Here is a 136,283-nt window from a genome sequence, read left to right on the forward strand (position 1 = left end):
TCAGGTCACAGGTGGAAGCAGAGAATCACTGTGCCAAAATAATGTGATTGAATGTCAGTGGGCTTGCTGCTTCCCTCAAAGGAAATAAATGGATGCCAAATGACAAGGTTCAGGGCCCAGGCATCCACATTTGTTATAATCAAAACGTGCATGGAAAGGAAAAACAAAGCTGAAGGTGAAAACTGCAATAAATCTTTAAAAAATGAGCTTCTATTCATTGTTTCCATTTGTTGTAATCCATCTTCTCAGCTGGAAGATAATGTGGTAGTTTGTACTGCTGAAAGGTCAGTGACAGCTGCTCTGTGTGCCTCGCTGACAGCACCTTTATTAACAGTGTTAAAACCCAAATTCAGAAACGGTCAAAATTTCATTTCCTCAACATCAGTGCACCCGAAATGTTAATAGCCAGGTGTGTGTTTGTTTTTGCTTCAGAGGAGAGATCAGGATGACATCCACTGAGTGAATGTACATGTTGCTGCACATAAAGAAACATCTTACTTAGTGTGATGACAGTCAAAAATAGATGATAAGCCGCGGGAGAAACAAAAAGGAATGGGGAATGAAAAGGGGGGTGTTGATCAAATGTTTACAGTATGTGCATAATTTAACAGTGCTCAGCATGAAACGGATGAAAGCTATGATCTTAGGATCGTATGGCACCCCCCACTGATAGACACAGCAGTATTATCTACACTGTGAATAGGTTATCGTCATTGACAGTTTCCTCTTCGAGTGGTTTCCAATCAGACACACTGCACGGCTGTGTTTTCTCCTTCAAACTCCAAATAACCAATCCAAACGCATGTCTGAATTATGTCATCAGACAGAGCATCAACACATGTATGCCCCTGTTACATTTAGTGATAAAGATCGGAAGGATTTGGAGGATGAGACCAAGACCAGAATTAAAGGCAGACAATGGTTGAAGTCCCCAAGGAGAAGAAAAATAAATATGCTAAAATAACAGATAAAATATGATAATCCTTTATTAATCCCAGCGTGGGGAAATTTGCAGTGTTACAGCAGCAAGGGGGGCAGCACAACAGCAAGAAGCTTCAGTAAAAATGCAAAATGTATAAATAAGTAAACAGATTAACGATTTAAGGAAACAAGGACTTGCAGTATCTCTCCCTCACACACCACGGGTGAAGCAGTGGTGTGTCCTGTTTCAGAGGGGGACATGGTCTCCCTCAGGGACGATATCGCAGTAGTGTTGTCACAATACTAGACTTTATAACTTTTATGCAACACCCAGAAAATATTGATATTCAACACTACGGGGGAAAACTGACACAATATTGAGGGCATAAAATTTTAGATTTAAGGCTATAACGTCAACATTGGGGGTCAGTGTTGGTCGAAGAAGTGGCCTGTTACTCAAATGAGAATAGCGGTCGAATTTGTCACTGACTCCACAGCGAACCCAAGGCCCCAGCGACAGCGCCTGGCTCTGAAGCCAGTTTGAAAGAGAGGCCAAACAATGTAATTACAGAATCACGTGATGCACACCTTAGATTGTCAAAATGCTGGAATATTTTTTTGGGGCCACACACCCCCTGTAAAATGACGTCTTATATTATCAGAATTTGAGCCATACACTCTGTTAACCTCTGAAAAGTCTAGAAGAGCTGTGCCATTAAATTGTTTTGTTCCTATTCAAGTTAGCAGAGGACTAAACTAAGAGTGAGAGGCTCAACTGAACAGCTTTCACAGGAATGAACAAGGCTTCACCTCTGACACTGTATCCAGATTTTCCTTTTTTGCAAATCCATGAGCTAACTCAAATCACTTAAATCAGCAGGTCAGATGCAAAACACAACTTGGGTCTTGAGGAGCTGTAGCATTTACTCACCGAAAAACAGCCTAAACTGTACACACACTGCACTGCTATGTTCACTTCTATAACGTTTCTATAGCCGTCATAGTCTGCGTCACCTCTCTCTCTCTCTCTCTCTCTCTCTCTCTCTCTCTCTCTCTCTCTCTCTCTCTCAACCACACACTAAATAATATAACACACAACCTTTGGAGTTATTCCTGAAAGCAGTTTGCTACTTGTAGAACACATTTTAGTTTAAAAATCATATTTAAAAAAACACCCAAACAACTTTCTCCTTGATGTTAAGGCCCGGTGGGCTGTAAGTCTCGCAGTGTACTAATGATTTATAACCCTTATGTGACAGAGTGAAAAAGCACAGCTGGTCCCTGTGTGTTGACACTGCAGAAAATGAGTTATGAAACTAGTACAAACATTCAGAATCAGTATGTATTGAAAAACTGATATTTTTGACAACACTATAGCTAGCCATCATTCTCTTTTCTCCCAGCACCTCCACTGGTGTGAGCGGGCATCCCAGGACAGAGGTGGCCTTCTTAACCAGTCTGTCAAGTCTCTTCCTGTCAGCAGTGGAGATGCTGCTGCCACATCACACCCGTCCATAGAAGATGTTCTATGTCACAATGGAGTCAAAAAAGGTCCTCGGGCATGCCCTCTGCACTCTGCAAGACCTGAGTCTCCTCAGCAGGTAGAGTCTGCCCAGGCCTTTTTTTATATAGTGCATTTGTATTGTCAGTCCAGTCCCGGTTATTCAGGTAAACAGCCAGTACTTCATGATTGTACCTGGTACAGAAGGAGAGAGCATTGATCTGCTCCACTTGCACAAATCCACAAAGCCCTGGGTCAGCTCTCTGTACTCACCATTGTCCCCATATGTGATGAGGCGTATGATTGTGGATGTGGTGTTGATGTCCACTGAAGAGAAGGTATAGATCATTCACCCTCTTTTGGGCGCCCACAGGCTGTGAGTAAGTTTGCAGGTAACCAGAGATGGTTTTGAGACCCCACTAGACTGCTCTGCTGCAACTGATCCTCCATCGTTCACCTGTAGCAGTTTTTACCTGCATGATCGTCCTCCTCAGCTCCCTCTACACATTCTTCAGCTCTGTATGTCCTCCACACAGAAGATGATATACATCTGTAGTAGATATAGTATAGTATACCTACAAGAAAGCCCAAGGATGTCTGTATACCCAGCTTAAAATATGCATGGACATGTAACTGTATACATTTGTGACAAAACTTTCACAAAATAGTTGAGGGTTGATTTTGAGGTTTTTACCTCAGCATAGTTTAAAAAAAAAGGTTGCATCTATTTTAATCATTCACTGATTTAATGTACCACCTGGCGAGCACGCTTAGTGACCAAAATCAAACACGCCCAATATGTTTTGGGACCAACAGGTGCATGTGGGGTTTGGCAAAATGCTAAATAGCTCCTCCAGCGTCAATTTAGACCTTTGCTGCATTGCTGAGGAACTTTTACCGTCAGTGTTGTGTTTGTGTTTCTGACGAACTTCTTTTAGCTCACAATGTCTGAAAACTTTGAGGGTGAATGGACTGGTTATAGTGGGACAGACGGACTGAGAGGACTGGTTATAGTGGGACAGGCGGGCTGAGAGGACTGGTTATAGTGGGACAGACGGGCTGAGAGGACTGGTTGAATCGAGTTCAGACTGTGGAGGGTAATCGGTGCACAGTGCTCACAGAATGACGTTCAAACAGGTGAGTACAACAATTACAGAAGGGAGCATCAACACGTCAACAACCACTGCGTTGCCTAGCAACATAGCATTGAGTGTGTGCTTTGTGTAAGGAATGAGCATCTCTCTGAGCTTGAATGTGTGTTTGTGGCTGCAGCCACTGTGGAGTTTATATGCTTTGTTGATGGTTTATTCCTCTGTTTCATTTCTGAAGTTTGTTATTGCTTGTTGCATCCGAGACAGTGTCCACAGCTGTTGTCACTTATAGTTGGTCACTGTGTTTAGTATGTTTTAATGTGTTAATATGGGACTTCACTACAGGACAGGGGGGTGCAGGGTCGTGGGGGGGGGTGTTCTCCCCATGAGCATCACAAAGCACTTTTGTATCAAAACAGTCCTTCAAAGCCTCATCAGCCTCAATGGACCATCTTTTGACCGTGCGGGTGAGAGAGACAGCTGGCTGTGGACGAGAGGTTTGTACACAGGCGTGAAGTGCACCAGGTTGTGATCCGATCTTTCCAGGGGAGGGAGGGAGGTCATGAGTTATGTGCCTCCTTGGTGTCGGCATGAAATAAATCCAGTATTTTATTGGCTCCGGTGTAGCAAGGAACATATTGAGTCAATGTGGGCAGAGGTGAGGTAGGAGAGGAGTGATTGTAACTATGAGGGCTTTTTTATTGTAAATAATATGACATTTGGGACAGAAGTTTAAAACCAGGAAGAGCAGAGAAAGGAAAAAAGGAAAAACATTGTCCATTTCCCATATCATGCGATGAATAATTCCAAACTAAAAGGATGTTCGGTGCATTAGTCCTACTGGCACACAGCATGAAAATAAACACACTTAAATTAGATTCTGGTTTTCCCTGAGAATGTCTGTGTAAAACAGGAGGAGTGACAGAATAAGTGAACGGAATGTTAATGTTTACCTGCGAGACAGAAATATTCAAATGCACATCAGTCATTCTAAGGACACTTGCTGAGGCCGAGGCGTGGAGAGCATGATTGAACATCAAGGGGGAGGGCGCTATCAGCATTTATCTTTGAGAGTCACAGCTGGGAGATAAGGTGTGCTTTAATTGTGGCTCTCTCTATTGTAGGTCACAAGCATCCCATCAATCACTGTACCCGGTGCAACCTGGCATCTCCAGACTTTAAGGAAGAGACAGAAGCTCATCATGAATTATAATAAATTACTCCGCTTGGCATTTTCTCATTTTCTTCATTAGGGGGAAAATATGATAAGCCAGCAAGAAAAGGCAAAAAGGGCAGCGTTTAAAATTCAAGGTTTCAACCAGGATGATGGATAATAAATAAAAAGTAACAGGCCCATAAAAACAGCATTAGGGGAAACTGGAGGTCACAAACTGTAAGTGTGCTCCAGAACACAAACTACAAGTGTGGTCTTTAACAAGAAGACGGCCGGTATATTTGTCCCAAGTTTTACCGATGCACAGCCGGTATCTGAAGTACAACTAAAGGGTTCAGTTTGCTCCTCATAGGTCAACACTGTAGACTCCTTCAAACCCTGGGGTACAGGAGCTATATGAGATGAGATGAGATTCAAGACTATAACGCTGATATCAAATCAAATCAAATCAAATTTTATTTGTATAGCCCAAATTCACAAATCACAGTTTGCCTCAGAGGGCTTTACAATCTGTACAGAGACGACACCCTCTGTCCTTCGACCCTCGATTCGAGTGAGGAAAAACTTGCCCCAAAAAAGGCCCTTTTAACAGGGAAAAAATGCGGAAGAAACCTCAGGGAGAGCCACAGAGGAGGGATCCCTCTCCCAGGACGGACAGACGTGCAATAGATGTCGCATGTACAGAGCAGATCAACGAGATCACAATGTATTCAATTATAAGCGATGGTTGACAGGAGTGAAAGTACACAAAGATGTATTACAGCAATAATGATGAAATGCACATGGAAATGTGATTACTAGTGATAACAGTAGTAATGATCAATGGCAAGGATGGTATGTAGCAATGCAGTACGATAATAGTAGTGGAACGTATGTAACAGAGATGTGACTAATATTGATATGATATGTGTCAGAGCAAATATTTGGATTGAAAATAGTTGAAATATTTCATATATGGGGTTCTGCCTGCTCTTATAAATAACTGATTCCCTCAATCCCCCCGGGGGCAGCAGAAACGAGGCACAGTCACGTCATCAACATATTATCACCTTTGAAGTTAATATGGATAACTCATTAGCGAATACCTCCCTATTAACACCTCCTGCTGATACTGAGCATCATTAGCTTTCATTTTGTGTCCTGTTTCTGGCCACAGTCCAATATTCACTCTCCTTTTAGATCTGTTTTTGTCTCCACCAACTCCTGAGGGAAATCCCTATCTGCTAAATGCTCCACCGTGTTCACCAGCTAGTCGCTAACTTTCTCTGTCTGCCATTTGGTGCTGAGCAGACAGTTTACATTGAGTCTTCAGACATTTCTTTTTGCTATAAACAGCTTCCTGCTGTGAGTGGAAACAACACTGCTGAGAGTGAACCAGAACAGTAAAGTTACGGGCCAGAAAAGCAAAACAATGAGCTAAAAATGGTAAATTGCTGCTTTGAGAACTCCAGATTTAGATGAATGGTTTCTGTGTATTCATCAGTGACTCCTTTTACATTACAATTAGTCGTTTGAGACATCATGCAAACATTAATAAAAGCTGCTTTAAAGATAGACATTTTTTGCATTAAAATGTAAAAAAAAAAAACAACTAGACCTTGGTAATATATTTGTACATACATTATCTTGAATGCATCTAACTGTAACCCCATTCACACTGAATCATGGGCCGATACTCCGCCTCATTGTCTATGTGAAAGTTTCAGATGCGGAGAGGGGGGATGGTTTCGCTGCGGCTCTGATCTGCCTCCGGAGGTAGTATCAGAGCCGCAGCAGAGGCGAGGCAGCGTCTGTGTGAATGGAAAAGCCGGAGGCCTTGGATCAGGGGTTTGTCGGTCTGATGGTGTTCACAGTCTGACAGCTAAACAGATCCTTCACTCATCAAATAAAAGATAAATGACCCACACTTCTACCCACAAAGCAACGTTACAGGACCAAACAACGGTAATGTAGTAACTGTAGTGTCTTTGGCTACTTATATGAGGAAAAAAATACCACATCCAAACTAGAAAAGCCTCTGTCATCCTGTCTGTCCTACCGACTCTTCATCACATTTCTGCCCAAAAACAGCATCTGTTCCCGGCAGCAGAGCCAGGCGTCTCCCGCAGTTATATGGCGTTGATTATGTGACGTGATTTAGAGAAAAAACCTTTAACCCACCATGTCTTTGTCTCCTTTCACTATTGTGTTGTCTCCAGAAACTTGTATTGAAAAAATTCACTGCAACAGTCCCGACCCGACCGAGACTTCAGTGAACTTTCCCCCAGAAAACAGCATCCCTCCCCGAAAGAGAGCCAGACAGAGTCTGCTGTTTACTGATGGTGATTATGTAATTATGTAATTTAGAGCTAGAAACGTAACTTTGTCACTTACAGATGCAGGTCAGGATCTCAATTACAACACATTATAACAGCATCCATATGATTATAAACAATCAGCTGATACATGTTTAGATTAACAGGTGGACACTGGGGAAAACATGTTGACAAAAAACACACAGACGTTGATGTCATGATGTACGAAATGACACACTGGAGTAGCTTTACGCTGGTTGAACAAACAAAGGCGGCGTAAAGGTGAGCCTTCGATGCTGCGATAATGCGGAGTCTCTGCCAGAGTCACACCACATAGATTTTCATCTGCAATAGAGCATGTTCACACGGTGGCCATTTTCCACTATCACTATCCATGATATTTTCAGTTGCTAATCAATCAGGAAGCAGGGAAATGATAACAACTTGTCGGTCTCCCTACATTTATACGACATTTGAGCCCACCCTGAGCAAGATGTCCGGGGAAAATCACGACCGTGTTGTCAATAAGCTTAGCCTTGCATAAAGACTCTTCATCTCTAATGTCAACCAATACCTCATATATCTCATATATTAACGTCTTGTATCTTGTTGATTTAATTAATGAACAAAAGCTGGAACGCGGCACCAGTGGCCGGATGCAGTGACTTCCTGAATTCTTTTCATCATGACATTGCTGGATTGAACAACTTTAATAAAACATGGTCGTGAGTTCTTGAAGTGCTGGAAGATTAAATTTTTTTTTAACTCTGAGGAGAGCAGGGATGGCTAATACCACCTGCCTCTGGTCTTTATGCATATCTGAGCCAGTTGACTCCTGGCTGTACATCCACACACTTAAAACCCACATGACAACTTGGGCAAAGGTTACGGAGAGTTTACAAGAAGCAAATAATATGTATGAAAAGATCAGGTTCTCAAACTAATGCTGTAGGTAAACTGATTATAGTTTGTTTAAAAGTCCACCTCCAAAATTAAAACATTAATAAAAGCATAATGTATTATGTCTAACAGCCAGGGCCACATCTGAGTATCAGTGGCAGAGAGACTAAGCCCAGCAGAAGATTACACGCAACATGTGATTGATCTTCAGCAGGAGGACATCCAGTACATTTGTCTTAGTGGCTCGGGGATAAGACAAGACAAAAGTGATGAAGTGGGACGACAACAATGCACTGTAGCCGTGCCTGAAGCCCACGGAAGCATGTGACAGACAGGGTATCATGCTCTGAAACCCTCCTTGAAAGGCTTCTGTTGCTGCTGTTGTGGGGATTAAACCAGCCTCATAATGGCCTGTGGGATTTGTGCCACTGCCGGGTGACAGCCATCGAATTGGGTGGCAGGCAGAGACGAATTGCAACTAGAACACAGCGCTCGATCTATACAGTTGCCAATCACAGTGCAGATCTATCGGCTAGAGATAAAGCAATACAGAGCTGCGACAATGACAGGTGCAGCGTTGTTATATGAAGAAACGTGTTCTGACGTCAGCAGCGTCAGACTCGTGTGAATAATCCCATAAATGCTTAATTCCCTAACCATACCCACACCGCTTCCTACAACTGCATCTGCCTTCCTTGCTGCTCTTGTTTTGGGGATTTGCAAGATTATTTTTCCACGGGAACTACTTTACATCCTCAACAGCTACTCCGTACAGGATCTACAGTTGCCATGGCAATATCTGTGGCAGAAAAAAAAAGAGAGCAAGAGAGCGAGAGAGAGAGAGGGAGCAAAAAAAAAAAAAAAAAGGAAAAGTATTCAGAGCTGACAGGGAAATAACTGGTTTCATTATATTCAGCCAGCTGATTCTCTCTATCACCAATGACAGGGCGACGGCAGGCCCGCTGAAAGAGCTTGTGTTTGTGTTTGAGCGGTAATAAATTACTGCTGGGGTCAGGGCTGTGCAGGCCGCACTCCCTGATTAAATGAGACCAAACTTATATCCCTCTGACATCTACCAGCCTGCTTCTCAGGAATCTGAAGGTGCAGAGACAAATCCCATAATCCTAATTAAGTATTTCCTCCTATTGCAGCGTACAAAACGGCCGGCTGTTTACACAGCTAAAGCCCTCATTCGGTTCCCAGGCTCGGTTCAAACACACGGTCTAGTTTAGGGCAATCTTTGCAAATGCTGAAGAGAAAAGTGACATCACAGAAAGCGATAGAAAAATAATTGGGATGGCAAATGAAATCACTTTGGGAGAGGAGGTGGAAAGTTTAATCATAAGTATTGTGACAGCAGGCCACAGGCTCAGCATCTGTTCACGGGTGAAAACATTTTGTCTAATATTTGAGGATGTCATTCTCATTTTCGCCGACTCACAGCAGTCTCACGGTCAATTGAGCAGGATTGTGTGGGAGAGACAATTGCAAATGCAGCTGCTGCCGTGTTTTTCTTTTCTTCCGAACAGTTTAACATTTCAGAACGAGTAGGACAATGAAGCAAAGACACTGCACTTCTAAAATCCACATCAGTGCCTCGAGTGGGTACAAAAGGTGAAGTGTCTGGACATATGGAGGGACAAGTGCTGCGTTTCAGCAGAATCTCTCTGTTGCATTGACACAGAGAGCACTCAATATGATGAACATAAGTACTAACTTAAGTAATAATGACTTGCTGAATGAGTAGGAAACACTTTAGCTATTTAGCATTCAAGCAGAATATAAACATGTATTGAATGTATAACTCACTACAACGTGGTTGAAGGCAAAAATGAAGCTATTTCCACTCAAAATGTGTTTTGCTGACTGTGATTTCACATGAATATTTGAGTTCCACTGAGCAGAATGATAAAACGTTCAGATCACATGTATATGAGCTGACTTTCATGTGAGGAGGATGGGGGGATGGTGGTGGTGCGACGGCTAGGCAAGACAGCTGAGAGACCACTGTTCCAGATGGCTTTTCAACATTTGGAAGTGCACAACTACCGGTTATTATTATAACGACACAACAGGACCTTTTTTTTTTCAGCTGTGTTTGTGGCGACAAAAAAAAATATTTTTGACGAGGCATCTGGACAATATGCAGACGAAAATCTGAAATTTTTAATGAGTCGTGGGACAATTTCTGATCATGATTATGGTAAGTGGGAGGAGGAGCGCTCAGAGATTCAAATGTTCAGGATTAAAACAGTGGATTGTTCGTCACCCCCATTTATCAACCGGACTGCAGCAGCGATCGGAGGGGAAATGTACTTCATTTTATCACCGTACCAGTCTCTAGTGAGTACTGAGTTCATTGAAAGGCTCAGCTGAATTTAAACACACAGATACATACACCCTCAATGTATAAACACTTGGCAGGGTGTTGCAGATAAACACAAATGATCCCGTGATCAAACTTTTGTGAGTTCTGCGAGGGGAAAATTCTTGTTCTGCGTGAACACACCTTTAAGCACAGCATTGTCACAAGATGTGTTCAACATGTGTACGTATGAGCAGGATTGACAGTTGGAGACCAATCGTGGTCCAACACGCAATTTAACACAAGCATGGTGGTGCAACTTATTCAGCACACGTACACAAAGAACTTCAGTGAAAGAAGAGACATGTTGTTTCCAGCTGTCAAACTCGAAACAAAGACCATTTCCATATCCATGGTTTGTGGAGTTTTTTTCTTGTGGGTGAAAAAATAGATGTAATCTGAAGTATTTTGAACTCGCCTCTGAATGATTTGCGTGTGTTGAAACCGTTGATAGTTTACAACTCACTGTATTGTTCATGTTTCTGATATTTTGTTAAAAAGGACTAATTAAATAACCTGACCTACAATCCCAAAGTATCAGTATTTCCAAGTTTGGAATGAGACTCAAAAATCAACTTTTGTTACAAATAGGAGCTTTAAGTTAACCACGAAAATGATTTTTAATTTGAAATTTCGTTCCAGAAACCAAATAATGTGGCTCCTCTTATCTGATTTCCTTGTTAAAATCATTGAAGGTAAATAATTAATCATCTTTATGTCTCCTGAACAGGACAGCCAGTACTTAATGTCATGATTTATATGACTGTGGGGTAACGTGGAAGCAAAACACCAGCTTGACTCCCATGCACCTCCACTCTATTGCCCTTGAGCCCTGCTCTGACTACATGATTCAGTCCAAACTGCTCTCCACTCCAAACAAAAACACTGTCACCTTAAATACCATCCGAGCCTCTGTCACCGTGTTTGCACTCTGCAGCGGCGGGCTGTGCCTCGCCGGCTTCGCACAACGCTTGTGGTTCTGTTGAGGCCACTTTAAGTTTTGTAATTCCTCACACATCCCGGGATTAGGGACAGGAGAGGCTGTGGCCCAGCCAGGCCTCAAGGGCAATGTCACCCCACAGTGCTGCTTCAGAATTACAAACAAAACACATTCAGCTGAGGCAGAAGCCACCGATCACTGTCTCTCATCATACAACACATCAATCACAGGCACGGGTGTACCTATCAAAGCAGCAGATACCGTAATTAATAAAGATCAACTGAGCCCTCTGTGGTGAATTAATATTTCCCATCCTGCCGCCTGTCAGGGAAACATGTTATGATTTGGGGGAAGAAATCATTTCCGGCTCGAGTGTCTCTGTTTCAATAAGCGTTCATCATGTTGGTTGACTTGTAATTATTGTTAATGACATTGGGCTGATGACAAGCAGAGGCATTACAAGTTATTACTCGACTAGGCGATGCTGATGACAAGTTAAATAACATCATCCGCTGAATTAGATGATGCTGTTTAACCACAGGTCGAGGGAAAAAACAACGGAGCACACGACGAGATGGAGCTGCAGCGTAATTATTGTACAATGAACCGCACACTGGCAGCTTCTTTATTAAACGGAGCAGGAAGAGCCATCATTCAGCTTGCTGCTGTTGGGTGGAGTGGACGCTGATGACAAGCTCCTTAAATGAGCTGTGTTTTTACGACTTGAGGAGGAATCCTGAGACGTGCGATACTCTGCGGAGGATCACCACAACAGCTTACAGTCACATGCGAGCTATTTAGCTGATGCCCTCATGCAGAAGGATTTAGAGGTTACTGACAGATGTGGCATCACACTGCAAGTTATGTCTTGGTTGTCAGCATAAGTTTGTTTTAAGATGCCACTTTCTTCTTTTCTGAAGGGGACAGGACTACCAGCATTTCCCCTCTGGGCGTAATATGTTGTTGTATCATGAAATGTGAAAAGGGGCATCGCTGTGGAAGCATTGTTGTGGGCTACAGTCCAACTTTATTTAACACTGCAAGGGCAAATGTTTGCCACAGGCAACCTCCCATGTCAGCAAATATGCTTAATCATAAAGCTGAAGCGATCAAATGCGAGCTTAAAAACTATTTGAGTTCTAGTAATAAGTACACAATGTAAATATAAAATAAGTGTTGGCAGGTGTTGACAGTAGACAGAATGTGTACTCTATACTTTTCAGAAGGGTTTAGGGGGGCTGTCATCACTGGCCCCTCGCCTGAATAATCCAAGATATGATATTAGTATGTTATTGAAAGTGTTACCCAAAGAGTCAGAGATTTCATGTTTGGAGTATATCCAACTCCCCATATGGGACTTTTATACGCTAGAAATCTTGAGTTCATGTCATCCCAGATACTGTAGAAATGAGGTCATGTTTGGCCCATATGCATGACAGAAATAAGACGTGTCTGGTGTCTTAGTATACTATATGTTCCCATGAAGTATATTTAGTCCATATTTGACCTGATATTGCACATAAAGAATTTCTCATGCATATTCTGAGTTTTGCCTGTGTTCTCCAGAGAATATCCCATCGACCGATCCGATTCAGGCCCTTCGTCGTGCAGCTGATCCACCACTGTGGTCCAGATTTTAAATCTCAAGATGGATAGCCATGAACTTTTGTAGAGACATTCCTGTTCCTCGGCTCAACATTTTCATCTATCCAGTACGTTTATGATCAATTACTTAATCTTCTGACGTGTCCATGAGCCTCAGGTGTGTTTGGTGTTGGTTAGTAAATGTTAGCACACCAACACTCAAGTTAACATGATCAACAATATACCTGCTAAACATGTTAGCGTTGTCACTTGTCACTGTGAATACGTCAGCATGCTGATGTTAACATTAAGGTCAGTGCCGCCTCACAGAGATAACAGTTGTAGCCTGAAGTCGTGTTGATGTACTGCTTGTTCTCTAAAGTCCCTAGAAAGCACTACTGATACTGAGTGGATTATGCTGAAGATATATGTAAAATTCAATTGAATGAAAGTGATGAAGCCATAAATAAAAATGAACTAGAGTGTGAAGGCTTGATTAGTGGGATAGCAGATGGGATTAAGAATTATGATTACTCTTACAGGCAGGTAGGGCAAATAAACATCCTGAAGGCAGCAAAGACGATTCTGATTCCCACGCCAGGAAGGTGTCAATATGCTGACTCATCTTACTGTTTGCCAGGAACAAACAGAACTCAAATATCTCCATTTGACAAATAATTTCAATAATTATTGAATAGAATTCAACAATACTGCTTAGAGCGTTTCTTTACTTTTCTGATAGCAATTCCAGCAATTACAATAAACAGGTCAAAACACTGTGTTTATCAAAAGTCTGATCAACACAAGAATATCCGTTTTTGAAAAAGGTAAACAGATGACAATCATCTCTAATTGTGTGTTCCACTTCAACTGTCAAACAATAAACCCACGTATGGCTGACAATGCCAACCCTCATCTTTGTATAATTCTCTCTAATCTGTTTGTCTTTAACTATAGCTCACATTCATCAGCAGACTCATCATCAACGACTCCAAAAACACTTTGATTCCCGTGTTGTTCATTTCTCGAAAATTGTGTTACCAATAATTTATGAGTTTCAGGCAATTAAAGACACAACAGCACTAAATAAGGAATGCCACCAAATGGAGATGACAGTTCCTCAGAGTCCGTCACTTGGCGCACCTGCAGTTCCCCCTTCAAAATGTCTTGAAAACTCGACAACAAAAATAAATCTTTGCTTTAAAGCCAAATTTCCCCATTGGGACTTTGTTTTCGCTTCCTAAAAATAAACAGGTGCTAATTGCTAGCTGCGTGGAGGAAAGGCAGATTCTGGTGTATCGAGTAATTTCACTTCAGGGAGAGAAAAAAAGACAATCAAAAGTCTATTTAGTGCGGTGAGACAGTGGGGGCCGACTCATGTAACTGGCATTTTACTTAACACTCATGTAACTCTTCTCACCACTCAAACCAACACTTCAACAAATCCACTAATAATGGTTACACCTGTTTCATGATTGATATGTAAGACGAAAGGCATGTAGCGATAAAAATAAGGTTTAAATACCATTATACTGCATAATTATTTTGTATTGTTCTCAACCTCCATTTTAGCATATTAATATTGAGCCAAACTTTTGTGGACCAAAAAAAAACAATACAGGAAAATGTGCTGCAATTACCATCAAAAGCAGAATACAGTTCAACTGTGAAAACATACACAGAGTCAGAGAAGATGTGGAGATGCAAGACTTTTATTTAGATCAAAATCAAGTGATCTTCAAAGATAATTTGTATCCAAGATAGGGCTAGGCATAAAAACAATGAATAAATTCTTAGAAAACAAAAAAGGGTGCACTTCTTCTCCAGTCGAAGCCAAGATGGTTCTGCATCTCTGTCACCTTTAATTTTTCCTCCCTGTCTGCACTCTTCCCCGCTTCTCTCCTCTAGTTGTGGCCTTGGAGAGCCTCCGCCATGAACAGCTTCCCGAGGTTCTGAGAGGTGAATTCCTTCACGTTCTGGCAGTAGTTGTTTACTTGCCCTGTTGGAGGGTAGCCACATGCATCCACGAGCCCCCACACAGAAACATAAACACGCACCCACACAAACATACATACATACATACATACGTACATTTGTACACAGACATGCACACAAACAGGCGTAGGCGGGAGAGAGAGAGGGGGAGGGGAAACAGCAGCACAGCAAAACATCAAATTAGTGAGGAACAGAGTAAACGGAAGGATCAGAATGTTGTCAGGAGGCGGGGGAGAGCTGAACAGCGTGAAACGGCAGGGAAAAGGGCGGTGCGAGCTGGAGATTGAGTCAATAAACTTTAAATTAATGTAATTTCAAGATAATGGCGGAGATAATTACAAAACAGAACCTGAGCTCCAGTGAGAGGAGCAGAGGCGGCTGATGGAGTTTGGAGCGAGGGGGGTCTCTGTGGTGCATGTGTGGAGGTTGTGTGCGTACCTGCAATAAGCAGAGTGTCCATGCGTGGTGGAGGCTGAGGGGGCTTGAACATTTTGGTGATGTCCTCCTCAGGCAGCGGGGGCTCTCCTCTGCTCTGCCGCTGGGTGTTCTCCTGCGTCCGCCTCTGGAGGTACTGGAAGGGGAGAGAGAAGAACAGGTGAGCGGAGAGTGGACAGAAAAGAAAAAAAGAGAATTGATATAGAACAATGTGGGAAGGGAATAAATGGTTAAAGAGAAAATGGACATGAAGAGAGAGGGGAGGCATGGGGGGATGAAGGTGAGAGACACAGGAGGTACTGTAAAGAGTGGAAGTAAAGAAAAGTGAGAACAGAAAAGGTGTGAAGTCAGATAGTCAGGGACAGGAAAAGGCAGAGTAAGAGATAAATGTAGTAAGAGAGATGCAGAGAGCACACAATGGGAGTGGATAGGAAGAGGAAAAAAGGACAAGGAAGAAGAAAGATAAGGCAATGGAAAGAGCAACGGGAATGAAGTGAGATGTAAAAGAGCGTGGTGATGAAAGAAGAGATGGGGGAGACAGATGGAGAGAGAAGAGTTATAAGTGTTGACAGGGATGGAGTGATTTGTGGAGGGCTGACAGTCAGTATATCAGCGAGGTGCCTGGTCTCTGGAGAACCTAAAAGCCTTGTTAATTTGGAAAGATGGAGGAGAGACTGACACAGAACGCTGGAATGGGAGGTTGCGGCAGAAAGGGAGGAAAAAGGAACGACTCGAGCTTTCAACCAAACATCCCACAGCGCACCTGTACGGGCGGCTGAAGCTGACAAAAACTGCTAAGATAAACAATAAAAATAAAACTATTTGTTCAAATGAGTCGATACTCCTCCAGTTTATTTTTCCCTGCCAATGTGTCACAGCACGACTGTGCATAATCAAAATGCTAATGCATGCAAATTTGTAGAAACAAGCTAACAAAAACAGTTTTGCACTTGTGCTCCAACTTCCATATATACAAACAACGCCTAAAAAGTATTTACCATCTCTCATTGGAAGTAAATGGAGTTAAAAAGAAATCAAACTGATCTAAATTAAGTACAACCTCCTTTAAGAATTTAGTCGAGGCCCTTTTTCGAAACCGTTTTTCCCAATTTCTTCTCTACAAACTGCTCAGGCTCTGTCAAGTTGCATGGAGACGGCAAGGGAACAGCAGTTTTCAACTCCACAAAGTCTGAAATGGATTGAAGTCCAGACTCCTGTGGCGCTTTGGCTTTATGTACGGGGTCGTCGTCTTGGTGGAAAATAATCCTGTCCCATGTTGCAGTTCTTTTACAGACTGCAGCAGGATTTCTATGTATTTTCATTCAATTTATTTTACCCTCTACCTTCACGAGCCTGCCAGGGGCTGCTGCAGAGAAGCACCCCCGCAGCATGCTGCTGGAACAACCCTGCTTCATGCTGGGGATAGTGTGTTTTTGACATCATGCTGTGTTTGGCTTTAGTGTGATGGTTAAAAATTCCAATCCTGGTATCTGGACCAGAGGTCTTAACTTACTGTATTAAGACTCGAGCTACAACGATTAGGCGGTTTCTTGATTAGCTGATCAAGTTAAAATTAATCATCAACTATTTAGCTAATTGACTTATGGTGCCATTAATTTTTCAAGCAAAAGTGTCAAACATTTGCCAGTTCCAGCTTCTTCAATGTGAGGATTTGCTACTTTGCTTTATTTATGATAGTAAATGAAGAGTCTTTGGGTTTAGGACAGTTTGGTTGGTGAAAAGAAGCAATTTGAAGACGACGCTTCGGAGTCTCGGAAATTGTGATAAGTATTTCACACCCTTCTCTGACATTTTATAGACTGAGCGGTAATCAATCAACAAAATAATTGTTAGTTGACGCCTTAATCAAGACAAGAGGTGGGACCAGAGGGAGACAGAATATTTTAGGAGGTCATTACCCTATGTAAAAGAAAGATCCATTAAATGATTGACTTTTTGGATTTTGATTCACAAATTGTTATTATTTTATTGTTTGGATATTGCTGCTCTTTAGACCAAATTGAAATAGCGTCATGTGGAGTGTGCTGGTATTCTCTCTCCCTCTATCAGGGTCTGTTTGGGTCGACTGAGCTGGTCCAATTCTCCATCGGGTTCCCTTTGGATCATGTCTCTCTTTTAAAAAAAAGAATAATAATGAATTCATGCATGTGGGGGTTGAGCAGATTTTCCACAGATGGGATTTGAACTTTTGAACCTTTTTACAGTGAGATATGAGTTTTTCAAAAACAATAAAGCTGGAACTGATTAACTTTTTCTAAGTTGCCACAGGATTCATGATCGCTCTGTATCTATTCAGCATCTAACACTACAAAAATGCACTTACAGCCATGATTTGGCTTGCCTTTTATGTGTTTTTAATAATGATATGGCACAGAAGTAATGACTTGGAAAATATTGCTGAATCATCTAATGGAAGGCAAATTGTATCATTAAGCATAAATCACAAGTCCTTGGTTCATAAGATTAACACGTTGCTCCATATCTAATCTTCTACAAAGAGTTGCCTGCTGCGGTGGATGGGAAAAGAGAAGAAAAAGAATTGAATTGAATAAATCAGGGGGAGTGAGACATACATTTCCTGGTACAAAGACTAACTTGGCCACAGATTGTGCCTGGGAACCTGCTATTTACCAAATTCAGAGAGCTATAAATGAAAAATGGAGCCCTCTCAGTAAGGCGCCTTTTTGCAACTAGCTATGATGATTAATAAGGTTCCATTTGTCTGGGAAGCAGCAGAGTCAATAGCACAAGATTACATGAAGCAAGGACTGTAGATGTCTGAAAGGTGTAATAGAGGCTTGCTTTCTTTGTCTCTGTGTGCACCGTTAGTTCATTGTGGAGAATTGTGTGGAACATGAAAGAAGTCGACACTATTAAAGGGATGGTCTGTGTGATATTGTGTATGAAATGAGTGTATGTGTGTGTGTGTGTGTGTGAGGGGGTGTGTGTGTATGTGAGTGGGTGGGCTTGGGGGCTGTGATGATGAGAAGGTCAGTTGGGGAGGATGATGGATCGTAATGGCTGCAGTGTGGGTGACTGGCCCGGAGGTGTGTGGCTACGTAGGTGTGTGTTTCTTCACGGCCCAGGTTGTGAAAGCCTTGTAGCGCATACAGCGAACTACCTGTGGTCACAGATGCATGTTTGTTCAAAGTCTGCCTAATGTGTGTGTGAACATGGCTGCTGTCGGCCCAGGAAGATGGTGACTCAGCCTGGATTAACATTAATACTTCAGACATTTCCTCGTTTGCACTCGCACAGAATAATGACAAAATGATGCAGTGGTGTGAACGTGGGTGTGAGTTTTTACACATGCACTCGCTGCACATCAGTGAGTCATCCTGGCCTCTACACTTCCATTTTCGTGAGTAATGTGTGCATGTACGAGTGCGTGACCCATTGTGTTTGCATTTGTTGCTGGATGTTTGTGATGGATCTGGCTGAGGCTGGAGTTGCAGATGGTTCGTGGTTGACTCTTCACCTGTGTGTGTTTTGTTCTGGTCTTTTTGGGGCTTCTGGCTGAGTGCGTGCTTGTAGGAGGGGTGTGTGTGTGTGTGTGTCTTAAGTCTGTGCACACAAAGGATGTGTGTGACTGTGTGCCTGCGACTGCTGCTGCTTTTAGATTAAGTTTGTGTTTGTGATGTGTTTCACTAGTACAGAAAAAGAATGAACACAGAGGATTTCCACTTAGTTATTAAAATTAAGAAAGACTTAATTTATTTAAACTAGCTTTGAGTCCACATACATTAGTTCTCCCTGGGTGTCGACGCTTATTCTTCACATAAGGATAAAGTAATGGCTTTATCAAAGAGGCAGTGATGAAAATGACCAACTAAAAGTTTCAAAGAACTGAAACAGACCTGTAAATCCTACCTGAGCCTGAAATGGATAAACGAGTAGCAATACAGGACTTTCCCCCCTGCCCTCTACAGTTCATATCAAATGGTTAACAACGAAAAGGCTTCAGTTAATGGAGGAGTATAGCTTGAGTTTAAATTTGATCTAGGAAGTCCAGTTTTAGTAACAGATCTGAGAGTAGAAAAACAAAACAAAAAAAACACTGCACAGGATTTAAAACCTCTGGAAAGTGATCATGTCGGCACTCAATTATCTTTTGTGAAAATTTCGAGGCAAACACTAGAAATACAAGTTACAAAGAAGTCTTCCAGGAATGTGTCCCTGCATATTTCTGATTCACCAACGGATTGGCTCAGACAAAAGCTGAGCGAGGTTCAACTTCTTTTGCCAGATGGCCCTGCACTTTTTTTCTCCCGAAGCCTTGAGTGTTGGCACCACCACAGTGACAACCAAGTGAACTCATTCAAATAAGGATTCAGACAAGGATTGAGAAGCAGCAATCTGTTATTCATAGTGAATGGAACTCGTAAAACATAAAAAGTTACTCAGCGTCACTACACAGGAATGTTGCGAAAAGCTAAAAGTTTGGCAAATATCTGCCAAAACAATGCGGATGACAACCAGGTGAGATCAAACAAGGCTAATTTGTACTCGGGGGAAACAAACCATGTAACAGGGAATGAACAATGCTACGTGGCAGAGTATAGTACGTGCATTACATTTGACGAAACATACCCACGGTGGCCAGAGATTTGACGACTACTTTGCATGTGTGAACGCAGCATTACAGTACTGAGTAGTACAGCTATGGTATATCCATGTGCATCAATGTGAGTATAGTTGGTATAGATATACTGTATATGCTACAGATACAGAGGTTAGTAAATGTTTATATGTTTTTAACCTTTGGCGTTTACTGTAGTTTACTGGTGGTCCTCACTGGGTGCATGTACTTTAATGTGTGAGCCACGAGTACCATATTTCTCTGTACATTTGTGCGAGTGTTTCTGAGTTTGTGCTACCTGGTGCATCTGCTGCTTGCCTGCTGTGATTATAGCTACAATTGGTTGTGTCCACAGCTCAGAGAAATATACCTGCTCTTTTCCTGCTGAGTTTGTGGCTGTAGGTGCATCTGTGTGTGAATGCCTGTGTGTGTGTGTGTGTGAATGCCTGTGTGTGTGTGTGTGTGTGTGTGTGTGTGTGTGTGTGTGTGTGTGTGTGTGTGTGTACATGTGTGCGTCTTTCCCTTATATGCACGCTGGCAAGCTGGTGTTTCTACTGCTTGCTCATCCTGTCTGTAGGTGGTGTGTGCGCTTCAGTTCGTGAGAGCTATTGTGTATGTGACTGTGTGTGAGTATTACCTGGTGCTTCTGCTGCTGTTGCTTACTCAGGTTGCGGCTGTAGGTGTTATATTTGACAATGTCTTGGCACATGTCATCCACTCTGTCCATCAGAAGCTGAAGGCTCTTCTCCAAGTGGTTGCTGGAAGAAAAATGTCAGCATGTCATTCACACAGTTTTTGAAGTGCCTTAAGCACTGCAGCAGAAGCAGCTACGTACATTTTTTTCCATTCACCCCAACTTGACAGCTTACGCTAATGTTCCCTTCACTCTACTGTGATTTTACAATTATAATTTTGGACGCACAATGTACTATTTTTGCAGCACTTTAATCCAAAGGGCTATGCAATTTTTGTTTCTCATTCACCCTTGCAACCACACATACACACAAACTGCAGCGAGCCATCATGCAATTAGAGCAACTCGATGAGAGCGTCACCTGTGTGTACACAATAATGGTTGTGGGCTACATGAATTAACTAATGTTTCCCTCAACTTTTCAACCTTTTTGAAGTGACGCCAAATAAGTTTGCACCTGGGATTAAAATGTGTATTACTGCAAAGCATAAATGCAGGCAGAATTCTTAGCAATGATATTATCAAGATCCATCAGATGGAAGTGGACTGTGATAAGTATCTTCACTGGGTGTAAATGAAATCTGAATAGCTGGATCTCCAAATAAATGTAAGTGTTCCACCTCTTCTTTTTATCACAAGCAAATCCAGCAAAAAATGAATAACAATCCCTTCCAATGTGAAGAAGAGTTTAGTAGACCAACCAAAGGCTTCTCAAACGTGATTTTTCAATACTACTGGGACTACGGACAGACTACGGTTTTCTGGAGGAAAACCCACTCTGAAACCAGATAATGTTAAAAAATGCTTCTTCTCATCCAGTAGCGATCACTACGAAGGCACAATTCCATCCTTTAGCGTGTCCCTTCAGAGACCTGTGGTTGCACTCAAAAAAATGCTATATCCACATTTTTCAACAGTCTATGTTTGTCATCCATTCTGACCTAATCTTCAGTTCACATCCTACCAGATATATTGCTCTTGTGTATCCTGAAAGAGATCTGACATGGCAACTCTCTCCGGGGGTTTGACAGTGCTCAGACCTCAGGACCCCTTCCCTCTTGTCCCTGTGCTACATCCCTCTCCTCTGGTATCACATCCCTCATCTTCCCCCCCCCCCCCCCCAACACTGCCATGCTGACAACACTCGACACACAACTCTACTTGTATTCCTCTTCTCTCTCCTCCCATGAGCCCCATTTTTAACAGGATGTCTCACTACTGCCTTAAGTTCAACCTTGACAAGGCTGCAGTGTTCCACTTCAAGTCTGCTCCCTCTTGTGCTTTCCTCTCTGGAATTATATTGTTTCATTTATGAATGTTTGGGTGCTACATAATGCAGCTCGTACTGTGGGAAAACAGATTCTGACTGTTTATTTAAATGACAATTGTACCCGCAAGGACTGCCAGCTCCGTGTATGTTTTGGCTGTGTGTGCACTTGCGCTGATGTAACTATTTTGTGTGTGTTTCATTGTTCATGTGAATATGTGGAGGAAGAGTGTTTTGGGTGATTGTAGTTACTTTCCTCTCTGCTGTGAGATTTTTCAATTAGCCATTTTATAAATCAATATTCGCTTCTTTCTCCTGGCTCCTCACACTCTCCGTCTTCTGTTGCCTGCTAAGAAATCATCTTGTCAAGAAATAATTTATCCACCCTCAATTTCCGAGACTCTACAAAGTGTGTTGTTTTTTTTTTTTAAAATGCCACTAACCATCTCCACAGCTGCTACCTCGTTCTCTAGCAACTATTGATTAAGAATACCTGTCCTATGTTGATGTGGAGGAGAACTAAGATTCGGTAGCTCTGAGAAACGAGCGCCAATGTAACCAGGATTGACAGGGCAAACACATTCGCCTTGACAATATTCCAATTTGTTTTGTATTTAAAACTCTAGTCTCCTGCTGTTTGAGTGAGGTATAGTGAAACGTGTTGACATCAAAAGCACAGGAAATGTTTGAAAGCTTTGTCACGATACTGCTACAGGCTTCAGCTACAAGGAGAATTCAGCAGAATGTAGCTCGAAACAATGTGTGTACAGTTTACAATGGCCTGAGTGCTTCCGTAATTCAATACATGTTGTATTTTGGTGCTAGGAAGTTGATTAGAAACGATATTAAAAAGGGAATTGTTATGGAATTACATAATTCACAAAAGGCAACTAATTACATCTACACGCAAACACACGTGAGGTTGAAGTCTCTGAAGCATGCTCGCACAGTGAGAGAAAAATTAATGTAACCACATGCATGCTGATATAATTGTATGAACACTGCTGATGATGATTTATAGTGCTCTTCTCACATGCTTGACTATCTGGAACGCATCATCCATATTACGGCATGGCAACTGCATGAGGTGTGTGTGTGTTAATGTAAGTGATGGAATAATGCATCAGCCTTAAATGACTTTCTGACGCCCTTGTGTCGCAGAACTTTATCACACAAGCATTGCGGACGGATACTGCAATTGGGTCAGATTTCACTGTTCATTTCACTTTTTGAAATAAAAACACGGGTGGATTGTGTATGCTTTTCAGTAGCTTTTCTTTCCCGCAGTTTTGACTGCTGAGCCATTTCCACCCCCATCATGTTTGCCTGTGAGGACTGTTGTGTGATCAGTATGTCAACCCTCCACTGTGGTGTCAGAGCTGTGAACATGAAAACTGATGGCCCAGGACCAAATCTCGCTATAACACTTCCCCACTGTGTCCCCCCCGACTGCGTCAAAATTGATTCTCGCTGACGAAAGCCCATTTAAAACCATTTCATCAAGCAATATGGTAGCTAATTTCTGTGGTGTGCATTCATAATATATGCAATGGAAATCATTTAGTCAGAGCGACATCCTGAAAACATCTGTTGTTTATGTATGCGTCAAGTGAAAATAGAATTTTTTTATTATTTGGTTATTTGTTTGCATTTCATTATTACTGTTGTAGTTGATTGTAAATTTGTTGCATTTTGGAGTACTTGTGCATTTTAAGTCTTTGACACATGCTTAGTAAGGGTTAAATAAAAATATCGCACATCTCTAAAGTGAAATGAAGTTACTGACAATAACGTATTTTACCTGAACGCTCAACTGCATTGAGTTTGCACGAGTTCTAGTGATTGTTAATGTTTTTTGATTAAAAAATTAATATGCAAGGAAAACACACTATTACTCTATTACTACACTATTATAATTTTGCGCACAATGTGCCATGGTACCATTTCCAAAGATTGCATGCAACCTGGTTCACAGCATCTAGTCAGTTATTCAGACGGGTCAGCAAGGCTTTCGATCAATCCTGAATTAGAAATCAAAGTCAACCGAGGGATTTCCTCTTATCACCGATTCTCTTTTAAGGTCAGGTTCAATGGCAGCCCATACACTATGTATGCACATGTGTGCTCAGGCCTGTGTGTTCATACCTGCACAGGACAATAGAGGACAAACTCTAAAACTGTATTGATGTGCGAGCAAAAATGGGCTGACAATCAGTAAATTGAAAGTTCGTCGGAGAGCTGTTACAAAGCTGCCAAGGATATGACTGGAATTCTTGTAATGAGTGTTTTACTCTGATGGAGCCTTTTTAACTGATGGACTGGGGCGTAATATGGATCCCTGGCTTGCTTCTGCAGCAGAACAATATGTTTTCAAGAGGACAGGAAATAGCCTAGATCTAACATTGTGCCAACAAAAGTTTGTGGTATTATCCTGATGAGAATATAAAAAAAAGTGTGCATGAAATTAATATTTTCAGGAGGCGTTATGAAGGGTTTGATGCACAGTCCTAGTTCTTATGTGCCAGAAAACTCTATTTCATTAAATGTGTGCTTAAATCTGAGGTTCAAGATCTCAAAAAAATGTAATTGCCTATAGATCAAAAGTATCTCCTCTGAAAGTCAATCTCATTGGATGAAGTTAGTCTGTCAAGGGTCATTTCATTTCTGTCACCACCTCCTTTGTTTCCAGTTAGGTCTCTTCACATTCCTTACTGCTCCTACAGCTGCAGCTCTCGTGAAGCCTCATCTGTTCTCTCTGCACTCAATCCCCTTATTGAATACATATCATCAGGGTATTCATGTAGAGCTGAAAGCTATGTTTCCATATCCTTCCTTTGTCCAGCATTTCTATGCCAAAAGGTAATTACGTTAATCAGAGTGTAGGTAATGGACCGACGAGTTGCTCAATCACACAGAACAAAAAGTAAATATAAGGTAAGGAGGATTTATAATGAACTATGTAAGCCACTCCACTGTGGGCATATATTAAAACAAGTGGAGACTGTGTAAGATGGCCCACACACAAAGGGCTTTGTGGCCTGATATAAATACTGGCTGCTTTGCAACATTGCATTGCACCGTGGCATTTCAAGGCTGTTTTGGGAACAGGAGCTCCATAAATGAATTTACATTCACACAATCCATCACCACGATCAACATCATCATCTGTGGTAAGAACAACCCTGTTTGCTGGAGTGAAACTGCATTTACTCAGCCTTAGACGTAGATGACATTGACAAATGGGGCTGCAGATTGGAAAATGAGACAAAAGGAAAAACATTAAATAAAACCCATTATCATTATCTTTTTTTGAAGGGGTGGAAATGAGGAGAAAAAGGGTGGGGCTGTCAGTCGAAGATGTAGAGAGACGGACGCTACATTCCAATACAAGGACGGTGCTGCAGCAATCTGACAACTTCAGGAAACAATTTCATCTTGCCAGAAATCCCATCGGCAGTCATGCCGGGAAACCTATGGGGAGGGCCTGGGCTACTTTTACCCCCATTTTGGGTCATACTGAAAGCTATCTCTCAACTTCAGAGTAATCATTTGGAAAATGGAACAATATGCAAGAAAAGTGCAGTATCCTTCTTCAGTCTATTTGACAGTTTTCTAGCAAATGACTGTGCCGGTGCCAAGCTTGCTGGCCCAGGAACATGCCATTCAGCGCTGTATACACGAGCCTTCATTAAATTTGTGACTTACTTGAGACACAGGACACAAATGAGACGAATCACAACAACTCTTGATGTGCTACACTCCAGTGTGTTAGTCAGCACAGTGTGTAAAACTGCACTTTGAGTCGTTATTGTGCTAATTTCTCACACCTGCCCAAGGGAAGCTTCACAGCTGTTGCTCTACTTGCAGTGGTTTATCTCCATAAATGATTGCTGATAAATTCTCCCGAGACTGATGCTGAGAGCCTCTGAGATCTGAATGCGAGACTTAACGGAGCCAGGCTGTGAGTTGATATGGTGGGGTGATATTTGTTCACATTGTGATCATTAGTGATGGAAGACTTGGAGACATTTCCGAATAAGTTTGTTTTGACATTTTAATGTGGCATTTACCGTTTTGGACTTGATACTGCAATCAAACATCCGATACTAACCCAAAGGTGCACCGACAATTTCCTAAAATCAGATAAGTGGTCAAACAATGTCTAGAGGAAGCAGAATATGTAAGTGGACTGCAATTCCGGTGTAAGTTACACATCTGATCCAAACAATAAATGCCTTTAATACAAACTAAATGTTTTGTCTGTCACAGGAAAACATTTCATGACTGGTACAGCTACACATTTTAAGATCTCCCGATACTGTATCCCTCACCCATCTGGCAGGTTAAAGTAAGTTTTAAGAGGATTAGGCTGGTATTATTATTAATCTTTTCATTACTATCAACAAATTCCTTGAGAGGACCAAGACCAACAATGAATTGATCCTACTAACAAATATCGTCTGTGGAGCCACAGCCTCATATAGCTCATGCCTATGTGCAATGGAAGCCCCTTATCCTTTAAAACCTGATAAAACCCACACAAAAGAGCCTTAGTGTTGCACTGGGTGGCATGTTCCTTCATTATAACAAACATTAGGTTATGCTATTCAGCTCATTGTTGTATTTGTCGTATACCAGCTTATATGTCATTGCAGATCCACTGAATCTGACCCTTTCTTCATTAGTGCCGTCAGCTGCACATTGAACCTTGTGAAAATGATCAGAGCCTGACCCAGACTCACATTGTGTACTGTATATTTCTAATGATAATTTCTGCTGCTAATGATAAATAGTAAAGCGGGGTAAACACAGAACAGAAACTGTGAGCATTTACTTTACAGAGATCTAAAATGCAGTTGGCGTTAATAGTCTATGCTGTTGTTTCAGCAAAAGCTGACATAAACCAATATGTCCCCACTTCTCGTTATTAAGATGAATTTATTGTTAGATTTGGTCTTTTCATTGGATTTTTGTGAGAATAATAAATACATCAAATCAAACCTGTCTTCCTAAAAAGTGTTTAAAATCAGAAATAAAATCATGTAGGATGGGTGAGTGCAAGTCAAAGTACATCAATAGACCTCTTATTCTTTTACACTGATTTGTTACACCTTAGCACAGTGTGGAAGACACAGATTAATGCAGAGGAGTTCCCTAATGTCAAATCAATTTTAATTTAGCAGGAGCTTTAACTCATGTCTGTGAAAGCAGCCTGCAGGTTTAAAGAGAGACCATGACATGGTTTTAAAGCTTGTAAGACACTTTTTAAGTAGACAGTTTTACTTAGCATGTAACTATGGTAACCGTGTGCAAATGAATCAAATTAAGATGACACTTTGCTTAGTGTTGGATGGTTTGGGGTGATACAATTTCAATCAATAACCTTGGTTTTCCTTGATTTGATTATAGTGCAATTTTACACAGAGGCTGATGTTGAGGTTTGTTAATTAACCTTATTATAGCTGCATTTATTCATGTTGGAGCTTGCTCATGCGCTTACAAAACACCATGATGTAGGCAGTAATCCCAAAGAGACAAGATGCTGTAATGTAAATAGAAACATTGGAATTTCTACCATTACGATCCTACACAGGTCTATGGAAGTTCAAGATGATTAGTGTTAAGGTTCTGTCAAAAGGAGCCTTGATACCCCAAAACCAAATAAAAGAGTTGAATTTGGGACTATAACACTGTGTCCACACACAGAATTGAGAGAGAATCTACCTACAACAGTTAACTGTAGTAGATCACCTTCATCTTCCTCCCAGTGTCAGTGTGAGATCAGAAAATTTATAGCAGGACTGAAGGTCAAGGTTTGTTTTTTATAGAAGATAGAAGGTGATAATTGCCCACAATTCCCCACAATACCATGCAGAAACATCTTGTAAATATTGGTCCCCGGAGAAAAAACCTGTTGAAAAATAGGTGATCCGGAATGCAGATGTACCTGCATTCACTCTTAACATTTCTTACAGTCAAGGTGTCTGGCCTCGGGCCTTCTTGGCACATGTGCTGCATGAGCTAACGTCTGACCTGCTTGAGAGGTTGAGCAGTTCGTGCTTGTCGGCGACCGTGGACTTGTCCTCCAGCTCCCACATCAGTGCGTTGATGAGATGGGAGTTTTTGATGATGATGGGGACCTCCTCGAACATATTCTCAAAGCCAATGCTTGCCTTTTTCAAGCTGGAGAGGGACGGACAGAGGCAGGAGAAGAGATTAAGTTACAATTTGTCTTCACAGTCACAAGGTTTGTCATCAATAACTACTAAAGGTAATGCTTTTACCAGCTTTTTTAGACTACATACAGTTAATTCAACACTCAACAGACCTCATGGGGTGAAAAAGTCAGGGATTTCTTTTATATGCATTCTGTGCCATTGGTTAGTATTAATAAATTAGTATTGCTGTGTATTTCCTCTATACCAATTTTGTAAAATGTCATTAATATCCCAATATGGACATCAACCATACTGCCCAGTAGGTTTGTTCTGATACAAATACCAGTATTGGAAAAGCCTCCAACTCTGATGCAAAATGCAGTATTACCGAGTACATGCACCCATCAGATACTACATAATTTATTAGAAACTAGACCCTACTGCTTTATAGCAGCATCCCTCACCCTGGTGTGTACCTCAAAAGATGTTTTTTAAAAGGACAAGTAGCCAATATCCATTCACAGCAAGCGACACACTGGTATCAGATCGGTACTCAGTTTTGGACAATACATACTGTCAGGTTCAGGTATCGCAATCGGTATCAGGAAGGAAAAAAAATGATATGGGAACATCTCTACTGCCCAGCCCTTTGTTACTTCACTTTTCTTTTCACTGTCCTGACACATAGCCATATACTCAAACTAAAACCAGAGGGAACATTATCTTTTATCAGTGTATAACTAAGACAGCCAGTGGTTTCAAGGGGACTGCTTGCTTGTTTTTATGCACAAAAACTGCATGCATGACACAGCACATAAAAATGAGTGTGATTGATTGTAACAAACAAAACTCGTGTCCATGTCTGAGCTGATCCACAGCCACTTTGAACAAAGTTTAAGTGAAACGAGAGTGGATGCAGTTTACAGTTGTTCTACCACTAACTCTAATGCAACTCTGTGCATTTAACATCTGCTTCGTTGCGGGGCAAAGCTACCCTGAGGTCTACTTTTGACATAATCCCCCATTTTATTTGTTGTTCGCATATTCTCACAAGAAAAGCTGCAAATGGAGCATCATGCTGTTACCACTTGGATTGTACTTGACTGTAAATTGCACCTCAGCCGAATAAAAGCAAAATTAATAAAAATTGTTATGCATGTTGCCTTTTGATATCTCAAAACGGTGTGATACAATGTGTCCATATTGCCCACCTCGAACATCGTTACACTCCGTAGCCTAAATGCCTTTTTTATGGGCTCTGCTGATAAGTGTGCAAAGCGTCAACCGATTTTTAACCACCGCTTCTTGCTCCTCTGGAGCTAAAAGCTGCAGCTCTCTCTCTCGCCTTCTCTGACATGGGCCTGTTAACACAAAATGGAACTTCAAACTTTGCCTAATGTCTCACATAAATCCAATAGCATTGACTGACTCCCTTGGTTCTGCCTGTCACTTGTGCACAGTGCATGAGCTACAAACTAATGTCTGTATACGTCTAATGTTGGCTTGTTAGACGCATCTTGCTTGTTATGGGATCAATACCCTCGCTACATTAATCCACCATGTGCACTAGACCAGAAACAGAGACGTTTATATAATGATTGTCTGTGTGATAAATTGGGGTATGGTGCATCATATCATTTTGATAAGGTTATTTTAAAAAAATGTTGTTCTGTGTTACAAGTAGCATCATCTCAGGCAAACTTTAAGAGGAGACTTTGTGGCAGTAGAAGTGGACCTTATGGATCACAGCAGTGTATAATGATATAAATAATGTTTGTTATAGATATTGGCACAATTATCCATCTGCTGTACATTGAAGTATTTCCTGCATTTTATGACCTTTTCAAACACCTGCAGCGTGATATAAAAAGGTGTCTGTAAGGAAATAATAATACACCACATTCTAGGCAGAACAAATTGTTCAACCCTACTGGACTTTGGCACACTTAATGTCATGCTCTTTCCAAGTTGGGCCCTGCTGGACAAAGCCAAAGGTTGACTCCACAGTGCGACTAATTTGATGCTTCATATTGTGTGCTGAAGTGGAGGCTATTGACCACTGCCTTCATAGACGAGCGGACTTGGAGGGCAGTTCAAAGGGATGGTTCTATTCAGCACTCATCTATCCCTGCCTTTCATTTCAAAATGGTGCACAATATATTCAAGCTTATGTAACATCAAATATAACAACATGAAAGATGCTGCTTTTTCTGAACATTGTAGTGGGAGGGGGTGAATCGCTTTTGAAGTTCTGCATCCATGTAAAAAAAAAAAGAAACATTGATATTCAGATTTCTGGTCTATTCTGAAAATAATAGGATCGCGAGAAGATTGTTGTTATGTGGCGATATTGTCCTTTCCTGCCCAGGGCTGCCCTCCTTCAATCATGTGCTTTATTGGGAACACTGATAGCTACAGATTGGAGCTGTAATAAATCACAGGAACTAATGAAAAGCTGCAGAAATGAGAAGGATCCTGACTCTGGGCCAAACACACTGGGTCAATAACATAGTGGCGGGCAATAGAGACGCACAGGTGGAGAAATACAGAGGAAACAGGGAAAGAAAACTGAAACGATGCAGTTTAATTGTTCTTTCTCCCTACAAATGAACTCACATTTAGCAGATTTAAAAATGTATTTCTGAAAAGGTTCTGAATGGACAGCAATTTGATACCTCTGGGACTTTAATTTGTCTGGATTTGTCAGTGCATGTGTGTGTTTATGCATGTGTGAGTTTCTGCACTTGAAATACCCTGAACTGCCTGGAAAATGGTCTACTCATTACATTCATTTTTAGCTGCAATTTAAAGGCAATTACGATAAGCCTTGGGGTCAGAAAAAGCGTAAACATGGTACATTTGTTTGACGGGCAAGGGCGAACTGATAAATCATCAGCATCAATCTCCAACTGCTACTAAATGCCTCCCCTGTGAATGCATGAGTCTATATTTGCATCCACTGAATAAGCAGAATCAAAAGAGAGAAAATGTGAACATTTTAATTATATATTCCCATAAGCACGGTCGGCTCGTGTTTAAATAAAAATGCAATTTCTCTTTGTGAACGTCTACACCTGTGTGCATCCGATCATAACATCTATCCATAAAGTGACTCCGCTGTGAGCTACTCACCCCTCAGGTGTGAAATCTTTCTCTTTGCAGATCTCCATGAGTTTTGGGGTAAGCCTGTAGGCCTTGAGAGACAGGGAGCCTTGGGCCGTCTTTATAGGGTCTGAAATGAAAAGAGAGATGGGGGTAGAAAAAAAAAGTGAAATGCCTTTAAATCATACTCCCAGAAAACAGCAAACAACAATCCTGGCATACACTTTGTTATCCACTTCAGAAATGTTATAAAATTCAAAATCAGATTTCTTCATTGGTTTCTTCAAGACTCCAGTGGCTTCCTGGGTTTTGTCTGATTGATCTAATGCAGTCTGTAACATAGTATCTGAAAGTTGTGAGTGAGAGTTGTTCCAGTAATGTACAATCGCATCTTTGGCTGTGGTGAACTACTGCTGGCCTCTTGAGCATCATCTGAAGAGGTCAGGGGTTAACTTCCTTGCGCAAGGGAGCCTTGAGGATAACTGTATGAGTTGCAAAAAGTCTTCATTCAGGTTCTGCCTCCCACAGTTTCCCAGTCAGCAAGGTTCTCACTGCAAGTATCCATTTCTATCCTGTGGGCAACTGTTCCGGCTGACTTTTTCAAGCCCAGTGATTCATGTATGTTAACTTACTGCCGAGCTCCCAAAGTAACACAGAGTGTATGTGACGAGAAAATCCAAAAAATTGTCAAAGGTCATTCTTTACATTCTACATTCTCTAAATATATTCTTTGACAATGATTTGACCAGAGTAAAATGGTGTATTTAGTAACAGAGTAGAGGGAACTTATGTGTTTTACCATAGATACGTTTTAGCACCGAATGTTCATCTCTTTAGTGATGAACATTAGGCAGATTTAGGCAGATACCCACTGATAATTAACATTCACAAGAGAACGCTCAACTTTTTTAACCACCTGAAATCCAGCCCCCAAGACACCCTCCACTCCAAAGCCCTCCAAACTCAAGAGCTGAGCCCAGAAAAGAGTCCCCTGTGTCAGTTGGTACTGAGGCTAACTGCCCCCTCTCAGACACAGTCTGACCAGCCTCACAACAACACTGCTCTCCAAACAGAATAAAGCAAATTATAAAACAATGTAAAGAAACCTATCTGGAACACTGGAAAGAAGAAACTAAAAGCCAAAGTAGATCAGAATGTTATCTAGCCCTAAAAAGAGATTATGAATTAGCAGAGTATCTCTCTACTGTCTACAGAGATAGAAAGCAGAGACAGATCCTCACCAAGTACAGGCTCAGTGACCACAAACTGACCATCCAAACAGGAACGCACAAACAATCATGGCAACCAAAAGAAACTGCTCGACAGGTGAGGTTGAGCCAGAGATGCACTTTCTCCTACAATGTAAAACATTCAACGAAACCAGGAACATTTATTTTAATACGTTTAATTCTGTAATCTCAGAGTTCAAAGAGCTGAACGACATATCAAATTTAAAAATATTCCTGGGAGAAGGAGACAGGGAATATACAGTATTGCTGCCCAATATGTGTCAACTTGCCACAACCTGAGGGACAGTGAATGACCGACACACACACACACACACACACACAGTATATACTGTATATATAATTAATCTAAATCAATCTTGGTGTTGTGTTTGTGTTGTTATTTGTTATGTTCTGTCCGAATGTTTGGACAAGTTGTGTTTTGATGCGTTGGCAACATTGTTGTAAAACTTTCATGCCAATAAAGCCCCCTTGAATTGAACTGAATTGAGAGAGGGAGAGAGACAGAGAGAGAGAGACAGACAGAGACAGAGACATAGACATAGAGAGAGAGACATAGACGGAGAGAGAGATAGAATATTGGCACAGACTGGACAGGCTGACAGCCACCAAACTATAGTCTACCAAGAATCTTAGTGTGACTTATTTCCATCCCAGCAGCCAACTGTGACAAGTCATTTGCCTTCAGCACAGCCAATCCAAAAAACAAGACACAGCCAATCTAAATTCATGCTGGCCAATCTCCACTGAGACTGGTTGGTGACAGCCACATTTGATCAAGACAGCTATGACTTATCCACAGAAAGCTTCATAACTAAAATAAAATCCTGCATGATCTAGCTTTAGATCATTATGACCCCAAATGTTTTTTGTTGCACACATTATATTTATATATATATTCAAGAGTACAAAGAGGGTTCTGTTTCCTTTTTGTCTTCAGTCTGCAAAGCAAGCACCAAACCCAGGAAATCAAGTAAGTGACAAAACTGCACAAAGTGAACTTCTGGCCAAAAGAAATGTGTTGATAAAGAGTGCTTAAAATAGCAAGGACCTATTGTGGACTGTTTTTTTAAAGGTTTAATTGAAGAAACTTGATGTTCTCCAGGAAAGGACAGCCCAGTCAAAAAAGCCTGTGTGAAAATATCGACTATAACCCATGTAATATAAAAGGGATATACTTCAGTGATAAAAGCTTAAGGGTTCCTTTATGTGTCATCTTACAACACCAAGGTTGTAAAAACAAAACTATAAAGAACTTGCGTGTTAAAGTTCCACAAATTTCTGCGGACTCATGAAAGACAACGACAAAAAATGGTAGCATTCGAAGCAGGAGAGGCCTCCCACGGCTACATACGATAGCACTCCTCGTGACAAATAAACTAAATGTCATGTGTAAATTAGGTGGAGTGTCCCTTTAAAACTTATGGTATAATAACACTTATCTCTGGACCTGCAAAGAGGTTAGCTCAATGCCTGTCCATCTTAACCTCTTCAACTGGTCATCTCATGTTAGAAAACTGTTTCCATGGCGAGCATATTTAACCAATTGGTGTAACAATCCACTCTAATTTCAAGCTGTCATTTGACGGAAGCTATTAACTCGCCAGTTGGCCAACTGATTGATTCATCTATCGGCATAAATCGACCGCTGTGCTAATGGCGAAGAGAACAAAAAAGGAATCAATTTTCTTTCCTTTTGACTTTAAACAGAGATAATGTCAATTCCTCTGAGGTGCTTTGATCCATTAAGCTCTGCATTATTGACTGACATTAACAGGAGCCCTCGTTTAGAATGAGAAGGGGCTGACTGCCTGCCTGAGTGGCCAGCTGGCTGGCAGGACTAGATCACATGGGTTCATAAGTCAGCTAGTTAAAATTAATCTTTGCCTATCATAGATTTGTTCCATCTAAGAACATGACAACCTTGGAAGTGATTCTGGAGAGAAAGAACAGTGCCAGGAGGAGTCCTTCACACTCGGCAGCAGTGAAACGCTGATGAAATTCAAAGCTGTTTTCATAATTTTTTAGAATGACAATTCTGGTTACTGCCTCTTGACTTGAGGTGAGTGGATAAACACAGAGCTGTTTTAATCAAAGATTGTGATTTCAGGTCAGTGAAGCTTGTAAGAGTTCTTGTGACACACTAGCTGTACTTATTACACACTTATTTTTCGGTTCATAAACCTGAAGGAGGAATACTCAGCACATTATGAAGCATGCAATGTGGGCTAGAAAAATACCATCTTGATGCTTTCTGGCATTTTAACAACATCTATATTTGATTATATGTTCTGAGCTTGTAAAAGTCTGTGATGTGAGCCACATTTCCGCACTATGCGTATACATATAAAACCAGATGTACTATCACAGAAACCACTTAGTACTTTTTCCATTTACTTAAATGTGCAGCTATATACAGCTCCATACAACTTACTAATATACTGCCTCTACTAGTACACTGCCTATGACCTCAGTGACCACTTGGAGTGGTTATGTAGCAATGAATTTGCATTTATTTAGACAATGAAGAGTTAAATGCACACGGTTTTGTAGTGACAGGTTTTAATTTGCTGTCATTTGAAAGAAAGCCTTCACCATCTGGAGTGGCATTTGTGGTACAGCAATTATGAGCAGCTCTTAAAGCTCTTTTCTGTGAAGCAGGTGCAAGCACATGAAGTCCCTGAGTGTCATGTTAGTGGCTACCAGCTACCTTGTTAATCCTGTCATATTTTCCCAGTTCTCTGTTCGCGGCTGCCTCCTCCGCTCCTCCGACGGCCTTTCAGGGGCTGCTTGTAAGAGTTCTTGTGACATGTGAGATGTAGTGTCGCAACTTTTCACCAGCCATTGATGGTCTTCTGGGAGGGCATGACCCCTGTTTTTTGCAGTGTTAGACAGGAACTTGCACCACCAATGCACCCTACTACCTTATTGTTTGATAGCAGTTTGCGTCGTATAAAATTACATTAATGTCATCTTAAGATGACTTTGCTTATTACAGATCTTCTGCAATATTCTTTCAGGTCTATTTTAAAATGTACTTGATGTCAATGTAGACACTTGCAAGATTTATCTTGAGACGTATCTATTGTTTGTTTTTTTTAAACCTTTGTGCTGCTAACCTCAACTACTCTTTTCCTACGTCTGTCACACTGATTTACTGCTGAGACTTTCTGAATGTCAACAACAAGAACATCACAAGAAGTCTTAGTGGCAGTACTATTCTTAGATACGTATTGATTTAGGAGACTAAATTTGACTTATGTTTGTGTAATCATGGCTCAAACTTTAAAGAATATGAACCATAAATGATTATAATCAACTCCCTGGTAACAGTGCCATTTTTAGTGCCCGAGAAGTAAAACTAATTTTGACCTGGTGTATTGAACCCGAGCAAGCATTTGTGCTTTTGTAATAGGTTTTTTTCTATTGTTTCATGTAAATTCAGCCTCATTTTGTGGAGCTATTGTGTAAAACATAACTGGTCCTGGCCTCCTCTCCTGGAACCACTTTTCCACCAGCATGAACCTGTCATTAGTGGTCGCCTGGGAATGGCTGAGTGGTTGTGTGACAGGTGAACAATGTAGCAGTAGATTTGCTCTCTGCGTTCTTGTTCTTTTAAAACTTAATCAGTAAAACAGTATTTTTGCTTGAAGGCCATAGACTGGATAATAATTAGGAGCCTGCCTGATCAGTACCTATGCTGTCCTATGGTTGAACTCATCATGGCTATTCAAACACACTGAATGAGCACTGGTTTGAAATTTAGGTGACAACTAACACAAAGGTGAGGGTAAAAAAAACGTTTTTGCCGTTAAAGGCTCTGTTGAAATCCTGTGTTGTGCTAAAAGCCAGTCGTTAGTTTGTTAGTGGACTCCATTTCTAAGCTAACATTAGTGCTCTTTGTTAGGGGAGCGGAGAGTTGCACTGAGACGAGGCACTTGATAAACGTGCGTAAAATCACATCCTTTGGACTGTCGTGGAAAATCCAATCAGAGTCATTTCACAAAGAAATCCAGTCCAGCAGCAAACAAATCGTCGTATACAGGCTTCTATAGGCAACAGAGAGAGACGGGGAAGGTCTCATTTATCATTTCACGTTAAATCCACTCATATATGGCCAATAAAAAAAGTGATTAATACATGTAAATAGCTAGAAATCATTACAGAGAGCCCATTTAAAACCTCCAGAACTACTTCGATAATTTTAGAATATAAACATGGGGTTACTTTGTTGAACCAAGTAGGGTGGCTGGGCGTAACACAAACAAAATTATTTTTGATCGTGACTTCAACCAAGTTCTGTTTTAATGCTTTGATATAGAAAAACCTAGTTCATAATAAATTATATTTTCAACCTAATGCTGCTAGATAGAACAAGTGCCATATTTTCTGTAACCTGATATGACAGACCCCACCTACGGACATGTTGGAGTAGCTGCCCTTTGTCCCCCCCTGACGGAATATGCCGTTTTTAATGGATGTGGGTATCATACTGTTGATAATGGTATGAATGATAAATGTGTGGTACTACTTACCATAGATGAGTACAACTGACTCTTCGATGGCGTGCTGGTAGCTGAACTGAGAGTCGAGCAGTGCTCGGCTGACAAAGGAGCCATAGTAGGTGGACTGGTACCAGCCTACATGCAGATGGTCAATGTTGACGTGACGCAGAGAACGCATCATCTCCATCTGGTATTGGACTAGAAGCAGAGAGAGAGGTAGGGAAGGAGAGAGAGGGAAAGTCAGAGGAATGGGACAGAGGAGGGGAGAGAGAGAGAAACATTTAAATTCAGGATGATTTGAAATCAGCTTGGGAATTTTCTGTTTTGGATCTATGAATATCTAGTCTCCATCTGGAACTGGACATGGTGTACGAACAGAAGGAGGGACAGAGAAGATGTGAGAAACATAATAAATACAGTGAAAAAAAAGATCAACACGCATGTGAAGGAGAGATGCACTGAAACAGAGAAAAAAAGGTCTTTGTCTTCTGTTATCAAGTGGCAGTGGTGGAGATTTATAAAACAAACATCAACAGGGTTCGCCAGTCACCCTTTCATTCCTCATGTCAGTAAATATACCCTGGTAGAGAGAAAAAAGGCGAGATAGATACAAAAACAGGCCTCAGCTACTGGGGAGAAAGCTAGATACATTACAAGGAGAGCCATTTCATTACACAAGACACATCCTAAGGACGCACAGCCAGAAATACAAACAGCCTGCCTTGCCGGCTGTAAGTAACAACCGACGCAAGAGAGCAAAAGCAGCATCTCCATGCAGGCTGGCTCGAGGAGGTTGATAAATCAGGGTGTTATTGGGCAGCTGTGGCCCCGTAGACCCCAGTCTGTAGAGCACATCCTTCTCCTGTTGGGGCTGTTAACGAGAACAAACTGGAGAGGTAGAAAACGGGAGAAAGCAGAAAAGCAGATGAACGGAAAAAGAGCAAAAAGGATAGAAGTATGGAGGACGGTGGAAAGAGGAGAAGGGGCTGTTAAAGTGTAAGGTAGGGCAAAAAGGAATGAGGGGGAACAGAGGAGGAAAAGAGGAAGAAGAGGAGAACAGAAACAGAAAGAAAAGAGCCAGTGAGTAAAAATGTGATGTCATGTTATGAGCAAGCGGATATTTCTCTCATGGCTTCTTTCTATTGGCTTGAACTCAGCCACTGGTGCTGATGTTATGTAATGCAAGGGGCGAGTTCAGTCAAAATATATTTCCATGTCAGTTATTCATTTGGCATTTAACCTCATGGACGCTCACAAATGTCGCGCTCACAAAGAGGCTCAAAAACTGCATTTCAGGAATCTGCGATTATACAAACAATTATACTTTCTGGTTTATTTCCAGTAAGTTATCCGGTCTTTAACCAACCTCCCACAAACACACACTTCTCACTCACAGTCATTCGCTCTGCTGCCTCTGCTGTACTCCACACAGAAAACAAATGACACTCCCGAGCCCACAATTACACATTCAAACCCTGCAGAGTGCGGCATAAGGAGAAGGGCAGCGCTGGGGTGCCTCTTTCTCCTGACAATGAGGTCTTGCGGAATTTTGACAACACCTGGATTGCAGCACTGGATGGGGGACAGACAGGCAGAGAGGCCCTATTCACGGCCCGCTCTGCAGGGATGGACAGGATGTACCAATCTAGCCTTTTAATCTGGCCTTTTTGTTTAGTGATTGACATGGTCAGTGAGACAAAAAGCAAGCACAGTAGATGGACGGGAGAATACTGGGGGGAAGAGATGGGAAGGAGGGAGAGGAATAGAGAGAGATAAGGTCTGTCCGGGGGGGCAAGGGGGTTTTAAGAGCGTTGTAGCAATTCTGTGACAAACTGCAGATGGAGGATGAGGTGTTGGGGGCGTCTGGCACTGTGTGTGTGTGTGTGTGTGTGTGTGTGTGTGTGTGTGTGTGTGTGTGTGTGTGTGTGTGTGTGTGTGTGTGTGTGTGTGTGTGTGTGTGTGTGTGATGTGATTCCTTAGCGTAGAAGAAAACCCACTGGAGATATATGTGTATAGTATATTTCATAAAGAAAAATTAGCTGGCAGGGGTAGCAGGTGGGTGAAGATTCAAGTGTCTGCTTCTTCGTTCCGAGTCTACGGTGACGAATGAGAAGTAGGTGAGAATTAAAACATGGAGTGGGTGAGACAAGGAATGGGGGTAGCAAAAGAGAGAGCTTAAGGATGGGAGAGCGTTTAGCCCCATCCTAACTGCCCTTTCAATGCGGGAATCATGGGCCAATACTCCACCGTCTGTGTCAAAGTTTCAGATGTGGAGAGGGGGGACAGTTTTGCTGCGGCTCTGATTTGCCTCCGAAGGTAGTATCAGAGCCGCAGCAGAAGCAAGATGGCGTCTGTGTGAATGGAAAAGCCGGCAGCGCGGAACAGGGGTGTGTCGGTCTGATGGTGTTCACAGTCTGACAGCTAAACAGATCCTTCACTCATCAAATAAAAGAGAAATGACCCACACTTCTACCCACAAAGCAAGGACCAAACAACAGTAATGTGGTAGCAGGTAGTGTCTTAGGATGACTATTTTTTATATTTTTTCCCCTCATAAAAAGTTGCCAGTCTGTCCTACTGACTGCACCGCAGTTGAATGGCGGTGATTATGTGAAATGATTTAAAGCAAAAAACTTTAACTCACCATGTCTCTGTCATTTTCCACTATTGTGTCGTTGTAGTTACTGTCTCTGGCAACTTGTAGTGAAAAAAATCACTGCGATAATGCAGAGTCTCTGTGTGAAAAGGGTTTCTGTGACAGACTCAATGTCTTGGAGAGTGACTCTGCCTAGGGGCAGGCTAGCAGCAGACCCCGAGTCACACAGAGCTCAATGGAGAGGGAAAGGCAGCCTGCCACCTAACTACTATATCTGTCTCTGCACTTCCATGCCAATCAGTATGTGTGCTTACCTCTCAAGCGCCGCTGATGCGTATACGTGCCCCAACACCCCTTCATTAGCAGGGAAATTGTGCACATAGTGATCTGTCTCTGAAGTGAAAGCTGAAGACTGGAGGATTGACTATAGAAGCAGGGAAACCAATCAGCTGCTTCCCGTGTCTTATCCAATTGCCAACTACTTTCACAGTTCTGTATGACCTTATCAATATATCAATATCTTTATGTGTAGGGTCCAATCTGTTTGTTTTTATAAAATGATTACTTAAGTTTTAGACAAATCACCTATTACTGGCAAGAAAGATTCGATCCGCGTTTGTTTTTTTCCTGCATAGAAACTAGGTACACTGACTTTTTGTCAATACTGCTTACTCTGCGTTTATTTCAATATTTGCTAATCAAATGTGAATAGGATTTTTGGTCATTGTTCATCAAGGATTCAAGATTACAGACTTAAAAAAAATATATATATTTACCTTGGTACCTTGGCTGAATGTGATTAAATCAACCATTAAACAAATGACAGTATCCCCTGCCAACTAACCCACCTCTTTACCATCATGTCTTGATATTAGGTGACAATATGTGCACAGTATCCTTGCTTTTAGAAAGATAAAAGAGATAGAGATGTTCTTTTTCTTCATCTGATGTCAAAGTTTAGATTTGTGTGTCCAAATTCTTCTCTGTGTCCTTGTGCTCTTTACAGCTAGGCTCAATCCGACTGGCTGTGTAGAATTTCTGAAGACTGAATTCAAAAGACATGAATCTGGGAAGGGTTATGAAACTACTTCTGAAGTAAAGAGAATTTCATAAAGCGCAGGGCAGGTTAAAAAAAATTCAAAGAAGATGTGACCACACAATGTTTTCCCTGAGCCGATAAGTCAAATGAGCAGCTTAAACTACCAGTGACCAAGAGCCCACGGAGTACACGGACAGAGATAGAGGTTCTTGGCAGAAATGAGAGATAATATTTGCAGGGATGGCAACATGTCCGTCTTCACACATCATTTGGTTAGGCTAATGCTCAAGTTTCCTCTGAATCTCAAATCAGTGTACTGTTGTAGTGTACTATTGGGTAAACTGTATTTAGGTAAAAGTATTTCCAAATTGATTTTGGGGAAGATTTATGCTCTAATTGCCCCTAACAAGTAAAAAACATTGTACAGTTCTTTAACCAACTGGCATTCAAGTCTACACAACATTTCTAAAACTAACAGAAGGGGACTGAATGTTCTCTAAAGGCAATAAGGAGACTGACTTGTATTCTACGTCTTTACTTGTATGCCGTCTGAATGACACCCAGTTTCCACTGGAGACTCAAGCAGACAGGCTGACTTACAAACAAACTACTACACGCTATACACAGGTCAGGAAGAAACGGATAGAGGACACAAGCAGACAACCAACCGACACGCAGCCTGATAGATAAACTGAGATTCAGACGGCTGAGTGAGACAACAGGCCAGGAAAAGGCCATCCAGCTCATCCACCACAGATCTAACAGAGAGCTTAGACTATTGCTAATGCCATAGGATCACTGCCTTGTTTGTTCAAAAACGAAGTACAACAAACACAAAGAGAAATAGCAAAACAATCTGTGTGACCATCTGTCATACAGTAGGTGGTTGTGTATGTATATATTCTCCACTATATGGTGAAGTGGTAAAGCCTCTTACATCTTTGTTTTTTTTCTGTTCCTGGTGTGTCATATTGGAGAACACCCACACACTGGAGATCAGGGAACAGTTGAAAGCAGCATGTAGGACGGTGTGACGGTGGTTACTTTTTTATATATTTTACTTCACTCTCTCAATGCCAACTACACGATGTTTGAGCAGACTGATGATTTCCCCACCGATGCCTTTAACTATAGCAGTTGTGATATCACTGAGCCAGAAAAGAGGCTAAGAATAGCGTGCCCGTCTGGGCTGCAACTGAAGATTATTGTTGTTATCGATTAATTTGTAAATTATTATCACGATTAATCGAATACATTAATAAAACGCCCAAAATCGTGAAAACAGCTCATTTGAATTTAGACAAGCCAAAAGTGATGTTGTCAAACCCCTTCTTTTGTCCAACCAACAGTCCAAAAGACTCACTTTGTCATAAATGACAAAGAAAAGACACATTTGAGTTTGAAGACACATTTCTGGCTGAAACCAGAAAATGTTTGAAATCTTTGTTCTGAAAAGGTTAATCAAAATACTAATTTATTTTCTTTCAATAGACTACTTGATGAATTAACTAATAGTTGCAGCTGTACTATTTTGATAAATAATAACCCTCAGGTGACAATTGGACATCAGGCTGATGTGTATTTGTCAGACTTACTCAGAACCATGGACATTATTAAACTTAAACGCACCCAACTTGGGTGAGGAATCCTTTATTCATGATATCTTTCTCCAGGTATCAAGGGGACATTATTTGTGTTTGGACACTAGTCTGTAGAAGTCACCCACGACAGTATCCAAGACAAAAGTGACCAAAACTACCTTGGCTTTTATGAAAGATCTAATCTTGACAGATGTGTGGAGACAAATGCATCCTCAATCCAGAGGCTACTCTTTCTCTTCTTGCCCCCATAATTCCTAGGATCTACCTTTTTCTCTTGTTAACATAGCCAATTCATATAACATAAGAATCTGAATACTTATCTCCAACTCTGTAAGATCATTCACCTTTGACCCCGTCTATCTTGAGCCAGAAAAAAAAACAACTATTCATACAGATGGCATTTGCAAGTTTTTACCAGCTATAGCTATTCTGTGAGCCAAACTGTGCCTCCTCACCCAATAGTTTATATTATGGGACAGGCTAAAAGCTCAACCAACAGGACAAATAATCTCTTACAAAAAGGTATTAGAAATGGCAGACCCAGAAGTGTCTGAATTAAAGTAATTATACCAATCACCGGTAAACAAAAATGAATGACACATTTAAACAAATGTATACACAATGGAATCCCCTGAAGATTTGACTAAGATTGATGAATTTCTGTCCACTACTGATTTGCCCAAACCTGGCCAAGAAGGCGAAGAAGAATCTTTATCTTCCCTTCACTCAAAAAGAAATTGAAAAGGCCCGAGGCTCATTACAGTCTAATAAATCACCCGGGGAGGATGGTGCCCAAATCTGAATTTTACAGAGAATTTAAGGGTTTACCCAACCCCCCTCATCACAGATATATTTAATTTAGCATTGAAACTAACTGTCAAACTATCGCCCATTTAATTCTCTACTTCTATAATCACTGTGATTCACGTTTTGGCCAATTTGATTATTAAATTTAGACTATAAAATGGACCTCTAAGGCCGGGGTTATCAGTCTAGCAAATGTTTGCCAAGATGAATAATTCTGGACCACAGTGGCTTTCTTTGAATCGTATGACAATGCATGTTTAATATTATCCACCTAATAAAATCTAAGACTGAGCCTTGTACAGCTGTAGTTCTAAATGCTGAAAAGGTCTTTGACAGGCTGTTGCGGCAGTATTTATCTAAAGTACTGGGCAAGTATGGGTTTGGCCAGTTGTTTATTATTGAGTGAAAACCTTTATCATGAACCCCGGGCCAAATTCTAAACTGCATTTCCCTTGAGTAGTTTGACAGAGTTGTTCTTTGTCTCCAGGATTCTTTGTCTTGACTATTGAGCCCCTAGCCAGAGCAATTGGACAGGATCCTAATAGGAAAGGGCTTCAAAGTAGATCAGACAAATCAAAAAATTAATAACATGGTAGATGATATAATTTAGTACTTAATAAAGCAAGTTAACTCCCACATCAAATGACAGATTCTACAAAACCCTTAGTGTTATTTTTTTTAAAAGTGAAATTATTCCACAAATAAGATTTAATTACACTGAGATAGCTCATTCAAGCAGCTTCCAAATGGTATTAAATATCTTAGAATAACTGTAGATGACCCTTAACATTTGTATAGACTTAATTAGGTCGAAATTCTCAGCAGAAATTAATAAGATCCACGTAGGTGGAGTTTGCCCATTACTCCAACTGCCAGAATGAGTGAAAATCAATACCACAGAGGTTCTAGTATTTTTTCCAGTCCTTAACTATTCCACTATCTCAAACTTTTTTTAAAACCCTAAGCAAGCATGTTTAGAAACTGATATGGACTTAAGGGTATCTATGGAAAAAAATACCATGGAATCATAGATTAGGGACCTTCCACTACCCAAGCAGCTCAAATGCTATTTATTTAATCTCTTTGTGGGGCTGACAGTGTCCCCTTCTAGATACAAATTGGACTGCATTCCCTAAAAGAAAAGGTACTCAGGGATTTGATTTATAAATGGAACTCCAGGACTATATCCAACAGGACAGAGCATCCTATTTTAAAGCTTTTGACTAATATATGGTTTAAGATGCAGAGAAGTCTTGGGCGGAAAATGGAAAAAAATGAAATTGTACCCTTGACTTTTAATAAAAACATTCTGGAGACTTGGCATCATGGAGGGATCCAGCATTTAGAAGATCGTTAAGTAAAAGGGCCTCTCGTGTCCTTTGAACAACTGAAGAGGAAATATGACTTGCCAAGCAAGACCTTCTTCTGCTATCATTACTTAAGATATTTTCTTGAATAAAACCTCAGCTCAGAAATGTCTTTACCTGGGTTTACTGATATCTTCAAACTGCTTCATGAGCGAAATACAAATGTATTTCAAAAATGTACAACCTATGGCTGAGTGAGGGCCCAAAAAAATCGAGATGAGAATCAGATCTGAACATAATTGATGAACAGATCTGGTCAGATTGATGTCAAGATTCTCTCTCAGCTAGTGATAATGTCCAGCCAAGGCTGGTTCACTATAATGTCCTCCATCAACTGTACCTCACCCCCAAAGAAATTACATTAATCCAAACTTGAATGGTTATAAATGTTCTTCAGATGTGGTATAGAGGTCGGCTCATTCCTGCGCTCTACCTGGCTTTGCACAAAGGTAAGGCCATTGTGGTACAACTTCTGTGACACCATGACCAAGATCTTAGAAGTTAATTTCCAATGAGCGAGAGCTTTGGATATTGGGTCATTTTTTCATCTGCGAGCAGATCTTCAACTAATTCCTAAATTAAAATGTATAGCATTGACAAGGAAATCTGATTCCCTCTTCACTGATAGATGGTCTTTGGAAATGAAAAGTTGTATTTCTTCGAGAAATATATTCTTAGAAAAGGATGCACTAACCTGAAAATTTGGCAGCTTTATAATGAGCATATGGGTATATTAGTGAGGGATGTGATAATTTCAGGCTATTTCTGATAAAATACTGTGTTAGTGTTTCACTTCATGCATTGACTTTTCTTTTTTCAAACTGGGTTTATAAAAGGTAAGTGTTTCTTTGGTGTTTTGTGTTCTGTGAAATTGTACAAGATTAATCTGATAATAAAAATAAAATATAGCAAAAAATAAAACGGAATGAAAAAAACAGTACCTCTTGCACATTAACGGCAGCATTAGCCAAAAAATAACTAATTTAACAATATCATCAAGGTGCGGAGGTGGGAGCATCCGCCACTGTTTGCTATTCCTCACCCATTGCTGCTGCCCTGCCGCCTCTCCTATCAATCAATCTGGGTCCCGGGGCCAGACAGGGAATGAGTCTGCCCATTCCCTTAGCGCTGCTTGATTGTGTGTGTGTGACAGAGAGAAGAAAGGGGGTGGTGTGCGTGTGTAAGACGGAGGCAAAATGAATGTGTATTTAAAAGAGTATGTGTGAAAGCATGAGATCAGTGTGGGGTAGAGAAAAGAGAGAAGGAAACAGGACTGAGTGATTCTGAAAGAAAGTGCAAAATAGGAGAGCAGGAATGTGTTTCAGAGCAGGTGTGTCTTTAAATGTGTGGAAACAGAAGAGAAAGACAGTGTTAGATGTGTAAGGCCTAAGGATGCCATGTACTGCATGCTGTACATCTGGAACAAGTGTGTGTGTGTGTGTGTGTGTGTGTGTGTGTGTGTGTACCACCATACGTGGAGTAGGGGTAATATCAGCTTGGAGCTAAAAACCTCACCTTGGGCAGTAATGGTAAAGAGTCAAAATCAACAAGGCACTAGCAGCGTGTGTGTGTGTGTGTGTGTGTGAGTGCATATGTGCACGTGTGTATGTCTCTGCAATGAACCAGACAGATAGTCCATACTCTAACACTCAATGACACAAGAGGTGAACTGCATCAGACCTTGCATGCTGCTGTAGGCCACAACATCTCAGCTCCGGCAGCAAGATGTGGCTGAGTGTGTATGTGTGTTTGAATGTGAGGATGTGTGTCACAACACATTCTAATCACCACCTTGACAGGCTGACGGGGCCTTGCCTGGAAAGTCTGCTGCAGTTTTACACGCACACACGCACGCACACACGCGCACACACACACACACACACACACACACACACACACACACACACACACACACACACACACACACACACACACACACACACACACACACACACACACACACACACACACACACACACACACACACACACACACACACTGAAGTTTAAATTCACTAATTTCAAGTGGAGCGGATGAATAATAGAATAAAATGATGTCAAACTTGGCGTGCTATATTTCCTTTACCCTCCATTTCCCTCCCCTTCTCTCTCAGTTTGGTCAACCGAAAATGTGAATGGTTAAAAATCAGTTTAAATGGCTCAATCAGACCTTTATTGAAATAACCTGATTACATTTTGTCAAAAAAATGTGCCTCTCTTAGTCACAATAGACAGAGAATGATGAGCTTTAGATAGGCCATTGATCAAGGACTTAAAGATAAATGGTGAGAAAGGGCTCTCAAAGCTTGGTTTCAACACAAAAATGCACGGCTGTGATTGAACGGCACTCTGAAGAGTAGCGGTGGCGTAAACTTAAAAGGATGGACTTTCTTACCTTTTACATATAAAGCACTTTTTTTATGTTGACCCATCAATATCCTTTCAAAGTTGACATTGAAAAACAAAAACAGCCATTTTGGGTGATTGATGATACTGCATTTCTTGCTGCCTGCTCTAAATGACTAATTCCTCACATTTTTACAGTGGCGCTCAGTGGTGACAGCCAAGCCCGCTCATCTTGGCATTTTATAAATATTTCAGAGCCAAGACAAAAACAAAACAAATGTTTAGGCGCATTACAATTTAAGGACATTGCTATGGATGCACTGCGTACTGTCTGGTGAATTGTCTCCGTAAAATTGGCAAACTGACCAAACATCATCAAACAGGGAAAAACACAGGTTGAACACGTCACACGAATCTGACAAACCTCTCCAGACAATTCCAAAAAAGGGCAAACAGCTATGGTAAACATCTGTGCTTGTCTGTGTTGTATCATATCAGCGTCTTGCTGAGCGGAGTAAGGCGCAGTTTCACAGGATCTCCTCTTTTTTTTTTTAATCTTACCCTCAGGAGTCAACACACCAACCCTAATTTAGTCCACACGCTTGTCCCACTCATTCAACACAGCTGACAACCCATTCTGCCCTCTCTTCTCACATTCATTTACCTAAATTACTCCAAGCTGTCTTGTAAAGTAAAAACAGATTGGTTCTAACCATGTCTGTGTTTACACTTTTATTTTGTATCCTCAGTGTTCTTTAAAAGCCTCTTTCTAAGCATTCTATAAATACACCTGGCTTGACTTGACCCCATATACAACAACAACAAAAAAAGCACTACATCTGCTAGAGAACAAAGTGAAACTCGATATCTGAAGGCCTTGAGACTTTCTGCTGAGTCGACTGTTGTTCCACTCCTGCTTTCCTGTTTACCCATCCTCCTTTAACCTTCATACTCCTCTGAGTTCCCAGGAGCAGCGAATACCTGATGATATTAATGCACTTTTTTCCTCCTCTGTGTCCGTTCATCACATTACAAATCAATGGTGAACTGTTGAGTCCACTACTCCTGAAGAACCAGTGTTTCATTCAATGCTCTGTGCATTTTTGGGTCAGTATAATTCATTTTTGAGGGGAAATGTAATTTATTTGGGGGGGAAAACACTGTCCTTGTGGACTGAAATATAATCAAGCTAGAAAGTGAAAAAAATCCACAATGATTTGAAAAAGGACGCTTAGTTAAGTTATTCTCAAGGACACATTAGATCTGACATCCACAAATGCACAGCAATGTCTGTACCCTGCACCCTTGAGGTGAGATGTTGAAAAAAAATCTACAGCTCAGACAGAATTTGACATTCTTAAAATGCATAATATTGCCCATATCCATTCCCACCCCACCCCACACCGCCCCTCTGTCCCCTGTGGAACAGATTTAACATGATAAAGGCACTGACAAAATAGTCTGAAAACCATGTTTTCTCCACTACCAGCCACTTAAGACAAAACCTTCAACAAGTTGCCAAACATTAAGTGTCATTCGTTAGGCCGTGCGACTTTTGTCCCACTGGAACAATATAATACGCCAATTAGGCCTTGAGCTAACATCCATTGCCCTTGAAGTGCCACCTGTATAAACCTCTTATTGATTTACTTTATTTGTTCTCAATCTCTCTTTCACTGTCTCTATCTCTTAATTAAAAAAAACACTTTTACTTCTAGCCAGCCATACGGGGCTTTTCTATACATATGCGCTGGCCCTGCTTGACTCGGCAGGTTGGCCGAGCAGATATTTTAATTTGTGTTACAGCAGGGGTACCCACTTAAGGGTGTGCCTTTAACTAATGACACACTTGTCTTGCATAGTGGTTAAAGGGTGGGTCGTAAATTATAGTTAAACAGTACTATCGAAGACTCACTGGTGATCAGCACCTTTCATTTGCTATGAATTCTTCACAATTCAATGATTTCTTGGCCCCAGGTACAGCTTGGGTTTTCCTAACACAGTTAAACTAGTAATGGAAATGCAAATCAGCACAGCATGGTTACCCAACCCAATATAAACCAACAGATGAATGCATGAACACATACACATGCAGGTGTTTGTACGGGCTGATGTAGGAGCTGTCCTTAAGCTGGTTAAGAGCAGAATTGTGCCTTCCAGGCACCAATCCATGCAGCTGATTAAAAAAAAGAGAGAAGCCAAGATGAAAAATAACCTTGCACACAAACTTTCATACTAACCCCTTGCCCTAAAAAAGTAGGAAAATAAAATCAACAACAGACAATTCAAAAATGTATCCATTTAAGTCCAAACCTGTAATTCAGCTGCAATATTTTAACAGTATGAGTTATGTTGAGTGTAAAGAAGGTAAAGGAAGATTGAAACAGCGAACCAAAAAAATATGAGCATTTCAAAATGGCCAGCTTGTAAGTTTAATTAGATAGCAGAGATTAGATAACTGCATTGAATAGATAAACAACTGAAAGAGTTGGCCAAAAGCACTGGGCAAATGGTTAAAATAGCAGAAAGAAATGGAAAAAGATTGTAGAAATTGTGAGCCGAAAGTAATGCATGAATGGTTAGAACCGCTAAAGGTAATGGTAAATGGCTGGAACATCCAACTTCTGCCACTCAGGGAGATGGTACTGACAGCACTGAGTATATACACAAGAAAAAAAAAGCTGGGAAGTGGTGGTGTAGATACAGTATCTGCATGACAGCACAGCCACAAGATTAATGAGGACTACCTCATAATGACATACATGAGAGACAGAAAAAGACAGGTGGAGAGAGGAGAAGTGAAGGGGGCCGTTGCAGAAGAAGAAACGAGAGGGTGTAATAGGTTGAAGGAGAGGAAGGCGACCGCCTGGTCTTTCATCTGTGAATGCAATTTCCTAAGTGAGCACACTAAGTGGAGCAGTGAGTTTGTGTGTGTGAGGCAGAGATGACATGAGGGAAAGCTAACCTATGACATGACTATTGATCTCTGAGGTTCAACACGTGATGAGGAGAAAATGAAGAATCATGGCCTTGCCTATATTGTAGGTACCTGTAGGATGAACGAATTAGGGAGGCACGATATTAGACTTTTGCCAATGTTTCCCAACTGATTTTGGCCAGTTGCTGATACTGATATTTGCTCATACTCTTTCCCACCTGCAGAGAACAGCAAGTCTCTCCTGTCGTCAAATTCATATATTATTATTCCTACTCATCATTATGGTCCACTGGCAGATGCTGATAAACAGTGCTTTTCAAAATGTACGCATAGTCAAATACAAAAACTACTTTGAGCATAATTAAAGTGCCTTTCATATCGTCAGAAATGTTATATAATCTTTAGTAAAACTCGACTGTACCTCATAGTGGTTGTGTCTGTGCAGACATGCTGCATTTTGTGATTTTGCAATGTGATTATGTCTTTGTCTTTACTGATGTCCTGTCTCCACGTGCTCCACGGGAAGTAAATGGTGGTATCGAGTTGTGGTCTGGTCCAGGGTGTCAGGAGAGCTACGAGGCTAATTTTCAGCAGCACCGCCATAATGGGATGTGTGTGCCTATTTGTGAGTTTGTCTGTGTGTTTGTGTGAGCGCGCCCACCTAGGTCCATGTTCCACCTGGCACAGTGGATTAGGTGCAATTAATCTTAGTTAAGCAAGCCCTGCGGAGAGTATGCCTACCTGACACGTGCACGCACACACACACACACACACACACACACACACACACACACACGAACAGACACACTAGGCCACAAACAGGCACACAAACACTCCGAGCGATGCACAGGAGAGAGTAAGAGCACAGTGAGGCAGCTGCTTTGTGTGCATAACACACTGACGAGTTCACCATATGCACATTTGACAGCGCCGCTTGTCACAGGGCTTTGTTTTCGTAGTGGGGATGGGGAGATGATGTGGAAGGGGAAATGGTGTGTGCCCGTTTGTTTGCTCACATGTGCACATATCCTGGTTCATCCTTTTGAATGGGAGGAAAGGGAAAGAGTTCCATTTGATCTCCTCGTCAATGTTCGTTTAAGAGCAGAAAAATGACAGCAAGAGGTAGGAGGTACAGAGGGTACAGATATAGTAGAAAGTGTAACATACTTCCCTTTAAACTGTGTGATCATATAAAAGGCCCTGACAAGACAAAAAAAATATATATATACACACATATACAAACACTACAATACAGAATAGAAATTGGTGCACATGGGACATGCATGAACGACTGCAAAAGATACTTTAACCACAACTTAAAAAACATCATGTCAGCCTCTTTTGTGTTGGGGTTGCTTTTTTAATTCTGTTTTTATTTTGATTGTGTTTAATTTAAATGATTTTTTAAAATTGTATTTGCAAAATTGTTACTCCTGCTTGTCTTTTTTGTGTTTTTAGAAATTGGCATTATATATACTTTTTGCCAGGTATAGATCCCTTAGCCTGTTTTATACAGGTGTCAGTATCTATACAGGGGCAATTCATTGTGGCGCCAACCGCATCGATCGTCTCATCCATATCCCATGGGGCCTCACCTGTGTAAAATACCCCTGATTAACGAAGCCCAATAGAGCAGTGGGAGGAGATATTTCAGGCATTCAGGCTTCCAGAAGTTAAAGTCCTGTTCATATTTTTTGAAAAGTCTTAGCTGACAGTAAGTTGGAGCAGTTTCAGAACAGTTCAGAAATGGTTAAATCATTAGAAGAGCAACTGGTAGGGATGCACCAATTTACTGGCCGATATGGGGGTGGTTGACTGACACTAGCTTATCAGCAACTAGGCATTCAGTGATGCCAGGGGCTGATGTTAATCTGCTGCGTTGAATTTACTTAGTGCTGGGTACATGCGCAAAAAGTAAACATGTCAGCTGTTTGGGAGTATTATAGGTGACTGTCCCAGTGAAAGATCAGCGACTGCAGTTTGCAAGATATTCCAGTGACCTGACGTGATCTTCGTGGTAAGAGCCACAAGATGTCTTGTAAGCCGAGACCAACACAGACTGCGGTGTTGAAACAACAAAGACTGCGTTGTTAGAGGTTTTAAACAAACGCTTTGCTCTAATGGAGTCAGAGCCCATTTTCTGTATCACAACCTCACTGTATCCAAGATATATGGAACGCTCATGTGGGATAGGCCTGCTGCCAGAGCTGAAAACAAGATGGAGATGAGCGAAATGGAGAGAGAGAGGATTACCCATGGGCAAGAGGGCACGAAGGGACAGGGCCGAGTCCACTCTGCATTCATGTTTTAGGGGATTCTAAGGAAAAAGGCCAAATTTGTTAATTTGTTATGCTACACAAATCGAATGTTTTTGTTGGGCTAAGTAATTAAAAAAACTCTCCTCATTGAGTTATATAGCAGGATAAAAAGGCTTTCGAAGGGGTTATTTTTGTATTGTAAAGAAGGTTATATTAAAGGTAATTTTATGTGTATGATAACTGTGAACTCATTCATAGATAGTCTAATAAATGACTGAATGGTTTCAAAACAGTATAGTTATTCTTTAATAAAGAGGATTTCATTGTTTACTTGACAAAAAAGGAGAATAATACACAAAAGGGTGAAAAAACAAAATAACACAAACAACTTAAATTTAAAGATATTGCTAACAATAAAGGTTATCAACCAAGTTGCTATTTTAAACACGAGTATTGGCCAAAATTATCATATTGGTGCATTCCTAGCAACTGGGTTAGGAAATATCCGGTTCTTTGATAAAAAAAGAAGTTAAAAAGGACACAATCTGTTTCCTCCATAGAGGTTAAAGGAACAATTAAGCCCCTACTGTACTGGCCATTTCTTTATCTTGCTCTCTCCCATTACCTCATCGTTGCCATCTTTACTTTTGTTACTCCTCTAGTTTTTTAAGCTGTAGCTCTCCTTTCTATCTCCCTATTCCCACATCTCAAACCCCCTTCCCTCTCTCCCCCTTGCCATCCTCAGCCATTTTCTTCATATCTCTCATCCTCGTCACATCCTTCTCTTCTCCCCTTCTTACCTTTCACCCTCCCCCTACTCCCTACAGCCCACCTGGATTAGCAGCAGTCTGCGGTAATGCATTCTGACCCCCCCCCATCCCCACCCACCCTTCTCTCAACACACAGACACACACAAAATTTAATGTGGGGCAGAATCGTGATGAGACAAAGGAGCGGATGAATAAAACAGTGGAACTGATGGCGATGGTGACGGCACCCGGGGGACCCACACTCTTGATTTATAACGCTGGGTGAGCATTCAAAAGCAGATACAGCCCCGGCTCGCTGCTAACAGCCAGTCTCAGATCTACACTACAATGAGAGAGAGAGCGAGAGAGAGAGAGCGAGAGAGAGAGATGGGAAGAGAGGAAAGGTGGGAGACTGTGGACAGGGGACAAGAAACAATCAGTGGGAACTTTCTAGAGCTTGGGAAAAGGCAAGAGGTGCCCCCCTAAATCCTAACACATAACCGTGTACGTGATATCTTTGGTGTGTATATATTTCCGTTAAAGGTGGGCTGCCAAGTGATTTCTAATTAGCCTCACTGAGGGAGAGCAAGGAAAAACGGAGGAAATCAATTTCCCATTTGGGGCAGGTAGAGTGATCTATTGAAGGGCTAACCCCAAGGAAGACCTTATCAGAATAGGAGAGGGCTAACTTTTTACTAAACACACACGGGCACGCACGCACGCACACACACACACATACGCGGGCACGCACGCGGACACACACACGCACGCACACACATACGCGGGCACACACACACACGCACACGCACACACACACACACACACACACACACACACACACACACACACACACACACACACACACACACACACACAGAAGAGAGTATTTACAGCTAAGAACGGAGAGATCATGGCAGAGGCATTTTTAATCCCCCTGACTTCAATTAACCCAGCGTGAAAATGTCTGCCACAGACGACAATTAAAGTCCCAAAAACTAAGGACTAACCTTGCAGACCCTACTGCAGGAAAAAGCTGATGTAAATGGTCTTAATTAGTTATGTTTGTGTTTTTATATCCAATGCTTTTCTTTGGTTTAAGAGGATTAAGAATTTTTTATTTGTTTTTACAAACATCCCCTCCAGTGGACACCGGCCAACAACTTTCATAACCATCTTTCAGCAAAAGATTCTCGCAAACTACTTGGTAAAGAAACAGCAAAATGCAAGAAATTTAAATGCTCAACCTGCACGTTTCTGTGCAATTTAAGGGTCTAAAAATCTGTAGCATGTGGCAGCTTACTTAGTTTTTTATGATCACTACATTTCTCAAGGAAGACATTTAGGGGTTCATAAAAAAAACAATCTTCCATCTCCAGGTGTGCATTCATCAAGCCTTATGATGGTGCATTACTTAAGAAAAACTAATTAAAGAAATACATATTTTTAATCATAAACGGCAAATTATTCAAAGCAAGCTGAATATTTTGGTTCTTAACATATATTGATGAGCACCTTTTAATAATCCATGCCGCAAAACTCTACTGGAACAAGTTAACTATTGGCCAAGTAAAGTTCAGCCTGGTATCAAGGTAAGAAGCATGGCCTATAAATAATGAAGACACCTGCTGCAGACCAAAGGGGCCATTAGAAAATGAAGAGTAGGGAGGTTAAAGGGAAGGCAAGGAGACTGCAATCATCTAAAATCTCAAGAGGAAAGAATATTCAGTTGGGATGTCAAGGACCATTGGATGAACAATGATGGATGGAAAAGAGCAGCTACTATAGCTGTCCTGCCAGCCACAGATATTCACAATGCTAAGTATCAGTTCCCTCCACAAAGACTCTGCCTTCTCGAACAAAGCTAGCTATTTAGGTTAGCCACCTAAAAGGAATGTTATAATGGTCTATTTCTATGCTGGCTACGTGATCATAGTTTAATATTTCTCACGAGGACAACATTTTGCAGTGTTATTTTAAAACGTTTGGAAAACAGGAAGGCTCAGAGAAGAGTAGGACATTGATAGTAAACCAGATATCAGTAATGTAGCTTTGCTAGCAAATGTTAGCTAAGGCAATAGCCTGTGTCAGTTAAATGCTCCATCACAAACTTGTGTCTTAGAAAAGATTCAAATAAAAGATGTTACTTTCGTATTTATTGTACAGTTATTAAGAGACCTTTCTACCCAGAAAATTGCATTAGTGTTTCCTCACATAAAAGGTCGGGGCTATTATTGTTTTGAAGAGTAGACGAGGGTGATGAGGGGAAATATAAAAGTAATTCAAATGTCTCTTTTTATTGCACTTGGTGGCTGAACATATAATTAAATAACTTCATGCAGCTTATACCAAGTACTATTGAAAAGTTCAGCCAAAACATGTACTAGTGTGAGAATTAAAATTAGGAATGGGTACTCACTAGAGGTGTTATTTTATCTGGCAATCGTGGGGGCTGCATCTCCTCCCTAACACCTACTTCTGTCACACATTTCAGCTTGATACATCTGAACCTGTGTGTAATTGGCTTGAGCCTCTGTACTACATTCACAGTGGCATCTGACATGATCAGAAATATTACTTCCAGAAGAGTACTCAGAAAGAGACGTATTTTGCTGGCATTCAGTCTTACTCATAATGGGAAAAAAGAGAGCATTTAAAAACTGGCATAGCATATAACAATTTCAATTATATATGAAATTAAATATTGTAATAAATATTGTTATTGCATGATATGTACATTTAAATAATGAACATATAATGTTGCTTGCACTTACATGACCTCGATTGTAGCACCCTTACCTTCAGTATGCAACAAAACACTTGGATCAAGAAGAGGCTTTTGGAGCGAAGTGCTGTAGACTGATGAAACAAAAATTGAACCCTGGCTACAAACAAAATATAAGGCTGGCAAAAGAGAGAAGCTATTTGGTGGTGAAAAAAAAAACCTTACAACCACTAAACACTGCAGTGGATTTATTATGCTTTGGAGTTATGTTGCAGCCAGAGGCATATAAGGTGCAGACCATTCTCACACAGCACATTTTGACTTGTCACAGCATGAAAAGCACAGGTGTAACTAATAACATTAACGATCGCTGTGTTCCATTTCGGGTTCCAGTTCACCATACCAGTGAGCCAGTACTCACACTTGAGGGGTCTTGGACCCGAAACACCAAATGAAATGCAGCCATGATTAATGTTATTAGTTACACCTGTGTCTGACAAGTCAGAATGTCGGCTTTGAGAAAGGTCAATTGTTCTCAGAGAGACTCCAATATTTAAAAAGGACCAACAAATCCTAGAAGCCAATGGCAACGTGACAGAGGCTGAAACAGAGTCGGTTGTTGCAACAAAACCAGGATCCTAAAGTAGAGGTAGACTGAATTATTGGTTTTGCCGCTTAATTGATTAAATTGTAATTAGAGGATTGGCTCTGATAGTAGCTGATGGTTGCACAGGCTCCACCAAGTGTTATGCCTTTAGGTTCCCTACACGACAAGCTTTTCAACATGACTTACTGACTTCATAGTAGCTCAAAGAGTTAAAAAAAACCTCTTTCACCAAGATTTTTAGAGTTAGTTTGAAGTTCCAGATTTAAATATTTATTTAGGTATTTATTACTTTGCCTTAGATGTTCAGATCAACAATTAAACAGTTTTTAATAAAGTCATAGACTGTTCATTTCTGACAGCGTCCTATTTGTTATGCAAGGGATATATTGGGAGATTAATTGTAATTATATCTGCCTTTAAAATGATTCATATTATTATATTGTGTATGCTTATCCTTTTTAAGAATGTCCATGGAAAAAAGAGCCTCTAGGAATTCTGGAAGGATTTCTGTAGTCTTCTAGTCTCAGCATTAAAAATTTCCTTTGCATTGAGGCATTTTCTCTATCTCGCCGCCCAATCATATTCACTTCAATCTGAAGTTGAGCGGCTAATTGGCTTGCTGAGTTATCCAAAAAGTGGCAGCAGGAGTGACATAAACAACAAACAACAAACTGAAGAGAAGGTGCCAATCAGTAAAGTCAACCTTGTTAATGACTACAGGTTGTTTATACATCAAGAGCAACTTTCCATGTTCCCTTTAATTAAGTGTCTTGTTAGCCCTGGAATAGCTACAACCTTGTTATATGTTGTCATGTCAAACATCCAAATGAAACGCTCCTTGGCCAAGAAAAGACCATGTGCTGTCGAGGTTGCCTGCCCGCAAAAAATCTAATTGCTGAAAAGAAGACACATACAAAACAAGCACCCTTAAAACTTGTTTGTTTCACCAGTGTGACAACTGCTCCATGTTCTGGGCCAATGTGGAGCATGATGAGAGCCCAGACGGGGGCCCCGCAGCCCCTGCCACCCCTGCCACCTGTGTTGGGCAGAGAGCGAGCAGCTTGGCATGGGGTAGCATGACAGCCAGAAGGAAGTGATGTGAAAAAGAGATCTATCTCTATTTAACGTGTACATGTTTTATTTTCAGTCAATATCTTATTACAAATTAAATGGAGACTATATTTATTTAGCCTGCAATCATTAACAAACTACATGAACACTGCCTTAAAAGTCTAACTGTTGCTTGAATTTCCAGAGCAAACAATTAATTAATTAGGCAGTGTGGTTACCCTCACTCTAGCTTCCCTCAAAGCAAAAGCACATAACCTCGACTAATAATAATGTTGTTATTGGCATCGGCATCGATCCACTATTTTCTTACCAAAAAGACACAGTTTTCATAAAATAAGACAATTACTCCAACAGACATGTTTGGGGGCTTATATCGTTTCTCTCTCCAACAGTATGTAGCTTTATTAACCCTCGTATGGCTGTCGCAGGGATGGACGGGGGATTCAGGGGTGGATGCGGACAATGTGGTGCAGAACGAAGGAAGAGAAAGATTAAAAAAGGCGTGAAGGAAAGTACCAAAGGAAGGGAAGCAGAGTCAGTGATTGCTGAGAAGGAAGAAGGGTACTGGTCAATGAGAAGGGCGGGGGCAGCTCTCTTACCTGCAGTGAGTTGGAGGAAAAATAGAGGGGAAAAAAGGGGGAAAGGAGGAAGGTAGGGAAGTGGTGGAGGGTGAAGGGAGAGAAAGAGCAGGCTAATTTTGTTCTACCTTCAGGATACCTCCTCCTGCTGCTGGATACCAGTGACATGGGCTGAATATCAAACACACTTACAAATAGTGGCAGTGAGCAACGGTTAGTTTGATATAATCCCTCCTTACGAGGCGAACAGGCAACCCAATCCTGCTTTATAAGGCTGTGAACTGAGCCACACCTCATCAGTTGTTTAACCAACTGACTTTAACAATTTGCTGAGTTGTATTTAGTGTTCACCTGTTTATATTCAGCTCTAACCAAAATAATCTGATATAACAGCTATACCTTGAGAGAGGAAGTAGTTTAAACAGTTAATCTGGTATCATCATTTATGTCTTGACTTGTACCATTTACCTTAAATATTTTAGTCTTAGTCCACTGCCATTAAAAAAATCTTCTCATCCAGCAGCTTACTTCACTAAAGTTATTTCTAACCGGGCAGTGAATTTTGTGCGGTGTGCAATCAGTTTGCATGAGATTGCAAGATGGGAGCAGCTGCCCAAAGGTTTTGTTTTTTGTGATAGCAGGTTGGTGAGGGTTTAAAAAATTGAGAACAAATCTTTGTAAACCTGTATAAGAATAGACAGGTGCAAGGCAGAACATGCACGGATGAAAACAGAAAAAGAAACACCCACATACTTTCAAAAGAAAAAGTGCAGTGACATTTTCAATATACGTTCACTATGAGTTGACAGGGCTTCAGAGGTCGGTCAGAGCCAAAGGGAGTCAACAATAGGGGCTGGCACATTAAACCATGAGGTGAAAGCTGCCGAGTTAGGTGTTGATTCTCAATGGATCGGCAGTACTAGCAACGCCCCACTCAATATTAATATAAAAAGTTTGCTTAATGTAGCTTTAGGCATCATAAAACAAGTTGCAATGTTACTAATATGTCTACTTTTCACGTGATAACACAAAACCTCTCCTGAATCGGTAGAAGTTGAGGGTGGGATTTTTGTTTGTGTGTCAGGGGACGGCCACATTTACTACCTTGCAAGGTCGGATGTAAATTTCTTATATTCAGTTTTCTCTAATAATCTCTCTGTACCAGGATGCCTCGTCTTCGTATTATCACTTATGTCCCAACAAAAGCACATTATTAACATGCTACTTGCGTGCCTCGAGCGCACAAAATGCCTGCAGTCCTGCATGCCTCTCTCTATACATTTTGTCAGTGATACAAGGACGTAGTATGCAAGGACATAGGAAATAGCAGGGCTGGGGTTCAGCCAAGGTTTTATCTGAGGCTGATTCTGCTGCGTGCGCTCAATTACTCTTTCTCTATCTTTTTCTCACTCATATTGGTCACAATCGCTGCCACGGACTGTCCTGCAAGTGCAGCTCCACACTGGCACCTGTTGATGGAAAAGCAGCATAGCAGACACACTGCTAAAACACACATACACACACAAAAACCCACACCAACACTCACGCTGCTGCCAATCCTGTCCATCTCTCCTTTAGAGAAAGATTGGAAGAGTATTTCTGATCTGAGGGGCCTCTAGCAGGCAATGAGTCAGTGTAAGATGATACAGGTATACAAACACACGCCCGTGCGCGCGCGCACACACACACTATCCACACTAGTTCAGGCGAACACAATAACACACAGCAGAGAGAAATACGCGTTTCCACACATACAGGCCTTGGAAGCTAAACGTGTCTTGGGTGTCTGATTGAAGAGGGTGCGTGCTGCTCTGCTGAGTCTTTCTAGACCTAAATCTCAGGCTTTATCTCGCAGTGTAACGATTAACTGATGTATATCAGAAAGTCAATACAATAGTCAGAGATAAGGCTACACATTGATACAAAAACACTGATCCAACCAAATTCAGTAAGAAAATCATCAAAAAGTATGATTAAATATCCTCATGCGCCTTTAGAGTGTACATGAGTGTGTGGTGTATCAGTGGGTGTACGTGTGTATCTGTGCATGTGTGTGTGTAGGAACTATGAACCTCCTGCCAAGTTTCCCAATCATATACCCACTTCAGGCCATCCACTTCCAGAATAAAAGGAAGCATGGTTGTGATAATGAAGTGCTGATTGAAACATTACTTCCAGAAGTAAGTAACAGCACTTATAACAAAAACGTCAAGAATACTGGCATGACTGTAACTCCTCCTAAGGCGATAATTGAAAGCTATTTAACTTGCAAGAACATACACCCCTCTAGCAATTCTGGTGTTAGGCAGATAACAGTGACCCTAGCACTGCCAGTCTGCAGGACCCACTGTTTGTTATACTGATGTGGCATTAAACGTTATTTTGGAGGCATGTGGTTTTTAGCCAATAAAAGTTTGAAACCAGCAACCCATTTATCTAAATATGCATATCCATCTTCTGAGCACAGGACAGTTACATTCTCATGGCATCATGTCATTTATGTCAAAGTTCGGCTGGATCTTGTTGCTCCAAGAGTGAGTTCACAGATGCTCCATTGAGACATGATTGATTTGAAGTCCAATTTACACTTCAACAAAACCCAGTTGTTGTGTCTTCTGCCCTGACATCAGCACAGATGAAACACCAGCGGTTAGTTACAAAAGGGTAGACGAGGGGAAGAGAGAGAGAGAAAGACAGAGTGAGAGAGGGAGTGGGGGAGAAAATGGTCTGGCTGGTCAGCTGTGTGCGTGGGTGGACAATTCAGGCTGAAGTACAAGGACTAAATGACCAAATGCACAGTCATAAACTCAATGTTCATGTCTATGTGTGATAATTGTACATCTCCATGTAATTCTCTTCCCACAGTAAATAAAATCTTGAGTTTAGCATAAGATCCTTGTTGCAAACACACTCAGCAGGCAAAGATGAGAGTTTCTACAGAGTCATCTACTTTATGTTGAACTGTTCTCGACTAGGGTGGCAACGGTATCAGAATTTAACGGCATGATGTATTTTAATTATTATTAGTTACAAAACTAATTCCTTCCTTTGGTTTATACACACTTAATTTTAATTTCACAAAATATAATGTCCACACAGACACGAAACTTGATATTAACTTTGATATACATTTATATTTGTACTCTATAATGATTTTCGAACCATGGTATACCTTTAAACCAAGATATCGCTGTAACCTTATTCTCAACTTGAAATCACTTACTGAGTGAATACAGCACACACCACATGAGCGACTCCCAACACATTTCCACTTTGAATTTGGTTCTGTGGCGACAGATAACCTGAAGACTGTCACATTTTGCAGCTGAATCAAAAGCCTCGTTTAGAGGAATTCTGTTCCCAAAAGTTCATGGCAAGGCGCTACTCACTGAAGACCTTGTTAACTTAAAGGGAGTGACAGAAAATCCAGCGCATCAAAAGTCAACAACACAACAAGCCATGGCACTGACAGAGTGAGCCGTTCCTGACACTAACGACCTTTAGCCACCAGTGGCGCTTCTCTATCTCACAGAATTTCTGACACTTGCTCGTTAGCTGTGGAGGCCTGTTAGAGCAGGATTTTCTCCTTCTCCTCCATTTCCCGCATCTGCTCAACTTCCCATCCCTCAGTCTTGACTTGTGCCAGGATTTCATGGTGCTAACAAGGAGCAGGTAACGACAAGGCTTGATGGGGGAAGGGCTTGGGTCAGAGCATGTGGTATGCCTTTTTGATATGGAAGCTGGCGGCAGGTGGGTGGTGAGAGAAAAAAGCATATGTATGCAGATAAGGAATAAATTAAATCCCATGCACGTTTATACCAACCACCTGTAACCTAAACACACATCAACCCTGGCACTGACAGCATAGGACACAAAGCACCTAGTTAGCCAAGTTAAAAGTCAGTAGTGTCCTTAACACTGTGCCTGGGAGCATCTTGAACACTCACCTCCAAGAAAAGACACACTGACATTCAGTGAGTTGTTGATATGACTGTACATTGGCTTCTAGCCTTGACAGTCTGTTATTTCTTTAAGGCTTACGGCACTTTTGTGTGCCAAGAATGGTCGATCCCCTTCCTATCTCTTGAAAACACACTTACTGAAGTAACACACACGTTAGCATTATGATGCTTCCTGTCAAACCTTTAGTTTGGGGGTACAAGGTAATCTTTGTTCTGAGCCACAGGTTTGCTGTATTTCAAACTCTGGTTCCAGGAGGATTCAAGGACCAGTTGCTTCTGTTAGTACTTTAATTACTGTTTTTTATGAATCAGTTCAATTTCTGAAATTGTCTTTTCAGCTTACATGTCAAGGACATGAAATAATATCAACCAAGTACAAAGTTTCCCCAACAATTTCACAAATATCACAAAAATGTTCCAACTTAATATTTTCAGTGGCACTTGGCGAGTTGACTCAAGTACTCAGTGCTAATCAAAAATGTGTCCAAATTTGCAATTCATCATGCTATTCAGTGGAATTATAATTACAAAAATACAATCTTTAGTGGTGTTTCAGAACCTGAGGGCAAGCAAAGATCAAAGCCTCCATGTTACTGAAGCATTCAAATATTATCATCTTCAATATTATCTCATTTTCCAGCCATCAACACTAAAGACACATGTCAGTGGCATGACTCTGTTGTGATGTTGTTATATTTGGGTGTGTGTGTTTACATTTTTTCAGCTGCAGCAGAGGATCAATAGAATAAACAGTAAGAGAACACAGCACTCAGTTACCTTCGTCAAAGTCTGCATCATCCTCGGTGTGCTGGGGGAAGGGGAAGCAGTTGGTGATCTCCAGCCGGTCGTCGACAACCAGGCCCAGCAGGACACCCTGAACCACCTCGCTGCCCTGGCCCTCTTCCTGGTAGTGCTTGATAATCTTCAGCACCACCTGTGACAACAGAAAGAGCAGTATCGCTGAAGTATCAAAGCACTGCGACAGAATGGAGGCAGAGGAGGAGGAAAGGAGGCTTTACCATCCTTTCAATAACTGGTTCTGAAGAGTGATTTCATTTTCTGAACCGGGGCTAATTTATTTATCCTGCCTGTTGTTCGTGCATTCTGTAGCTGTTAAAGCACGTCTTGTTATTGTATTTTATCATCCTTTGATTTATGTTATCCAATTCAATTGCGTCTCTGCTCGTCAAGTTGATTTGTTTTCATTAGTCTGTCTTGGGGTTAGTTTGGTTTAGATGTTTTTGTTTTGTTTTACAAGCACCTTGGGCTTTTTCATTCAATCCCACTGCAGATCTGAGGTTTTCCTTTTTTTTGCTCTTTTACACAATATGTTTTATCATAGTACAAATACATTAATCTATTTAACTAATACCAATGGGAAAATTGTAGACAAAATAATGTGTCTTCAAGTGTTCATTATACCGTGCAAAAATTTTGCTCAGTTAAGTGATGTAGTGAATTTCCTTTGTTGTGATGGATTTTAAAAATGAGCTGGATTTGCTGGGGTAACATAAATACCGCTGCACTGCACTGGAATCAATTAGATTCTTCCTAGAAATGAGTGCCTTTCTTTTGCCTGTGTGTGCAGCCTTTTTGGTGCTAATGCTTGCATGGTTCAGCTCACCCTTAGCTGGTTCAACACCTCCACTCTGGAACCCTATTATAAAGTAACTCCTACTCCATCTTTTGATATAAAGCAGAGTAAAAAAAAATGCATTGCTTCAGTCACAGCTTTGTAAGACTTTTCCCGTCTAGTGCCAAATAGCACTGTAGCTGTTAGGGTTGATTTTTTCTAAATCAGTAAATATATCTTATATTTGTCCTGCCTTGTCAAATTGTATGAAAGAAATCTAGGTTTTATTTCTTTTCAAACATCTACTGGGAATCAGCTCAGCAGCTTCCATTTTCCAAGGCCACTATGGCCCAACACACACTTGCTTTTTGATACAGATATGAGGAGAAAAAACATAAATCAAGTGATAGTAGACATTTTTTTTTACAAACGCATGAAATGAAGAACAATTCTGATGTACTGTTTTTTTTAGTTTTGACTAAGCAATACATTTTACAGTTGCAAAATCAACTCGTCATTGCCCTGTAATGGACAAAAAATATGTAACATGACAATGTTTCTTCAAAAGTAGTTAGGCATTTCTGTAATGCAATTTTTTGCCACTCATTGGCCATATTTACACAGACAGTACATCACCTCTGCAAAAAGCTAGCATCAGCCAATAAGTTGACTTGGCCAATATCCTGGTGTAGTTCCTTTCTAGTTAGCGCACTTTTGAACTTTTCAGAGTATATTGTCAAAAACTAAATTGATTCAGTACCCAGCAGGAATCAACTAACAGCATATAGTCTATGACCTGAAGTGTAAATAGAAGTGGGCACAGCAGTACATTATACATTGTGCATTATACATTGTCGTTAACATGAGATGGCGCCGCGAACGGCTGCCTCGGTGTGCTGGTGCGCGTTGTTTTGTTTTGTTTTGTGCTTTAACTTTATTTTTTGTGACGGTACCCGGAGCTCTTTCACCAGAGAAGAGCTCATGAACATCAGGGCAACAACTCCAGTGGATTTTTTCCCCAAATTTCTCCTCCCAACCGTGGAAATTTTGGACATTTTGGTCAAAGGTGCGCTCACCTTTGCTCACGCAGCGAAACGCCGGTGGAGAGGAAAGCGGGCCGGTGCGCTCGTACGTCTTCGCCAGCGCGGATTACGCACAGCGTTACCGGGAATATTTCTCTCTAACGTGCGCTCACTGCCCAACAAAGTGGAAGAATTGCAACTGCTGTTGGGCAAAAACAGGGACTTTTCTTCATCTGCGGTTTTGTGCTTCACGGAGACGTGGCTGTGTGGACTAATACCGGACTCTGCGCTACAGCTGGCAGGCTTCCAACTGTACCGCGCGGACAGAGACACGGAACTTTCCGGCAAAACTAAAGGTGGAGGAATCTGTTTTTACATCAACAGTGGTTGGTGCAACGACGTAACAGTGATCCAGCAGCACTGTTCTCCTGACCTGGAATCTCTTATCATTAACTGTAAACCGTTTTATTCACCCCGTGAGTTTGCTTCATTCATTCTGGTCGGTGTTTACATCCCACCGCAGCCCAACGTGCAGGACGCACAGCGCATGCTCGCCGACCAGATACTGTGTGTGGAGCGGACCAACCCGGACTCTTTAGTTATTGTTCTTGGAGACTTTAACAAAGGTAAACTCACTCAGGAACTCCCTAAATATAGACAGCATGTTAAATGCCCGACCAGAGAGGAGAATATTCTGGATCACTGTTACACCACAGTCAGGGATGCTTATCACGCCGTTCCCCGTGCTGCACTGGGTCACTCCGACCATGTCATGCTCCACCTGATTCCTGCCTACAGGCAGAAACTAAAGCTCTGCAAACCTGTAGTGAGGACTTCAAAGAAGTGGACCAGTGAAGCTGTGGAGGATCTCCAGACGTGTTTGGACTCTACTGACTGGGATGTGTTCAGGACTGCTACCAACAGTCTGGATGAGTACACAGAGGCTGTGACGTCATACATCAGCTTCTGTGAAGACTGCTGTGTTCCATCACGCACCAGGGTGAGTTACAACAATGACAAACCCTGGTTCACAGCCAAACTCAGACAGCTAAGGTTGGCAAAGGAAGAGGCTTTCAGGAGTGGGGACAAAGACAGATTTAAAGAGGCGAAGTATAAGTTTAGCAAGGCGGTGAAAGAGGCTAAACGACTATACTCTGAGAAGCTCCAACACCAGTTCTCAGCTAACGACTCTGCGTCTGTCTGGAAAGGGCTCAGGCAGATCACCAACTACAAGCCTAAAGCCCCCCACTCCTTCAACGACCGACGCCTAGCCAACGACCTGAACGAGTTCTACTGCCGCTTTGAAAGACAAAGGGACAGTCCTGAAACCATCCCCCACGACACCTCCCAACAGCTCCTACTCCAGTCACCTCCACCAATGCCCACCCTAATGCCCCCCCCCTCCCCAGTGACGACTCTTTCCATCCATGAGAGGGACGTCAACAGACTCTTCAGGAGACAGAACCCCAGGAAAGCTGCTGGACCAGATTCTGTCTCCCCATCCTCCTTGAAGCACTGTGCTGATCAGCTGTCTCCAGTGTTCACAGACATTTTTAACACCTCACTGGAGACCTGTCACATGCCAGCCTGCTTCAAGACCTCAACCATCATCCCTGTTCCTAAGAAGCCAAGGTCCACAGGACTAAATGATTTCAGACCCGTCGCCCTGACCTCTGTAGTCATGAAGTCCTTCGAGCGCCTTGTGCTCTCACACCTCAAGGACATCACCGATCCTCTCCTGGACCCCCTGCAGTTTGCCTACAGAGCCAACAGGTCTGTAGACGATGCTGTCAACCTGGCCCTCCACTTCATCCTCCAGCACCTGGACTCCACAGGAACCTACGCCAGGATCCTGTTTGTGGATTTCAGCTCTGCTTTCAACACCATCATCCCAACTCTGCTACAGAAGAAGCTCTCCCAGCTGAGCGTGCCTGACTCCACCTGCAGGTGGATTACAGACTTCCTGTCTGACAGGAAACAGTGCGTGAAGCTGGGTAAACACATCTCCGACCCACAGACCATCAGTACCGGATCCCCCCAGGGCTGTGTTCTCTCCCCTCTGCTCTTCTCCCTGTACACTAACTGCTGCACCTCCAGTCACCAGTCCGTCAAGCTCCTGAAGTTTGCGGACGACACCACCCTCATCGGACTCATCTCTGATGGTGACGAGTCCGCCTACAGGTGGGAGGTTGACCACCTGGTGACCTGGTGCAAACAGAACAGCCTAGAGCTCAATGCTCTAAAGACAGTGGAGATGGTTGTGGACTACAGGAAGAACCCAGCCTCACCTGCCCCCATCACCCTCTGTGGCTCCACTGTGGACACCGTGGAGTCTTTCCGCTTCCTGGGAACTATCATCTCCCAGGACCTCAAGTGGGAGCCGAACATCAGCTCCCTCATCAAGAAAGCACAGCAGAGGATGTACTTCCTGCGGCAGCTGCAGAAATTCAGCCTGCCAAAGACAATGATGGTGCACTTCTACACAGCCATCATTGAGTCCATCCTCACCTCCTCCATCACCATCTGGTACGCTGCTGCCACCGCCAAGGACAAGGGCAGGCTGCAGCGTGTCATTCGGTCTGCAGAGAAGGTGATTGGCTGCAACCTCCCGTCTCTCCAGGACCTGTACATCTCCAGGACCCTGAGGCGTGCAGGGAAGATTGTTGCTGATCCCTCCCACCCCGGTCACAAACTCTTTGAGACACTCCCCTCTGGCAGGAGGCTGCGGTCCATCAGGACCAAAACCTCACGCCATAAAAACAGTTTTTTCCCGTCTGCTGTCAGTCTTATCAACAAGGCTCGGAACCCCCCCTGACACTCTTCACACTCCACCTCCGCCTCTGACTCTACTGTCACACTGACAGTACCATAACTCTATGCGTCACATTAACGCTCAGTCTGGACTTCTTCTTATTCTGCACATTCCATTGCACATTGTTTTTAGCAATCGCTAACTGTCAGCTGGACTGCTCTTGTCACCCGTCTGTGTATATACTATATTGTTATATTTTCTACTTCGTAATAATTTATATTGTTATATTTTCTACTTTTTAATAGTTTATATTGTCATATTTTAATGTTTAACAGTCATTTGACTGCATGCACCAGCATCACCACAACAAATTCCTCGTATGTGTGAAATCGTACCTGGCAATAAAGTCCTTTCTGATTCTGATTCTGATTCTGATGCCCTGTTGATGGCAATTCCTTGATAACAATGGTTCCACTCAAAACTGATGGAAACATGGGTTGTTTTGCTAGATAGCACCACTATTCCAAGATCTTGAACAGAACCGGTTCAGAAACCAGAGCTAATTTGGCGGAATAGGGGCAGCGTCCTCGAAACTCTGACCCTCAAATGTCAGTCAACTGTTAACGCCAGGCCTGAAGCTCAGACAGGGTTTCAACAAATGTCAAAAATGGGTTTATCTTCTTCTGAAAAAAATTTAATTGGGCACAATAGCTGAAGCATAATCATGATCCACGTCCTTACACAAAAAATGAGAATTCAAATGTCAGTCCAACTGTGAGAACACAGCTTGTTAGTCCAAAAATTGTATCACGTCACCAAAAAAACCCATCAATGCTTATTTTCATAATAAATCCCTAGCAACAGTTCTGCACTCTTCATCAGCCACTGAACTCTTATATAAAAAATGCCCTTGTTAAGAGGGAATTCTGGAACAAGTTACTCAGGCAATCATGGGCTGTGGTTGAGTGGTACGTTGAGTGGTAAGCACCACCTGCAGGCTTCAACAGTGGTGCATCACTGATCTTGAGCGAGTACAAAAAGCCAGTTAGTATTCAGCACAGCTTAGCAATTTACACTGGAGAGAGAGGAGGCGGTGCACATAAAGAATAAAAACCTGGATCTAATGAAATTTTAAGAAAAATGCTATCCTCGTTCAGTGGGAGGGTATATTTGGACATGTGGTCTGATATCCCACAGCGTCGTGCCTCATCTGGACAGGGTGTCCATGCATCATCGTATGCTTTTAATTTTTAATGCCAGATAAAAATGGGCCAATAGGACAAGCCCTTGCATGACTGAGGAGCTGGTTTAAACTCTAACACTGCTTTACTGACACCAAGGACAGAGGGGAGGGTTATCTTGGCTAGCTTATCCTATCCTAGCTTGCCTTTACACACACCCATACACAATACATTCACCTTCAGTACTCCTACCCATCACGAGACACACTGACCATCAAAAACAGAAAACAGCAGAGGGAAAGAGTAGAGAATAAGGCAAAACGTCTAAATGAACACGAAGAGGACAAGAAGCTGAAAAGCACAGTGTGGAGGGGGAGAGCATAAATCATGCTGATAACAGTGTGGGCAGGTCACAGCCAGAGGCATTAATAATACACACATACACACACATACACTCAAGAGCAGGGTGGTAGTCCGGGGGCCATGCTCACGACAAAACGCCCATCAGCACCATGAGGAAGCCCTGACTCGTCTCACTAGCTCACGCACACACATGTGCATCTGTCCTGGGAGATGATTTATTTCAATAGAGTGCCGGACCTGTCACGCAACAAGTAAAAGAGCCGGGGGCAGGAGAAGAGAGACGGTATGGGGTGGAGTGCGGAGAAAAACAAATCTCATTCCCTGCCTGCCTGCCTGCCTTGGCTTTTCTGACTGAGAGGGGAGGAAGGTCTGAAGAATAGGTCGCAGGGGGGCAGAAAGGGAGAAAGAGGGAAAATATGTTGAGGGGGGGAAGTGGTGGAGGAGGGCAAAAGGAGAGAGGAAAGGAGGACATGCAATGGTGGAGTGAGAGGAACCAGAAGCATGAAGAAAATGATGGCAAGAAAGGGGGGGCCAGGTGCGCGTGAGGAGAGCAGACAGGTGATAGGCGGGGGAGAAGAGGGCTACAGTGGAATTCCTCCCAATTGGCAGTGCTGGTTGCTTTACAAAGCCAGCCGTCCCCCCGACCCTTTGAGCTTTGGCTCCTTTTTCTGCCAGCAAATAGCTTTCTTCGTCTCCTTCCATCAGTGAGAGCAGATAGCGCAGATACACAATGCTTCCAGCTATCTAACTCTTGGCAATCTGTTCATCACGCACTTAAATAGCGTCCGTCTGGAAAAGCAGGAGGTGAGAGATGGACAATTGGCCAAAAACAACTCTGAAGAAAGGTCAAATAAATACAGCTGAAATCAAGCGGGGCTTTAAGAAAACTCCTGAATCTACAGAAATGCTTCAAAGGGACGGACTGAGGAGGCATCTGCACTAAAAGAAAGTGAAGGAAGGAAGGATGGAGGCATCAGTGGATTTGTTGCACTGGCTTCCTGATGCTAAGCAAATGCCACAGGTATTGTAAGCAAAGCCTGGAAAGCTCCACGTTTGTACTATCTTTTCCAGCTACTCTCTCTCTCTCTGTCTCTCTCTCTTTCTCATACACACACAAACACACACACACACATACAATTTTATTGATCAAGCTCACCAGCAGCTAGCCCACTGAGCTCACCTCATGTGGAGAGGCCCAAGATTGATATGTGGACAGCGTATTATAAATCAACAAGCTTAAAATTGAATTGTGCAAAATCAATTGCAGTCCAAATCCCCCGTTGGCTGCCTTTAATTCTTATCATAAATCTTCTCTCACTCACACAAAAGGGCTCATATTCCCGCCACAACGGGGCTCAAGTTATGAGAAAGTACAGCAAGAGAGAGACGATCCCGTAATGAGTTTTCTTTTTGCGCCACTGATGTGCAGACGAACTCAACACTCAACGCTAGCTGTAATATGCTTGACGGAGAAAACACTTTTGTGTGGTATGAGTCATCTGTTAGGTTATGCCATGGATGAGGACCACTAAACTTTGAAATGCCAACATAAACTGTATGATCTGAATTATGAAGAAGTGACAGGACAAAGACAGTGGTAACATATGCCTGTCCACTGAGTAGTAAGTTATCTCGTGTTCGACCTGTCTGTTACGGCTGATCTGTGTCATATTAAGCAGTGAGGACCCCCCTCCTGGCAAGCCCAGGCTTAAGGACCTGAGGCTAGAGAAAAAGCCTCAGGGAGAAAAGGGACTGTTCAGGCACATTTATTAATCATTCATATATTCACTGAAGAAAAGAAAAAACAAAGAAAATGTCTGCCACTTCTTAAAGAAATGTGAAAATTAAACTAAATCTGACATATTCCCTGCCCTTTCCATCCTCCAGAGCTTTCAATCGCAATGTCATGTTCTGTAAAATGTGCTCCAACTGTTCCTTAATTCTTGGTACGTGAATAAGACCCGTGTCTGACGTGCGTCATGTGTCAGAATAAATGAATAAAGCCTTTATCAAAGACGCAGGCAGTTGTGTGATCTCAGTAGGTGTTTAATGGAACCCATCGCTGTGCAACACTCCACTCCTGTGGCAACATCAACCACTGAAGCCCCTTCAAAAGCAAGGAAACAATCCGATTCTATTACAGAGCTGTGGTGAAGCTGTCTGTGGGCAACCCTGCAGCTAAACCTCTGACAGACGGGTCATGACGCAACACAGCAGCAACTGCTGCATATCAATGCATTCAGGTGAAATGTGTTTCATAACTCTACCTGAAATAGACACCTTTCACCTTTCAGTCTGAATCCAAATGAGGTCACACACTAAAGGGCTCTCGCACTGTTTTTAATTTAACTGCCACGATTAAAATGTTTGGTTGATAAGGCTGTGAAATGAGTTAAGAAAATCTCATTAGAGGTCTAAATAATACACATTGAGGTGAAATATTTAGATTTGAAATTAGGGCCCCAGACTCTAGGGCAGCTTTAATGAGCAAGATAAAAGGAAGGCAGCAGCTGGCAAGTTAAAGTCCTGCTACTGTGTTTGGGCACACCAGGCAAATGAGCTGCTTTATGTCCAGTGCAGCTTAGGGCAGGAGGAGGGAGAATGTCAGTGGATGGCAGTGAAGCAAGTTTGTCCTCTGCTGTTTATTCAGAGGTACTACAGAAGAAAAATGCCACAGCGTTAAGGGTTGAGTGAAGGTAAAATTCACAACGTGTCATGATTTACTTGTTAAAGATCATTGATCAGAGAAGAAGAAATACACAGAAGCAATATTCAATTCAAAGGTTAAACACAAGACCTGTTAAACAAAAAAGCAACCAATCTTTAAAACATATGCATCCATTAAAGCAACATTATGTAACTTTTTTACCTTAAAATAACAGCTTCAAAATCATTTTGATGGTACAGTGTCTTCTAATAGGATGAATGGTGTCTCTGTCTCAGCCACTCCCCCCCACGCCAAATCACACAGAATCTCAATTTCTACATAATGTTGCTTTAACCCTAAAGCCGTTAACGAATGCATTGCACAATTGTTTGTTCCTAACTGCCAAAGACAGGCTTTAAGATAAACCCCCTTGCAATACTGCCACCAAATCCCGAAATGTTCCTCAACTTTACTGTCCATATTCCTCAAACTGTCTGGATTAAGGATGCATAAAAAATAATCAGTATTGATCAGGGTTAAAATGAGATTGTCTTTACTTTTGTATAACTGGCAGATGAATGACCAACCCCCTGACCAGCAGCCTTTTTCCAAATGAAAAATCTGACTGGATGGATGTCTTACAAACAAAACTGACCACAGAACAATGATAAATGAGCTACTTTGTGCCATCACGACAAAATGGAGTGGGGTACACGCACATCTGCTTAAAGTACTGTACAATAGAGGGAACAAATAAAGTGAAGCCTATCGTTATTTTAAATCGAGGATTAGTAGAAAGGCCAAACTCAAAACTTGGACTGTAGATTGAATAAATATCATAGTTCAGTAGCCTGCCTACAGTATAGAAACTTTACTTCGGATAACGAGAATGGTTCAAGAAATGCCTCCTATATACTTTTGTGGTAAATAGCAACACTTGTTTGAGAGGGAAGCAAGAAGCATCATCATCTTCTTCATCATCCTCTTGTGTTGCCTCGTCACCGTAACGTCCTCGGTCTACACAGACAAGCAGGGATGTCCTGGGTATAAAATTAAACGCCTCTGTAGCTTCGAAAAAGCTAAAAACTGGAAACCGCTCGTAGCCTATTGTTAGCCTGTTAGCCATTTGGGAAGTTGTAAACAGCGAATATTAGCTCCATTTTTAATACCGTATTAGATAAAATGATGCAAAATACACCACGGGCACCAGGGTATTTAACAATAACGTTACAAGACACCGCTTAGCATTATTTGTCCGCCATGATGATGCTCACACGTTAGCTAGCATCCACATCTGTTAGAGGTTTCTCTGTCGTCCGCCGCCGGAATTCAATAGACAGCTACACGGAACCGCAGGTACACTTACCAGCCCTTCAATCTGGATCTGTTTGACAGGAGAGTCCAAAGTACCGCCTGTAGAAGCCATTACAGTGGTAGGTGCTGAACCGGACTCTTTGCGAGTAGCCATATAGAAGCCGATACACGCGGAAAAAGGGAGGAAAGTTTTCAGTGACGGACGTTTCCGGTAAAGAAGCGTCTGTTTTCCTGTTCGTATAGAAACAAGTGAAGTATCTAGTTCCCTCCTTCGCTGTAACTATTGTCCGATAAAACATGTTATTTTCGTACTAAATATCACGTCTTTTATTATTTTGTATTCAAGAAGTGCGTCAATTGCTGTAATCAAAACACTCATCCACTCCTTCACTGCACTTCTACTGAATGAACTGTGAACCTGCACATCTACCTACAACAACCACCATTACTTCAATTATTTCCTAAGATTACTGGCAATTCTTTGTACACCTAAAGAATGGAGGCCCCTTTCTGAAGTACTGTGCAACTGGACCACCATTTGCCTCTGTAGATAAAACCTGCGGTCGAAAGGTGGTTTAAATGACAGGTCATCAGTCATGTTGTCAAATAGAACCAGGTTAAAAGTTCCTCCCTTTCCTTTAATTTAATATCATCTTTATATCCAGCCCAACCCTTATCAAAAACTGCAGAATAAATAATACCCTGTTACCAAGTACTTAAAACACTTTATTTCAAATCTTTACAGATGTATCACAACTAGAAGTTACCCGAAGACTAAAAAGGTGGGATACTGAATTTAACTGTAACAAGTACATTACCTAGTTACATGATGCAAAAAGGTGAATAAGCATAAACGTAAAAAGGTACAAAAAATATTACATAAAACTTAATTGATAAACTGCCTGAATTATACATCTGAAACATGATATTTAATGCCAGGTAAGATTTACCAATTTTTTTTGACAGATTAATTTTGTTTATGAAAGAACAAGTGCAACAAGGACAAGGTGGGAGAGGTTACACTTCTGAGCAATAACAGTACCTTTTCCAGAACATGTACAGAGTCAATACGGGATTCCAAGTGAAAATATGGGGCTCTTTATCTAAAATCTGCAGTATTTCAGATGTGAGGGGAAATGGTACAAAACATAAGGAATGAGCAGACAATGGGAACTTACAAAACAAAATGAAGCAAAGCTTACAAATTGGTGACTGAAAAAGGTTGCTTTATAAATATAATTGTTAAACATTCTTCCTCACTCCGTTTGAACCAAATGAATACTGCATGTAGTACAGTAAAATCCTTTTTTAAAAAGTTTCCAACCCTTTCCCCACTATTCCCTTCCCCTCCCAAGAAAAAAAACAAAAAAAGGGCTGACAGGAAAACAAAATAAAAAGGCAGAAAAGTTGAGTAATTAAAAAAGTATGTCTGTTGCAAGCAGAGTGTTTGTCTGTTCTTCCAACGTCTAAATAAGGTGGAATCTTGGTCCAGCGGTGGCGATGATGTCGCTGTAGGGCTCAGTCTGGGTGACCTCGATGGCTTGCTGCTTCTTGAGGACCAGGAAACTGTAAAACTTGGCGGCTGCCTGCTTCTTGTTGTTGTTCCGGCACAATTCCAGCAGGCTGATGGAGTCTGCACCAGTCTTAGCCATGACGCGCTATGGGGACAGAGGCATGAAGTGTCAGTCAAGTTTTCTCTTTTGAGCCGCAGTGATCGATAATATAACATTTAAATAACGTGTCTTCTTTCCCCTACTTTTATCAAAAGAGGAAAATAAACAAAAGACACTGCTTTTCTGATTTAAAATTATAAAAACTATTTTATATATGGCAGATGGAGGTAATGTTTTGTTTAAATCTTCTAAACCAAAATAAAGCTGCACACATTATTATAAAACAAGAAAAAACAATTCTGTGATAACTTTTTTAGCTCACTTAAAATCTGGTTTCAAAATAGTGACTGAGCCCAGTATAGCTTTGGTTATACCTGGAGACCGTGCAGCATCTGCTGGGTTCTCTTGTTCCATCTCTTCTCCTCCTGATCCTGGTCTCCAGCTTGACCTTCCTCTTCCTGAGCACCACAGACACAAAGTCATCAGCATCAATTGGCACAGACACAAACTGCACATGCATACAATCAAAAGACAAAATGACTCACTAATGACTACTACCAACTACAAATTTTCTAGAGTACCAGAGAAAGCCATTTTCCCCCATACCTCCTCTTCATCACTATCATCCTTCTTGTCTTTGCTTTTCTCCCCAAGCAGGTCCAGCTCAGGGACGAGCTGGGTGAGGCTGAGGCTGGTCTCCTCTGGGGGCAGATCCACCTGAGGCATGTCTAACCTCTGGGACACGACAGAGCGGTCAGCCACCTGTTGCTGCTGCTGCTCCAAGGAAGCCATCTGAAAGGAGGGAAAGCAGAATTTAACTGTCAGGGCCAAGTTGCGACACAGAGTATTCAACTCAATCATGTTTCCTGTTTGATTACAGAATGTGTCTTCAAGTTTACTGATTCAGTAAATTCTTAATACCAACATCCAATATTTCCATTAGATAAAAGATTAGACCAATGTGACCTGATTTCCAGTGTTTTGCCAAAGAATGATTAAATGTAGTTAACAAGCACTCACAGGAAGAGGGCCCTCTTTGTCGAGGGTCTTGCGTTTTACACCGCGTGGGGTGGATGGAGGAGGCATGACTGTCTCATCCAGGGTTGTCCTGCTGCCCTCCATTGCAGAGGCTGCGAGCATACTGGGCTCCTCCATGATAGTCTGGTCTGTGGGTCACATAAGAGAGATTGATATTGTTAAATAATTTAAAAGAAATGTGATGGTGAACACAGCTTTATTCAGTAACCGATGCTGTCTCAGTTAAGTTCTATGCCATCAAACATTCAGTCTTCTACAATGGGATATGACCTTTTTTCTTCGCTTACAGCAAGACTTACCAATAACATCTCTGTGCTGACCCAAGACCTCCTCGCGAGGCACCTCGGGGTTCTCGAGCTCTTTGAGGAACTCATCCAGACTGTCTGCTTCACCTCCCTTTCTCCTTTTCCTCAGCTCGTCTGGCACCAGAGGCGTCAGGCAGCGCGTGAACATCTGACATAAGACACGTAACAGTTAAACTTAGAGGGAAGTTTTATTTTTAAAAAGTCCAAACTTTATGCTAAGTCAGAGTTGCAATAAAAATGTAGGGACTGATAAGGAGGACAGATGCAAGACAAAAAGAAAGGAAGTCTAATAAATTATGCATTAACACGTTTTCCAATCAGTATTCTGGAGGGGTATGGTTTGGGTGTGAAAGGATAGGGAAAAGCGACAGACAATACCAATCCCTTCCTCCACCTCCTGTTCCTTCATTCATCTCATTTTAAAATCCCACTACCTGAACTGAATGTCAATGACAGATTCAATATTAAGAATCTACCCTCTCCTCTTCCATTAAACAGCGTCTGACCTAGTTGGAGAATCAGACCTCCGGTGTGGTTTGCTCATTACCGTTCCCCGAGTATATATCTATTGCTTCTAAGTGACTTCAGACAGACAGCTGACAGTTTCAGTATGTTGTCAAATAGTTATAAGTGAACATGTGTGCATATTTATCCTAGAACACACGCATATTTATGATAGGCATTTGTTACCTTGAGCAGCCTGGCATTCCACAGAGGCTGAGCAGGCAGAGAGAAAAGCTTCTCCACTCCTCCAGTCTCCTTCCACATCATGAGCTTCTTAGTGGGAGGGGCGAGGTCCAGGGTGGTGACAATGTCCGAGTAGTCAGACAGCTGGGCCCTGATGGTCTTACTGTCCAGCTCCTTCACGCTGTCCACAATCAGTTTCCTCTTACGCTTTGCCTTGGTCTCTTTCACTGGACACATGAAGAAAAAAAGAAGCTTTGTTATGTCTCAATCAATAAGAGGGTAACGTTTTCACACGTATGCCATGGTTGTCCAATGATGTCAAGTCTACGGGCATTGATGATAGGTTTTTTTTCCCCAGACATGCTCATTTAATAAAACCACAGATATTCATGGTATCGTTACCTTTGTAGAAAATTAATAGCAAAGTCTCTACTGGCTGACCAAACTATTATCTCACAGTGTACAGAATAATCATAGTCATATTGACCATTCCTAGGCTTAAGCATTCAATGTGCACAGTGAAATGTGAGTAGGCACCATCTGCTATGATTTTGTGCCTTTACTCTTTCATAAAATTTAAAGTAGCAAATGGTGAAGCATTTAGGTAACAGTTACTTTGAAAAGACTTGTGTTCTATGACAAAAGAGTGAGTGAAGGGCTTACCAGTGATGTCAATAGGCTCCAAGGCAAAGGCCTCCTCCTCATTGTGAACCAGAGTAGTCTGTTCAGTCTGGTCAGCCATTGCTGGCAGGGGCTCTGCTGGGCCGGAGTCAGGGCTGTCTGGACCGGCTACGCTCACAAAAAGAAAATGATTTCCCCTTAAACAGGCAAATAGTGACACAATACACGCTCACAAGCACTCAAGACCAGTCTCCACATGTAAATGTATTTAATACAAATAGAGTAACTCCATTAACAATTAATGGATAGGAAAAATCTAAATTTTCTGTTTCATATACTTTGCAAAAACACAAAAGAACTTTGCTTTACTTACGTGACTGTAGGTTGTCAAAGTCGTCCTCATCGTCTCCGTGATCTGGGGGCATCATGACACTTTCTGTGATGGCTGGAGGGTCATCAAAAATACCACCTCCATCTTCAGAGCTCAGTAGCTTATCAACTGGAAAATAAAACACAGGGTTAACATGACAATCACTCTTCCTTACAAAAATTTGCACAGAATAATTGCAACAGTAGTCACTTATAGTATATGCTGAGACAAAAACAATAATTCAAAGTGCTCACCCAGCATCCCCCCATCAGTGTTGCCCATGGAGCCATCCCCAAAGTCATCATACTCCATGTGGTTGGACTTGTCAGGGAGATTAGCTGGACCAGGCTCAGCCTCGAGCAAAAGGTTAGAGGCTGTGGCACCGTGCATGATATCCTCCTCAAATGTGCTGGCATCACGCATCATTTCTCGGTCATCCATACCAAAGTCAGCTGAAGAGCAAAGCAACTTGTTATTATGACATATAATCAGGAAAAGTCTTGTTTAACATAACAACTCTATTATTATTATTATTATTTTTATATGTAAAACCTAAACCATCTGAAATAATTATTTCAGTATATGTTTACAATGAGATTCACAATGACATTAGAATTTTTTTTAATCTACTCATACATATGTATTAGGTGGTATAAGTGTACATCAGTATGTATAGTGTCCTACCAAAGTCATTGTCCTGCAGGAGGCTGAGGTTGCCAACATCTTCCCTCATTGTGATCTCTTCTACTCTGCTCTGGTTCAGAGTGAACTGCTGGGCCACATCTATGTCACTGTTTGAGTAAAATACAGAAAATGGCATCAGGTATGGGTACAACAGCTGGTGTTTGACTGACACAAACTGATCCACAACAATACTAGGGACAATATTAAGGGTCTCACCATGCAGACCAATCACCAATATGAAAGTGTTTAAAACAAAAAATGAAGGGATAACATAAAAGTAGTACATTAAGTGAACTTACTCCAGATCAGGAAGTGGCTGGTCGAAGTCATGGAACTCCTCGGGTAAGGTGATAGCATTGTAGGCGGCCTCTCTGTTCTCCTCGGGTAGATCCACCACACCTGAATAAAACAAGTAGTAATGTTGTTATAACACACAGTTATACTACATGACTCTATGCCTCACATAGAACAACCATACCAAGATCACCACTGCAATAGCTCAAGAAGCTTTGAGTGGTGCATCTTACAATGTCATACAACCCTGCTGGTTATCTATGGAAAAAAACTGGAGCCTTCACTCTTGTAGCTCTTTAGTTTTGCTCTCAGCCTAATGACCATTTCAGTGAAGAAAACTGCACAAACTCCTTTAATGAGAAGGAAAATTACAGAGTACTTTGCTCCAGCACTAATTTGGCTTGTCATTTCTCCTTACCTGGCCTAAAAGCCATTTTGATCTTGATGAAGGCTTCATTACAGTCAGCAAGCAGGTACTTGGCCTTCCTGTGGTAGATTCTCACCACCCCAAGGAGCAAGTGGCCTGATGTACGCAAAGCCATCTTCACCTAGAAGAAAAGAGGTCAGAGAAAAAGGAACAGATATCAGAAGTGTCAAAGTCTTGTTTACAGGGATAATGTATTTTCTTCTTTCCTGAAATAGGAATGAACTGCATCATCATTGCAAACAGATATTGTACTGCATTAAAGTTGTTTACAGTTACAGTTTACAGGGCAAAGAGACAGTGAAAGAAACCTTTTAATGAAGACATTACAATGCGTCCTTTGAAAAGAAAGCAGACACTGAATTCTGCTCTAATGTGTAACAATTTATCATTGTCTACTTTGATGATAAAAAAAGTATACATTACTGCTTTTAATTATTGGGAGAAAAGAATGAAGGCAGGACTAATCAATGTAACAACTGGGGATCTGAGCAAGACTCAAGCCTGCACAGTGAGAACACGACCTGCTGCAGGACCACCAGAAAGCAGAGACTGCACTTTTGTATTCTTACCTTGGGTGAAATGATGCTCTCCACACTGCTCTCCAAGTTGCACTCAAACACATGGGCCTTGGTCAGCTTCTTGTCCCAATGGGCCGCTAGCCAGATCTTGGCCAGCGGCCCACGTTTGCTGAGGACAAAGTGGGCGTAGAACATTGCCCTGGTTCCCCTGGCTCACACACTCACACTGTGGTATGGTTTACCTGGAACACATAAGATATTAGTTTAAGTATAAGAAGAAGCCTCCAAAATGGATGACTAAACTAGAAGCAAAGCATCATCTAATTAAAGTGTTTTATCCCTGCTGATTCATGATATGGGGCCGATTCATTAACAAAGCTGATGTAGCAAGACTGTTACATAGAATCAATGCTTTGAATTAGAGCCCCACTGATTTATAGGTTGAACAATATTGGCCTGTCACAGGTATATCTGTATCGTTATTTATGTTGTCTGATATGCTCCGATATTATTCATTTATTTTCTTTCTGCCATTACAATGCAGAAAAAAATGCTCCAACTCCCAGTGAAGATAACCGTGTTTGTGCACTGATGCAATTTCAGACACAAAAGACTCATGTTAAATTGTAAACTTTCCTCCTTCCATTTGTCACAGGTGTTTGATTAATACATTTCAGGGATCAATACAAAAAATGTGTGAATACTGATTGATCAATATGTTAATTTTGTTTTACTCCCCAGTATCAGCATAATGCCCAGAGCTTGAGTATTAGCCAGGCTCTATTTCTAAATTACACTTGGATATTTTGACAATAATAGTTTTCCTGTCATGATCCCAATTGCCAGGGGTCACTTATTAGCAACATTGTGGTAAATCCTGCTGATGCAACGCTGATCAGAATAGCCAGGCATTCAAACTTATGACTGATCTGTAACAATGCAGCTATTATCAAGGAAAGACAGTTTTCTCCTTTTCCATATGTTTGGTAATAACCTTACCAAGATGAATGCGGAACCGTTTAAAGCTGTATTTGGATAACTTTGGTTTTCAGCAACCATTAGCCTGAGAATCATTGTTGAGGATGAGGGTCTGTTGTCTCTCACAGAAACTTTGAACAGTTAACTTAGCTAACGTTAGCTAGCTTAATCTTACGATGGAGGCTTATTAGCTTACTTATAACGTCGTCCCTAAAAACGACAAAGCTCATTTGAAGCACTTTCCCCTCTTCCTTTGCCTAATTTCCTTCGATCGTTGTTGTTTTTCATTGTAAAATACCAACGCAAGGCATGAAAATCAGAAAATGTGATTTTATCAAAACAAGCGCTGACTTCACTCAAGTTCCGCCTATTTCCCAGGCAGGGAGGCAAACATTGGAAATCCACATGTCTGCTCGTCCCCTACTCTACTTAATTCAATCATTCATTCTTAAATTGCAGTTACATGAGTAAGCTATTAGTTAAACTTATATATTGACTTAATAAAGCGTAATACGCTAAAAGCGCCAAGGGGGTGGTCAACGCCAGTAAATAGTCGGCGCCATCAAGTGGGACGAACTAAATTAGCCGCTAGCTAACTACAAAAGGAGCAATGAGATCGTACGCTGTGCGTGTATTTTGAACATGTTTACATCGTTGTAACTTCATTGAAGTAGAATTACAGCTTCTCTCAACGGCAGACAAAAAAACGACTCGCCAATGAAAAGAAAGTAAAGCACACGGTAACGAGGCGCCCATCTCATACTCATACTTTTTCCCTCTACCAGCACAACTGTATCGTTAGCTGGTGGCTAACGGCTCCTTCTACAATGAAGGCCGCGTCAAATGAACACAAACGTGCATGCTGATTTCGCCTCTTAAAACACACAAAACAACGCGAAAATATTCTCTCTGCAAGCGCACTTACCGACAGTACCCCGTCTACAGTGAAAGTCCAATAATTATGTTATTTCTCCCAGCGAATTCTCCCCTGTTGTACTCATTAAAACAGCCAAGATGGCGCCAGTCGCCTTCCTCCCGCTCACCGCTGTCCTTTTAAAATCGGCAGGATGTTTACAGTCAAAAATGGCGGAGGAGGAGTCTGCTGAGGAGGCCAGCACTGACAGACAGCCCGCCGTGAGCACCAAGCGGAGATAGAGGGCGCTGTGGCACAGTGTTCATCAGAGACAGTGCTGACTGATAAATCAATGAATATTATGAAAATACACTGTTGTGTTTTACAGAGTACGCATGCAAGGGATGATGAATCCAATACATTTATTTTTATTATCAATATTTTATAGTTATATAATAGTCCTTTTAGTTTTATTGGAGGTTCACCTCCTCCTGAGGCAACTGTGTGCACTCATGGTATTGCATTTTTGAGAACATGATTGTCTGCCAGCTCTGCTGCTTTCCCCAAATGTCCCATCTGGACCCTAATCTTTTAAAAACAGATCCCATGTTGTAACACTGGTTATGACATTGGCCTGCTATGACTCACATCTGTGCATCAACGGAGTGGCTTAAACAAACTATGGCTTCCCACGTTTTGCCTTGTCATAGCAGGGAAACACAGGTGTAACTAGAAAAATTGTATTTCCTGCGAAAATACAGTGTGAATGCTGACGGCTGAAGTGATTTTGCAAAATCTGCTGAATGTACTGCTGGAAATGCATAAAACTATAAGAATGAATGGTCAAGAATTTGCAGGAAGAGCTGATTTTTTAAAGAGCTGAAGAGGCAGAAAAGCTGAATATTGAGTAACTGTTCAACTGAAAGTTGAAAGGTTGAAAGAGCTTAAAAAGCTGAACATGTTGATAGTTGAACGGTTTCTATAGCAGAACATAAAGCTGAATATTTGAAAAAGCTGAAAAGTAATAGGCTGAAAGAGCTTAGAAAGTTGAACAGTTTGATAGCTGGACGGTTTCTCTAGCTGAACTTAAAGCTGAATATTTGAAAAATCTGAAAAGGTTGAAAAACTGAAAAGTACAAGGTTGAAAGAGCTTAAAAAGCTGAACATGTTGATAGTTGAACGGTTTCTATAGCTGAACATGAAGCTGAATATTTGAGAGTTGAAAAAGTTGAAAAGCTGAAAAGTAATAGGCTGAAAGAGCTTAAAAAGCTGAACATTTTGATAGTTGAACGGTTTCTATACCTGAACATAAAGCTGAATACTTGAAAAAGCTGTAGAGGCACAAAGCTGAATATTTGAGAGCTTAAAAAGTTGAAAAGCTGAAAAGTACAAGGTTGAAAGAGCTTAAAAAGCTTAATATTTTGATAGTTGAATGGTTTCTATAGCTGAACATAAAGCTGAATATTTGAAAAAGCTGAAAAAGTTGAAAAGCTGAAAAGTAATAGGCTGAAAGAGCTTAAAAAGCTGAACAGTTTGACAGCCAAACAGTTTCTGTAGCTGCACATATGCTGGAGCAGTAGCAGAATGAAATTTGAAAATGTCCCCATAAGAATGAATGGGAAAACACTTCCCAAACAGCTGCAGGTTTAGAAAAAAGTGTAATGATTATGGCCAAAATATGTATACAGTGAGTAACAGGAGACATTGCTGAACCATGTGATGTGTTTTTTATTTCTGTTGAGTGAAAAATGAGGGCACAACAGCGAGAGACAAAACCGGTACCGTCTGCTCCACTCCAGAAATTTAGGCTCCAAGTTAACATTGCGGCTTATGGGGGAGTTGCTGGAGTGCTTGTCGCTCAAGGGCTTCTACAGCCAAAAGTATAAGTCCTACATCTGAAATAAGATGATCATATGAAAGCCAACAAGATGTCCTACATTTCTATGTATATATTGTCTATGTGAAGTAAAAGCTGTGGGACCCAAATCAAGCTGAAGAGAGTTTTTTCTAAACTTTTTCCAGCTGCTCTCCACTCTAGCGATGATGTTCCGCACTCTAGCTCACGCAATACACACCCATTATAAACCCAGAACACGAGCTAAAAATCATTAAAACTAAAACTGTGCTAATTTCAAAACCGTAAAATATTTTCAAAAACTGAAAAACAAGGTCAATAGTTCAAGGTCTTGTGAATAGTTTAAAGTTGGAATGGTGTCTCTAGCTCAAAGTATGAGGGAGCAGAAGAGGTTGAAAGTGGATGAGTTTTGAGGAGGATTTGAGGATTTTCCCATTTGTTTCAATGTTAAATTTTTTTTTTAAAAAGCTGAATATTTGAAAAAGTTGAAAAGCTAAAAAGCTGAAAAGTACAAGGCTGAAAGAGCTTAAAAAGCTGAACATTTTGATAGTTGAACGGTTTCTATAGCTGAACGTATGCTGAAGTAGTAGCAGAGCGAAATTTGAAAAAATCCCCATAAGGATGAATGGGGAAAATTTGGCAGAAAAAGCTGAATATTTCCAAAAGTATGAAAGATAGAAAAATGAAAAATAGAAGCAGTAATGTCCTTAACGAGCTGAACATTTTGATAGTTGAATGGTTTCTGTAGCACAAAATTTGAAGGAGAAGTAGCGAGCTGAAAAACGTACGGAAGAAGAATAATAACTTTAATAAATTCCAGAAGAACAATAGTGTGAATGCTTTGAAGCATTCACACTAATTAATAACACAAGTTTCATTTATGGGTCTCAGGTACAGGGCATTGCTATTGTGCAAGCTGTCTAACTGACGTGCCTTACAGGGTTAAAGCAAAATGTAAAGAGAAAAATTGAATAGGATTCACAATATCAACATGAAGAGAAAGCTCTGAAATGACCAGTTTAACAAATTCAGTTCTTTGAACAGAATACATTACAGGGAACTGGATCAATGCAGACTGCGAACAACAATCTCCCTACAGTATATGAGATACAGAGATGGAGAGAAACATGCCTGACAGAGATACTAACTCATCTACAATCAAATTGCAAAATTGGTATGCAGTAAAGCCGATTTGTCTCATAGGCTACAGCATCTGTTGCAGTAGAACTGCTGCCAGTTGAGCATGTTTTTGATTTACTAGCAGCAGGGCTCCATGTCACTGTAGCAGGAAGGCTGGTAGATAACCGAGGCTCCCACAGCAAAGTAAAATGAAATTTAGTTCTTACAATCAGCCGCATTTGAGGATGGATTTATCAAATCAATCAATATAAGCATAGCTGGATATCTGCAGTGACAATGTAGATGGAAAACAAGGTGAAGTCACAGGGCACTTGAGCTGCGTGATAATATAATCATAATAACATGATAATAACACTGGCAGTAAGTGAAGAAATAATTCATTAAATGTATTAAATGTGTGTAAATATGCTCCAAAATCAATCAGATGAACGTTCTCATGCACAAAAAGGCTCATTGTGAGATTAATGAATGATTGCTGTAGGCCAAATTACTAAACACGATTCCTCTATTGAAAGCTAACAGATGTAAATGAGACAATAATGAATTTTAAACGGTGTTCAATTTTAAATTGGGAGGAGATTTCCAGTGTGCATCACTGATTTACATATGATCACATTAAATCAATCTACTTTATATAAGTCCTGTGCAGCATACACAGAAATGGACATATGACTCATTTTAACACTGCACAGCCATGTCTGGATGGTGACACAGTTTTAGACTGCCATCTGTTAAGATAATTTTTTTTCCAGATAGGCGATTGCTTTCTGCTGCTATCATGTGAAAGATTCATCTAAACAGCCTCAGAGAAAGCAGCCACTTCTATACTGATGCTTTCATGCTTTAAGTTGAGCTACTTTGTTGATGTACAAGGTGTGAGTCACTAGTCTGAACACCTGTTTATCTCAACATACCAAAAACAGAGGTATATTATTATCTGCACAGCTGTATGACATTTTTTATTGAAGCATTCTTGCATGCACACACCAACACACTCAGAGGATATGTGGGCTAAAAGTAGTGAAAGGTTTTTATCTGATGGAGGAATTAGATTCCTTTAATCGTGTGAAATGAATTGTTTCTGGCTAATAGTGCCATAATGTGCCTAATCTTAATGTATTCAATTATGTCGCCACAGGGAGCCCCTTCTCCACTTCTGTAATGAAACTGCTTCTCTTTGAGGCGGTGTTTGGAAATTGCTGCAAATGTCTTCAAATTCTGTCAAAGTTATTTCACCTTTTATGCTTCATTCTCATTAAAAGTGTAATTAGTTATTAATTAGTGGCAGATTTCTTTATATTTATCATCATCTTTTTTTTAGCCCCATGATCCTTATGTTACATGAATACGAGTTTTCTTCCTAAATATACTTCAGTGTATGCAGTGATGCTCAAAACTCTATACAATGAAGGAACTCGTGGTCAGAAAATCATCTATCAAATGGTGTTTTTAGTTGCAATGTAAGAAAGAGACAGGAGCCACCATAATGACATAATTCTTCAGATACCACGGCAGCAAGACCACAAATCCAATCTATAAGAGAGTTTTATACCACTGACAGCACGGGGAGGATATTTGTCAAACTTGGCCTCGAGTCACAGTATTTAATCCATCAGTAGGGAAGAGCCCCGGCTGCATGCATGCTGTGTTCCATCTCTACTACAGATACACATCTCATCAGTAGGATTAAGAGACTAACTGATTTGCATACCATTAAATCATACAAGCAGACCTTTGGCATTGGATCGGCCCAGCAGCGCAGGGTTCTCAAAAAACACTTTTTTCCAGACTCGGTGCAACACACTACACATCTGGATCTCCTTTTTTCCTGTTTTGGTCCTCGAGCATTCAGAGTGGATGTGGTTTAAGCGTAACTCTCCAAATGGTTTTCCCTTTGGTCTGTCACTAGATAATTCATCCCGTGCAGGCACTCGTCCAGCTTTAACACACTGCATATCTTTTTGCTTTAAGAGTTTAGCCCAGTTTGGTGTTGGAGTGCGTTTTGGGGGTTGAAATCTCTCCTGTAGCTGTTGCTCCAGCTGAGTTGGCAGCTCTCATGCACCATGGGATCATCCTGGATAGATGCTGTTATTTATGCAGCGTGTCTAAACCAATCATCCTGACACAGATTTATGTAAACACAGCAGTTTCTTGGCAAAGGATTGAGGTTCGCACACACACACACAAGGAGAAAGCTAAAGGTATTATTTAGTTTGGCTCTCCCTCAGTGGATGCAGCGCATAAACCGAACACGCAAAATGTGTTTGGGAAGCCTGAAAATGGGTTGCCTGCAGGTCAGAGAGGAAGAGGGATGACCAGGTGAAACAGGGAAAAAGGGAACTTCACTTCATGTTTATCCAGAGGAGTATGTCTTTGCAGCATACTGTAGATGTTAGGTATGTACTTGAAGACATGCAGACACCGTCAAAACAATTTGAAATGATGACAGAAATATAAAACACAGAGACAAGTCATTTTATATCAAACATTTTATTTCCTGATTTTTTTTGTTTTATTTTTATAAAATTCTTTTACAAAATTGTGATTTTTCCTCTATCTTTCCATTTTAATCTCTATAAAATTAGGTCTGCAGTTACGGAAGAAAGTGAAGGAACCACGCAGAGATTCAGTCGAGACACAATCCTGTCTGATAAATACTGTGTATGGGAGAATTAAGAGTGTGTTACATGTATTACTATACTTGTGACAACCTGGAAGAGGGGCCCTCTATTTGGTCCTCACAAGTATGGTAATACACGGCAGTACGTGAGACAAAAAAGTTCCTACAACAAAAAGGCAGGAATTTCAGTATCAAATGTGCGGTGATAATTCTTAGTAGCATTCCAGTGTTAAACAATGTTATTTAGGGAGCCGTTACTGGATATTGATAAAGAAAGCAAAAAATAACCGACAATGAAATGAAAACCTGTTTTCAGGCAGATGGGGAAAAAACCTTAAGTGTATTTCTTCTGAAGGCACATCAATACATAACCCCCTGCCCTCTGAAACAACGTACGGAAGCAAAAGAGAAAAAGATAGAGAAAATGTCATCTTAAATATTGCACCAAGTTCATTTCTGAAAAGTGATTTATGTTTACGACCATATTCAGTTGTCTTGATAGCGCTGTGTTTAGTAATACTAGGATTGTTTATTTGCTGTCAAGCTGATAGCACATTCTCAGAAGTGTAAAATACCATGCAGCACCCTTCTCTGCTGAGTCTCTCACACATACACACCCTCTTTCCTTCCTTTCCCCCTCCCTCTCGCTCTCACACACATCTTTCTTATACAGACAAGATATACTTTTAATGAACCAAATAATATGGAAATGCATGGCATTCCTCATATCAAATTAAAAAATATAAAAACAAAATCATATATGATCTATTGGCACATATTGGGTGTGGAGAGTACAGAACGGTGAAGCTTACCAAAATAACAATTTATCTTCCACAAAAATGAAGGGGAAGCTACCAAAGGAGGCGTTGGGGCAGGTGTGGTTAGGTTCCTATAGAAATGCTGCTGGCTTCACAGGGATACTACATGGACAGATAAACTTTGTGTTGATGATGCACAGTGATTTAAAAACACAGGTGCACATTCTAGATTCATCACATTATGTTTTCAGATGAGCTGATATGAGATATCAATGCAAAACTAACATGAAGCGTGATTGTTACAGGAACCAAACAGTTAAGTTAATTATCCTACTGTTTCATCTGCAGGAACCCAATTCCATGTTCCACTGACACTTGGCATTCATAACAGATGTGCAGTGAATAGGATGGGTGTCTGGATTGAGAAGAATAACATATAGACACAGATCAAGATGTCATTCACGAGACACAGAATTGTGGAACATACTTGGACATCCGGGTTTTACAGTTGTGTCTTGAAAGAGGCCCCCGCACAACAGCTCATTGCCAATTTGAAACTCTCAGAGATGAAAGTAATTATCTGTGATTATCAGAGATACAAATTGGCATTCTGCAAATATACTGGAGAGTGAAAGGTTTCTATAATTACATGCATTTATGTTGGAAAAATACCGCAAATGAGGATAATTACATAATAGAGCATATCTCCCCAAAGTTGCCAATTTCTTCCCTTTGCTTTTCAACAACTTTTCAATCTGGTCATATTTGTCCATAACAATCTGGAAGTAATACAGAAGTTCATTTAGTATGATGCCAACTGTGATGGCATCAAGCACTGTTTGATGCGGTCAGATTAAAGCACCGTTAGCCCATGTTAAGTACTTGTCAGCCTCTCCAACTGCCAAACTTGTCACTGGACAAAATGAAATTGGGTCTCTGGCATAGAGACAATAACCATACATAAATATCTCCTGCTAACGAAGCCGACAAAGATCCATTTCCTGGTTTACACAGTGGTTTGTGTTTCAAACAGACCATTGGTTGGCTCGACTGGCAAGCTCAGCCTCCATTAACAGACGCATTTCTTAAGATCTGCCACCGTTCTTCAGGCCAGCGCACATTCAAGTACTAATTCTAGCTAGTTGTATAAGCTCATAGAATGAAAAAAGAGACATGAAGAAGACTTAAAATGGCAAATTCCATTGAATTTTGTTCAGTTCCTGTGGATATCCATTCCCACGTAACAAATTTAGTGAAATCTTGCTAGTTGTGTCAGATCATTATGGTTTTACAAGGACAAAATGTTCAGAATGGCACATAATGACAATTGTGTTTGTCACTTGACTATAAATAAACTTTCAGCGAGCAATGTGAATGCTGACCTGAAGGATTTACTACAAGATCCATTATCAATCAATTTTAGAGTAAATCGCAAATTTAAAAATAAAACAAAAAACACAGAAAGCAGCAACATCAATGTCTTTTTCCCAGACACCCAGATCCCAACGCCATTAGATAAACTTGAGGCACTGTGAATGTCAACGATCAGAACTTGTCTGTGGTCGAGGGGCTGTCGTTCCTCTCTTTACTCGCCCTGCCATTGGTTTGAATTAAGACAATACAGAGAGAGTAGTGCTGGCCATTCATTCATGGTATAAAAAAAATAGCTAAACACAATCCAAAATAGTGTTATCCTCTTCATAGACATAATTATCAATAATATTCTGTCAGCAAAAACTTTCAGGAACCTGTGCAGAGTGTACAGAGTGGGTTAGAGTCAGGAGTGGTTTGCCACTGTTGGGACACTGAAGCAGCAAGCTATGATTTCCACCTCCATGACTTTGTCCACTTCTGTTCAAAGTGGAGCAGTCTTTAAGCCCTCAGGTGTCCTTCAGTCGGTGGTTGTCAGTGTATGTAGTGGGACGTGTGTGTTCAACTATCCCCTAATATACACCAGAGAAAGGGCGGAGAGGAGAAATGATGGAGACCAATGAATGTGGTGTCCTCCACATCTGTTCTAGTTTCTTTTCCTCCTGTACCCAATCTCATGTGCTCCTCCACTGATCCATCCACGCGATCACGGAAAGGCTCTGAGTTTCTCTACGTGTACGCCCCCTCGCTCTGCCTTTGTTGTGTCCAGGGAGCGGGGGGGCTCTGGAGGGTTATAGCCTCTCAATATCCCTGTACTTCTTCCGCAGTATGGACACCTGGTCTTTGAACAGGACAGGGTCCAGCCTCATCTGAGAGTGGACCAGGGGCATGGTGCCAAACCAGCTGGCAAACTTGTTCATGCAGGTCTGACGCTGGGCAAAATGGTCCGGGTCGGCCCAGCGAGACGCCCGGGAGCTCTGGGGATGAGAGGTGGTGAGAGAACAGGGAGAGAAAGGGGGAGTGCATGGAAGAGAGAGACCGACAAAATGAATAATGCATCATAAATTACTCTGACCTTTCACAGCCTATTGTAATTATTCATGAGTTTTTTATTTATTGAAGGCCATATTGCAGGAAAACTCATTTCAATTCAAATTTACAAAAGACTAACGGTCAGTTTAACAGCTAACACTATTAGGGTTTAAGTGGCACAATGTGTCTAAAGGCCAGCAGGCTCTTCAATAATCAGGAAAAACATGGGTCGCTGACTGTTCAACACTAAGTATCATTGTGAAGAATTAATAAAAATTTGCTTTTTTTTACAGTTTAATAGCAGGTGTTGACAGGTTTAAAATAGAAGCAAGCAGAATTTGTGAGAAGAGCAAAATCACTTTGCTGGATATTGCTGGTGTAAGGAGTGTTTTCTCCTAAAGAGAAAGTTTGAATAGCTTCCTCACACAGGAAATGGTAAATATAAAATAAATAGACTGCATGTTTAATAGGGGCTTATGTGTTAAGTTGCCATTGAAATTTGCCATTTACCTCCACACATCTATTCAGTGCACTTGCATTCATTTTCAAACCATGAATGAAAGAACAACCAAAATGTACCTTCTTCAAGTAGAGACAGACCCACTACTTTGTATTTTTCATGGGGAAGAGAACTTTTACTTATCATGACCTTTTTACTATCCTGATTATGCCATCATTCAATGTATTGCTTCTTTTTAGAATAGGGTCACTAGTGGTCCCTCAATGATAAAACACTGTACAAGTCAACTAAAATCCCCAACACAGTGCCTGTTCTACCTTCAGGCATAAAATTAAATGAACTAGTTTAACAGGATAAATATTCTGCCTCACCTGTCCCATCATGGTCTCCTTATATTGTTTCTTCTGGGTGACCTTGATAGGTGGTAGTTTAGATACGGAGGACACCAAAAAATTCATCAGAATGTCCTCGCAGTTTGACATCTGGTCAACCATGGTCTTCAGACTGGCTGGAAGGTAGGTGGTGTACAAGTAGTGGTAGTATCTACAGGAGGACATGAGCGAGAGTGAATTGTGTCAGTAATGAACTAATTGAAAACAGAATTGGAAAGGAGTGTAGTACAACAGAGAAGCAGACAGGAGTAAAATCAGTCATGTGTCAGTACTTGTGATAGATGGCGGCCCCGGTCAGCACCATGGAGTAGTCGTTGGTCCATTTGGATGTGTAGCCCCACCGCTCCTTGTTGCTATCCCAGAAGTGGCTGCGGGCTGGGTAACCAACAATGCGGTCTGGGAAACTCTGCCACACTGTGAAGGCAAAGTCCACCTGGAGATCAGAGAGAAATAAAGAGAGAGAGGGGAGAGATGAGGTCATGAAACCAGGAGCAGAGAATTCCAGGAAACCGTATTCAAGAGATTTATAGTTAAATAAAAGCCATTATACAATTATTAACAAAACATCTGAAGCGTGTACCCTTGATTAAAAATTCTTTAAATGTTTGCTGTAGTTTCTGGTACACTGACCTCTGTGGTGGAGAGCACGGTGTCCTCATCCAGACTGAGTACAGCATCAGTGGGGATGGTGTCATAGGGCAGAAAACGACTGCTTATCACCTGGTATGACATGCAAAACATAAACACATGCAAAATGAGATTGCTTGCTAAAAGAGAGCAGTAGTAGTTTTACAATGGAGCTCAACAGCAACCATCAGTGTATAAACAAGGCCTGTATGTGCACAAGCGAGGTGCATCTGTCTGACAAGCAGCACTACCAGTTTCTTCATGTCTATGTGTGCTACAGAGTCGTTTCATCTTGCAGCACTAACAGCAGAGTCAGCCAAATATACAAGCTGACATAACACCAGTGACAGCAGAAATATAGCATTTCACTGATGAGCTAAAAGCACAGATATAAATCTACAAGCACTGGAGTGCATTTCCCTCCCTGATGAGCCCTGCTGCCTCGGCTTTTTGGCATGTATCTATGCAAATTACTGTATTACAAGTGCTTATAATGTGGGTTCCAATTTTAGAAGTATGTGCACACTGATCTAAATGCCAGTAATTTGGGGAAATATTGTGTAAAGTTTTCCATCCCTGACAACAACAACCTTGTTAGCAACATCTACATTCAACCTACAGGGCTGGGGCTAAGAAACAAACACTTGAACACATTGACACTTCAATGTTAGTCCCCTACACCTTATATGTTTGAGACCCCAGGGGCAAATACTTCTTTATTATGCTTAATAGTCAGTAAATGTACAGTATTTTTAAGCTGATGGGCACGTTTTGGACAATGTGAGGCACTCTTTCATGACAATATATAGCCATTATTACACCAAGTTATCCATATTAAGACAGGTTAAGACACATAATTGTGGGTTTATATGAAGAAACAGTCCACGGTTTCTATCACATCAACTATTTCCCAATCTAAGCTAAGAAATATTTTTCAGTAAAGAAAAGTAAAAACTCAATATCTGTTATTGCCAATTTAAAAAGAAACGAAAAGGAAAGTGCTAGTTTTTAAAGCCACCTAGAAGTGGACTGGAAACATCATGGACTTTGAACGCTTTAAGCACTTTGTGACAAACTTTGGGGTGCCTGCAGTTTTACATTTCACATTTTAAATTGGATTCAACTGAAGGCTTCCGACATTTGAAATGGCTGCAGTAACACTGCCTAATGAGAAAAGTAGTATAAGGTTTTGTGTTTTTTTTACCTTGCTTTCGCCTTCTATAACAATCACAGGGACTGAGGTGGGAGGCCAGCGGTGCTTGGCAGGAAGGGGCTTGTCACAGTTCCACAAAACTATCACCTGCACAAAAGGAAAACAGGTAAAGCATAGTCATTATTCTAAACACAAGATGCTCATCCTCATGCACAAAGCTATGTATGTGCAGCTAACGAGAAATATGTTAAAATAGTTCTATTAATGTTTGACAATCCTTGTCAGACAATATATGTAGACACAAAAAAACCCACAATAAGGCCCATTTCAATTCACACAATAATAACACCCTATTTCTATTCACTTTGCAATTATGTGAAAGACACAATAACAACTTTCTCATGCTACTGCAGGTCTATTTTCAGAGCTGTCACACCACCTGCATTATATGACGATAACACTGTATCACTTTAATATTTTAAAACAAAGTGTGCCGACACCTACATGGTAGCCATACCATTTTCAAGTCCAGGAACTAAATTCACATTTTTGGTGATATTTACAAAATGCCAGAATAATGTTCAGTAATATCCATGGATGAAGGACACGTAACTACAGTGTGCATTAGTTTTGAAGTAGCCTCTGCAGAAAGGAGTGTCAGGGTGGATCTGTTATGGCAGTAAAGGTTGGAAATTATTTAGACAACCTCCCTTTATGTCCAGCATGACTAAAATACTGACATTCAAAGGCAGTTTAAAGTCAACACTTTAGTAATGTGATAAACCTGAGAGATGACAGAGAGAAACAGACCTTTGTCCACTTTGCTTTTTGTTTGTCTTAAAACACTATGTACGAAACTCTTAGTTCCTAATCAGATAAATATGATGTAAGGCGTGTAATGTAATGTAGTATCTTAAGTTTTGAGTTACCTGAGCACAGTGTTGGGATTTGGCCACTGCCACGAGCAGCTTCATGACTGGCTGGGACTGGGAGACCAGTGGTGTCACCACGTGAACGATCGCTGTAAACTTAGGGTAGGGCTTAATACCTGAAAACAGCCGAGACACATCAAATGTAAGAAAAGAAGCAAGTCAAATCTGCCAGGTAAGATTTCAAGCATGACAATGATCTTCTGAATCACCGTCTGTCACCCAGTGCAATCACTTAAACATGGAACTCCACTAAGCCTGCAGTTATACAGCATATTCTATATGTAGACTCTCATCTACAAGTAATACCTCTTTGACAGCTTTGAGTCTCTCTTAATTTGTGCTTGTTTACTTCAAGCTGTGTTTACTTGGCGTCCCGTGTGACTGAAAAGGTCTAATTAGGCTTTGGGAGGAAAAGGTGCCAGCTAACCAAATCCCAATGTCAGCAACAAGCTGCATATCTGGCCAATTAACCAAGCACGAATACAACATGGCAGGTCTAATTGGTGAGCTTCTCTGTGACAAATCATGAATAAATAAAGACACTCTGCATAACTTGTGGCAATGTCACAGATTCACGTTAGTTTATGGAGGTTTCAGCAGCTGCCACACACCAGCTGTTTTCATGTTGTGTAAAAATCAGTCTATTAAACCTTAGGGTGTGACATTAATGCGCTTCTTAGCATATAGCAGCATGTGCATGAATAATTAACTGACCCAGCTTAGCGTAGTAGAAGGGGAATTCTCCCAGGTATGTTGAGTACTGTGGCAGGGTGAAAAGGCCTCCGGGCAGACTGTTCCACATGAGGTTGCTCCTCGAGGTGTGCTGCAATACCCGGTCCTGGATGATCTGCATAGATAGGGGAGAAGAATGGATTTTCTGTGAAGCAGTCTGTTGATTGCATTAGGTTAATATCAATCAAATGTCCAAGATACTCCTTGTTCCTGTGTGACAAAAAAGGATCACAAGACCAAAATACAGTTCTTGTACAACTACAAGTGAATTATCTCTAAGACATAAGCAGGAAATTAGCTTCAGCTAAGATGGGCCATGTCCATTCACTTCAAATTAAGCAATAATTATTCCAGTCTTACATGCTGCTTGGAAACGGATTGCAGACAGATTCTCTGGCATTTCCCAAAGTAACAACTGAGACAATGAGTTCCAATCTGCCCTACAAATGAGTGTTTTTCATTATGTTGTTCATGTCTTCTCATGAACAACATATTAATGGCCTATCATTTAATTCTCCTTGCACTGTTTTCTTTTGGGCAGCTTATTTTGGGTTGTGATGTATATATTTTGTACATTTGCCACTCTATTTAGATTGATCCACATCACCGTATTAGCTGAACTACAGCTATCACTGACCACTGAATTTGAAATACTTCTTACAGTAACAAAGTAAAAAAAAAACATTATGTAGAAATTGACATTTTTTAAGTAAAGCATGACATTACTGAAATGAAATAAATAAGGAAACATATTCATTTTCAAGGAACAATGCTTGTTCTTTTCAAGTCCCTGAATCTCATCAAGCAAGGCTAATCTGCATACAAAATGAGGCAATAAACAGCTGCTTTCTTTTCTGAGAAAAACCAAACATAAATCAATTGAAATTGACAATTATGACTTAAATTCAATTACTCTGGCTTGACTTAAAATCTGAGAATTGGGGGAAATTCTCATAAAACACAAGCAGCTATTAAGGAGTTTCTTTCCTTCTGCTTATAGTTTTCTTAATTTCATAAGCCATTATACTCATTAGCATTTCATTTTCTATCATGGGTAATCAAAATGTTTATCATTTAAGTTATGCTGTTTCATTTGAGTGAGAATAAAATTTATACGGTATCATCACTTCTGTTTTTTTAAATAAAGTAGGCTGTCATCAGCTGTTCCATACCCCAAACACAAATTTACAAATTCAATTGTTTGTGCAGCCCAATATCACATACAGTGTGTGAGTGGGCTTTACAGACCGACAGCATCATCTGCTTCCCACTCCTCCCCCGCTCTAAGAAGACTCTGATACAGCGAGATGATACCTTAATAAAATATTGAGCATTCTCTGGAGCTATGGGATAGCTACAGAGCAAAGAAAACCCTGTTTACCTCTGTAGGATACTGTGGTTATAAACACATTCTTGAGGTGCACCTTGTTTACAGCAAAATATCTTCAATCTCATGTTAACAGTAGCTCACTAATAGATACAATCTTAAGCCCAAACACTGAGCCCTTACCATTCTTGTACTATGGTATGTGTTGGAACAGGGTTAAGATACTGAGAGTGTAAACAAATCGAAGATCAGCTTCTTGGGGCTGTAACTTTACCCTGCTGACAGAGAAATCCCAGCCCTGCCTCCCTCACTTCCTACCTCTTGGGACCAGGCGTCTGTAACACTATCTAAGGACAGCAACCAATAGTGTAAACTGCAGTCAGCAGTAAGGCTTACATGTGGCACAACTGAAAATCTGCAGTATGTCTAGGTATGTAATACGTGCTTTAAACTGAAAAATGAAGATTCAGACATCCATCAAACAAAATAAACATCCTGATACATTTATCCTCTTTGCCTGCCATTACCAGCCATAATTTAGAGGTCCACTGCAGGGAGTGTTGATAGTGGATGGTGAATTTGGGGATGCACACACGCATGACTCTGAGGTGCAGTGAAAACTCCTGCCTTACTCACAGCCAGCCTTACACGTCCTGCCTGTTGTCTTGCTCGCTTATCCTTTTTCATTCCTCCCTGCTCTCATCTTTGCTTGTTTGTAATTCTAGCCCCGGAGCAGTATGGTAGCCTGCTACTCACCAGAAAGAATACAGATAAATAGACTCTGACAGGAACAAACTACTGACATGATTGATTGCCAAGCCACGGCAAGAAACAGCCTCAAAAACATGACAGCAGCATTTAACAATATATATCATCCCTCTCGGTTTTCAATCTAGTCTGGAGCAGCTTTATCGTGGACATTATGTCTCCAACTGGAGCCTGCACTTGTAAGCTTGTTGGTACAGAGTCAATAAGTGAGATGGACAGAATTATGTGCTTCAAAAATAATATGAAAAAAAAAAATGAATGGATGGATTTACGTTCTATTTGTATTTTTACGCTTCTGTGTATTTGTGTCCAAGCATCTACTGTTGTTTTTAGACGAGTGGAAAACTGGAGTAGTTACATTTTGAGTTACATAAGAAGATGTATTAATAGATGATCAGGTGGTACTGTTATGAAGTGTAGAAATACTGACACAAACGAGCAAATCCTGAACATTAGCTTTTGAATGAAAACAGTTCAACAGTTTATAATATAATGCGACAAGACATGTTACATATAATTAAATATTACACAGCCCTTATATGCATGTGTACGTCAATACTTGCATGTGGTGTGCACTGTAGTTTATATATGAACATGAAGGTCTGTACCTCCAGTGTGGTCAGTACGATCTTCTCCACAGAGTTGAAGTAAGCCTCCCATAGGAACTGGGTCTGCTGTCTCAGGGACAGAATCTGATCCTGGTGGATGGAGCGCACTGTTGAAGGGATCTGAGACAGCAGAAAGCACATGTTAACAAATACTTAAATTAGCCAAATCAGTGCAAAAGTGGCATAAAGTAGCTGTAGAAGACACTGGTTCAAATTCAAGAATCAGGACATAACTAGTTGACTTTTTTCTTTTTTCTATCAAAGTGTTGACTGAACTTTTGAGTGAGGAAGTGTCTACCTGTAACAGCAGCCTTTCGTCCCCGATCACAGCTGCTGTATTCCAGTCGATGATCTCTGAGAAGGGAAGCTCCCAGCCATTACTCAGCATCACTGGCACACAGGCGGCCTGCGAGAGTAATACACAACACCACCAACATACAGACACACACACACGAAATACACTGTTGGTTAATGAGATGAATGTGTTACGTGTGTGTATCTTTATCTACAGGCAATAAAACAGAGACTGGAAAAGAAGAGAAAACTGAAACATATAACTAAATGGCTTATGCTCTACGAACCAATGCCATTACTGTACAAGGTCCATTTCCCAAGCAATCATATCAGGCAATTTAACCAATGGGGGCGACTCATCTTCCAGCACATTTCCATAACTACAGAACTACTGCAGTTCCCTGATGACTAACTTTCAAAGTGACTAGGCAGTGTGGCTTCATAAAATGAGCGTTATATGTTGAGCTGAAAGGATGCACTTCAAAACACTCATTAACATTAACCCCTGTGTCTGAGAGATCAATGAATGGTACTGAAGTGTAAATGTATGTTTGCGTGTATGCCCTTGTGAATCCATTCACCTCTTTGTGTGTTTGCAAACATGCAGTGTCCTGCCATCAGTGACCGTCCCTATAATCTGTTAAGAGGAATCCCATTCACTGATTGACCTCGGACACCACACATGCATGCGCAGGCACAAACACTTCCACATCAGAGTGCTGCAGTGCTCGTCTAATCTCTTCGGTGTCATTAGCAAAGGCAGCAATCTGCTGAAATGCTCCCATGCTTACCCTACCTATCTGCTCTCACACAGCAATCACTGAAGCTCAATCCTCTCCCATCTCCTCACATTGCACACACATGTAGAACAAACATTCATTAATAAGTCTCACTGCCATGAACTCCCTACATTCTGCAAACACGTGTGTAAGAGATAACCTCAATATGACTCCAGCCTGCTGCTCGCCATGGCACCTGCATTGGACAACCTGATCCCACAGGTTTGCGCTCTACATCACCTGCCAAATCAGTCAAACCCTCCTCCACCAACAACAACATCTCCATTCTCAACTACTTCACTGCTTCATGCTTTGCCTTCAACTTCCCCAAATTCTCCGGTGTCCACCTGCCCTCCTCAACTTCTGGAATCCTGCATAAAGCTGTGAATGGAAATTCGCACTAATACCTCCAGGCTGTGGTCGAGCCTTGCACTCCAGCCAACCTTTGCACGCTACCTCAACTGCAGCTGCTCTGCTTTCTTCACCTGGCCGTCAGTCCACTGTATCACCTCGCCTCACTACGGACTCCCCTGTGGTGCAATTATCTTCCCATTCCAGTCAGTAAAGAGTCACTGTAAACTGAGAAGTCATCATTCTTATTCTGCTTTCTCGAAAATCATTCTCTTCCCTGACTATTCCTCTGCCGTGTTCCCCAGGACTTTAGTACTTGTCATAACACACACATGAAAAAAAATCAAGTCATGTTGTAAGTTTCCTCACACCAATACACCAATAATGACTTTTTGCCACTGTTGCACTCATTTTACAATAAATTAGTGGTGGAGAAAAACAGCCAAATGAATGATAACTCTACCATACATATTAACTACAATACAAGAATACTTTACATGTGAACATAATGTCATACTGGTACCCAAGTGTCTGTGTGTGAAGGCAAAAGGGCATTTACAAGGCTTTTCGAAATGAAAGGTATTCAAATTATTCCAACCAATTCTTGTCACAAAGTACTTACCTGTATAACGACACATTCTATAGCATATTTAGGCTATACAGATAAAGCATTGATTAAACAAACAGACAGTATAGCCATACTGGAAGCACATGTGTATTCAAGATGTAATGAACCGTTTTTTCAATTTTCAATGTCTGCAAATACTAGCAGTTCAGGTCAGCCTGACATGTTGGCAGCAGACACGATCATAAAACCAAAAAACAACTGCAAAGACGAAAAAACAAGTCAGAAAAGAGGGCATTGAATACACTGAGTCAGAAGCAGCTGCATCAACACAGCGGGTGAGAGAGCTACTGGGAGTAACTCTCTACATCACTTTTTCCATTCTAAACCACTGATTAATGGCTTTATTGTTTGGTCGCTATAGCTTCAGTGCTGATGCATTACAAGACTTCTTGAATCAGTTCAACTTGTATTTAGTCATTACATTCCACTGCCAAAATGAACCCAATCGCACAAGAATTTGTGGGATTGGAGTTAATCAGGACCAGATCCTGTTGTATGTGTGCTGTTCTACCTACTGTTATTCCAAAAACCTTGGAGATGGAGATTTCAGATGTAGCAGAGCCTAATCGAACTTCTGAGTTGCCATAATGCACCTACAGTAACTTATTCCGCTTCACTAACACCTACGCCTAGCAATAATGAGCAACATCTGTACGTGCAGAGCTGGGTACTGCCACTGATTTCCCAAACTGATTCATATCCAATTCACAAGGTTCCATTTGCCGGTGAATTAAAAACAAGACAGTAATGACAGATGTAGGCCCAGGTATAGCAACAAAGAAAAAGAAAGAAAGAAGAAAAAAAAAAGAAACTTTCATTTGAATGCACCATGTAGGACTACATGGTGCATTCAAATGAAAGTTTCTTTTTTTTTTCTATGTTATGTGTAAAACACTGACGAAGACCACAGCACAGGACAGAAACGTGTCCCTAAATGACACCAAAAATGGTATAGACACACTCTTTTTTTCAAAATATATGACTCATTGACCAGCTAGTCTGGTGGATAGCCTTCAGAAATGTGCTTGCCGCGTGGAAAATCTACCTGCATTTGGTGCTTGGTGGATGTTAATTTCGGACCCTTTATGCTTTATTCAAAGATTGGTCTCATGATTAAATGAATCGATATCAGATCATTCAAATGAAGATCAGTTTGAATCGGAAAATCCGTATTTAAAACCCAGCCCTATGCACATGTGTCACTGACCTGCAAAGCCTCTAAGAAACGAAAGGATCCCAGTCGGCGTCCTCGAGGCACCAGACAGAACGTGGAGTTGTACAGCATCTCTCTGTAGTCATACCTGTAGGATGATAGCAAAGAGGAAAATACATCAGGAGCTGATCAATTTAACATGTTTAACAACACAGTTTTGCACTCATATGTAGAGGGAAAAGATTGACTGATTGAATATCACAAAGATTGTTAGTTTATACAGTTTTTCCTTGCAAAACCTACTATTACAATGATATCCTTTTTCTTAAAAAAGGACTTCAAGACAGCAAATACCAGGCCATGGTTTCCTGAAACAGTGTCTTTGCAGCACAGACAGCACAACAGAATAATAACCTCTTGTGAACAATGGAATACCTGGAAAGCACAAGTACTTTCAGGGAAAATCCCATTCTTTGATCTCCACTCCTCTCTCTTCCCTTCTCCCCACCCATCTGTAAACCCCCTGCCCTCTCACCTGCACATCTCAAAATCTCTCCTCTCATCTTCACTCCCTCCATCCAATCTAAGCCTCAGTCAGCACTTGCTTGGATTAAGGAGCTGCTTGGAATTCCTTCAGTGTCAATATTATATGTGTGCCTGTGAGAGGGCACGAAAAGAGTGTGCATTTGTGTGCTGCCTTTTTGCCATATATTGGACTGGGTGTTATTAGATAAAACTCAAAAGTGTGCACATTTTATTTCTCGATGAGATACTGTATAAAAGCATTCATGCAAATTTGTGCTTGTATTTAAAACAATTCGACTACATTTGCATAAGAATGCAAACATGGATGTAGAAGTGAGCGATAATTTGTGTACTCCTATTCTTCTGTCTCCTTTCTTGTAAACATGTGCATATAGATTTATTATACCTTGTCTTTATTATCTCCTGTGTCTCTCTCTAAGTGTACTGCTGAGTGATTTTTCTCCAAGTGTATTGCTAAGTGAAGTGTACTGCCGAGTGTCAGTGTTGAGGTAAATTCCTCTCCCACTGCAGACCTGATGCCTCAACTGATCCACTTTAACGGTACAGTCACAACACAGCCAAGACACATGTCAGCTTTATGTCACGCACACAAGGTAACGGCAGAGAACATCAATACAGATGCAGTTCCCTCTTCGTACATCATGATGTTAAGTGTAACACTTTTCCACAATATGCCTCACGGGCATCAATCCAAGCCAAGTAAAATGCATTCCACAAAGGTGTTAGACCGGTATATACTATACTTGTGTTATTTCCTGAAACCATCACTGCAGACACACAGTACTGCTACAGAGGAATGAACATAACGGCACAGTTGATTCCCAGCTTTCTGAGCTATCTTTAAATAACAGTACATTCAACCATTGCTCAAAAGCATAAACTACAGATGTCTGCATGTTCCATACTGAAATCTGCTGGCTTTCATTCTTGATAATGAGTGCTTGCCAAATGTCAAGCAAGGGATTTTTGAATTCATCTGCTAACAAGTGGTTCCATATATGACTCCTTTCATTCGGCAAAGACCACGGGAGGCCAAGCCAGCTGGAAATCAAGTGCTCATTTGCTTTTAAATGATAATCAGTGCATGATTGTACCGAGTGAAAATAACACTTTAAAACACAACGTGTTAACATAAAAGTGTTGTGGTGGCAAAGTGTTGAGATTAACCAGGTCAATATTGAATGCAAAAACTGACTAATCTCGCTTTACTCGAGGTTTGGCAAAGCTCACTGGCATTTTGTTGGGTTAGAAGGGGTAAGCAATGTGTGTACAATCAAATGTCTTTGTAAGTCGATGGATCTAGTTTTGACATTTAAATGACTGCTCGCTGCTGCTCACAGTTTGCAGATTGGCCAGGTTTTAAGCTCTGTGGATTTTTGATATTTGGATTTCAAAGAAAAAGTGTTTGGCTGAACCCTGATAGGCCTGACAAACCAAATCTGGTGTAGGTCATGGTTATATGACATCCAAAGTTCTTCCTGGTGTACAAATAAACACCACCAATTTTCTTCAGCTCTTATTCTCTGATGGGTTCAAGAGCACATGATGGATTTCTGTTAGGAACCATCTGTTGAAATAACCGTTACATACGAACCAAACACTTGAAATATAAAGTGCAATGTTGAATCAACTTTGGTGATTATGTAATATCTGCCTGGATCCCACTTCACATGCATACCATTTACAATTAACAACCACTGCAGTGAGTGAGGGAAGATTAACAGCCACAAAAAGCAATAAAGCTACAGTTAAGCTTGATGTCATCTATAGTAGTACACTATAATGTACACAGAAATCCATTATCAACGCAGCTCATATAGTATTAGGCTATCGTAATAATTATAATACCACAGGCTAGGTAGCATCACAGATGTTGCTCTGATCTGTGCATCCATTATGAAACAGCGACGTGTTTATCAGTCTGACTCCATCACAGATATGATAGGGTATCATTAGGCATGACAAACAACTAATCCAGCCAGAGGCGTGTAATAACTGACCCGTTTTGCAGGTCTATAAAAACAAAAGTATAGGTCCATTTCTGGGCCTTGCTGGGTGTAAATCTCCCATCCATCACGTTTCCTGTCAGTGCAAACTCAGAAAAGACCAGATGTTCCTCTCTCTGCATACCTCCATTCTTCTCTACTCTTCCAGATGGCTGCCTGTGGGGAGGAGCAGTCTCACAGTATGCTACCGCATGTCAGAGGAGACGTTAAGGACTGGTGTTAAAAATATCCTCTTCATAAACCACCTCCTGTCTTCGTGTGCACTTTCTGATTTTATTTTCAACATATTTTCAAAGTGTACATGCATACAGGTGTTCAGCAGATTTGTCTCATTGAAATAGGATAGATGTCATTGAGGAGCCCACCTTGCATCTCACGGCAATATCAGTAATTAACTCTACATGATATGAGCTCAGTCCTGCCTCTGCCCATATTTTCAGGTCTCTAACATGCAGATGGCTGCTGGTGAGCAGAGCAGTCTCACAGTAGCAGACTGCTCAATACTGAATGATCACACAGTTAAAGAAATGAGCTTGAGTTTGTCTTTTTTGCCGCCTCCCTATTGTTATATCACGAAATATACTAGAATAACTGCTGTTATGAAGCTTATTACTACTAAATTACTATTAAGGGTCTATCAAAACCAAAAGAGTAATAAAAAACACAAGCTGATGAATCTCGCTTAGATGTTATTGTGGTTATTATGTTGTTTTGGAACTGTTTCGATTGTTTTTATTTTCATTTTGTTGCCTTATATTTGTGACAATTTTGTTTTTGTTTCCATTTGTGGGTATTGTATCATATGTAGACTCATTTCACTTATTTTCTGATATTCACTTTGGCTTGTTTTGCTTTTCTTGTTTTACTGCTACTATGTGATTTTAAATTCTTGTTTATTTGTTCTATAATTGCTTTGGTTAGGATCCAAGGAAGACTAGCAACCACTTTTTGGAAGCTAATGGGGAGCCAAATAAAGAATAAATGACACTTAATTATATAAACATAAACTATTTTCAAACAAGAGGCTTAAAAATGGTGCAGCACCATCATGATGTACTGTAGCATCATCATTCCACTTCAGAGTATTTTAAGCACATTTTTTGAAAGACACCTAATTGACATTGCAAAAGAATTCCTCAAGCATATCAAAATATGTTTAATCATGTGCCATCTCGATCATCTGGACTTTAAAAAAATCATGCAAACCTTCAAACCAAACTGCAATTCAATGTATCCTACTGCACAAAGCTTCAGCCTGATAGAAGGCATGTGGTGGACACAGACACATTCACTGAGGATTTAACCTCAACCAACTGTTCAATCAGAGCAAACCACACTGTTGACATTCCCTGACCATCCAGCTCTGCTTTGGTTAGAAACTACCATCTTTCAGAAATGTTCTTTCACATAGATATAAAAGTTCTTTTATATGACCACTTTGTGTGTGTATGTGAGTAAAGGAGAAATAGAGAGAGAAAGTAAAAAATAACTTTCAAGTCTTGTGTGAGTTTTAGAGGGGTAATGGCTTGGGCACACATTCACTTTACTTGGGAGGGCCGCCCAGGTATATTAACGTATATCTTGTGACCGAGTTTAGCATTTTTCATTTTTATCTTTTCATCTATTCAAGAGGGCATTAACAAGGGGACAATCTGCCCTTGATCTACCCCTCCAGTCTACCTGACAATTGCACATGCTTTGCAAAGAAACACGCAGAGAGAGAAAGACATTCTCTGGTATTACATCCCTCCTGTAAATGCATTAATGCACCGACTGTGATTTTTTAATGTAGGCCTACTTATGCTGTCGTTCAGTAAATTCGTAAAAAAGTGCATTTGGTTGGTGTGACGTCATTCGGCCATTTTGGTTTCGATTGTTTTGATAGGGTCCATCATTAACAAATACACACGGCTCACCTACTGTTGTGAAAACCCGTATATCCCTATACCAAGCAAGAGCAACTTTGACTATAATCTCTTTCCATGCACCCTTTCAATGGACTAAAGTAGAGTAGAGCACTTCCAGTTGGAACATATATCAAACAAAGAGACAAATATTGAACATTTGAAGTCTATTAGTGAAGTCCATTAGATGGCTAAGCACTTACTCATAGAACTGGAGTTACTTACATCCAAGTAATGTCCATTTTTAGGTCAAATGACATAGGGAAAGTACATGGTTACCGGATTCCGATCTAGATAGGAACATTTCCTTCTATTTATGGAGGAGAGGTGAGTGAATAATACCTGAAGCATACTAACACAGCATCATCACTTCAACACCACAACTCAGATAAAAAATGAAGCAGTCTATTCTTGACACATGTCTCAATTGTGGAAAAGAGAAAGGCCCCTACAGTAAAATGGTAAATCATCACCTTTCATTTTCTACCGTTTGCTGCCATCTTTATATGAACCCATTCATTCATGGATATAATTAAATGTCTTTTATTATTTTTGTAGGAAAGTAGGACAGTGTGATTCACAGAAAAGAAAAGAATAACAGGAAGTGAGCTGGGTCAAGAAAAAAGATCAACCAGTCTCCTAGCAACAAGAATGGATGGTGTGAAAAAAAAGGCCCGAGGAGACTCAAAAGAAGAGCCCAAGTGTTTGTCTCCCATAATCTGAGCAAGAGACCACACACATTTACGACATAGCTCATAGAAAGGACCGCAATCAAAGGAGGCTTTGCTTCAGCTGCTCTATGACAAGTCAGACTGCACATGACATGTGGGTTCCCCCAAACTGTCTTCTGTGGTGGGATAGATGGATCCATCATCTTTAATTCATCCAATTATCTGTTAACCAACTAAACACCATAGCAGAGAAACTGATTTTTATGAATCTTGAGGATATAGTGTATCTCTTAGCCATGTCGCAGTACTAGTCAAGTTAGGTGCTACGGAATAAAAAAATGGGGCTATTTATGCCAAAGGACATGGTTTCAGTCTGTGCGATTTTGCAATCGTCATCCTTTCATTTCCTTCTTGGCACCATTTTTAAAAAATCCACAATGTGTCCTGTCCCTTGACATGCCAAATAAATTAATAACAATTATATGTTAAAAATGTCTCAAAACACTCAAAGAAGTGCCAACAAACACAGGATTTTTTTTCCCCGCAATATAATGTTGGTAGTTACTGTAATTCATAAAGTAAGCTGAACTAATTAATGGGAAGAGAGCAAGTAAATGGACCCCATGCTGTCAGTCATCATCAAAGCTGTACCAGCTCAGCTGTGGCCTAATTTATTGCATGTGCTTTCATCTGTACCATAAAGTCCACAGAGGGGCCTAAGTAGTTTATGTGAGGTAAACAGAGTGGTTTTAAATGGCCACCTGGATAAGCAAAGGACAAAATGTGTAGCCTGGATTCTTAATATAGCATTTAGTTAACTGTGTAATTATCACTCATTGTGGTCACAGGGAAAATCCTCAACAACCAAGAATTCCCTAAATCGAACTTCAGAGGGGAATAAAGGCAGCGCTAGTACAATCCCGCTCTCTCCCCCCTCTCCTATCCCATACTGACTTCATATCTCATTTTCTGCTTCCTCTTCTCTGTCACAGTTGAGCCAAGTTGATGGGCAGTTGGCTGTTGCGAGGACTATGTGTTGAAGCCAGAGGAATTTCAGCCTGAAAGGCACCGAGTGAAAGTGAGTTTCATCGAATGAGAAAGGGAAAGACGGGGAAAAAAAGACAGCAGTTGACAACCGCATGTCGTATCCAAGCCCCACACAGCCAGAGCCACCCATGGTAAGAATGTCACACACACAACATGCACAAAGCCTCATTTTGATCTCAACACACATTAGAGCGACTTCAATATTTCAAGACACTGCCAGACCCTTGTAGAGCCAGCTGCTTTGTTTCCTCTGACAAGACTGCACACCAAGAGGTAGACATGAACAACAGACAGTGATGGGCGGAGGGGAAATTATGATGAGCTTTACTTGCGCACACACAATAACACTCACTTCAAATAAAAACAAATATGCTTTTTTTTTGGAGGACTTACATTTCTTTTCCTGGTGGACTTGCACTGTATGCTTTCAGGAATGAGAGAAATCATTACATGACTGTTTTGATCTCCACAAGGCGATCAAACGGCTGCTTTTAATGTGGAGTTAATGAGCACCTCTCATACTCATGTTACACAGGGTTAATTAATCATCGAGATAAATACTAGAAAGCAGACTGGCCTCTGGTATAGAAAGAGTGTATTAGACCTCTTTAGAAAGTGATCCCTGAGGAATGTGGAAACCTTAAACGTTAGCAGTGGTTTTACTGCACTTGTAGGGATCTGGTACATCAATCCAATGTGAGATTCCCCCCACAGGATGTTTGATTTCTGTGTGCATGTGTTCAAATTACATTGTGATATTTTTGTTCCAACAATGCAATGCAGTCATTACATAAGAACCTTAAGAGATGAAGACACACAATCTAGTGGTCAGAATAACTAAGGAGCGTGACACCAACTTGCCTTAAGTTACAGAGCTTAAAATACTCCAGTGGCCTCAGGATAGGTGCATTAGAGATTGATGGCCAACACTATTATGAATGAGATTCCCTGCACTATCTTGTACTTAATAGCATAGTTAATCTTGACTGTTTTACCTGCAGTCATGACAGATGAGAAGCTTTTTTTTTAAGCAATGGAGCTGGCTAACGTTGCCTCGAGCAGGGATGAGGACATAATGGTGGGACAAAAAAATTACATGGCAGCAGAGCTTTAGGGAAAATAAGAAATTAAATGAAAAAAACTACACATTGTTACAAAAGTTTGGCTGTGTAAATTACACCTGACGGATGAATGTGCATAATGACTCATTCTTTAACTTTATCTAGTTGTCCCAAGTGTAAATGGACTTTGCCATACTAGGTCTTCTGGGGTGGAATATGCAGTACCAATTAGACAGTATTTATTTCTTAGTTTATCTGAAATAAAAGGCCCAAGATAGTACAACATAACAACAACATATCACATTCTAGTAAGATATTTCCTCATTTCATAGTGGTGCTTAAAACCCATCAGACTGCATCATGGTTTCTGATAGTTCATGTCTAATGAGGAATTGATTGAATAAATGCAAGACAAAAGAAAAATCAGAGGCAGTTGAACACAGGGATAACTGCTTAATTTTGCTGAGCCATATCTGTGACAATAAGTGGGCAATTTGCACTGGAATCATTTGTTTGTTTTCAGTACACATACTGAACAGATAAAAGCTAATGGTTGTTATACCTTACAAGAAAAGAGGACACTTTTCCAATGGTGTAAGAAGCAACATTGCTGCTTAACGGGGTTTAAGGAGCTCTATCTGAGTGAATGGAGTGATGAAACATGATGTCAATACCAATATGGCTTTTTGAAAAACAATGTGTTTACTCATTTCCTCAAGGCACCTTGGGCTCACTCATCTTCCTCTGGTTAGTAAGTTCAAAGACAGCTTCATAAAACATTTACAGACACAAAGAGGAGGGGTCACAAGCTCTACCTAACTTCTACATGACCCCAGGTTAATTAACCTAATTACAAAGCTTTGAATCTTCTATCACTCCTCTTTTTCCATGTTCTTTTTCTTCCCTCTCGGTCTCCATCCATCTTTTGCCCTCGCTCACCAGGAGGACCGAGAGCAAAAACCTTTCATCTTTACAAATATCCATCCTTAAAAATGGAGTAATACACGCCCTAGAGTTAGTTCCAGCAAGCTCAACATGAACTGACCAAAGTACACAGATTTATCACCATCCACCCAAATAAAATACGTTGGGGAAAGAGCTGCTGGATTTCACTGAATCCTCTAGGAGTTCAGAGGAAGCTTTGCCCATATCTCTAATCAGCTATTCATCAGCTTGATGAGGTCGATGAGAAGGTTGCTTTGAAGTGCTCTCCGGACACCAAAAAACAGAACAGGGGAGTCTTGGAGATAATGAAATGACTGTTGTTAAAGGAAAAGCCGTTAGTGCTGGAATGTCAGGGCTGACTTGTAAAGTCACGCAACATAAAGATGTGAGATCAGACATGTGGGGTCAAATTATTTGATTGAAGTGACCTGGGAGAGACATGCCCTCTTTTGGCAGTAGCTGAACGATTGTGAGGGGGGAAAAATTACTGAAAATATGTTTCCTGTATTTCCAAACAGGACATTAGTAATATGGTGTAGTCCTTAATGCACTATAGTGGGGCAGTCAGTGCTCATTTCAAAACTGACAGTCTGACCACCAATGATTAAGTCCTTATCTCAACAAACAACTCTTGTCTCTTGATCTCTTCAGATCCCAGGAACCAAACAAATACTCTGTTTGAGACTCAGTACAAGAACAGGCCAACGAAAATGCACCCAAGTGACACCACTTGCTGCTAACAGACAAGCTTAGTACTTCTCTGACAACTACGGAGTTACCTCCCGTAGCGCGGCCAGTGTGCTGCTGTCAGCTCAAGGGAATGGCCAGTCTGGGCAGTTTGATGGAGGGTCCACGTAGTTTAGAGGATGGAGTTGGAGACTAATCAGATTCTGTAGAACGGGTGAACTATAGATACTAGGGCCCGACCGATTTATCGGCGAGCCGATTAAATCGGCCGATTATAGCCCGTTTGAGACTAATCGGTAATCGGCCAAAACTCGCCGATTGACGCCGATATTTTCAGAAATAAAATGCAGGGAATAAGACTTGGTTTCACTTTGAAAATGTTCCCCCATTTGAAAAAGATCCCCCGACATTAGGCTATTTATCCTGTAGAGGGCGCACCGACCTCATGACAAACTCCATCCACTATCCACTAACCACCTCATAACACAGCAGAGTGACTGATCTGGAGCAGGCAGCGGCAGGGACGCACGATGGAGAGTGGTCCGCCTCAGCGGTAAATAAACAAGTTTGTGAAATAAACAATAAGTCAACAAGTTTCAATTCAACCCACTACACGATGTTCCCCGCTGTGTTGGTCTCGATCACGCCGAGTTAACGTTTAAGCACTATGTAATATGCAAACTAAAGTTAGAATTAGCCATCTGCTATTAGCCTTGCTACACATATTAGCCGTGCCAGTAAAGGTAGAATAAACATAACAGTACACATTACGTAATCGACTAGCTACTTCTCTCACTGAGGCAGCTGCATGTCTCCAGATAAGACCGGAGCAAAATGAGTAATGTGAGTTAAGACGGGGAGGCACTGACCGGCGGGGGGAGGGAGGAGCGAGTAGGCGAGTAGTTGAAAACGCTTTTCTGGTCCGAGTTTGATTCATGATAAATCTGTGGTATATTACTGAGATGATCAGTCGGTCTTCCTGTCGGCGTGAAGAGCAGTAGCTAATGGTGCCTTGTTGTAGGCCTAATGTTGGATGGTTGTCATGTTAATATGCTGCTTGACTCAGCAATGAAAAGGATTTGAAATTATTTTTCTGCCTTTAATTCTTTGTAGAAGTGTCTGAAAGGCTCAAAAGCAGCCATTTGTTCAAAAAAAAAAAAAGTAAATATGTAGATATGTTACTTAAATTAATACAATTTTAAAACTTTATAAAAAAAATTTTTAAAAATCGGCCAATTAATCGGTTATCGGATTTTTTCCCCCCTAATAATCGGTATCGGCCCCAAAAAATCCATATCGGTCGGGCCCTAATAGATACATGCTAATCGTTGATTACTCTCAGGATGGACTAGGCCTCTTCCACTGGTGAATATTAACCTTAAATGCACCCATTTCTGAATTCATTAATGCTTAGATGAAAGCTTTGGGGGACCAGATGTGAAGTGCTGATGTTACAACTTTTATTTCTTTATCATTCTGGGTCCAATGAGGTGATTAACCAATGTTTCTGGGTCCTATGCTGGCAAACTTCCAAATCTCTTGACAACCGATAACATGGCTCTGATAAATGACTTGCTGAATGAATGAATGCATGAATAAATACACACCTTACACAAGTCTTGGGATGGTCTGTAAGTGTGTCTCAGAACAACAACAAAGGTGGAAATTGAGCAGATTAATTTCAGCATTCCCTGAGCCTGAAGGAATGCTGTCAGACAGCCAATGACTGACTTCTGTTGGAGATCAAGCCGAGCTGCTGCTACCGTTGCTGTGACTGTTCTGCGCAAGAGATAAGTCCAGGTCAGGAATGTGTCTGTTCCTGGGCCAAGCAGGAACGGATGGAGGACAAGATAGTAGGATGTGAGAAGGCTGATGAATGAATGGAAATTGAGTAGGGCGAAGGGGAAGGGAGGGTAGGATGTAGGGAGGAGAATAACATAATGAGAAAATAGATGGAAAAGAATACAGATGGAAATGTAATCAGCACAATAAAGGAACCAAAACTGAATGAAATGAATGAATTGTCACGTGCATCCTTACAAGCATCTGCGTACCTGTGTGAGTTCTGTGAATGTATCAGCATGAGGATAGCTTTTCCAAACACTGCCTTGTTTTTTTTTGCTTTTTTACCAGAGTGAAAAACCCTGTCAGCTCTCAGACAGCCTCCTTTAATGGGAAACCAACCGTGACAATAGCCATGACAGTGGGAAGGAGGCTTTGTAATGTCTCTCTCTTAGTTCAGAATATGGGATGTTATCAACTGAATTTGCTATCAGTGCACCATCAAATGGACTTGTGGGCTGTGTCTGATCTGATCCAATCCATCATGATGGGAGAGGGATTTAGATAAAGCCTGACTGCTGAGGCTAGGATCTGCCTGGACTGACAAGTCCGTTTTGAAGCATTTTGTGTTTGTTTGTGTGTAGGTGTGATATGGGACAATATTGGAGAGGAAATGTGTCAGCCGAACTGCAGCACCATGAGTATGTAAATGTGAACAGAAATGAGGATTTTTTTAGGACATACCAAGGGATGGCCTTATGTAAGTGTTTCCTGGGAGAGAGAAGGGCAGAGAGTGAGGAGTGGGGGGAAGGAAAAAAGAGAGAGTTTATGCTGTTTACATTTCAGGCTGTTTACATCTCAGTGGGTCTTTGCACTTCTGAACTGTAAGTGTGAGCGTGAACATTACTGTGCCCATTAAACAGTTATGACCAAGGACACCATGAGGGATAATGCAAAAGCCGAATATCCAATATGGTCGGCTAAGGTCTGTGGAGGTGACAGCCCTACCAAGCCAGCTTGGATTACTGTCGCACCAAATGTCACACAACCCTGCGAATCAAGTCAAGATGGAATTTTTGAGCAGTGAGTTCAAGTGAAACCATTTTAAAGTGGGGATCAGTTCAGGTAAGTTCCACATTACTAAAAGATATGACTCTCACTTTTCTGTAGTAGATTTTATTTTATCTCAAGAACCCTTAAAGAAATATCTTTCTATAAGGTTTCTGTCTCTACCTCAATATAATGGAGGTAAATGTAATTTCATTTGAAGTGCTTATAATCCCAAAAACAAAATCAATAGCAACATCTCTTTTCAGAGACACTGGCCCTTTTAATGTGGATAATCCACAGAGCACACCTTCTAGACAGAGACAGCATTTCTGGAAAGAAGATCTCTCTACCAAGTATTTTAAATATATCTTATTCACAGAAACAGAATTGGATTTGCCTTTTGAGTAAGAGATATCTTAAAACTTAAACAACTAAAATGAAAATGGATGGATAGATACCACTCAAGACAATTGAGAACATACGTTCTTTTGTAACTGGGGTGAAGCAACCTTTTAAGAACACCACATGAAAAAGAGAGAAAATGGATTTCATCCAACATACTTAAGTCATCCAACCTCAAATGCACTGCGAAAACAATGAATGTAAGTGCAAAACCAGTGTGAAGTAATGACAGGAGCTGCTTCATTCTGCTGCTGAGAGTAAATTAGTGTCTCGCCAAGTCAAGCCGCCAAAAAACGAAGTGTAAACACAGTCTTTTAGCTCTCAAGAGGGAAAAGATGATTACCTCACAATTACGAGACCACAGAGGAGAGAGAAGCCCCATTGCCTCGGTGACAGAAAGAGAGATTACAGGGTGGTGGCACTACTAATGATGATGATGGGGAAAAGGGAAAAATACTGCAGTTTATCCCAGAGGATACACAAAATTGCAGCAACTAGGAGAAATTTGTGGTACTTGGCTAACGCATTGGCAAAATGAAAGATGAAGAGGGAATGCCTTATTTATTGAATGTCTGTTGCCGAGTTAAACAACCTGTTTTTCTCAAAGTATTGAGACATCAACATCCAGAGAGGCATTCAACACGTTTCTATTTCAGTAAAACAGCACGATGTTGCACATTTCAGTTCTATATTCATGTTTCCAATTTTTTCTGGCAGGAAAAACGACCAGGCCTGTCAAATTATTGAATAGTTGACAGTAGAACAAACACAGTAACCAATATAACTGCCTAAATACAAACACTTTTGTTTGACACAGGGGACGGTGACCTAATCCACCATGACGTGGACACCGACACATCTCACTGACAATGAATGAGACCCTACTGACTAAAGTTCAGTAAAGTTCAGTACTAAAAATCATCTATCTTCGGAAACTTTCTTGGTATGCGTTTAAAACAACAAAATCTCTTTTAATTATTCAATAAAATATCAAAAGAAGCATAAAAGAATAAGAATAAAATAAGTATCAAAGCTAAGTAAAAAAAAAAAAACAGATCTAAAAGTCAAAAGAAAAACTCCAAGGTTTGGGAGAGCGCTCTTATAAACTATTAAAATGCCTTTATATCACGTCATGGTCAAGTTAGACCTTAAAAACATTTTTTTTTTAAATGAGTTATACCGTCAGACTTCAAAAATATTTTAGGTCAAAGTGAGGGCAGAGGGAGGATGGGTTGACAACGGTTGCAATTACTGTATTGTCACTTAGAGCACTGCCATACACTGTGACTATCATCACCTTCTATTCAGCAGGACATGCACACCGCGTCTAAGATATTAGTACTATGCAAACAATACTGATCTCCAACTGCTTTTGTATAGTCATGTTTCAACTGTTGAAAGCCTGTAAACATCTGCCATGGTCAACTATTTTAATAATTTATTTCCCTCCATCTACATACTGCAACCTATTCCTTTGGGGAATTTTTACCAAGCTGCCAAACGCATCTGGAGAAGTTTTTCGACAATCAGGCAAAGATCTCATTCAGATCCAATGAAGTCCACCAAATGGTTGGGAAAACACTGGTTCACACGTCATCACTGGCTTCTCAATGTTACACTCAAGGACAAGTTAACCTGATCTCAGTGAGGAATTACACTGCACACAACAGTAGCCTCTGAGGCAGCTGAATTCCTCCGTATCCTTGCAGTCACACTGTCCCAGAACAAAGGTTTACCATCTGTTAATGAATTCTGCGGCCAGCAGTGCTTGCTGCTGCGGGCAGGTAATTAGTCTGAACAGCGGGAAAGATCAAAAACAACACTTTCTGTCTTGCCCTCTGGTTGTGACCCCACATGCGGAAGTCACACATTTCACTGGGTGAGAGAAGCAAAGAAAATGGATGAGCTTAGCCAACAGGCAGTTTGAATCACAGCAACTTAAACTTTTGATTAAACACAAGGTGGTTCACAACCCAAACTGTCACTGAGAGTCTCTGTCAATATTGACTTGTTTGAAACCAGTTCTACATTTTTCCTCATTCGACTTTTCTGTTGTTTTGTTCCTTCCTGGCATAATTTGGTGCATTTAACACTCTTTCGAGACCAAATAGCCACTTCATCTGTTAAGGATTGTGACAAAGCACAGGTTGAATAAGGCCACCATTTCATGGAAGAGTTGAGACTATCGCATACACACCCAGGGTTATCGTCATGTCTGCTGAGCTTCCCTTCCTCTCACAGTGCCAGTTGAAGCCCTTATCAGACAAAGTGGAGTCCAAAGAGGACAGCGAGCGATAGCATATCTGTGTGTGTGTGTAAGTGTTTTTTTGTGTGTCAGGTTTATCAGATGATCCAAGCCCCGCAACGTGGTGGCTCTTGATTTTCAAATGCTGCCAAATGTGGTCACATTACCACAGCACTATACAGTCCCAGTCGGTGATGATGAAGTTATACTGCCCAAGCACTTTTGAGAGGATACAAGGACAGCCACACTCTTGTGGCCCAACTCCTCAGGATAAGTCAGTCAGTTCCTCTCTCCAAATCTCCAAAATAGAAATACTAAGGCTATTTATTACTTTACTCTAATCCCCCATCCTAGATTCACACAATAATAAATGAAATATTAAAAATATTTTGTGGCACTGCGTCAGAGATTTAGAGAGACCGTGTCCGTGGGCTTGGCAGGTCTACTCTCCACACTGACTGAAGGATTAAAAGCCTGTAGGATTTGGCTGGCCTTGGTTTTAGAGTGCCGCTTAATTCTGCATGTAGCACTCTCAACATATTTCATTGTACATGAGGGATAATTGAGAAAGCGTCCGTCATGCCAAGCAAGCAAGTTATCTGAGTGAAATGTGCCTCATGGGTCACGCAAACAGTGGCTTGCTGAATGATGCGTCAGTTCCATAAAGTTACATCTTTGTCCCTAGATGCTCTGCCAGTGGCACTTTAGAGGAAACCTATCAAATATTAAATCAAATTAGTTATTTCTTAGCTTTTTTTTTTTTTTTTATTATCTATCGCATCCAAAGTCACTAAAGTCATGGTCCGATTTGCTCCAACTTTCTTCATACACAATCAACCAATCACATTATTCATATCTTCAGATGGCACACCAAAGGCTTGAGATTGGAGCAGACAGCTCTCCCCACCCCTCCTCAAATAGCACTCTTAACAATTTAGCAATACCAAATATAAATAAATAAGGCAGCCCGAGGTCCTGAAAACCCTCTCCAATCAGGCCAAGTGTCAAAAGACCATAAAAATGGATTTTAGATCAATTCTGTGTTGGGCCTTCTGCCCTTCATGGAGGTCATCTCCTCCATCACCATACAGCGCTGCTTGTGTTTCATCACCATTTACGCTCCACTTTTTCCACATTTTTTCCAAGTTTGATCCAAGTTTGTTGGCTGCACCACCTACTTTCTGCCTTACTGTTTCACCCTGCCAAACTTAATCACATCTGTCAAGGAGCAAGGAAATGATATGTGCCTCCACATGATGACAGAAAAGCTCTTCCTGGAATGGACCACACTCTGGGCCTGGCACGTCGACATCCCTTTCCTTATTCCACTCTCCCAGCATTCCAATAGGAATACATCACCTGCACATGGCTGCCAAGGACAAGACATACATCATCCTGTCAAGACAGGAGAGAGAGAAGGAGCATGGGAAAACAAATGGCATTGCCCCCTGTCCTGAACAACTATCCTCTAAAGAGAGTGAGAGTGCGACTAAAACCCATTCAAGCATATTTGAATTTGAATCAGAGGGAGAGAGTTTGAAAGTGCAGGAAACCACTGCAACCACTCAAGCATACGCTCAAGTACACAAACCTAAAATGACTACCAAAAATGGCACAAGTTGTCAGACTTTGACTCTTTTTAAATTAGGCTGTACCAGGTCACACCAAGTCGCTGACCTTAAGTCAAGGTAATGTAGAGCTGGCTACTTCACGGGCACTGCTAGTAATTAATGAGTGAATACTGATGGTAATACCCTCTGCTCACCCTCGACCTCCCCCTCTATAAATCCTGGCAGTGAAAAATGAGATGGCAATCAATTGAGAAGTGAGTAGACTGAAGCCTTCTGGGAAACAGTCCACTTTCGGATGTTTCCGGGATGAAGCAGGCATATGTGCATACTTTACACACAGCACATCACATTTAAAAGAACGCAATTAAGTGCATTTCTTATGGCAGATATCTGTAAATAATAATACAAACAAATAGACTGTCTATACTCATACAACTCCTTTGATAAAGTTACAACTGATGAACATTTGAAACCACAGTTTCCAACACAAATGCTGATCCACGTTAGAGCTGGGCAATATATCGATAATATCATGATATGTTTAAAAGTTTTCTAGACCACAGTAAAGTACAGATGTTCCAATACCATTTCTTCCTTCCCGGTATCGATTCCGATGCCTGGGCTCTGGGTATCAGCCGATACCAAGTACCGATCCCATACCAGTGCATGTTAAAAGACGACAAAGAAGACGAAGAAGACGAAGAAGAAGAAGAGATTTATATACAGCTGTATATACTACTAACCCTGTATGGATGTGATATGATTGTTATCATTGTTGTATGGCCTGGCTCAGGTAAAACTTTGTGGGGAATGGTTGCCATACAACATTCTTTTATTATCTATTTTGACAGTCAGTGATAGCCGCAAAAGAACAAAAAAATCTAGGAAACCTAAATAACAATAAATAACAATTCCTTTAAAAACTGTTAAAGTGCAGCCACAATAGAACAGTTTAAAACAGTAGTGAAACAGCAACTTAAATAAATCTAGGAATAAACAATTCCCTTAAAACTCACAGAACTCGTTTGCTTGCAGCACTGCACTTTGAAGGGCAAATGTTGACGGCGATACTGCATCCACCCAGTGTACACTCAGCAAAGACATGAGACACACATTGGAGGTCCAAATGACAGTAGTAAAGCTGATTGCCTGCACATCTTTCAGCCTACAGGAAATGTGTTCCCTCGCTGTCTCATAAAGTTTGGGGAGAGCAGTTTTGTTGTGCTCTTTTGCGTGATGCGTCTTCAAATGTTTTATAAGGTTGCTGGTGTTGAAATTGGCAACACTCATGCCACCCCTCAAAATTACAGCCTTGCCACATGTCGGCATTTTACTGGTGGGGTTATCCAGAGTAAAATATTGTTGCTAGCTCTGTCTGACTCGCGTGAAAATCAACTTCTGCCTCAACTTCAACTTTTTCCAATACTTAGTCACTTATGTGAAATCCCCAACGTGATAATATTCTGTGAAAGTGTTAATAGTCATCCCTTCAACATTCATATTTAAGTATTTGATCAAAAAAATTGTGATATTGGATTTTGTTGCCCAGTCCCAGCGTTTATGAATTGCTGAGGAGATTTGTTAAGGTTTGCTCGATTGGTGATGTCTGATCCCTCTCACTTGTTGCCTTTGCCGTCATGGCAATTTAAATTTTGCATACAGGTACATTATTTGCAGGGAAATAATTTTAATATGTCAGACTTCGACAGATTTTCCTGGTAAAATACTGGATATTACAATACATAACATTACATTACTGGTCATCTTTGTAGTATTTGTAGTATCATATTCAAGTTGACAGTGATAATTCTTTGGAAGAAATGATGGATAGCTCTTTCTGTATATCCCAGGGTGTCAAATAGAGTTAAATAATCTTTTTAAGTTGCTTCACATGACATTCATTCACCCACATCATCCCTTCTTTAATAAAAGCACAGCAGAAAGAGACGTGGTCAAGGTGAGGACATTCTGCACAGGTCATCAGTTTGACTTGAAGCAATAATGTTGTGAGTAAACAGGATGAGCTTTAACTCAATAGGTCAGCCCCATGTGCCCTCTGTCTTCACTTAGAAGACAGAGTCAGTTTAGCCATTTTTGCACGACATGATGCTGTTATGTGTTGTAGAATGACAATGCAGGCCATTTGATAGCCTGGCTGCTCAGTTATCTGCTTTCCTGCATTTGTTTCCATAGCTATCACTTATCATGAGCTCTCTAAATATGAGCAGTTTGTAATCCCTAGGCTCTATAGGAAATTGTGCTTCATCCATCTAGTTCAACCCTCCACCCCCTTAACACAAGGCTAAGGGCCATTAGGCCTATAGGCTTAATAAATCCCCTCTTACAAAGTATTCATCAACAGGAAGATCCAGTATGCACATCTTCTGCATCATGTGTTTCGTGTACTTTGAAACAGAAAGCTTACAAAGGCTTTTTTTTTTGCCATAATCAAGCAATCTTTCAAATATCCAACTGTCATATCAGTACTTAAAATACACACACAAACAAACCACTCACCAAGAGTATTATAAAATATGCAGAGGTAAAGATAAAAGTGGATAAAGCTCAGTGAGTCATACTGACATACATTTCCTGTTCTATTGTCTATCGTTATTAGGAAAGATGAACATCAGCAGACAAAGATTTGCAACTTGTTCCCAATCATAGCATTCAGAGGAGCTCATCTCAACTTATGGTTGTCAGTGACTGATCTTGCCAGCATTGTCCTCTTTGTTTGGATGTTTACAGATAGATGATAGATGATAGACAAGACACTGGGACAAAACAGCCTTTGGAAAAAAAATGTCAGATCGTGTTGGACTTACACAAGAATAAGGTGTGAAATTAGCAACATAAGTTAAACTGACAACACAATGTATTGGAGATGCATATACTGTATAGTGCAAAATGTACCTCGACAGCCACTTCAGTATTGTTTGTGTGGCACATTATACTCTTGAGAAACATCTCAATGACAATGGGTGCCCTATGCATAGCTTCTTCTTCTTTATTGTTAACATGACTGTAGGAGAGACCATAAAACAGGTTATAGGTGGAACTGAGCGGCAGTGAGCATCAGTCAAGTGACCAAGAACAAGATGAGACACTAATGCAACTTCAAGGAATGGGAAACAGCATGAGGGGCTTGAGTTCACTCAGCAACAGCATTCAAAACAATGGCTGTTCCAAAATTATTGTGCGGTCATGTCAAGTGTCATTTCTAGGCCTAGGTCGATGAAGTGCAAACATATAATCTGCGTGGAGCGGTTTTCTGGTTTACCAGCCTCCTTCACTGCCTGCTGTATCATTCGGCTGTTTCCAGAACAGCCAATCATCAATGGTTTACTGGCAGAGCTGAATTATAAAGGGTGGTAACTGGAAGAGCCTCGCAGAATAAGGGATCTTTTCATAAACTGAAGTCATTCAGTTAATTATAGCATCATAGAAAAGCAGACGGCAGACTTAATACGGTAAATGGTAAACAATGTGACCTCGGGATGGGCAAAATATCATTGTTTTTATCAGGATATGAGACTCGTTTTAGATTTTAGATATCATTATATGGCATTAATGTTGCTTCTTCCCGGCTATAAAGGCTTCATTGATGTAAAAGTGGTGTGAATTTCTAAACTAGACTTTTTCACTTGTTCTAATTCTTGCCTTTAACAACCTTAGTCATTATATCCCCATAATTGATTATTATAAAAATGTACAAACATGTTACTATTTTGTGAAAGTACTAACAGTCATCCCTACAATAGTCGCAATATCTATTTTGAGTATTGATAAAAAAATATTGTGATTTTAGATTTTTTCACCCAGCAATATGTCTTATCTGTCATAAACAAGAGATTACGGTTCACGGGCACGTTTGTGTCGCGTTCTGGTGCTACTCAGACAGCAGCTGGGACACACATAGCTGGTCCGAGGATCACAAAGGTTTATTTTTCAGCCACAATGTGGAAGCGATCGTTGTGATTAAAGCTGACGGCAGCATCTGTTAGTCTCTTGGCCCTCAATAACTTTTAGAAGTGGCTAACTTAGCTGTTGTAACTTATTACCTAGCTGTAACGTAACGTAGCTGTAGTATGCTAATGACGTTACGCTAGCTTGGCTGTGGAGCTTAGCTGTGGACATTGTAATGACTTACAAGATTTACGTGAGTGTCAACGGGCATTGTAATAACTTTACCTGTGAATCCGACATCGTTACTCTGCATTCAAAGCTGGGCTGTATTTGGTTTCTGCCGGCCGGCTTGTTGCTCTTGTTGTTTGTTACGGGAGGGGGTGTGTCGCGGGAGGCTCCGAGGGGAGAGCGATACGAGCTCGGAGGGGAGGGGTGTGTGTGTGGGGGGATGCTTTTTAAACCTTTCTCAGATCGTAAACCAGAGCTTTAAATCAAGATATAAACATCGGCCACGGCCATCGGCAAATGTCATTTTTATTTGCCGATGGCCGATGGTAGTTAACGAGGCAAACATCGGCCGATACCGATGTTCAGCCGATGCATCGGTGCATCCCTAGTAGAGACATTTAACAGTGGAGACAATAAGAAAGGCTTTTTATTCTATCTTTTTTAGTATAAGTTAGGTGTGTTATATGGCCTTTCAACATCATAGGGCAATGCAGCTTTCATAGTATTTAGAGGTGCTTGGCTAGCGGCTGGCAAACCGGAGAATATTCAGTTATTCAGAAGAAAACAGCCTACTGAATAAAACAGTATATCTCTGAACTAGTGCACTAACAGGAGCCAGTTCAAACAATAAACCCAACTCCCGATCCAATGTCCTGAAACAGTAGAAAAGACTGTAAAAAAAACACATTTAAAGTAAATGTGCAGGAACTCAGAGATCGACCATCCTCCCCCAACGATTATCGTTCTCCCCAGGCTCTATAAAGCCTGCATCAAGTTGGCTAGCAGCCCTCTGCCAGGGGCTTTGGCCAATACTGAGGATTAAAACCCTGCAAGTCTATAAATACACCTAGCAGACCAACGTCAGCACCCAGCCAGCTATTGCACTCACCTCTCGCTGCTGGATGGCTGGCATGTGTTTTTCCCTCTTTTCTCACTCTCTCTTGCTTTACTTTCTCCCTCAGTTTCTCAGACTCTCACTGCTCTCCCTTTGTGTTCCCATTCTTCTCTCCAACTCACTCTCTCAGTTTGTCTCCCACTCCTCTGCATCGCTCCACTCATCTCTCACTCTATCCCTTTCGTACTCTCTCGCTTGGCAGGGCCTCTTAATTGGAAACAAGCTGTGAGCGGGGCTTTCAGTTTGAGGTTAAAATTGCATCTGACCTGCCTCCTGCTGTATCTTTTCTTCTCTCCTTTGGCTGTATTACAGGCTTGTACACAGTGGCCGAGTGCAGATGTCTGAAGGACAGAGTGTGGTGAAGAGCGAAGCAAAAAGTTGACTCTGCTCACTGGCTGGAAACAGCAGGGACGTGACAAGTAAACAAGCAAAATGGAGGCACAGTGGAGTTACAAAACACAATATGTGGAATATAACTAATGTGGACATTTCAAGTAGGACATGCAAATACAAAAAGGTAGCGAAGAGATATTTATGCATCGTACCTGATACAATCTTTTACAAGTCTAAGTGTGGCATCTTTTTTATCACCACTAAGAAAGCCTAAAATGAATCACAGCAGGCACAAGTGACAAAAGATGAAGGAAAGGCAGACTGCTTACTTTCATTTTAATGTTACCTGAGCAGTGAGACTGTGAAATCTCAAGACTAGAGAATAGAGTGTACATGCACAAAAAGACACTCACTCTGCAACCAAAACAATCAGACTCTGCACCACGCAATGCCGTACCAAGATCCAACAGAATGCTTCCTTCAAACAGGTTTCACATGTTCAGTACAGTGCGTCAAAAGCCCCATGTACACTCCAAGCCAACTTCTGAAGAATAAAGCCTCAACTATTACACAAAAATTACATGGCCATTACATGGTAATTATGGTGAGAGGCTGCATTCAGTCTGTCACAACTTCCTTGTTGTCAGTGGGAGAGGATAAGAGGGATTTGTTGCACAAAGGGCCACAGCCAGGCACAGAAACTATTACTTCCACCCAGTTAGACCACAGACTGTACTGTCTGACCCATAGGGCTGTAGAACAGGATAGTGCAACTCATCCATATTTATACACTCAACCTGCAGAGGGAACTCAGTACTATCCACAGACTGGCATTTGAAAATCTGAGCAGTATATATTTTTTATCTCTGCTTCATGTAAGTGATATGACACTGTGTGGAATAAGCAAAAATGTACTACACCTAAAGCTGATCAGATCTTTCACACGTTTAAAAATTGTCCAATGCCTGCTAACAGCTACTTGATCCAGGAAGATATTTTAAGAGCTCAGCTTCTTTAATGCTTCCCAACTTTCAGCATGCTACAACCATCTTATTCCGCCCAGTGTGCTGTGCTAGGAAAGTTAAAAGTTGACCCAAAAACAAATATTGATCTCCTTGGCAACTGTCCTACCCACATCTTTGGCCGCTCTGAGTCTCACCCCCTTGGGAAGCCCTGTACAGCTGGGTGCCAAGAAGGGGATAAAGAACAGGTCTGCGCATGATTACTGACTGAAAATAATTCAGCTTTTGGGGGACTGATGAATCAGTCCTGTCAAACATAATGTTAAACAGTTGGATTCCACCCCAAAAGGCAAAACCCCATCGAACTTTACTCCAGACTCAATAAAAACCTTATTGTGATGATAGGCTTGTCATGGTCCACTATATTGGTGAATACAGCCAAGAAATATATGAATAAATAAAGCGCAATACAGCAAGAGAACCAGTAATGTCTCCTTACATTATCCTGAACAATAGTAAAAAGGAATCTGAGGGGTTAAACTACTATTAATAATTCATTCATCACTGCCATCAACATTGCACATAGGCATCAATGCCAGGCAGTCTATGAAAATACTGAACTCAGTGCTTGTTGTTTGACAGGCAGCCTTCACGTCACAACTTCGAAACACAAAAGGTACGAAATCAAAGTCTGGGGTGGGTAAAATGTGAAAGTGGGCTATTATTGTACACACAGGTTGAAAAGATGCTGCAATAGATGAAGCCAAACAGCCTCAAGCTGTGTTCTGTAAAATCACTGTACACTGCAAGAAATTTTTTGCCAGATCCAGTCCAAACAAACTTCTCATAAAATATGCATAACTGGCTCAGAGATGCACTTTTCATTTTTGCCTTTCTTAAGTACAGAAACCATGGGAAATTTGTCTGTTACGAAAACTTTGGAACCTCATTTCAGACTTTGCAGTGAGTGAGTATTTGTCGGTGGAAAGTCCAAACACATACATTTAAGAGCCACTGCCACTGCCCTTGATTAAATTGTGATAAGGAGTAGGGCTGCAACTAACGATTATTTTCATTATGGATTAATCTGTAGATTATTTTCACGATTAATTTATTCATATTTTAGTCAATGAAATGTTAAAAAATGGTGATGAATTCTCATTACAATATCCCAGAGCCCACATTGACATCTACAAATTGCTTCTTTTGTCCAACCAACAGTCCATGACCTAAAGACTCTTCATTCACTGTCTTAAATGACAACGAAAAGCAGCAAGTCCTCACATTTAGAAAGCTGATACCAGCAAATGTTTGCCATTTTTGCTTGAAAAATTACTGAAATGATTAATCGATTATCTAAATAGTTGACAATAAATTTTCTTTCTATCATGCAGCTTTAGATCCAAACAAAACACAGGTGACACTACTTCAGGATGTGGTGTGGCTAACTGGATCATAACATGGATAAGAGCTCATCGTGGAGTAGACAGACCTATACGTTCGACTGTTGCAGCATGATAAAAGACACACAAACGGGTCACATATGGCCTTAGAAGAAGAGGCAAGTCAAGTTTTCTAATTGAAACTGTAACATATGCTCCTCACCATTTAAGAGCAAGAACTTCTGGTACCCCTATTCATCTATGTGACATACAGACTGTTAGGGCTATATCAGTACAAGGAGACGGCAAGGTCAGGATCAGTAAAGTAATTTTATTTAATTTAACAGGAATTCTGCAGTGGACTGGGGATCAAGCCATAGCCTGTTGAATGGCAGTGATTTGGCTTACTGAGGATGTACTCACTGAGAATCACTGAACATACTGTAGCCATGCAATGAAACTAAGCTGGTGAGGGCTAGAGAGATACCCAAAGCCTGTTTCTCTCCCAATGCTACTTAATGACAGAAGGATTAATTTTTCCTTTGGGTTATGGCTCTGTTGCCACCCATCTCACTGTGTGAAATCTCTCACTGGCAGTGCCTGGTAAAGCAGTGAGCTGGCAGAGAGGGGCAGAGAGAGAGCAGATAGCTCACGTCTTAAGAGTGATATGAGGATGTTATTCTGCGGAGCCGGCGAATGAACCTCATAAGCTGATACATACCTACAGAGGCAGACACAAACATGAGAATCCTCCATGGATCAGTGCTAAGCAAACACATTAGACATCATGATATGAAAACACATCAGAACCGGTTTGTGATTTGAGGACCAAAAGTAAACAACTCTCGCTCATTCTCACTGTAAAGCATGTTGCAGTCTGGTTTCGTGGCAGAACACTTGACATACTTTGAAATTGTCTCTTTCCAAACTGAACAACTGATAACAACAAGGTAAAAAGTTGACATGGGGGTCAATCACAGCAGGTCCCAAACATTGTCAGGGTCACACAGGACACAGGTTGGGGCCAGGGCATTCCTGGCTCATGCAGTTGGGTTTGTCTGGGAAATGACTGAGCAAACAGGGGCCAGAGTGGCTTCCCCTTACTGGCACCAGCGCTTTGTCCCCACTAATCCACTCCAAAGAGCCACAGTCAAACACCCAGCGCCACACAGTCACCAGTAACAACACAGCACAGTCTGGGGGGACACAAAATGAATCCCACTGGCCAAAGCAGGGAGACAGACGCCAGTTTGCTCATCAGATTTGGGCACAGCAAACAGTATGGCTTAACCGGAGGACTGGGTGATGATCACAGAGCCACTTTCTGAGGTGCAATATTGCCTTCTGCAGGGATGGGGACTTGCTACAGTGTTACTGAGCATTATATAACTTTTCAGCTAGTTGGAGTTGAAGCAAATTTGCCCATTTACTTGCTCATAAAAAAGGTGTTATCTGAGAACTGGTAGCTTAATGTGTGCATTCTTGTATTATATAGACAATTCCTGTCAGAGAGGATCAGTACTCATAATACAATGACAGGCGGAAAGGTGGAAATGTCAAGAGCAAGAGAGGCAGATATATCTACTGCTGAATAGCAGGCTTTATAGACAGATGGGGATATCAATTGAATTACATTAATACAGTGGCACTTGTTGCTGACATTAAAGCAAATCTACTTATCCGTGCCTCATGATGCGTGGTAAATAAAGTCACATGATATGCGGACTACTAAAAGCAGCAAATCACTGTTATCTGTTGCTGTTTGGTAGATCAGATGTGCAAAAAGAAAAGGAATTAAATCAGGGAATTAAACAAGTTAGATCTAGAAAGCCCTGAGACCATGTTGCATGTAGAAAAACATCATACTGTCCCATTATTGTTAAGTGTTATGTCAAATTATGTGCATGACATCCCAGACTTAAGGCTCTTGTCTGAAGTTAAAAGGCATGAAACAAAAACAGGAAAGGAAAAAGTAAACAGCAGCATGGCAGCAATAACTGATCACAAAACTGAAAAATATTCAACAAGGTAATAATGAGTGTTACAGGAACAAGGGTCTTATCAAATCCCTGTCAATTTAATATACCACTAGGTGAGCTGACTACAGTATCTCATGGTTACAAAGCCCATCTTGAAAATCTACTGTTTTATCCAAGAAGGAAACTGGTCCATGACCCTTAACACCACTACAGTATCTGCATATTTATTGTCCAAAATAAACTAAATTTAATGCCGAAAAGGGGTAATTATAATTATTATATATATATTATTATGTAAAACCACCATACTGATGAAATACTGACATGATGAAAGACAACATTGAGTGGGAGAGAACAAACAAAGCGACCTGAACAACAACTGTTTTGCGTCGGTTGAAAATCTGGACAGTACTTACTTGTCATACTCTGTGTTGTCTTTGTCACAGCGTGCATCCTTGTGCTTCTGCCAGTCCTTCCCGTGCTTACAGGTGGTGAGGAGGACCACATCATCTGAGTTATGAACATGATATAAAGCGTTCCTAGTGTCTGAACCTATTCCCGTTAGATATCTCTTCCCCTTAAAAACAAGCATGTACTTCCTAAAAGGGGGAATGGTGTTATGTTTCAGGTAGCCCCTTTCCCCTCCTGTCCTAGGGTGGTCTTTAGAGAAAAGAGGGATCGAAACGTCAAACTTGGGCCTAAAGTTCTCTGTGCTGATGCTGGCCTTAGCCAACATGGCGAGGCCGATGTCAAAGCCAAGGTCTTCTGTGTAGTCTGGCCAGGTGCCAGAGTATAAGTTGAAGATGATGTGATTTTTGCCCCCATTCCACAGAGGAAGGCTCTGGATCTTTGCTTTTAGGTTGTGCACATACTGGGGTGAGAGCTGGTCCCGGTCTAGAGTGTCCAAACTCAGGACAAACAGACATGCCTGTCCTGGGTCAGCTGTGTAAAACCTGGATCCTTCGATGGAGGATAAGATGTTCTGATAACTCTCTGACATCTTCTCCCCTTTCTGCTGGGGGTAGACATAAACTTTAAATCCATTCCTCGCACACAGAGAGAAATCAAAGCAGGAATCCATTCTGCAGCGTTTTCCAGTGTAAACGCCCGAGTTAGCGTCCCTCTTCTGTCTAGGAGATATGTGTTCATTGTGATCATCGCTCTGGTCGTGCTCCCAGGAGCTGAAAGGCTGCAGGGACCCCGGGAAGCGACGCCACCGCGCCCCGGGATGATAACCGGTGAGGCTGTGGTCATCACGCCGGCTGGGTCCCCGTCTGGATAGCGGGACTTGTATCCCCCCAAAACAAAACAGCAGAATGAGACACGCACCGGCGGAGAACAGGGTTAAGTACCGTTTTTTGGCCTGCATGTGTCCTACGATCTGAGATAAGATCTCTGGCGATAAATCCAAGAAGTGCCCAAGTTTTGGTTTCACCACCTCCTGCGGGAACGCTCCGCCATCTTCCCCCGGGCTGCAAGGGTTGTGCGCTCACGTCTCCCACCTTCTGCTTCAGATGCCTTTCACAAGTCCGGGAACTAATCCAAAGCATGTGGGCGATTTATAATGTTCATCCACCTCGTCTCCTCGTCAATAGCTGTATCGACTAACTGACAGTAGTTTCTCCTATAAAACAGAGCGACCCGATCCACTTAAAAATATGAGTCTAACGTTTAAGTGGCACCCCACTTCCCTTTGTATAACATCACATTTACTTTGCCCCAAACGCTTGTTTTACCACACAATGTTGGCGTTTAGCTAACTACAGTCACGCGCTTACAAATAACAACATCAAGCAAAATGAGCAGAAACTTGAGTGACGTTAAAGCAGCAGTTTTTACCAGACTTGTTGCCTGGACAGTTAACTATTGTCCCTTCTGGAAATTAGCAACCAAGCGGGCACTGGAGCCCCAAACATCCAACATACCCAGTTTGAGACGTCGCCTCAGTTCTTTGACTTAACGTATCGAAAGATATAAGTATCATTATAACTGTTTGCTAAATCTATACAGAGAATCACTCCGTCCGATTTGGGTAGCGAGCTAGCTAGCTAACATACAGGCTAGTTCTGAAAACATTCCCAGTTAGCTTGTTAGCTAAGCGGTTGCATCAAAGTAGCTTTTACCCTGGTTGGGAGTAAAGACAGCCAGGCAGTCCCTCTTCTCCCCCTATAAAACATATCTCTTCATTCGCACAACTTAGCCTTCGCTCTGCCGAAGAAACCAACGGACTAATTTCTTCGTAAATTTCTCCAGTCGTGTGAAGTGTTCAATAGGTAGCTCACACACTCAAAAACAAGAGGTGCCGTGGAGACTGCAAGCCAAGCAGAGCAGCACGGCAGTCCCACCGCTGATGATGATGTGACGTCCCTTCGACGGCGCACGGTGCGCTGCCATTGGCTCGCGTCACAGTCGAGGCGGGCGGGGCTTCCAGTGCACCCATTCACATCCACGGAGAAGAGCACCGAGGAGGGAGGAAAGGTGGAACAGTGTCTGCAGTGATTTACCACAGAGAAATGAGAGCTGGTATCTGTGGTTTGCTTATTGAACCATATCAGAGCATCTGAGAAAGGTGTTTTTGTGTGGAGCCATCAGAAGAAGTAACCTTTCAATGTGTGAACTGACTGCTGCAGGTGACTTTATGACAACCATCCTTAATAAATGGTAAACATAGAGCTAATTAAACTTTAGTTAATAGTTATTTCACTACAGTTGAATTCTTTATAAACCACTGATTATTGTTAGACTGCTGTTTATAAGACTTTGTAATGGTTAATGCATGCTGTGTAGGTCATCTATAAACATCTAGATGGCCATGATAAGGTTGCAACTGATGTTTATAGACCTTTGCCATTGCTTAATAAATTAACAATGACATAACCATTAACTAAAGTTTAAATAACTATACATTTTGCATTTGTTAATGACGGTTGTTCTGGAGCTTTTTATAAAATCCCATAACAACCAACCTTCTTTCTTTGAAGCACTATAAGGACTTATCATGCATGCTGTTAGCTGTTTTTTCCAGGGTCAAAAATAAACTCTAATTTAAATTACAATATTTGACATCCAAAATGTTTTTACTTTAAATAAAATCTTCCTATTATATCTGTCTATGACTGTTATAAGCATATGCTTATGTTATTTTTGAGGTGCTTTTGAACAACAGGAAGACCCATTTTTCTTCTATTTTCTTCATATAAGGTGTGTTTATAGTCAAGAATTCAGGGTCTATTGCAATAACCTGAACCAAAACAGCCATATCACTCCAAAATAATTGGAGTTAGGCTGACACATGTGTTGTGCATGATGATGCAGGATGCACAAACAATTTTGACTATCTTATCATTTTAAAGTATATTCCAGTGTTTTTTGTTTATTTTATGTTTGTTTGAGTTCAAAGACAGACGACTGTCAGAAGATGCAGCACTAACCTAGACTGTACGGTCACCACTAATTATCAGAACAGAAGGCTGGTGGACCGAGACCATGCATCAAAGAAAGTTTGGCTTCGGGGCTTCAGGTCCATGTGATTTTGCAGAAGATTGTTTGGTTATGCCTGTTGAAGATCAAAAAAGAAGGATGTCTGCAAGGTTAGGGTGTTGGATTTTAAGACCTTTTGATGCTGTCTGCTTGGCAGTTTTAGTTCCTCATCAGCATGCATTTGCCCTGCTGAAGTGCCCTTGAGCAAACCACTGAACCCCTGAGTCATACCAGTGCTGCCCTGTAGCCGAACATGACCTCTGATCCTCCTGTTTGGAGGGTTACGCAACAAGAGAAATTAATAATCATCCTGAATAGAAATAGAACATTTTAAGAACAGAATATAGTTTGCCCTGAGAGGAATTGCACCAGTGAATGAGGACCAGCAGGACAATGGCACTGCAGTGCATTAGCCCGGTCTTTTCTGGCATGTAGTAAGCCATGATGTGTTTTCACAGCTGCCGTGGTCTGAAAGACTAGAAGTGATTTTGCAGAAGCGGGGAAAGAGCAAGGAGGAATGTGAAGCTGCGTTCCTCAGGAGCTGTGGACCAGCTATCTGCACTGCCTCAGTTCCCCATGGACCACTGATCAAAGACAGGGAGGGATATGATGGCCACCTCCTCATTCTCTACCTCCTCCCTCTCTCTTTGTCTTTCCTCTTTCTGTCTCACCCACCCCTCTCTTGCTCTCTATCATCCCCTCTGCTGCTCTCTGGCATTCCTTCCATCTCTTCTCTCTTTCATCCCTTTAACTAATTTACGAGGGGGTTGCCGCCGGTGACTGATGTGAATAGGTGGATGTGCCTGAGCTTTTGCCACTACAGTGATCAGATGTGCATTGTTTATATGTCAGTGAATTTTAATGGAAGCTCTTTCAAGCGGCCTATCCATGTGGAATTGTAGCACTACCTTTACTTAACAGTCTGATTTATAATTGCACTTCTGGTTAAGCTTATTTGTGCGCCTCACTTCAAAACCAATGTGATGATAGAGTCAGGACAAATCGACAAAAAATACATACACAATTGGATTCCAGGAGAGAAAAAAACATTAAAAAACATCTGCGGGGTTCTGCTTTTGTCTAGCTATTATCTGCAGCTTAATGAGAATGTGGAGATGCTGTCTCCCCGCTGTTGCATTGTGTTTGCTGAGCTGAGCACTGGCCAGATTTAGAGCAGCAGGGTGACTGAGCCAGAGCAGCACTCCCACTGTGTAATACACGCAACCATGCCAATATCTAATTTGGATGCACCCAGGTCAGCATAGTTTTCCCAGCCAGCCAGCGAGTCAGCCAGCCAAGCAGCTAAACAGCCAAATGGAGATTTATTATTTCCTTCTGAGTACATTTTGAGGTCATTAATCCACTCTTTGTCAATAACAGTAATGCAATGCAGATTTGTTATTAAAAATTTCACTCATATTCACATAAAAATATGGGGTATGTGCAAGAGCAGCGCAGATGTATGCACGCACACGCACACGCACACACACAGTCATTTGATGGTGTGTAAGTGTGTGCCTCCTTTATGTAGAGCACAGCCTTGGTTGCGGTAATTTAATGTCCCCTCCTGACTTAGACTGACAGCCTTGCTGAGGAGCCTCATCCATCTGTGTTGACGCAGAAATGCACAAATCACATCTGAGCGTAACAGGCCGAACAGTGAAATGAAGGGTTCGTGTGACAAATGGAAGTGTCAGCATCTCGATACAGAGAGGACCAGTAGGATCAACGCAGGCCTGCTTGATGTACTGTAAAGGCCTCTGGGAGGAACAAGTCACGTGGATGGATATTTTCTCAAGTCTGTCAAGAAGCCACAAAAATAGTTTTATTAAGAAAATATTGATATTATTCACTTTCTTGTTGAACTTTACATCAGAAGATCAATACCACTTTTGTGTTTGTGCATTATGAATACAGCCAGCAGCTGGTCAGCTTATCTTAGTCGATTAGCTCAGTCCTGCACATGACCCCCCCTGAGAACCTCAGAGTACTGGAAGACACAATATTCAACTGTGCACAGAGCCAGGCTCGTTGTCCCCCCCCCCTTCCATTTTTTCTGCTAAGCTAACCAGCCTCTGGCTGTAGCCTTATAGACAGATAAGAGGGTGGTATTGAATATATCTTCTGACTCTGCAGAAGGGTATTTCCCACAACAACTGTTCATTAAAATATGCCTCGTGCGGTTTTCAAAGAGAGTCAGAGAAAAACTATGTACATATTTCTGCCGGTCATCAATATCATGGGGCTTCAAATTAATGAATTTTAATGTTGCAAGGTGAAGTTTATACAGTTTATAATTGAGATTAATGGATTTATTCATGGATCAGAGTGTAAAAGCTTTATTAGTAGAATTAGAAATTCAGAAGAGGCTTTGAGGTCAGAACTGCATGGCTCCATATTCAGCTACACTGCATGCACATTCAGAGATTTCATTTATCACTCATTCCCTGAGATTAAAACTGATCCTCCCACCCGGCTGAAACCTCTAACTTACTGCTTAAATAATACTTTGCCGCTTCAAAATAAACAAGTCTTACGCTAAGTTAGGGCTCTGTGAGGATGTACTTAGGCACAGTGATGCTTTGAACTAAATGCTAATGCCAGCATTGCATTTACTCTTAATGACAATACTTACACTACTGCTCAGAAGGTTGGGGTCACTTAGAAATTCCTGTTTTTTCTAAAGAAAAGCACTTTTTTTCAATTTACTTGAATTCAATTGGTCAGAAATAAAGTCTAGACATTAATAATGTGGTAAATGACTGTTATAGCTGGAAATGGCTGATTTGAATGGAAATCCACGTGTACAGAGGACCATTTTTCATCACTTTTGTGGTCCAGTAGCACATTGTGATAGCAAAACCAGGTTTGAAGCATTGCAAGGCTAATTGATCGTTAGAAAACCCTTGTGCAATCATGTCATCACAGCTGAAAACTGCTGTGCTGATTAAAGAAGAAATGAAAATTGTCCTTCCTTTGGTTAGCTGAGTATCTGGAGCATCAGCATTATAGTCTCAAAATGGCCAGAAAAAAATAACTTTCTTGTGGACCTTGCTCGTCTATTCTTGTTCTGAGAAATGACGGCTATTTCATGCAAGAAACTGCCAAGAAACTAAAGATCTAATACAACAGTGTGTACTACCCCCTTCAAAGAACAGCGTAAACTGGCTCTAACCAGAATACAAAGAGAGGTGGAAGGCTTCGGTACAGAACTGTGCAAGAAGAAGTACATCAGAGTGTCTATTCGGAGAAACAGACGCCTTCCCAGATCGAAAACATACAGCTTCATTAAATGGTACCAGCAAAACACCAGCGTCAACATCAACAGGGAAGAGGCAGGATGCTGGCCTTCAAGGCAGCTTACCTCATCTTACAACAAGATAATGACCCACAGCACAACTCCAAACGGTGTAAGAACTGTTTAGGGAGGAAGCAGTCAGGGCGTATTCTGTTTTTAATGGAGTGACCAATGTTTGAAGAGCAAAATTATTGTTTCAAGTAAAAAAATCATTATTTCTAACCTTGTCAATGTGAGTGAGATCTCAGCCGGTTATGTGCTAGTGTGGCTGTCGGAGTATCACTGTGACTGTAGGTACAGTATACAATTAAGGCTAAAGTATGACATTTTTTGGGTTACCCAAACCTTTGAACACTATATGGTAAAGTTCAGCAGATATGATGTTTGTTCATCATCTTAGTTATTTAACATTACTAAAAGCTGAGGCTGATTGGAAAGTCATTGATTCATTTGAATCATTGGATTTAACATTTGACTTGCTGTCGTGGCTTCAAGAACGGAGTCAACAAAATCAGGATTCATCCTCTGGTGACCATTCATGTCTGTACTACCCCGTTAGATAAATCTAATAGTTGTTGAGATATACAGTTGTACGGTTTTGACCAAAGTGGTGGACCAACCAACTGACATACCAACAGACTGACACTGCATACTGCAAGCATGGCAAAAAAAAGAAGAAAGAAATGTCAGGGATCTTCTGAAGATCTTATTGCCTCATTTTCAATCTCATTATACAGTAACATATCTGCAAAATACCAGCGAAGCCACAATAAAAGGTTGACTCCATTGGATTTTGAAAGTCGGCTCTGGTTGTCTCAGCAATAATTCATGAGAAGTGTAACAGTCATAGGACCTGTCACATAAATTTGAGTGGCAGCAACAAAAAGCTCCCATGACACTAACGATTCAGAGTGAATTACCATCTCCTGTAAAAGACTAATATTCTGCTCCTTATTATAATAAAAAGAATGCAGAGACACTATCAGGTGCAAACATTCATTGATGTATTATTATATTATTATATGATCATATGTGTAATAGTGGAGTTAAGCATCAAATTCAATGAGAATGTGACATCTATCAATCAATAATGTAGGTTCCTGTAGAGAAAATTGCAATTTTTTTTATCACTCATGTTATTTATTTATAATCCAAACTGTGTGAGGAACAATCTACAGGAGATTAATGTTTTAATCAATGACATGATCATAATCACCATAATAAATGTCCTTATTATCATCTAATTCCCCTTTCCTATGTTTCCTCCTCCTGTTCTTTCTCTGAGACTGTTTATTTTTATATATTATAAAAAAGATTGTGACTGATTGAGAAGAAAAGGGAAAAAGTCCTTGTGTGTGTGTTTGCGTGCGTTGTGTAGGCGCATTCGTGCGTACGCACAATGTGCTCAGCACTGTGTGTGCACGGCCAAGTGCGTGCGTGCTGGAACATCTCAATCAGAGAGCAGAGATCAGGTTCAATTACACATGCAATAACTTTTAGGTCTCCATGGGCCCAGAAACCATTTGTATGCTAATACGTATGACAGCAGTAATGACTAGCAATAAAGGTAACATCTGCTGCTTGATCAAATCTGATATCAGAGCATTGCCACAATCAGCCATTGCTATTTGTCCTGAAACCACTTGTTAGCCTACAAACTCCTTTTGGGAAGTGTTTTGGCATCCAGCATTGCTGATGTGATAACCCTTTTCCTGGCCTCCTCTTGTCTCTGTGCAGTGTGTTAAAGTGTATTTGTGTTTTCGTGGTGTACTCCTGGGGGGAATTGAAAGTGGACACATTTTTCTACGGAGTCAAGTGTAATGGGTGTAATATATATGGACCGAAATCACATATCTATCTTAGAGGGCGTTAAAATCGAATCACAGTACAACATTGTCCATCCTAATACCTTTGATTTGAAAATGGAAAGGCTGCTTTACAAAAAAACCCAAACATTTTGCCAGAAAGAAAGAACAAAACATCAAGAGGAGCAGCGGAGGAGGGATCAATCCCGCTTGCAAGATAGACAGACATGCAATAGGTGCCTCAGTAGAGAGCAAAGCATTAAAGATTCATATCCTTGGGTTCGGTCGATCCACCCCTTTGGTCTGTACTGAAATATCTCAACAACCATTGGATAGATTGACATTCATAGATTGACATTCATAGATTGACATTCATGTTCCAGATGATGAGTTCTAAGTAAAATATCTCTACAACTGTAGTTTTTGTGAGACAACTCACATTGTCATTGTGAGCATGTTAGCATTTGCTAGTGTTAGCATTTGTTTTAGCTTGTTTGTTAAACACAGGCTAAGACAAGGTGTTTGCTTCAACTTATTATCATGAAGTAAACCTTGATTGCACAATGTAATGGCTATAGAACAACGGCAGCATCAGCATTAAACTGGTCACCTATAAACCTCGCTTTCACTATTCCATTTTGTCTGCCACCAGGCACGAAATCTCTCATGAAAAAGAAGTCTCACTGGCGATCAAGTCGGGCGATCAAGTCGGGCTGGCAGCCTGGCATCATTTCAACCTGCTTTCACTATCTGTCTGCTTTGCAGAGATGCGGACTTGTTAAATTGTGACTTGGACTTGAGTCAACTCAAGTCAGTGTTCTGATGACTCACAGCTCAACTTGACAGAAATTAAATGGCAGGAGACTCGACTTGAATGTGGAAGCTGAAGAGTTGTCTGTGTTCATTTTATGTCTTCAGTTTAGTTTTTAAGTTGGCTGTCACTATTTCACTGTTTAAGAGTGATGGGCAGGGATTTTTTAATGGGGAGGAATTAAGGAATAAATAAGCTTTTATAAACGTATTTGCTTTTTGCTTGACTGCAATCATTTCACTGATGTTAATAATTAGAATACAAATTTCAGTCAGTGTCATACTGAACAGGCTAGATTAATTAGCTAACAGTATCATTATCATACAGGTACTAATACCTTGTCTTTTCTCTTTATAAAGACAGGATGCTGCAGGTAAGACTGTAGTATTTTGGGGTGACTTGACACAACCTTTGACTTGATTTGATTGGCCCAAGAAAAATGAGTTGGGACTTGCTTGGGAGTTGGACCAAATGACTTCAATCACAGGTCTGCTGCTTTGTATAATGTTTTTCAAACAGTGTGGCGATGCTATGAACTCTATCCAACAGGGCTCCAATTTACCTTTACCTTCTTGAGTTATGCATAATTCATTAGAAAGATCAGCACTCTGCAGCACATGTAATGCGTCTGGAATTCTGATTGATATTTAATCAAGCGTTCTGTCCAACATAAAGCAGCATAATTCAATTCATTTTATATCAAAAGAAACATAAACATGATTAAATACAAGCCATACATGGCGGCTAATTTTAGCTGTAATTAGGTTTGATACATGTCGGTGAAATTCTTGCTGACAGGAGAGCGGAGAGACAGAAGGAGTGGGGCAGAGAATGCGTCTCCTCTCATTCCAGTGAGAGGAGCTTGCTGCGTGCGGCTCCTCACTTCAAGGGCCTGAAAAAGATCAATGAGGAAGAATAGCAGTGGGACTGGACTACAAATTGAGCAGCCTTTAATCACAGTACACAGTTCACAGTAGTGTGAAAGTTCCCGCCACGCAAAGGTTTAATCACTAGCCAGGCTGAATTGAGTCAACTTGCTGCTAATAAAGGGCACACGAGGCCTTCAGGGACACATACCCACATGCGTGCCTTTGCTAATGCACCTATAGGCACACACACAAACATGGACGCCCTTGCATATTTTGCATTCATGCACACAGGACTTTAAAACCAGCCACTTGGGACAACGGAATACTGATGATAACCTCCACTTTATAAATCTCAGTCACGCCCTCTTGAAAATGTTATCCTAAGTCCTAATGTAGTAAGTTTGTTAGTGCGTAGAGTTGCCCACAGAGTAAGAGGCAATCATCATTTCTCAGCTAATTCAAGGGTTTCAATGACAAATGATAATTACCTGCCCCAAGAGTCAATGGCCTCCAGGCTACTCAGGGAACGAAAACTAAGATCCATCACTGCTCTTAATAGGCAGAGACGTGAAGGCTGTTTGGTTGCTCTTTAGTCACGGCTTAATGTATGTGCAATGTGTTTAGAATACTTGTCAGTGGGATAACATTTCACTGCTGCCGTGTATATATAATGTCTTGTACCTGCATGTACGTTTGATCCATCGCAAACAATGTAATATTTTAAAATGAAAGCACATCTCAAGTGAGATTCTACAAAGGCCCATCACGATAACAAGCAGAAAAAG

General features: G+C 41.1%; 3 protein-coding genes and 1 long non-coding RNA gene across 4 annotated transcripts in view; 1 reads left to right on the forward strand and 3 right to left on the reverse strand.

Annotated features, from left to right (window-relative positions):
• Nucleotides 1-4,745, forward strand: part of LOC311259458 — a 7,054-nt gene extending 2,309 nt beyond the window's left edge. Inside the window, exons 2-3 of the long non-coding RNA XR_014622865.1 lie at nucleotides 2,325-2,522; nucleotides 4,638-4,745. This is a non-coding gene — a long non-coding RNA (uncharacterized lncRNA). The remainder of the gene's footprint in view (nucleotides 1-2,324; nucleotides 2,523-4,637) is intronic.
• A 9,721-nt stretch (nucleotides 4,746-14,466) lies between these two features.
• Nucleotides 14,467-72,464, reverse strand: LOC311259605 (eukaryotic translation initiation factor 3 subunit H). The gene is made up of 8 exons (XM_084356839.1): nucleotides 72,318-72,464; nucleotides 62,191-62,347; nucleotides 36,804-36,971; nucleotides 31,052-31,151; nucleotides 27,795-27,944; nucleotides 20,438-20,558; nucleotides 15,204-15,336; nucleotides 14,467-14,769 (listed from the first exon to the last, which is right to left on the reverse strand). The coding sequence occupies exons 1-8, from the start codon at nucleotides 72,417-72,419 to the stop codon at nucleotides 14,675-14,677; spliced, it is 1,026 nt and encodes a 341-aa protein (XP_084212965.1). The 5' UTR covers nucleotides 72,420-72,464; the 3' UTR covers nucleotides 14,467-14,674.
• Nucleotides 72,465-72,970: 506 nt separating this feature from the next.
• LOC311260559 (double-strand-break repair protein rad21 homolog A-like) lies at nucleotides 72,971-80,864 on the reverse strand. Its single transcript, XM_084358549.1, has 14 exons — nucleotides 80,726-80,864; nucleotides 78,874-79,064; nucleotides 78,296-78,425; nucleotides 77,883-77,982; nucleotides 77,584-77,690; nucleotides 77,154-77,351; nucleotides 76,903-77,028; nucleotides 76,572-76,697; nucleotides 75,912-76,135; nucleotides 75,216-75,369; nucleotides 74,899-75,044; nucleotides 74,485-74,670; nucleotides 74,253-74,336; nucleotides 72,971-73,923 (listed from the first exon to the last, which is right to left on the reverse strand). The coding sequence occupies exons 2-14, from the start codon at nucleotides 79,015-79,017 to the stop codon at nucleotides 73,732-73,734; spliced, it is 1,917 nt and encodes a 638-aa protein (XP_084214675.1). The 5' UTR covers nucleotides 79,018-79,064; nucleotides 80,726-80,864; the 3' UTR covers nucleotides 72,971-73,731.
• A 5,258-nt stretch (nucleotides 80,865-86,122) lies between these two features.
• LOC311260548 (exostosin-1a-like) lies at nucleotides 86,123-127,562 on the reverse strand. Its single transcript, XM_084358516.1, has 12 exons — nucleotides 127,359-127,562; nucleotides 125,652-126,859; nucleotides 99,688-99,781; nucleotides 96,727-96,834; nucleotides 96,429-96,548; nucleotides 93,708-93,840; nucleotides 92,991-93,109; nucleotides 92,113-92,208; nucleotides 90,912-91,001; nucleotides 90,554-90,714; nucleotides 90,261-90,432; nucleotides 86,123-89,374 (listed from the first exon to the last, which is right to left on the reverse strand). The coding sequence occupies exons 2-12, from the start codon at nucleotides 126,602-126,604 to the stop codon at nucleotides 89,189-89,191; spliced, it is 2,232 nt and encodes a 743-aa protein (XP_084214642.1). The 5' UTR covers nucleotides 126,605-126,859; nucleotides 127,359-127,562; the 3' UTR covers nucleotides 86,123-89,188.
• Between the last annotated feature and the right edge of the window lie 8,721 nt (nucleotides 127,563-136,283).

Source organism: Pagrus pagrus, assembly GCF_965226575.1.
Source record: "Pagrus pagrus genome assembly, chromosome: 7".
Taxonomy (NCBI): Eukaryota; Metazoa; Chordata; class Actinopteri; order Spariformes; family Sparidae; genus Pagrus; species Pagrus pagrus.

Bases quoted from the DNA above. Each gene is read 5' to 3' on its own strand.
- LOC311259605 (XM_084356839.1), bottom strand. From the start codon at position 72,419: ATGGCTACTCGCAAAGAGTCCGGTTCAGCACCTACCACTGTAATGGCT. The intron at 62,348-72,317 runs GTAAGTGTACCT...CTGTTGTCACAG, and splicing joins AGATCCAGATTGAAGGGCTG to GTGGTGCTGAAGATTATCAA. The intron at 15,337-20,437 runs GTAATACTCACA...CTCCCCTTCCAG, and splicing joins AACAGCAGCAGAAGCACCAG to TACCTCCAGAGGCGGACGCA.
- LOC311260559 (XM_084358549.1), bottom strand. From the start codon at position 79,017: ATGTTCTACGCCCACTTTGTCCTCAGCAAACGTGGGCCGCTGGCCAAG. The intron at 75,370-75,911 runs GTAACAAATGCC...GTCTTATGTCAG, and splicing joins GGAATGCCAGGCTGCTCAAG to ATGTTCACGCGCTGCCTGAC. The intron at 75,045-75,215 runs GTAAGTCTTGCT...TGTGACCCACAG, and splicing joins TCAGCACAGAGATGTTATTG to ACCAGACTATCATGGAGGAG.
- LOC311260548 (XM_084358516.1), bottom strand. From the start codon at position 126,604: ATGCAGGCCAAAAAACGGTACTTAACCCTGTTCTCCGCCGGTGCGTGT. The intron at 93,110-93,707 runs GTCAGTTAATTA...GGCTGTTTTCAG, and splicing joins CTTCTACTACGCTAAGCTGG to GTATTAAGCCCTACCCTAAG. The intron at 92,209-92,990 runs GTAACTCAAAAC...CCTTTTGTGCAG, and splicing joins AATCCCAACACTGTGCTCAG to GTGATAGTTTTGTGGAACTG.